Source organism: Anopheles ziemanni, chromosome 2, assembly GCF_943734765.1.
Source record: "Anopheles ziemanni chromosome 2, idAnoZiCoDA_A2_x.2, whole genome shotgun sequence".
Lineage (NCBI taxonomy): Eukaryota > Metazoa > Arthropoda > Insecta > Diptera > Culicidae > Anopheles > Anopheles ziemanni.
Genome location: NC_080705.1, coordinates 88,540,869 through 88,642,651, shown reverse-complemented (window position 1 = coordinate 88,642,651; position 101,783 = coordinate 88,540,869). Strand labels below are relative to the sequence as shown.

The 101,783-nt window shown below is 44.8% G+C and overlaps 11 protein-coding genes across 13 annotated transcripts; 5 read left to right on the top strand and 6 right to left on the bottom strand.

Annotated features, from left to right (window-relative positions):
• The first annotated feature begins 343 nt into the window (after positions 1 to 343).
• LOC131281881 (CYFIP-related Rac1 interactor B) lies at positions 344 to 29,062 on the top strand. Its single transcript, XM_058311242.1, has 4 exons — positions 344 to 605; positions 28,107 to 28,370; positions 28,444 to 28,706; positions 28,777 to 29,062. The coding sequence occupies exons 1-4, from the start codon at positions 423 to 425 to the stop codon at positions 29,039 to 29,041; spliced, it is 975 nt and encodes a 324-aa protein (XP_058167225.1). The 5' UTR covers positions 344 to 422; the 3' UTR covers positions 29,042 to 29,062.
• Positions 29,063 to 32,681: 3,619 nt separating this feature from the next.
• Positions 32,682 to 34,875, bottom strand: LOC131283128 (U3 small nucleolar RNA-associated protein 4 homolog). Its single transcript, XM_058312706.1, has 2 exons — positions 34,736 to 34,875; positions 32,682 to 34,671 (listed from the first exon to the last, which is right to left on the bottom strand). Exons 1-2 carry the CDS (start codon positions 34,855 to 34,857, stop codon positions 32,682 to 32,684), a joined length of 2,112 nt encoding a protein of 703 aa, XP_058168689.1. The 5' UTR covers positions 34,858 to 34,875.
• Positions 34,876 to 38,561: 3,686 nt separating this feature from the next.
• Positions 38,562 to 52,109, bottom strand: LOC131282626 (uncharacterized). The gene is made up of 5 exons (XM_058312141.1): positions 51,053 to 52,109; positions 43,232 to 43,709; positions 43,052 to 43,144; positions 40,109 to 40,555; positions 38,562 to 40,034 (listed from the first exon to the last, which is right to left on the bottom strand). The coding sequence occupies exons 2-5, from the start codon at positions 43,353 to 43,355 to the stop codon at positions 39,736 to 39,738; spliced, it is 963 nt and encodes a 320-aa protein (XP_058168124.1). The 5' UTR covers positions 43,356 to 43,709; positions 51,053 to 52,109; the 3' UTR covers positions 38,562 to 39,735.
• Positions 52,110 to 52,488: 379 nt separating this feature from the next.
• Positions 52,489 to 53,275, top strand: LOC131283067 (programmed cell death protein 5). Of its 2 annotated transcripts, XM_058312631.1 has the most exons (3): positions 52,489 to 52,628; positions 52,707 to 52,714; positions 52,794 to 53,275. In XM_058312631.1, the coding sequence occupies exons 1-3, from the start codon at positions 52,568 to 52,570 to the stop codon at positions 53,127 to 53,129; spliced, it is 405 nt and encodes a 134-aa protein (XP_058168614.1). In that variant the 5' UTR covers positions 52,489 to 52,567; the 3' UTR covers positions 53,130 to 53,275. The 2 variants fall into 2 exon arrangements, with proteins under 2 accessions (XP_058168614.1, XP_058168613.1); XM_058312630.1 differs by lacking the exon at positions 52,707 to 52,714 and having other exon boundaries at positions 52,489 to 52,621.
• LOC131283066 (protein disulfide-isomerase TMX3) lies at positions 53,273 to 55,263 on the bottom strand. The gene is made up of 3 exons (XM_058312629.1): positions 55,074 to 55,263; positions 54,729 to 54,981; positions 53,273 to 54,653 (listed from the first exon to the last, which is right to left on the bottom strand). The coding sequence occupies exons 1-3, from the start codon at positions 55,108 to 55,110 to the stop codon at positions 53,657 to 53,659; spliced, it is 1,287 nt and encodes a 428-aa protein (XP_058168612.1). The 5' UTR covers positions 55,111 to 55,263; the 3' UTR covers positions 53,273 to 53,656.
• Positions 55,264 to 55,582: 319 nt separating this feature from the next.
• LOC131282798 (nuclear envelope phosphatase-regulatory subunit 1 homolog) lies at positions 55,583 to 56,504 on the top strand. The gene is made up of 4 exons (XM_058312340.1): positions 55,583 to 55,791; positions 55,861 to 55,932; positions 55,996 to 56,130; positions 56,200 to 56,504. The coding sequence occupies exons 1-4, from the start codon at positions 55,761 to 55,763 to the stop codon at positions 56,364 to 56,366; spliced, it is 405 nt and encodes a 134-aa protein (XP_058168323.1). The 5' UTR covers positions 55,583 to 55,760; the 3' UTR covers positions 56,367 to 56,504.
• Positions 56,505 to 56,514: 10 nt separating this feature from the next.
• On the bottom strand, positions 56,515 to 57,754 carry LOC131282797 (THO complex subunit 6). The gene is made up of 3 exons (XM_058312339.1): positions 57,593 to 57,754; positions 57,126 to 57,527; positions 56,515 to 57,060 (listed from the first exon to the last, which is right to left on the bottom strand). The coding sequence occupies exons 1-3, from the start codon at positions 57,700 to 57,702 to the stop codon at positions 56,574 to 56,576; spliced, it is 999 nt and encodes a 332-aa protein (XP_058168322.1). The 5' UTR covers positions 57,703 to 57,754; the 3' UTR covers positions 56,515 to 56,573.
• A 96-nt stretch (positions 57,755 to 57,850) lies between these two features.
• LOC131282799 (transcription elongation factor SPT4) lies at positions 57,851 to 58,589 on the top strand. Its single transcript, XM_058312341.1, has 4 exons — positions 57,851 to 58,021; positions 58,103 to 58,209; positions 58,280 to 58,335; positions 58,399 to 58,589. The coding sequence occupies exons 1-4, from the start codon at positions 57,953 to 57,955 to the stop codon at positions 58,515 to 58,517; spliced, it is 351 nt and encodes a 116-aa protein (XP_058168324.1). The 5' UTR covers positions 57,851 to 57,952; the 3' UTR covers positions 58,518 to 58,589.
• A 142-nt stretch (positions 58,590 to 58,731) lies between these two features.
• On the bottom strand, positions 58,732 to 60,175 carry LOC131294089 (large ribosomal subunit protein eL28). The gene is made up of 4 exons (XM_058322139.1): positions 60,148 to 60,175; positions 59,738 to 59,838; positions 59,285 to 59,410; positions 58,732 to 59,083 (listed from the first exon to the last, which is right to left on the bottom strand). The coding sequence occupies exons 2-4, from the start codon at positions 59,825 to 59,827 to the stop codon at positions 58,829 to 58,831; spliced, it is 471 nt and encodes a 156-aa protein (XP_058178122.1). The 5' UTR covers positions 59,828 to 59,838; positions 60,148 to 60,175; the 3' UTR covers positions 58,732 to 58,828.
• Positions 60,176 to 62,338: 2,163 nt separating this feature from the next.
• LOC131294996 (actin-binding LIM protein 3) lies at positions 62,339 to 92,710 on the top strand. 2 transcript variants are annotated; one of them, XM_058323055.1, is made up of 11 exons: positions 62,339 to 62,395; positions 84,200 to 84,510; positions 85,211 to 85,620; positions 85,696 to 86,062; positions 86,756 to 86,821; positions 87,123 to 87,661; positions 87,756 to 88,069; positions 88,717 to 88,805; positions 90,987 to 91,053; positions 91,126 to 91,361; positions 91,433 to 92,710. In XM_058323055.1, the coding sequence occupies exons 1-11, from the start codon at positions 62,392 to 62,394 to the stop codon at positions 91,544 to 91,546; spliced, it is 2,517 nt and encodes an 838-aa protein (XP_058179038.1). In that variant the 5' UTR covers positions 62,339 to 62,391; the 3' UTR covers positions 91,547 to 92,710. The 2 variants fall into 2 exon arrangements, with proteins under 2 accessions (XP_058179038.1, XP_058179039.1); XM_058323056.1 differs by lacking the exons at positions 88,717 to 88,805; positions 91,433 to 92,710 and having other exon boundaries at positions 91,126 to 91,266.
• A 6,828-nt stretch (positions 92,711 to 99,538) lies between these two features.
• LOC131281566 (proteasome subunit alpha type-7-1) lies at positions 99,539 to 100,522 on the bottom strand. Its single transcript, XM_058310911.1, has one exon. The coding sequence runs from the start codon at positions 100,412 to 100,414 to the stop codon at positions 99,665 to 99,667; it is 750 nt and encodes a 249-aa protein (XP_058166894.1). The 5' UTR covers positions 100,415 to 100,522; the 3' UTR covers positions 99,539 to 99,664.
• Positions 100,523 to 101,783: the final 1,261 nt, after the last annotated feature.

Here is a 101,783-nt window from a genome sequence, read left to right as displayed (position 1 = left end):
GGAAGTGGTTCTGTGGAAAATCAATGAAAAAATCTGCAATTCAGTACGTAGAATAACAAAGGTGCACTGCACCCTGGTTGGTGTTTTTGGTGTTGGTGCTCCGGTTGCCGCAGGAATTCTTCAATCGGAAGTGTTAAATTCCCGAAGAAAATATAGTTTAGATCCAGTGTAACGAAAGAAGAAAGGCAAAACGGTGTAAATTTTCACATAAACGACGTCGGAGTGTTAGTGTGTGAGATTTTAGTTTTTACATGTGTCCTTGCCAGCAGCATCCAAAGCATTAGAGTAGCCTTGGAGTCCCTCAAAACCCGAGAAACATTCTCGCGCAATTTGGAAGTAAAAAAAAGAGCATCATACCAGCATCGTTTAGTTGCGTCGCACATACACGCACAAACACACACCCGAAACCCGCACAGTGAGTCATGGGGAAGCTACTGAGCCTGCTGGCGCGGGATGAATCAACCTGCTGCACGCCAAAAACGTACGATGTGTTCCTGGACTTTGAGAATGCGGCCCCAACCGACCTGGAGCGGGAGGTGTACGAGGAGGTGGACCACGTCCTGCGGCAGTCCGAGATCGTGCTGGACGAAATCCAGTGCTACAAGGTGGGTCGCTTTTTCTTCTTTCACCCTCAAGGGTATGTGGGACGCGAAAACAGAGCAACGTTTTTCGGAGCACGTCTGCAACAAGGATGTGAAAAGGCGGCTCCGTCCATCCCGTACCGCAAGTTGTTTCGGATTGTGCAAGGTGTGAAAAGTCAATCGAAACAGAGAGACAAAGCGCTACGAGAGCAAGAGCGGGATCGACACAAAGGATTGCAAAAGGAAGGAAACTCACCCAGGCTCAACTGTGAGTTTGACCGCCAAACAGGATAGTCGAGACGAGGGTCTCTTCTGCTCGCCTGCAGCTGACACTGAGAGAAAAGGCTCCCTTTTTCATCCAATGCTCTTATCTCACGCGTTTTATGCTCTTATCAGCGCAACCAACACACAAGGGACAAAACAATAAAAACCACAACCAGCCCTTAAACAGCCGTAGCCCTTGTGTGCGTACGATTGGAGGGTTGTTTTTTTTTCTCTACTCCAATTATTCGTGGTGCTGATAAGCTTAATCAACACACAACCCCAGTAGCTGCTAAACTGGTGGTTGTGCGCGATTTTGCTGCATCAGAATGCACAAGGGACAAAATGGTGGGAAATGTGTGTTAGTCAAGGGAGGCTGTGTTTTGATGCTCGTTTGACAGGAGCAAAGGATGTTGTCAGTCGCTAGTTTGACAGATGAACAATGCGCGGGGAGGAATGTTGTTCAAGGACGATAAGAGCAATCGATGCCATTCACTCCGCATCCTGCGCTGTGTCCTTGGAAATTGAAATACAGTTGTTGTCTCATTGCTTTCTCATCTCTCACTTGATCTTTGGCCCTTGTTTCTTTTCTAGATAGCATCTTTTTTTTATCTTTTCACTCATTTGTTTGCATTATTTATGTTATGATTTCCTTACCCATCCGAAGTATAAGTGCCAAGCCCCTTGGATTGGCTAGTGCGATGTTTTCTTTTATCCATCTCTGTGCAGAATGTCGTCCTCCAAACGCTTGATCACCATATTTCCTTTCCTTTTTGTTGTATAATCTTCGCCGGGTTGTGTTTTTGGATCGAATTAATGTTTATAGCAAAAATGAACGATCGCTACGCGCCTTCACCTTCTCCCCCTTTCTTACTGGTGTAGAAATGTGGGATTGTGGGTTAACTAGATTCAAGAAACTTCCACGCTGATTCGTTGCGCCCATGCGTTCCCCATCGTCATCAACACACCGTCCACGCTATCGGGCGTCTTTTTATCAAACATGTTTCCTTTTTGGCACGCGAAGTTTCGGTGAAAGTATTGCATGTGGACGAATCCATCGGACTTGAAATGTGAAGTAAGGAAAAATAACTTTTTACACACTCTTCCCTTCAATCACACATCGAATTGCTTGTGATGAATAGGCTGAGTTTGTTGGTTGATTATTGATTAGTGTTTTCCTCCAACGAAACGGGAGCGGCTCAACCCTGCGGGTAAATGGTGGAGATGGCACAGATTGGGAGCACAAGGGGTCAAGTTTAATGGAGTTGTTTGTCGGACGCCCGTGTCTATGATGAGCTATCAAATTATCACACACCCAATCGTAGCTTTTCGGTGGAAAACTTTCTTCTGTTTTGATATGTTTTTTCACCTTTTTCGCACCGAAATTGATCCCCGATTGTTCCTTCGGGCGTAATGGAAGCTTTCGTCCATAGAATGGAAAGAAAAACTGTACATAATTTGATACCCACCCTGCAAAGTTCAGTCCATTGCGGTTTCATACACATAAAGAGGTCTGCGTTTGGTGGCCTGCTAACCGTAATAAGATAGATATGTGTAATGTTGCTTTATTAATAGCACTTATCAGACTTGTGTTGGAATTCCCATCAGAACGTTCGTGAAACGTCAATGGTTTTGGAGCATACAAAAAGAAATAAACAGTCGCACTTGATGCACATTTGATCAGTTTTAATAATTTTCAATTAGAATTTCAAACATGGTCATGAAAATTATTTTCTACTATTAGTAATACGCATGAAACCGCTTAATTTAAGCTTTAGCAAAGCCATGACAAAATGCAAGAAACCCATAAATTTCCCCCTAGCATGGTTACCCCCGTAATACCATCGAAAAGCGCATCCAATTTCCATGTTGTTTTATTTTTCTTAATCCTACCTTTTATTTTGCCATTGCATCACGTTACGGGTTATGCTGTCGGGCTTTTCCACCTTAACGGGCAGATGGGCAGGTTGATGTAATTAAGTAAACATTAGCCAAACAACAACGGCACAATGAAGGTGGTTTCACTTTTCCGTAACATCAGAGTCAAATCCACCGAAAAACAAAAAAAAAACATTTTCTACCATACAGACAAGCAAAGGAAACGTCTACGAAAACGACGACGCAGTTTGGAGATGGACGCCACATCCGTTTTCTTGGCCCCTCGCCCCGCGGAGACTTTCCACGGATTAATGTTGTGGTTCAAGAGAAGGAGAGGGGAGGAGATCGTTGCCGAGATGTTGGCCTTAGGTACATGAGTCTCGGTGCGCGTTGCCTCTTCTGAGATTATTTGTTCCGCCCCAAAACAAAGTTGCCGTTTTTTTCGACTAACATAATCCACCGAGATGTAACCGGCGTCTGTCGCCACACATCTGTCTGCTTTACTTTTTAGTTGATTTTTCCATCATCGTACGGTTTTCTTCGCTGGGCGAGGCCTTTGCCCTCACCGCACGTCCATTAATCGTACGTAGGACGGTGTGTAGATCGTCAGTTTCGACAACTTTGACAAATCCCCCACTTCGATCAGACACATTCGTTTGGCGGTTTTCCGAAAGGTTCCACCATGTTTTCCCCTTTCCTGGAGGGCCATTTTCGTTTGTTAATAGGCAAAGAAAAATTGTTTACATTTGCTCCTCGTTACTTACCTCGAGCAGGAAAATTGCTTTCTCGAGTGTTGCTCTGCTCACGGGTTTGGAATTATTCGTAATGGGAAAATAATTACGCCCGTTGTAAGGAAGTTTTGCTTTTACGCATTATCTTCTGCAAAGTTTCTCAAAGAATTTTGGGTCGAGCTCGAGAATCCCAAATGTGTAGGTAATAATATTTTTTTAAACATGAGGTTAGCGCTAACAAAACAAACATTCTCCACTTTTTTTCCCACTGGCCAAGTGCGCGCTTCAGCGCAAACGGAGAAAAACTCTCACTTTCCCTGAGCCGATACATGGAAAACACATCTCCCGGAACCATCATCGTCTTTCAACGACCTCCCAACTCGCGCGCGCGTGGTCTATAATTTCACAATATTTTCGGAAGAAAAGATCCCACTTGGTGCGAAGATGCTCGCGTTGGAAATTAACCCTACCATCCACATCACTCCCAATTTTCCCCCCTCTTTACGTGGCTGTAGAGGTTTTAGTACATATGAAGAAGAAATCGGCTCATCTCATAAGCAGAGCACTTCTTTTTCGCTCCAAGTGAGGCAATATGAAACCATTTCTCGACCGCTTTCTTCTTCCTCGTCGGGGTTTGGTTCCGTTTTTGTGGCTCATAGTGGTTTTGCATAATCCATTAAACAGATCTTTGTTAAAATATTGTATTAATTAATGATTTCAGAATTGTAAGCATATCAAAGCAATGCAAAGTGGAATAATTTTATCAAGTCACAAAAGTTACTTAGCTTATATGACGTGTTGTATGAATACTGTCCAGTAAACTTTAGTAAGTAGTAGTAAAGTAAAAAAGGTCTTGAATGCAAAAATGTATATTAGTACTCCTATGAAAGAATGCAGCGCAACTAAGAATATAAAAAGCATAAATTTGTCCGTTCGCTAATGTTGGCCAATCTTCTATCATACAACTTTTTTTTTCTTATAAAATTTTTTTCGGTAGAATTTTTATTTGATTGCGCTTTTTTATTGCTTAAAAATACCGTGCGTGCTTTATACCATTTAATAGACATGAAATTATCACGACTCCACGGAACCGTCCCATTCCTCCGCGTTAAAGCCCACTGTGCGGCGGCGGCGGTACACTTTACGCGAACATTTATTTACCCTCGACAGCATGCGTACCCTCCGCCCCCAAGGCGTTCCGCGGAAAAAGGCCCTCAAAATGAACCGGTGGAAATTGGGGTGGGTAGGAGAAGGAAATATCTATTCTAAAACCAGCGCCGACGGATCGTCTCTCAGCGCATCCGCGCACCAGCCACGCGAGCGAAAAAAAAAGGAAAGCCCATTAAAAGTGACCCCGTTTTTCCGCGCTCTTTCCAACCACCGGTGGCCACCGTGTGGAAGTCGCAATGGTTCTATTTTCGAACGCCCGGAATGAGGAAGCTCCAACCCCGGCGGGCATGAACGATGGATATCGATGGTAGCGGATCGATTATTGTCGATGCTGTTTCACTTACCTTTAGCTTTGGATTTGGTTTGCCAATTGGAAGTGAGGGAATGTGACTGTTGCTGCTAAACTCAAAAGTATTATGTAAAAAATATTTTTAATTCATTCAAAGTAATTCACAGACCGGAAAACGGAATATCCGCTTCCGATCGATTGAATAAATTCGGCATCCCCATTTCTAGCCATGCGTCGAGCCACCTTCTGTACGCCTCAGTTTCAGATAGTTGCTGAGGAAAAAAAATGAAAAACAGCGTCACTGATTATTTATTAGCTCGTCATCGATGAGCGCGATGGGAGCCACGGAAAGTGTCTTTTTCCTGTGTATGTTCCCTCCGAACGATCAATTTTGTACGCGACAATAGTAATCTTTAATCGTGAGCATGCGACACGGGGGCGCAAAAACCAAACCCTCCCAACGGTGGAGAGAAGCAAGGGCAAACCGACAAGAGGCTCCCGAACAGATAAGATAACCTCGGAAACTAGACAAACCGTTCGCCCCTTCGTTCTGTTGTGCGCTTTTTGAGATTTAATATTCCCATTCCGCCCGAATGGGGAAGCAAAAGTTGGCGAAAGTCGGACCGGGAATGCATACAATTTGCCTCGGTGTGATGATCGCACCCCCAAGAGGAAGCTCTAATTTATGGTGGGCGGATAGTCGGGGCGCTGTTTCATGTGTGTGGGTGGGGATTAGGTGTTGGAGATATGAGGTTTTATTTTCTGCAAACGTTAGTAGTGGAGCCGCAACTAGTTAAACGATGGAAAAATAAAAATATGATGTACGTGTCCTATTTGCAAACGAGTTTCAAGTCGGTCAAATAAAAACGGATAAAATATTTTTCATTGATTTGTTTAAAAAAAACACGGGGAAAACGAAACAAAACAACCTAAACTCGTTTCAAAGTATAACTATACTGAAATCATTTTTGTAGCTTTGGCTTGATGAGTCTAAGCGTTAGAACAAGTAATATAATAATAATTCATAGCTTGGCGCATTTTTCTTTTTAATAATGCCATAAAAATTTAAAACTATCCAGGAATGTGATATATTATATATTTCAATAATACATAATCGAACATGAGCTGTTTTACAAGACCTTCGTCTAATTTATTTACGAAGGTCCGTCCCGTTACAATAACCCATACATTCATTGTTAAGTCTAACTTCAACGTTCAAAGTTGGTAATATTACCAGCACACGCTATCAGAGTACCGGACTCAAACAGGGAAGCTTAGTTCCTAGAATTCCAAATAACATCAATTCCCTATCAATCGCAAACGGAAGCGAACCGATTAAACGAATATTTGGCGACTCGCTTAACCGTTTGCACTATCAACACCAACAACAAACGTTATCTCGGCAAACGTTTGCGGAATCAAACCGAACGGGTGGGGAAAAAAAGCTTATGCTCTTCTACTTAGCAAACCAAGCCGACCACCGGCGTTGTCCTATCGCACGCCTACCGCCACTAGTTTTTCCTTCCCCGCGTTACAATAATCACGCGCAAACGCCGCGAAATAGTGTGCCCTCAACGTTTGGTTTAGTGTTTGGAGTATGAACAAACAAAAAAAAACTGGGGAGTAAAAAGAGAATTGCGGCTATTTTCGCCCTGCAACCGTTGCGTCATCGTCGACGAGCAAATAATAAACGGGCGATAGATAACGACGACGCCTCTGGTGTGGAGCCTCGGGGTGGCGATAAAACCTTAAGGGATAGTAGACGGCCAACACCCAACCGAATTGCGTTGACTTATTGCTGGCTTTCAGCTAACCCTACTAACTCGTGAGAATAAGGGTTTGATGTTAATTTATATCATAAAAACACTTTTTCATTATTGCTAAATGGTTTAGAACAAACATTTTCGAAAGATACTATACAACTCCAACCTAATGCTGTGAACATTATATCGAAACAGCAAATAATTTTTTGAAATAAAAATATGTTTGTAATCAATTATTTCATGAAAAAAAAAACCCAAAAAGAAGATGTAAATTGAAGTAAACGATAAAATAAAGATAAGTACATATAAAGTACAAACATAATTGTCTAAAATTAACGTGTGGATTAGTGTTGTGTCTTATGAATCTTTTGACTCGAGATTCATTCATACGAATCGTTCAGCTAAGATACATTCACATGGATTCATGAATCTTATGGGATTTGAATCTTCAAACGCTAATGAAACCGAAACCTTAATGAATCTTCATGCATCTTTCATGGATCATTCATAAATCTCTATGATTCTTTCATTGGCGTGGATCATGCGACCAAAAACAAAGAGGTCTCTTTACCCTTTTTTTTTGCTCATCACTTTTCATCAATTGATTAATATTAGGGATTCATGAATCTCTCATTCAACGATTGATGAATCTCTAAAACACAAAGAATCATTCTGGTTCATGAATCTGAATTTCATTTACACAACTTAAGTCGATGCATCGAATGTAAACAAATAACAAAATGCCACACCTTATTTATTTATTTTTTTCGGTTGTGCACCTATTGTTAATATAAATGTTTACTTTTCAACTACGAAAGAAACATGCAGACAAAGAGTGAAATTATGCTGTCGCCAAAATGACAAACATGGAGCGCTTAAAAAAGGAGCAATTTAATGGGACGTCGATTTGGTGCTGGCTTTCGGAAGGATTGGGAACGTTAATCCATCGCATATCGAGACACAATCGGCCGAAGGATGGCGCCTCCGAAGGCCACGAAAGTCAATGTGACGGCCATTCTTACGCTTACTTTCCCTATGGCCATCCACGCATTTGCCGTTTAATTCCTTTGGCGTCTGGTGGAATGCTCCGTTGGCGGGCAGCAGTTGTCTGGCGGTTTTCCCTTTTTTTGTGTATGCGTGCGTTGTCATTGTCCAATCGTGTTCAGAACCACGCGCCCCACGACCCCAATAATCGCGTGTTTTGCGTTTTTTGGGCGCGTCGTACCCGAGGCAATTGTACTTTTCATTTTCGACTTTGCTTCCGTTACGGTGAAATAATTCAATTTCCCTCCAAACTGGTTACAAAACTGTCCCTCTCCCGCTAAAGCCAAACGCCGGAATCGAGGGAAGCAGAACGCCGCGATGACATCTCCAGTGGGAGGAAGCAAAACATTGGATGGGTGGACGGATGGCGCAAATGGTGCAAATGTGGGGACCGAAATCGAAATCATCCAACCGCCACTTCCGGCGACCATTTCCACCAACCGTCCGCCCATGCCGCTCGTTTGCTCGTTGCTCGTTTAAATTTATTCGCTTTGTTCGCACACACACGCACCGTGGTGGGACCATGGCGAGAGTGGTGGGACGGTGAAAGAGAGGTGCCTTTTACGCATCTCAACGTGGTCCCTTTTCCATATCCGGATCCACCATCAAACTCGCCCGGCGGGGCGGAAGAGAACGAGGTCCGCTTTGAAGTCGCCAAGAATGTCGTCTACAGCGAGGGAAGGGAAGGGGTGAGGAGTGCACTATCAAATTGAATTAAAAAAAGCACCCAGGCCCAGGGCATTACCGCCATCCCAAGTCCAAGCTGTCGGACCGAAACGCGGCCGGCCGTAGGTGTCCGTCGGATGAGTCACGCCACCGTTCGCGTCTCGCGACGCTGGTGACGATGAGTAGATGAGCCCGATGTGTTGATGATGGGCCACCCCGCTCTTCCGTACCTTGAAGGTGTGCGCGAAAAGTAATACCCCGTTTCGCACACCCCATCTAACAATGGACGACCACAAATGCAACGTGGAAAGGTACGGACGATGCTTTATTAAAATAATGTACCGAATGGTAACACTCCATAACTCACACTAAAGACTTGAGTGAGTGAGTGAGTGAGCTGTCCACTGACTAATAAAGTTAATGAGTCCAGGAAATGGGATGGAAAATTCAATTAAAATTAGAACCAGTTTTGCTGTAAAACAAAGGCATGAAGTAATTACTCTTGTACTTGTTCTACGGAATTCCTGTTTTCCTTTAAGTAACTTTGTGTTCTTTTAGATTCCAATTCATTCACATTGCAACTAAAGCCACGCATCCAGAGAAGAGTTATCAAACGCCAGTTAAAAAGTTATTTCTTATACGAAACACTTACTGTGACTGTATACTTTAGTTTGTATTGTTGATGATTCATTAGGCATATAGAAATAAACTGAAATGGTATTAAAAAAATCAAAATATTTAAAGTTTTTTAGTATCAGTAGTAAGCTACATCTATATACATTTTTGTTTACAATCTATGTATACTCACATTGCCTGAAAAAGAGTTGTATATACCATTTTACAACCATTCAATGACTCAATGATTTTAAATTGAAATAAAAGCGTATTGTTCTAAATGATTTTGAAAAAAGGATTCTTTCTTATGCTATACGTACTTTTTTATTCTACTCGTTGCCTTAATTCATTACAATCACATTTTACTTGTAATGAAATACTAAAATTGGTGTTTGTTGTAAAGCACAAAATGTAATAATTATTTGCTCTACCAGGAATCAAGTAGTTATTCAAATTCATGAGCAAAACTTCCGATTTGTAAATAATATTTTCCCGTTTGTTTGACAGTTTATCGAATTCTTTAAGAAAATCTCTCTCTTCCTACTTATGAACCACTTGCCGTACTTTCGTTTACCGCAAGCTCATAAATTGGGCACGAGAATGAGTTTGCTCGTTTGCTTTGTCTTCTGTGCAAGCTCCTCCAGAAGACATTACATTAACACTCCTCCGGCCTTACCGCGAGTGTCCTCGAGCTGTAGCATTTTGCGTTTGACAGTTCATGCGTTCATCTCCACGGATCTTGGGCCCGCTCGAGGTGTTATTTATTCATCAAGCGTACGCAAAGAATGGACGTCTTCTGCTCGACTTAGAATGCACCACTTGTTCGGACAATCGCCTGCGCCGGCTTTCTTCGGTCGCCAGAAGAAAATTCTCTCCAGGTTTTCATTGTTCTCCCTCCCCCCGGTTGGAAAGAAAATGCGCCGCACGGGTTAATGTTGGTAATTTCATTGCTCATGTCGGTTCAGAATTCTGTCCCAGTCTCTTCGTCAAGTGAGAGGAGCCTGTGATTACCACAAACCCAACACCACTCAGACAATGTTGACGGGTGTGTGTGTGTGTGTGTTTGTAAGCAAGGACGATACGGTGCAAAATTATGCCGCTGTCGACATGTCCTTGCGACACGTGTCCATTTTCTGCTCAACAACGCACTCGACAGCAAGGCAAACGCGAAGGATCACGTACTTTTACCATCATTTTTACACCCATAGCCTTTTTTATTGTTTTCTGTAGTTCTCTACGTGCTTTTGAACTTTTGCAATCGGTAAGGCGTTGAAGATTATCCAACCACGTGAACAACACGACGATGAACCCCGATTAACCCCCCTGATTATCGTTGAATGTCCTTCCATAAGAGAGAACTTTCACAAAGTTTTATTTAAATTTGTCATCAAAATTGTTTCATGTTTTTAACAACAAATCCAAATCCAACATCTTTTCTTCACTTTTCAGTGTTTTTGGGGCGATCTGTCACGTTTATCCTAACATTGTTTGAGTCTTAGGCCCCCGAAGCCCACTCTCCCCCCTTTTCACTCAACACCCCTTTACGCTTCCTTCCGGCTTATGGTTGCCATTATTGTAACGCCATTCTCATCGGGCGGCCATTGCACTTCCGGATTACGCGCGTACATGCAACACGTTCGCTTCCTTGTGCACGTCTACCCTTTCGAGTGTGTGTATCGATTGCACACGAGGCACCCCCCCCCCCCCCCACCCCCCTGTGTTTGGATTAACTACTGGCCGCATTGTCGTTGTTGTGCTTGTTGTTGTCGCAGGCGCGAGCACAAACGTGATGAAATAAATTCATTTGTGTGCCGGATCGTAAACGGAACGGGAGAGAAATGCACGCTGCCCGGGCGTTGTGTGTGCATTTTGGCTGCATACGATGTGCACATTTTCACGGCGTTTCCCTTCATCAACGTACGTGGCCATAAAGCAACGGAACAGCGTGCAGTTAAGTGCACGCGGGTTTGCCAATAGCTTGTACCCCCGGAGGCCGCTTTATGAGCTCCAAAGCGAGTGAAATATTTCGCCAAACGGCTGCTGCCGACAATGACGAGACGAAAATATGTGTGTACATTTCACAGATTGTAATTGGAAAACGTTGCCCGTGTCACCTCCAACCTCAGGCATTCCGTGCCTTCCTTAGCAGATGGAGTTAATTTTCTCTCCAAACAAATAACTCTTCCACCAGACAGCCTTCTGTTGTATTTACAGGCGAACGCTATTCTTGGTGAAACACAGACCGAAAATGGTTCCCACTCCCGCCAGCTGCTGGCAGCAAGGATCCACGAGAAATGGTTTCTCCGTGTAACTGACCTACTTTAAATCGATCGAAACAGTCCCGTTTTTCATCTCAGGTTTTCTATAGATCCTGTTTTACTACTACTTTTCGGAGGGAGTCGGAAAAGCAACGAGTGTACCGAATGTAACCGTTGTTCACAGTGTGCCAGCACCGGGTTATCGACCACTTTTCGTCCCAATTTTTCCCCATCTTCAGCGAAACAAAGCACCATTTAAACACGACGGTGGTGGACGAACACACTCCCGAGCTGGGAAAAGCAATTTTCTTTCCCGCACTTGCCAACACCGCCTATCTGCTGCACACCTGAAAATGGTCGGTTATTTGGGATTCGAGCGATGTAAAACTTTTGCACCGGATTTTCTTTGTTATTCTGGCGTAATGTTTCTGTTAAAAAGAAACGAAAGAATTGGAATTTGGAAGTTTGGAAATGGAAATATTGTTTTAACAAAATTACAAACAACTTCTACGATACACAAATTTTCCTTTGTAGCTAAAAAATCGCATGAATTTCTTTAAACCTCTTGAACATTCCTCCATAACCATCACCACGGTAAAAAGTGTTAAGTATCCATTGCGCATTTGGAATATTTTTGTGCTAAGCTTGAACCTTTATCTACACAAGACAGACATTTGCCCTCGTCCAGCCTTTGTAGATTGAACTTCTCTTAGCATCCAGTTGTGAAATCTAACCGATAAATACTTCGTTGAGCGCTCATTAACATCACTCGGGGAGGGTTTAAAATTTCTTTTGAATACACGCGCAATTACTCACACCGAACGAACGAACGAAATAGTAATAAATGTTTAAAAACTAAATTTTCTTCCGTTATGGAAGTTTATTGATTAGGTTATTGTTGTATGATGTTATTGTAATGTGATTCAAATTTTATATTTTCAACTTCTTCCTTGTGTTGGTACAACATGTTGGTATTGAAAACTAACATGTACATGTTTTGGTTTATTGATTGTTCCGGTTCTGTTTTATTATACCTCCCATTTTGCATTCGGTAGCTTTAAAGGCGGCCTTAAGAACCGCAAAATTCGAGTGTAATAAACTTCGATCAACTTATTTGCGCCTTCCTAAACCCATCCGGATATTTAAAAGAGGTAGCGGCTAAAAATGTTACGACTTAAAATAAACCCTGTACCGCCGTATTGGTCGAAACGACACGTCATATTTGTGCACTCAAAAAACGAATAAAAATAATAAAATAAAATAAACCACCCCTAGCGTGACTCAGTCCGCCACCGGGGGCCGGCCGGAGTTCCTTTCACCGCAACGAGAAAAATATCCACGAGAGGTGGACAGTTGGACGTTTTTGTTGCCGTTTTGTGTTTTGCGCGGATGAGAATCTTAAAACAGAGCCCCAACAAGCGAGCAAGGGTTCTGTGGAATGCGGAAAGATGTGGGTTTATGTCCGTCGAAATTGCACGCTTTTTTCATGCACGAAGAAAAATATATCCTCAATAAAAATGGTACTATGTGGGGGGGCGTGTGTAGTACGTTTGGCATAAAATCGTTAAGCAAATACCATACTTTAAATAGCGCACAAACCGTGTTTTGAAGCGATTTGTCTGAACATAATCATGGAACTAATCACTGAAATTTCGCAACCACCATAAATAACACTAGTCTGACGTTTCCGAACATTCCAGACTGAACTAACGGGTAGGTCACGAGGCATACACAACATACAACTAAACCTTCATGGGTTCAGTAACGGGCTTGTGTACATGCGATAAGATCTACCCTGTTTGATTTAAGAGACCTGGCTACAACAGCACCCATTTTCCCCCAGAACCCGGAGTCCTCTTGAAATATTCCCACCTGATGACGGTATATGGCGGTGTTTAAGAGTGCCTGGGGTGTTGACACAAGCGCCACCACTTATGACCCTTTGCCAATTGGGATATTGCTTAGGTTGAAAAGTTCAATAGCTCGTTGGCGCGCTTTTCGGAAGCCATAGGAACAAGGCTGGCATCATAAGCCAGGTAGCCATAAACGGTACGGCACTGCGGTTTAAGCTGCCTACATGTTTAATGACCCTTTAAAGCGGTCGGTAGTCAGCTGTTTGTGAACTGCAGCGATTTGTTACACACCAGGCCGTGCAGAGGCCGTTTGCTGTTCTTGTCTTGGAACCAAATAGCCCCGCATTATGTAAGCGGAACTGCAGCAGAAAGCGGCATCGTCAGGCATCGAAATACATCATCGTGCCTTAGTGTGTCAGAGGTTAACGGGCGTTTAGTTCAACTTCACTTCAGCGAAGGGTGCCTAGAACCGACGGCCTTTTCTGCATGGAACGCTCTGTAAGCCAAGGGCAAAATCTAAACCAAACCCAAGCCAATGCGTGACACGAGCCATTTATGCACCGCTCGGAATGCACTCCATTCTGGTATCTAATTTTCCGTTACCTCGACGCTGGTATGTCACGAGGTGGATTGGCGAAATCAACACCGGGGACCAGCGGTTCGGGTGCGAGAAGAGCGGAGTTGGCGCGAAAAGTGCAGTTTGTGTGATGTGCAGCACGTAAACAAAAAGGAAAATAAAACGCATGAGGAGCTGCTCGGTGGGAGGTTGGGTTGGGTGAGTTTTTATCTCCGATGCTGCCATTATTTCATCACCACTTCTGCGCACATGGATGCCCAAACGGTGTGGTTCACTATGTCACCAGTGACATTTCAACTAGCCTGTGGCAAGAAGCTTCACTTTCGGTCGAGATCTGATTGTCGGTTGTTTAATTGAAGCACAATCCGCGTGCCATGGTATGGGGGGGCAGCGGAAGGGAACAATTGGTCAATCAGGGAATGTGGCCGAGTCTACCGACACCACAAACCAACCTGTTTTGGTTGCTCCAAGTGTCAGCGTTGGAGAAACGCAATTTGAATTGCGTTTTATTCCATGCGAACTAACCATTTCAGTGTATTGTTTGCCACAAGCACCACCAAAACATCCTGTTTGATCTTATTACTTTGAGGAGTTCGAGGTTTTTTTTGTAGATAGTTTAATATTTTTTCGTTTGTTTTCATTTAAATGATATTGATAAATAGTTTATGTTGGAAACTGTTCCAACACTGTGCAAAGGCAAAGGAAAATAAGTATTTCATTAGGAACCGCTTTGGTGCGGAACCAACAAATTAGTCTTTTACTCAACGCTGATGTTTGTACAATGGTTCATCGCGCCCAAACGAGCCCTATTTAAAACCTTCCACGGGCGAAACCGTTGCCAAGGGTCATCGATCCTCTCGATCGGCCGATCCGTCAGCTGATCGATGATGTTCCCTTTTGAGCTTATCACTTTCACCGGGCACTGTTTTTAGCCGAATTGACAGCTGGCGTTAGAAGCAAAAGTGTTTCTAACAGTTGGTAAACAATGATTATTGTCAAACGAGTTAGACATTTTTATTTAATCCAATATCGAAAAGACATTTATTCATTGGATGAATCAAATATCTGATGCAACATGTCATCCCTATTCTGCCCTCAAGAAATCCATCGTTACAGGTCATCCACCTCAAAAACAGACCGATTCCTACGGGTGATGTCAATCAGCTTAAGTAAATGTTCGACCTTCTGATGATGTTGCTGCAGCAATAAAATACTTTCTTCGGGCCAGAGTTTCCGTCGACGCACCACCAAATAGGGGCACGATAAAACCATGTCAGGGTGATTGGAAAATCTCTAGGCCGACGTCACCATTTTAGCCATTTAACTTTTGACATCGTGCCGGCCAAACCCGGTCTGAGCCTTCCAGCGGCTATGGATTGTCGTGCAGCACATTTTTCTCCCCAGCCACAAGGTCAACTTCAAAACTTCGGTTGGGGCTTAAAACATTCTGGGCGAAAGTTGGATGGTTGAACGAACATTTATTTATTCGTGCTGTGGGGTGCTCCATGTCCGTTCCTTTGGTGAAGGAAATCCGGAGAACCTCAAACCCCCCTGATTCCAAGCTGTGTAGCACTCACATACACTTGAGGTTTTGTAAAACACCGGGAAAAACTACTGCCAGACGAAAGGACGACGTTTTGCTTTTTATTCATGTCACTTTCGCAATTCGTTTTCCCCGGGGTGTACCACATGGATCCGTTAAAATAAGGCCCCACCTACAGAGAGAGAGAGATGGTACCGAGGATTGCGTGCAACCGAGCAACCCTTTTTTTCATACCAAACGACCGCATGTTCTAGGGCCATTGGGATTTTAAAGCCCCCCTTCATTTGTCCGCATCCTTGTTGTGGAATAAAGGTAGCGCAATGTTGGTGCAAAACGGAAGCCATTGTTTCGCGTTTGAAGACGGCACGGCCGGTCAGGTTTTTCCGGCGGAAGTAACCGCCGATCCGGTAACAACAGAGAGCGTGGAATTGCAACATAAAATACCCCGTTTCGTCCGAAAAGGAGACCTGATTTGAATATTTTTAAAAATAGCCCCCAATGTGGGTTAGAAAATGGAACACATAATGAGTGAGGATTTATTGAGGAAAGGCACAACATGTAGCCATTTCCCATTAGATGCATATGGACTATAATTACATCGATTGTGCAATTGTTCCATATTTGCTCAAGTGCTATGTTTCTTTTTTTTCAACCGAGTGGAAAAACAAAGAACTACTCAAAATGGCAAGAATGTTGAGTTGGGCGAGGTTGCTGGTGTACTTTGGAATTTTTCTCCCGGTGGGTGGCAGCGCACATGTGGGTCAGTAGTTGCACGAAACTGAAGCGGGCCCCTGACGGTGAACTGGCTCAAGTTTGTCGCATAGCTTCGTGCCATGGGGGGAACGACGACACGCCTTACATCCGACGTCGAGTGGAAGTGGAAAGAACCGTTCGGGTGGAAAATGAAGTTCAGATGCGAAAACGCTGCAGGGTGTTTTGGTACACCGAATCGATTAAACGTGCTACAAATCAGGCAAAGCCAGTCGTTTAAGTTTTTTGGAAGCATCCACCGAATCAAAAGCGGAAACAACAGAGAAAAATTAGACTTTGCAGATGACGGCAGGAAACTGGAAAGAGCAAACAACAGCTGGAGCTCTAAGATACAGAACGGAAGTTTGGGAAGAAAATAAATTAAAAAGAACATCAATAAGCAGTACGGCCAACGAAAATCCGGTAAGCCCAACGGGAGGGCGGGCTAGCTATTTAAAATCATCTGCTCACTAGTGATGTGTAAATTCGACAAAAAACCGAAACCGCTCCCGAATGACTCCACCAATATTGAAAGCGGCTCCGTAAAGTAGGTGCAATACTCCGAGCTCGGAACCGTCCGGAGCCGCTAGTCGGCAGCCGGAGCCGTCCGGAACCGTCCGGAACCGTCCAGAGTCATCCGGAGCCGGCTCTGGCTACCGATTACTCCGACGGCTCCGGACGACTCCGGACGGTTCCGAACGGTTCCGGACGGCTCCGGATGGTTCCGGATGACTCCGGACGGCTGCGACGGCTCCGGCTGCCGACTAGCGGCTCCGGACGGCTCCGGACGGCTCCAGACGGTTCCAGATGGTTCCGAACGGCTCCGGACGGTTCCGGACGACTCCGGACGGCTGCGGACGACTCCGGACGGCTCCGGACGGCTGCGACGGCTCCGGCTGCGACGGCTCCGGCTGCCGACTAGCGGCTCCGGACGGCTCCAGACGAAATCGTGGGTTTTGCTAAGCCGGAATCAGAGCCGGTTTAAAGATGCTCGGAAGCGGTTCTGGGTGGTGGGTGCGGTTCCAAGAACCCACCACTATTGCTCACGCGTCCGGTCGAAGTACGTGTTTCAATTCCGACTGGCATATTGGCCAGTTTGGTGGAAAACGCAAATAAAAAAACGATGCCCTAGGTCGAGGACGCGCGAGAACGTGAAAATGGGAACAAACTGCGGTAGAAAACTGCTCACGAAAACTCCCTCGTTACGTTCTCCGGGTGTCAATTTGCTGCCCTCCTTGCTTTCGTGACCGCGCAGACAAAGGTTCGACGAGAACCACCCATCGTCCTTCGGAATACCGCTGCACACAACACAATGGAACGATGCATTCCGTCGCCACGAAGGTATCTTTCGGCATCCTTGTTGAACGCTTATCCCCAGATGGAGCGACTTTAAACCGGGGGGAAACTTCCTTCCATAAGGATCTTTCCAAGTGTCTGCTTTAACGCGGAGGTCTCTACTCCAAAGGACAAAGTAGAGTATCGTTTTGGGAAGGATTTAAATTCTTAATGAATTGAAAGCACATCTTTGCCTTTGCCCCAGCTTCGCTATGATTTTTATTTTCTTTCTTTTGAATTTCCCCCCTGGGGTCGTGGGAGAATATTTGTCAGTAGAGATGCCAGCCATCTTTGTTCGCAATACCAGTGAAAAAGTAAGGCAAGAGGTCGACCTAAGCTTCCCCGGCGAACGAGCATCACAAAATGCCAGAATTTTCATCCCGAACCCTTTAGGATAACCCTTGAGGATGAAACATAGCAAGGGAAGGGAAAAAAGTTATTTTCACCTTTTTTCCGCAATCCTGGCGAGATGAGGGGTTGGTTGGGACAGGTTGAGACATAAACCCACTCCAGTTTTACTCGTTTTCCACACGTGGCAAGGATTCTCGTTAGCTTAAGCATCCTTCCTGGTGGTTTTCGTTCGTCCATGAACGGCGTAAAGATTCTCGTTCGATGGAGATCAAATATTGATACAATGTTAACCACAGCGGAGCTCCATTCCGGGCGTTCCGGGACGAGCCAGCAAGAGACACATGCCAGCAGAATACTAGCACATCATCGTTCTCTCTTTACCAGTGGATTTCGTACCCGGCTTAGGATACCATACGATAGCATCCTGTACAGTTGCCCTCGATACGGGATGATAGTTCCTCCACGGGAACATAATGTTTCTCTTGAGCTAAGGAAAAAAGCATCTCCTCCTACCACCTTCTTGGTGGGTGAATTTATGTGAAAAAGTATGCGAGAAACTCTCGTTGGCCCATAATTTCCTTCTGCGCGTTTGCTTTTTTTCATCCTTTAAACATTTGAAAGCATTGGTTACAGCAATGTCAACAACTCAGTCCTTTACTATTTTCTTTTCCAACCTCGCCACAACAAACTGAAATGGCAAAAAGTGCCTTGAGGAGGCAAGTTGTCCGTTCATAAACTAAACTGTGGTTGGAAGTGGACGCCGGGCCGCTTCGCTTATCTATGATGTATACTATTAAACTTTTATCTAGCTGCACTCGTTGTCGTCGTCGATCTTACGGCATTCGTTTTTCTTAAAGCTTGCATCACTGACCTAGTTCTATGCCATCGAAAAACCGTTCGCTGATGTGTGTTTTTTCTTCTCGCTTTTCTCTCTTTTTAGGTAAGTCAACGAAGCGCACCCCTCAACGCTAATAGAACGCGGAGAAATGGCACAGAGCAGCATATAAACGATGTCGTAAACGGTGGAGTAAAGACTATAGAGTGCGCCAAGACAACGGAATGTCTTGAGGATGGGATATGCTTCGCTTTTGTGTCGAGAAGGAAGCTGTGGCTGCAAGTGATGAACGCAATTCTTTTCGCGCTCAGTTAAGAGGAATGAAGTATGTCTGTCTGTCGGTTGGAGCGCTAACTTCGTGCAGTTATTGTTAGCGACACGCGCTTCGAGGGAGCGCACGCCACGAGACACAACCCGGCAAGGTCATTTTCATAAACAGCATTGCAGCACCCCTCGTCCCACTTCATAAACCAAACCCCTAAGGGTGTCAAAGTGCAGCTGGTGGGGTAGAATGCGTTGAAGAAGAAAAAAGGAGCCCTCCCAGTGGGTGTTAAACATGACGCTGATAACACAATCTGCGACCAATCTGGGACCAATTTGCGCATCATCCCGGTCGGTCGGTTGTCGAAATTTTCGCCAATGATTATGTGTGCGAAACGGGAAAACGGAGAGATTTCGAAGAAGCACGTCTGCGAGCAACCGAAACCCCGACAATCTGCGCCCACAATTTGCTCTGCAAATCGGTGCCTGTCCCGTGGGACGAAATCATGGGTGTCACTAGACTCGCAAGACGTTGTCCTGAGCCCACGTCGTCACGCGATAACAGCCATTCTTCTTTGCTCTCTAAAGCACGAGAAATTGAAATCTCGAGGCGCAGATGGACTGCATCTCGCTCATCTCGTGCCGCCGCCCACACGTACGATGTCGACAGAGCAGAAAGTGCATAAATGTTGGCTGGTGCTCCCGTGCAATCTGATACGCAAGCGTAGGCCGGTGTCCGCAAGAGCTCTGCTGCGGGGAAGCTGTGGGTGACACTATTGTGTATCTCTTCGTTTTATTATCGGCTACAACGTGAAATGGAACACGTGTCGGGGAAGTCGAATAGACTCTCAGCAGCCGTAACCCAATACCGACGGCGCAATGTGGTTGATATTCGTTGCAAAATGTTATCTGGAGCCAAGTTTCTTAACACTGCATGCTGCCGCTTTGGGGAACCATAACGCCAACAGTTCAGCTGGTTGATTAAAAATGACACCTTTTATGTCATTTTATCCAGTTACTTGAGATGTTTTTTCTCGTTTAAGTAAAACTTGATAATTTTGTGAGAATAGATTTCCTTATTTGCGAAAACCAAATGCAACGATAAATGAAAACGAAATCAGATAATTTCTCTCGCAATAGGATATCTCCTATCCGATTCGAATCAATTCCGCATAGCACGATCGATTGCATCTCGTTCGTGGGGGGAGAAGGGGAGTGAAATAATTCATCCGGTAGCGAAACACATACTATTTTATTGACCGAAAGATCACCCGCCAGCACCAGCCATCCTTTGACAGCCTTATAACATCTCATCAACAATCGGCCCAAATCTCCTCCCGAAGTGTTCCCGGGTTTGATTTCACGACCAACCAATCAATCAATCAATCCTATCGATTACGATTACGTCGCCTGCAGTCAGGCCAGTCAGTCAGCCGTTCAGTTAACCCCACGAATCGCTGTTGTGTCCTCGTTCGCCACTTCACGCGTGATCCCCCCTTCCTGTTCCCGGGGAGGAAAATCCGAAGCATTTCCCGCTGCACTTCTTCTGCGAGCCCCCTTGCGGTGTTGATTTATTTCCACGCTCGAGTGCTGGCATACTCATCACACACGGGTAGAAGTGGATCACTATCGTACTCCACCCCCTAAGCCACTGATTCCTGCTCCTTTCCCTGTTCGGCGGAGATATGGACCGTGATGCTTGCTGCGAGCATGTTGATTAAATAATTAATTATGTATCTTTCCCGGCAGCTGCTACTATCCGGTTCGGTTCGGTTCGTTTAGTTGGCGGTCGGTTCTTGGTGTTGTTTCTGGCTGCATTAATGTGCACCGGCTGTGGGTGCATTCTTGCCTGTTCTCTGATCTTCTATTTTTTTTCTATAATTTTATTCACTCCACTGCACCTCACTGCTTTCTATGCCATCGTCCCCATTAGTGCATATCAACACAACAACTGCCGGTGTTCGGTCTCTCTCTCTCCCTCCCTCTCTTTCGCGATTTCTGTCCCTTTTTTCCTTCATTCATAATCGCATCTGGTCGCGTGAATGTGCATCAAACCTCCTTTGCACAATAGAGAACGGGTGGAGCACTGTGTATCGTTCTTCCTCCACCGGGGTGCGTTTCAGATGGTACGCGTTCGGTTTTTCCTGGCGCCAACCTCCCTCCCTTCTGTTTGCGGATGAGTGCGTGCAACTTTCGTGCTCATTTTCTATGCCGCTCCTGGTGCACAAAACGAAAAAGAAAAAAAAACTGCACCACTCTGCAGTTGTCGTAACAGTCGAAGTCAAGCAGAACTAGTTACTTCACTTCATTATTATGTTTTTATTCTGCCTTACTATTTCTCTACCTACTGCTCCCTGCTTCCTTGATTGGCAGCAACTGCCTGCCCGCCTACCATACCCCGTCTCGTCCCGTGTCTTTCTAGACGGGTATACCGGCAGCCCATCCATGATTTATTAATAACACGCCTATTTGCGTTCGGGGCACTGATTTATAATCGCTCGATGAAGCGGCGGCACACTCACTCGTGCGTTCTTCGTTTGATGGGAATGCTTAAGGCACTTGAAAAGTTGGCCCACTTGGATGGATGGTGGCTGGCTGTCAACAGCATCGAACATCGCGTTTGGAAGGAATGTTGACGGGTTTTTAACTTTTTCCTGGCAACACGACCACCTTACGGCATAATTATTTTCATAATCGGCCATTCGGTGTCACCTTTGGCAGCGCAGAGTTATTTGATTGGCAATTATGGGTTTTATTGCGGGCACTGGGAAGGAGAATGAAATATGTCGGTGTGGACATGTTACCGAAACGTTCTTTTCGTTTTAGATTGTATGCTATCGTGCTTCCGTTAGGACACAGTATCATCGAAGCAGAGGAAAGATATACACGCGATGATGGACCAACTTTAGTACGGAAACCCGTAAATGCCGACAACGACAACGCCCCCAGAAGAAGCACCAAAAGTGAGACAGTTTAGGGCATTCTTAATCGGGTATTACATGCCAAATCGCGATGGAGAACGATACGCCGTTACATTGACGACCCTACACCACAACCACCGGTGCTTTCGAGCCCGTGTCTTGCATGGCCAAATCGTTACGCCCCCATGGTAATTAGGCCTCCGGCTCGCACAACGCTCCCCGGCCAATTCGGTGTTTTTACGGGCTCAATCATCGAACGGTATCGGTACAAACAATTTACCTAATCTGATTGCATGCAAAGGCAATGATGCGCCTCCCGTAAACGAGAGGGAGGAAAACGAATAAGAGCCGGTAGCATAAACAGCGCCAAAATAGGGGGGGAAATGGCGATGAGTTACGATCGTGGAATAGAAGTATGCACCGGCGGAGAAATAGTTGCTAGCTGCCAATGGTGGCTCCACTCCAGTGGCCAGTCGACGATCGTTTCCGGTCTCCGAACGTTGCACCAACGAAAAAAAAAAACTACCGTTGCGCCAAAGAACGCCCATCCACGGGTATGGGGAAAAGAAAAAGGAACGGTTCCCTCATGGTAATTCCGGCACAGAACAGAGTTCCCTTCCACGATGGCTCCACCGATAAAGATTGCGGCCGGAATCGGTCGGTGCTTGTTGGAATCGGTTCGATAGTCCCGTCTTCTTGCTTTATTTTCCCCCTTTTCTTTCCGCCCAGAGAGGCCTGTAACTTTTTCCGTTCTAGTGTAGTAAATTTACGCGAAACATGCAATCGGAAGCCGCCGGGAGTCTCAGCCGGAAAATGTTGCCCCCTGGGAGTTTGCTGTTCGTGTGTGTGTTGCCGTTCGGGAAGGAATGGATACCCAACCGGTGCGCCGGTTCGCTCGGTAGCTGTTTCCGGCTGGCCAACTTTATCAACCGTTCGGCAACATTTCACATTGCACGATTGAAAGATAGCAAACGTCGATAGTAAAAACCAGGGACATGAGAATTAAGAGTGTAGTGTTCTCTATGTTTCATTTTAGTTTTCTCCTTTTAAAGGATCACATGATAAAAGCGAGTTTCGAGGTTGAGGAGTTGATTCTGCCCGAAGAGAGACACCCGGATTGCAAAAATAAGGACGACTTCCCGTCGGTTGTTTTGCCCGCAAGGTTCGCTTTAACAGTTAAAACCAGACCTGCGGTGTTACTTTTATGTTTTAAGTACAAAAAAATACAACGTTACAGCGGCAAAGGGTTTGCCACCTCGGGCCATAGTATCCACACACTCTACCAGAGTGTTGTTTTATCACCCAATGCTCGTAACTTTCTCACGTTCTCCTTTCTGGACGTTTCAGTTCCGTCCTGCGGCAACACATAAACCAACCTCTGGGTTGCTGTGTGAGTGTAAAACAAAACACCATTGCGTTGGAGCACGAACTTGAGGTTCTAAATTTGTTGAGAAAAAAATATTACTTCATTCCCATCTGTCGCGTATATTCCTTTCACCTTTCATAATTCCATATTCTGGTGGGACACCCATAATCCTTCCTACATCCTTTTATCTGTCCAAGTGTGGGTATATCCGGATGCCATCGACCCCAGCTCTCGTCAAGCGTCCTCCATTCGTCTGGTGAAAAACAAGAGTCGGTAGAGTTGTCTGTTACCATTCCGGATGAATGGCGGCGAAGGATTTCTGCCCCTTTTTTCCTCTCTCTCTCTCTACCTTCCATTGCAATCATCGGCACAATTACAATTGCAATGCCGTCGGTCTGATGGGAGAATCGCCCATTGACAGGACACGGTCACGTAATGACGATGTGCTTCGTTATTCGCGCCCTCGTTGGCGCTGTTCGGGGCGCATTTACTGAAAGCCGGTAGCTTGTGTCGGCTGTCGATTGCAAATGATGACAAAAGTCCGTTCGAGATTAATCCGTCACCGTGTTCTGTTGGGGAGGATTGTAAATTGCAACTAGAGAAGAGGTTTTTGCACACAACGTTCAGAAAGAATGAGTTTCACTTCTTCTTTAAAGCATATAAATCATTTTAAAATATTTTTCTTAAACATAAACCAATTTGCCAAGTGCAATAATCTAATCGTAGATTGGATTATATTGAAAAACATGTATCGGCATTTAAAACCCCATTTGCTTGATTCTAAAAATCATCTCTTAAGTATTAAAAACCGTACCATCCACGTACTTAAAATTAAACAACACAATCACTGAACGATGAGTGAAAAAGGTTTTTGGTTCAGAAAAGCAACAAACAGTTGATTTTCCATTAAAAACCATTGTCGTTTGCAAATCACGTGACAAACCGTCGTCCTCGGCTTGCATGGATTGCAAAACGTGCCAAAGTGCAACCAACCTCACACTTCTTAGTGCCTTCCAATCCATTCCTTTTCCCAAATACCTAAAACTCCGCACGGGAAAAACGAAACGTCCAAGCCATGCAGGCATTACCCACCCCGGACGCGAACGTGGGCCCCAAAGCGTGCCCAGAAGATTGCGGCTTATTTAGCGCTTGATTTAGCGCCAACTCGACCCGAGCCGGTGTCGAGAAATGTTCGGTGTTGTCAAAGTGGTCGGCAAAAAGATGGCCAACGAAGAAGCGACCGTTCAGTGAGACATGTTGATTGACTGGCGGACGTCTGCAGCTCGAGTCAAGGGAAATGATCTTCCTATCTAGGCTTCGGTAAGAGGGATGATGTCAAATACGTTTGCAGATTTCGGTTCGTGGTGGTTTGGTTGTTTGCGGAGAGGGACGAGTTGTGCCCAAAAAGTGTCAAGTGGCATGGATCTAAGTCATTATTTTGTTAACTTGTCAAAGCGTTACGAGATATAAAATATAGAGAAAGCAAAGGATAATATTATTTAATTTGGGTTTAGGTAAATGGGGTTTAAGTGCGGAGGACTTATTTTAAAATGATGATCATTTAATGTGGGCTCAATGGGCTTAAGCTAATCACTATAGGCGTAATTGGAGCTAACTAAATCGATCCAGAATTCCGCTTAAACCTGATCATTCATTACCAAAATGAATCGATCAACCTGCTACGGAAAACAAAGTCATAAAGCAACCGAAAATACGGCGGAAGCTGTAAAATGGTTGCCATTATTCGCACCACCGGGCTTCCTCCGTTCGCCGAATGTAATTTGAATGAAGAAAAGAATTCCATCACGATTTCCTGCCCACAAGATCTTCCTTACCCTCAGGCGAACGCGCAATCTGCTAACACGATCAACAATCGATCGATCGATCGCCCGATTCGAAAGACGATTTATTACATCTTATCATCTCCCCCCTCCCCCCATACGGAGCGAGATCATCTCTTCCGGCATTTAATCTCGAAAGGCGGAACACGGTTCCTCGATGATTCATCCACCGGGGGGTGGCGGTGTGGACCATGTTTAACGACGAACGGCGCACGCCACGGTGAAGTTATTTCTCTTCCGAACGATGTTTGCATTTGTCGATGATTTGTTCGTGTAGTGGGCAGCACACCGATGGTGAAGGCGGGGGGATAATTTATGCGCCAACTTTATGGCTTTTTATGGTCAGAGAAGGGCGCAACATAACAAGCGGAGCGGAAAACAGTTAGAAGACGACGGACGGTGGTGGTGATGTTGATGGATTGGTTGAAGGTTAGCTACGATTTGCTCGATATGTGAAATATGAATCTATTTAAAATGGACTGCTTGCTTGTATTTTTTCATAATTTATTTATATTATTTCACGTTTGTGTAAAATAACTTCCAACATTATGAAACAAGTTATTTTTTTCTGTTCTTTTTTGTCCAATGGAAAGTAATATCTAATTCCTAGTGCCAAATTCAAGCTCACCGGAAACGGCTCCACAATTACTGTGGGGTGCCGTTGCTATTTTTGTATTTTTCTTCTAATAACGCTGTCGAAACGCACCTTCTACATACATATGTGCGTATGAGTTCCGCACGCACATCAACCCAATCGTTATCGGTTCGTACGGAAAAGGCAATCCCGCCACAGCCCCACAACAACTGCTCCGGATGTGGGCAGCACTTTGATGGTCCCAACGGAACGGGGGAACTATAAGGGGACGGGAGCTTGGAGTAAGCATAAGTCTAGCCCGCCAGTAGTCGGCACGTGGCTCCGATGACGAATTCCGCTCCGGTCAGGCGTGAGGGTAGACTGAAGGGTTTTTATCGCACCGTTTCGAATAATCGGAAGAAGCATAAAAATAAACGCAAACTTGCACATACACAACACACACATGTACGACAAGATCATGCTGCGAAACCGCAAAGCATCGATCGTGTAGAGTTGGTCAAATGGTGCGACAGTGAAGTGATGATAAGCCACTGGCTGGAGGGTGGAGAAGGGTTACCAAGGGAGAGAGTAAAGTCAAGGTTAGTGGAGCCACGTGGAGTGATAGGGGAAGTTCATTCGCCAGCATCATTAGCATTAATCGTTTAATGATCTCGACCAAGGGCGGAACCATGTTCGATGACAGAAAAAAAAATAGTTATTTCATATCAAAGTAAAAGAAATAGATGTATTAAAAATCTAGACTATCTCGATTGGTTTTATGTTAAAGGTTTTTCATTTCTTAACTAGTAAACACAAAGAATGATCACTTCAAAAACTCAATTTATTAGTGTTGAGCTGCTATGCCATATTTTTGGTGCGTAGAAAACCCAAAACCCCAATATTGAATCAAACCCACAGACTTCTTTTTGAATGTGACTCATAAGTTAAATATTTTATTTTATTATTTTATCGTTAGGTACGAACAATTTAACTAGCATACGTTGGTATAGACGCTTAACGTTTTTTTTTTCTTTGTGTCAGCCACCATAACGATCGTCGGATTTTCCGTTTGTTGTTCCGTCTATCTAATGACACCATTACCATATATAGCAAAAAGCGTTCTGTAAAGACCCGCGACCAAACGGGTTGCTCACCGTTGGGTTTTGGTTTTTCTTTTTTGGTGGCGATCAATAACCGAGAAATCGGTGACGCGACGATGCGTCGGTGGCCCGCGAATAATGCGGATCAAATTTAACCTCCAGGAAAGGGAGATGATGATGTGTTTTATTCCACCTTAGGTGGTGAATAATCTTATAGATCAGGAGAGTTTTTACAACAGTTTTATACACAGAAATCGGGAGCAACTTTTTTGCTAATGTGTCACGAACAGAAAATAATAAATAAATATAATTTTCAACGATAAATCTAACAAAAGTTGTAATGTTTTTCCTTCCTTTCCGTTACATGTAGAATGTAGAAAATCAAATAATTTCAAGCAAAACATCCAGTATCAATGCTTGATGGCCTTGGAGTTACAGCGTTTTACATTTCAGCTTGCAAACCCGGCAGAGTACGTAAAATCGCAAACAATGCTAGCCTACTGTAAACTAATTGATGCTGAATCGTCAAACCTCCAAATTGCAAACATAAACGGGTCAAGTAGACAATTCGTTACTTTCTAGGATCCACCAAAATAGCTAGCGGTTGAATGTTTGTAGTAGAGACGATCAGTTGAAAGGTACAGGATAAGGTAGCCTATGATCGCCTTTTTGCATCAGAAAACGAGCGCGAATCACAACAATCCTCGCAAAAGTATGCTTTCGACCGGAAAGCGATTTTCCCCTACTTTTACCTGCACCCCTCAACTGGTCTACTACAAACGTCTATGCGCCAACTATGATTGCGGTGGATCCTAGAAAGCGACGAATTGTCTACTTGACCAATTTTTCTTGCCATTTAGAGGTTTGACGATTCAACATCAAATGCTTTACAGTAGGCTTGCATTGTTTGAAAACGCTGTATTACCCAAAAAATAAACCTTCCTATTGCCCGATCGGATTAAACGGCTCCGAGCGCAAATTTACTCCCAAGCAAAACTTATTCTAATGTCATCCGCTCGTTATTTATGTTCCTTGCCGCCGCAGGTCCAATGCAAGAAAATGGGAACAAACGCATCCCATAACTCCGTTTACCGGTGTCTTCAAGAAGAAGATGATCGCCTTAGGGAAGACGATTAATGAATAATAAACGCGCACCACCAGCGAAGGACGAGCAGTCAGTGGGCCATTATGACCCAAAAACAAAAACCTGCCGGGACGACCGGTTCGCGTTCGCCTTGGAATGTGCAGATGATTTCATTTGAATTCTAATTGCCCGCGGGAACGCTTCCTGCGCTTTTCGCGTTTTTCCTTCTAGGGCAGGTTGTTCTTTCTCGCGCGGGTTCGTTTCTGTTGCGTGCGTAGAAACTTTGCACCTTGCGTTAATGGGATGGGTGATAAAATATAGCCGCTTGAAAAAGGGAACATTCAGAGCAGATTGTTGGCTCAATTTGGTGTGGTGTCTGCTCGATTCTACCGTCAATGATGTCAAACGATTTTACGATATTTATTCAAAAATTCATTTTGCTATGTTTATTCTTCCCAGGGTGCCGGTAAGGAAATACGGGAAGCGATCGCCGACCCATCGCCCGAATGCCAGGAGAAGGCCTGGAACATTGTAATACCGCTGGTGGAGAAGCTGAAGCGCTGCTACGAACACTCGCTCGAGCTGGAACGTATCGTACCGAAGCTGCTCGGCCAGCTGGTCGGCGGAAGGTTGAACCCAACGCAGCACCTGGAAACGCAACAGGCCCTCGTGAAGCAGCTGGCCGAAATACTGGAATTCGTGCTGAAATTCGATGAGTACAAGGTAACACCGTAGCTTTGGAAGGCCATCTACAGTTTGTTATAGCATGGTATTTATCTTTTTTTTACCTTTTTAGATGAAAACCCCCGCGATACAGAACGACTTCAGCTACTACAGACGCATCGCCAGCCGGCAGCGACTCGACGCGGCGCACGAGATGATCATCAGCACCGAGCTGGCGAACCGGATGTCACTGTTCTACGCCCACGCCACCCCCATGCTCAAGGTGCTGAGCGAAGCGACGTCCAAGTTCGTGCAGGACAACTCCGACAACGTCGACAACACGACCGAAACGCTCGGCACGATGGCAAAGGTGTGCCTGCGGATGCTCGAAAACCCGTAAGTACCGAAGCCCACCCCTTGGTCCCCTTCGAAACTAATGCCCGACCTTGCGTTTTTTTCCGGTTAGAAAACTGCTGGCACAGATCGAACGCGAAGAGACGCACCTCCTGCTGCTGCGGGTAATGGTCGGGTTGGTGATACTGTACGATCACGTGCATCCGGTCGGTGCCTTCGCTCGTGGGGCGCACGTGGACGTGAAGGGATGCGTGCGGCTCCTGCAAGCGCAACCGGCCGTCAAAGCGGAACCACTCCTCAACGCGCTCCGGTACACCACGAAGCACCTGAACGAGGATAATACGCCGAAAAACATTCGCAACCTGCTCGCTGCCTAAGATCCAGCAGACACACACACACACAACTTGTAACGACTACTGCTAATAACTACTACTATTACTACTATTTTACGATTATAATACATAAACAAAGACCGCGAACTCTACGAAGCTGCTGCAGCTTTTCTAAAACCAGCGAAAGCAAAAGGGAACTATCAAACACTTTGTCCTCCTTTTGATAAGGCCGGTCCAGAAAGTGGGGACTCAAAAAACGCAAAACGAATTAAAGCGGGAAAACATTCTGTGACCAAAAACTATATGTGCGTGTACCCTCTCTCTCCCAGCCATCTCTTCATCACACAAAAACAATTTTGGACTTTTGCTGGCAAGTGGCTTTTTATCTTGGGCGGACGAGAGGGGATGCGTAAAGGGAAAGAATTTACCTACTTCCTACCATAAGTATTTTATATACACACGCGTATACACGGAACACAATCCTCACACGGACTAGTTTCATGATCAATCTTGAATCAAATCTTCTTCCGTCAAAACTACACAATAACTCGCCTACTTTGCTCATTTAAGCCATTTGTTCTTCGTGTTTGTTTCTTTAACATTTGATCAAACGATCTTTCTCATTCTTGTCATACGCTGAGACGTTTATTTTCTTTTATATAGTAATATTTTTGTTTACAGAGAGTTAACCCGAAAATGAACCAGAGAAGGAAAACACTGGGCCAACGGAGGTAAAAGAATAAAATCGCATAAAACGCAGTAATGGGAAACTTCGTACCGGAAGCTTGACGAACGGATAGCAAAATGGAAGGGCAAAAAGCGACGCTACGCTGAAAAGGCGATGGGAAGCGCAAAGAGAGAAACAAAGATTTTGTTTTAGTAATTTAAATCAAACACAAACGCATAACAATATCTACTAGGCATTTAAGTGTACCAGGAAAGAGGGGCGCGTCAAGGTGGCGCCTTTAATGAAGTGTAAATGTATAGTATATAGTAAGTGTATGGGGGGTGGTCCCTGGTTGACCACCGGTACAGGCGGAACGAGACGAGCTGAATGATGGCGAACGTTGAAAGGCGAAAGTGAAGATAGTAAAAATATAACGTGTGATAAGACGGAGGTTAGACGGATGCTGAAGTTCGGTTCAGCAGATCGGGCTGTTGACACAATGAAACAACCACCAAGCAGGTGGCGAAGGAAGGTGTAAGAAAATGAACTATATGAGGAATAGAGCGTGAAAGGAAGAGTGTGCATCGATGGAGTGTTGTTTGCGTGGTAGAAAATCGATTATATCGATGGTGAGATGGATTTAAATGAAATGCGGATTAAATTGTACACCGGTATGTGTGAATTGCAAAGTTAGTAACATAAATTAAATCCATAAAACACGTACGTTCGGCTGAAATGAAACCTAAAAACGGGAAAAAAGGAACGAAGCATACACATTTTATTCCGGACCCTGATTTGTGGTTTACGGTTTTGAGACACAAACATCGAACATGATTTCCCTTCCGCACCTCAAGTTCGGATAGATTTCGTCAGCGTAAACGTAAGATGTTGTGTTAAGGAATTATTTAACGAGACGTAAAGAAAAAATGAGATCAAAACATATTCACAAAACACCCCCGAAATCTAATCAGTAGAACCGAACGGTAAGAATTTTTACTCACCGCATGGTGAACAACAGAAACCAAAACAAAACGAACCCGACTGCAATATCAGCAGCACCAGGCAATTTAGGATAGAAAACAAGACAAAACAAACAACAAACTGGCGAATACAACAACGCAACTAAAACCCCACGAGTTAAAAAACACAAAAAAACTTTACCGAAACTGCTGCTACCACGGAATCAGATGTGTTCTTCTGTTTTACGACGGAGTAAAACGTAAAAGCGCAAGAGGAAAATTCAGAAACAAGCCAACACAGTGGCAAATATGGAACAATTCCAGAAACAAATGGATCTAAAAGCCACAATTTGTTAAACACCCGCGAAAAAATTAACTAAAACTGGAAGCGATCACGAAACAAACGAGGTTTAAACATCACACTAATCACTCGATCGAAAGGAAAGAAAACCACCAGTGAAAAATTAAATGTAAGCACAAACACTGCTGCTTGCAAGATATGGAAAGTGTTAATGTAGTTCTTTTCGTTATATCACAAGAGAGACGAAACAAAAATGAATTAAATGTGTAAAAAATGACTCTGGAAGGTGTTTACCTTTTTTTTTGTATCATTTCGGCAATTCGATCAAGTTGTTTTCATTCTCTAGCTAATACTATTACATCTAGCATATTTCTGTTTCAATTTTGAACGATAAGAATCGACGATTAGAAAATATGACGTCTATCATACAAGAAACACTGAACCGGTTAAGTACAAGATAGCTAAATTTAGTCGAACTCGTATAGAAAACCGCACCGTTGTAACGTTTTAACTGTTGCGTCCCGATTGCGGAGGGAATAATCCTGCTTTAAACTGAAACACGACTTCTTAAGGATCGTAGTTGAATTTTGTTAGCTAAAATACCCGGAACTAGGTGAAAACCAAAAAAGTTGTCACGTGCTGTTACTGGGAGAAACCTTTTTGAACGTAAGCAGAACTCCTTTACTTTCGATTCCTTTAGACGTTTCAATTTTCCTTCCTTTGAGAGTTTGTGTTTTATTTTTTTTTTCACTTGGATCCGTTCGAGGACTAAGCAAGGTTAGTAAAATATACATGAATTATCCGTTAACCGAATGAAATTTGTTCCTCGTCTTCGATGTACGAAAAGGAGAAATCACTGTTCACAGTTCGTGATCATAACGTCGTCTTAATTATGGCAGAGTTATGAAACAGGTTGAGGATTATTGTTATCCGTAGTGGAATGAAATCATCGGGAGGAAAGGAAGGTGACGAAATGGATATGAGATGATAGAAAGGATAATGGGCAAGTCTAACCCGAAAGGCGATGAAAATATTAGTAAAAGTCCCAGAGAAAGGATGAAGCATAAGGTACTGCATCAAAGAACCGTGAATAAACGTTGTGAAGGTGATAAAACAGAATAAAATTCAAATTACTGCAAATGCTCACACAAAACAGGAGACGAGACTCGAAAGAGGACAGGCACAAGGCAAGGGGATGGTGAATACTAGGATCATAAAACTTTGTAAACCCTCTCCTGCTTACCGGTAGAGTGAGTGAAAATGGACTTATACTTTGAGAAGAAACAGAAAAAAACATCTAAGGTCGGATAAAGACGTAAGTGAAATACTTCTGCGCGAAAGCAGCTTACACACTTACACGGAAGAAGGACAAAAGGAATAACAAATCCAACAATGGAACAATAATAATTTCCAGCGGAAACCAATTTAGTTAGACGAGATAACTAGATGTCGGACTAGGATCTGCTAGCGTCCCGATAGAACAGATAGGAATGAAAGTGCTGTGTTTGTACGTGTGTGCGAGCGAGTGCTGTTTTGAGGTGAATATATGCTACAGAAATAAACCAAAAATTCCAACAATCTACAAAAGAACGTTTCTATGCTTTTCTTTCACTACGTGTAAATGCCGGAAATATAACAAAAGATATACATAAATGTACTTTCGTAACTACTTTTGGTTTGTCAAGGCCGTTCTCTAAACCGCTGCCAACTAGATTGTCGCATGTACAGAAGAGTACACCGTTTATTAAACGTCATTCATTACATTTTTGCATACGCCTTCTTCCGGAATGCGGCCGGCAGATGTTCGACCAACGACAGTGCGTTCGCCTCGATGGCTACCAGTTCGTCCTCCTCAAGCCACGAGATGCTCACCAATCGTGCTCCTTTGCGGACGGCCTTCAGCGTGTACTTCGATTGATTTCCCTCGTTGGCGGATTCTGCGCCTCTTTGTTCGCCCGACTTTAATCGTTTCGAATGATCCGCCTGCTGTGCTTCTTCTTCGCGTTCAACCGTGGCCATTTCACCAAACCGTACCGAAAGGATGTACGATTCGTTCTGCAGTATCAGTGAGGAATCGTAGCGGGGATCAAACACGATCCCGCCGATGGGATGACCGGGTGAACCCCAGTCCGGGCCGTCCAGCTGAACGTAGGTGGAAAATAAGAACTGAAACTCGTCAAAGTCGTACACGAACAGCTTGTGGTCGGCAAAGGCGACCGCGAGCCGCGTTCGGCCGGGCTGGATTGCGAGTGCCGTTGGGGGAAGTCGATACCGGGGCAACGAGATCGATCGTTTCCACTTGCCGGTTTTATTCTGGTTAGCGGTCTTGCTTCGTTCGAACACTACGATTGCGCTGGCCACGTCGGCACAGACCAGATAGTGGCCGCACTGCGATACGGCGGAAAGATGGATCACCTCCGACAGCCAGCGGGAACCCTCGATCGATTGCTTGTGATCGAAGAACTCATCGCCGGTGGTGCAAGCGAAATAGTTTATCGTACCGTTGCGTGCGTACAGGAAGAAACCGTTCGAATCGTGCGTAAAGTCCACCCGGTACGACACGCCGAACTGTTCCGGGAGGTTGCGTACACGCTGCAAACGCGACTTGGCCGGTTCGGTCGGGTTGTGGTCGTAGCGCAGTAGGCGGATGGTGGTCTCATTGGAGTACACTATCCAGCGGCCGTTCGGGGAAATCGTGGCGCACAGAATGTGTTCGTCGTTTTTGCTACGAATCTGCAGAATCTTGTTGCCGCCGTTGCTTTGCAGACCTGCACTATTGGCTGATGGAGCGAGTGTCCATACCTCCAGATAGTTGATGTACTTGAGCAACACCGTGCGGCTCTTGGTTGCCACCACAGCTGCGGGTGATTGTAATAGGGGAAGATATTTGTCCACCCGCAAATGACTTGAAAATGTCGTAATGACGAGAGTTCCATCGAGGCCACCGGAAATGATACTCTTATTACCAAACGACGCTAACGTTTTGATGTCATGCGTGTGTACTCGACGATATGCGGACCGGATGAAGCGCGTTGGAGCACCAGCTTCTCGGGAGAGTCGGCTGTAGATACGAATGATCGGCTCCACACCTGCTACATAAACCTTGTTCTCTTCGACATCCACCTCCAAGCAGAGCAGATCGGCCTTGGACACGACCATAGTCTCTAGCACCGTACCAAGGTGTCCATCGAACAGCATCATTCGCCCTCGGGAATCGACGGATACGATGGTAAAGTCTTTCAGCACGCTCACCGCCCACACGGTCGTCTCTTGCTTCCGATCCTGCCGACCAGTGGTCATTTTGTGTACGGCGTGACCATTCCGCACGTCCCAGACGCGCACGGCATCAGCCGATCCCGTCACCAGGAAGTCTCCGGTCCAATCAAACCGACAGCAAACGATCCGACCCTCCTGTTTGTCGAGGATCCGCTCGTACGTCAGCTCATCGTTGTCGAGCCGGTACACGTTGATGTACCCGCCCTCGGTGCCGACTGCCAACAGCCGCCAGTCGCGGCTCACGTCCACGCACCACGCTGCGTTGCCCGTCACGAGCAGGGTCTGCTTCACGCGCGGATGATCCCCCGGCGACAGATCCCATTCGATCAGTGATCCGGCCAAGCTAACCGAAAACAAGCGTCCGGTACCGGCCCACGCTAGACCCTCGACACTCACACCATCGCCACCCGTAATCGTTTTCTCCAGGAACGGTGCGTGTGATAAATTCCAAATTTCTATCGTACCATCATCTCTGCAAGAAAATATAGATCGATTAGAACCGACGAACGCTCACGACACCGAATCCCTACACCTACCGTGCGATGGCTAGTTTAGTTTGTGAACTGTTAATGGCCGAACAGACAATTGCCCGGGGCAGCAAATTGTAAAACTGCACATTGTGAAGCCGGCACTGGCCAGTGGGTTGCTTGGAAATCATCTTTTACTACTGCCGGTTTGTAACATTCGGACATCAACAATAACACACGTGCTTTTAAAAAGTGACAGTTCCAAACCGTCCAATCGGTAATGGAACCGGTCAAATTACCGTTAACAACACGCTAGCCCCTTCGGGAACGGTTTACGGACAATTTGAACTCTAAATGAGTTGTTTTAACGTTGATACATGTGTTAAATATGGTTCTGATAAGCATATCACGTCGAAAAGAAAATAATACTAACTTTATTGAAACATATAACGTAATTTTTAATCCTAAATTTAATACCGAAGCATCGTATTGTCAACACCAGCTGAACATGCGATGTACTAAAAACCACCGTATTCTATACGAACAAAAAGAGACAGTAGAAAAAACGTGTGCCACACTGGGTTCTCGGTATTCACCGTTTAGATTCAGACGTGTACAGACGTGCTAGTCCACAATTTTTTCCTTCAGTGATCACCGATAATTTTATTGTACCTCTAAATATCACAACATGTTAGCAAGGTGCCGCAACTGGATTACCAAGCAACGCCAAAAATCTCGTTGGAGTCGCTGCACGGATTGCGAGAAGAATTCGACCGAATTTGTATGCGTTGATTTGAACCAAATACCTACCGAAGAAAGTGTTCGGCGGCAAAGGTGCGGACATCGTGCACGGTTCGTGTTCAATCTTGTTTGCTCAAACCCATTGTTTCTCGTTTCATGCCTACAGCTTACCGCGCCGTTTGCTGGGTCGATTTCTCTCCGAAAACAACGTGAATGCAGAAGCAGAACAATTAAAAGCATTTCTGAAAGGTAAATGCGAAACGCTAAGAAGATATCCTGATTGTTTCACTATCTTTTTGATTATATTCCCAGCAAAAGGACTTTACAACAAACACCAATCACTGCAACAACGTCGTCGATTAAAGGAACTGCTGGAATTTGAAAGATGTGCCCTGCTGACGGATATAGATCGTGTTAACGGGCCACTTGAGTTACAATCTCTCCAATGCCCCCGGAACGATACGTTCAAACAATCAACACCAAAACCAGCGCGAAGCAGCCACGTGCCAAGTGGTTCAACCTGGCCGATGCGGAGTGCAATATCGTTGTCGGCACTACCAGTGAACAAAGTCCTGTGGGACACACCGCCGGTGATTAAAGTGCATACTTCCCACGGTTATATTGAAACAGCGGTGTAATTTAATGTATTAAACAAATTCAAAACCAGTGCTGTTTCACGCATGGCATGATTGAAATACATATAATTTATTTGTTAAAAAAGCTGCTATGGTGTATTAACAAGTTGATATTAGATAGTATAGTCGTTATGCAAAGTTCCGCCATGAAGCTCCACCGTTCCCGTATTGGTATTGTAGTAGATGCCCGTTTCTTGCAATTTCATTGAACTACGCATCATACTTCCAACGTCGTTCAATCGAAATATGAGCTGCTCTGTCACCTCTTCTGCTACAATTATGCGCGGTAAAGAACCTCCCGGTGAATCAACAATACTTCCTATCTTGATCATACAGTTTTTAGGAAGGTTCGTCCTTTCTTGTATAGTACCAAAAGATTTGCCATCTTCAATACGCGATGCGTTATTTTCGGCCTTGGGTTCTACAACGAAGCAAATCATGAAGCTCACTTCTACCTCAACCAACAATAGCGTACGATGCATGCAATATTATTACCTTCGTCTGGAAGCTGAAAACTTGCGTCCAGGTCTATGACATCCTGCCGGTTGAAGTAGGTCATTTCAATCGCTTCCGCACGCTGCCGGCATTTGTTACGTGCTCCCTTCGGTTCTGTAGTGATATACGGGGTAGAATTGAACACTTCTAGTGAACCGCCTGCTAGCTGAGGAATTAAAATAATCATACCTGCAATAGGTGCGGGATCATAATGCTTCCCTGTGTTACCCGCAGAGCACTCATTACTGCCACCACACTGCGATCTCGAAGGAATAGGGATTTCGCTACATTCATTATAGGACAATAGTTAGTTACATCCCTTCAGCTATAGCTTTTATACGCCAGATTTAACCTACCTAGACTTTGGTCGACTCCTCGGGAAGTCTGCATTCTCATATTCGACATTCTGCAACTCGGGGTCGTCGTCAGCATCCCGTTTCTTGATGCAAGAAAATCCGAAACCACTTACCACTTTACGCAACATTTTTCCTTCGGATAGAAACGAACAGAGAATTGAGTATGATTTAACTTGATTACTTTCTATGCTGTGGTTGCTTTGTTCTCCGCCTTTAGTACAAAGTACTAAACCTGAAAAAACATGCTTCCTAGAAAAATCACGCAACGCAGTTGTATCAAAATGGTGACAGACTGCACTTGTTTTAAAAAGAAGTCGGCAGAAAAACCGACCCAACCGGCGGGAAAAGATTCTGAGCCGGTGAATTTTATACCGTCTGATGCTCCTGCTAATAATCGTGACACTGATGAGATTGAAACATTCGAGGTAAGCGAGAAATAACGAATATGTTGCAACCATAGCTACCATCTAGTGTTCTGTTTTCGTGGGGTTTTGGGGGTGTGTTCAACAGGATTTTGTTAAAAACCATAGCCGCAACTGTGAAATAGAGCGACAAAAGGCATCGAGCAAAGCACACAAACATGGCCCAGTACGACGTTTCTTTCGACAGCTTACATCATGCAAATCTCGACCAAAGTCGCAGGGGCCGATTTTTTGGATAGAGCCAGCGCCAGGATGTCCGGAACGGCGAGTGGTTGATTTATAAAAGCCGTGTGTTCCTAATCGTGGTTAACGATGCAGTTTCAGTACAGCTGAATCATTCGTAACCTTTGTAGGCGTTCGATAACGGAGAATTCTTGTACTGAAATAAAAAAAAACCGAAACCGAATTTCACCAACTTTCTTTCTTTTCGATCGTCTCCACCGGTCATTTGCTTGCCTTCGTTTTAGATTTTTTCGTAGGCTCCATTCCATGGGAACCTTTGCTTTATTAACCACAACATTATTCGACTCACTTTCTACTGCAACATTAAAATAATACAGATCCAGGCAATACGGAACGAAATACATCTTCTTGTGATTGATGAACAGACGATTACAGAATTCATTTTTAATGAATCGCTACATAACGACGATACAGACGGATTATTGATTGTTGCTGCTTTGTCCTCGGTACGAATGTAGTGCATTAGGTCAATTTGTAAGATTAAACAATAACTAACGTTAGAAAAACTTAACCAAATTCTAACATCCCTTTTCTCCCTCAAGTAGGACAGAAAAGAAGAAAGTTTCTATTTTTATATGCTATACTTTGTGCATTGGTCGACTTTCCGTTTTTCCGTTTTTTTTTTGTTGAGACTTTCGTTCGCTACGCTTGAGAGGATGCCTCTCCTAGGTCGGCTTATACGGAGCCAATTGATTTACACACGAATAAAAGTACGTTTCGTACCGGGTTTCCGACACACTTTTCTCTAAGGTACGGGCGGCATTGTATCGGCCAATGTTACATTAGCACAGTAATATTGCTTCCTTCTTATGACGATAAACAAAAAAAAACATAAACCTATGCGTATCGCTACTATAAAACTACGACACAGTTGTGTTACAATGGACGGTATTAGTTTAAAAATAAAACTGATTGGAATGCTACATGCCCCTTTTCCCGGCGATGATATGTGTGATACTGATAACATAACCGTTGCATTGCTTGGCTAAACTATTCGCTTTGCCCACGGACGCTTTTACCATCGTTCTTCGGTGATCTTGGGACGGAATGTTCACACCGGAATATGCACGTGGTTGGCGCGATCGGTTTCCATCCGCTACGTAACACACGCTACACGCTGGATGTCGCTGGAAGACCATGATCATATTTTTCAAATCAATTCAACGGCGCTCACCACACAGGAGACCATCGCGCATCGGCACATTTTAAATAACAAATAAAAATTACACTTGCTTCGTCGTGTAACATTGCCTTTTGTCCTGCAATGGGCAACGACCGCGTGGACTAAGATTGATGCTGGCTCTCGGCAATGTGCTGTGCTTTTCTATTGTTGTACTGTTTCACATAAAACTCTCGAAAGGTGGCAATAGCAAATGGACAACGTGAATATAAAACAACAAACGTATGATCAACTACTTATTAACATTCGATTCTAAATTGACCCTACAGGAGAGATGGTGATGATCGTACGCTATCGTTAAACTACACCGAACATGAATAATGAGATAAACGTGAGCGTAATTGATTAAACTCTTGCACACAGTGGGTAACGTGAAGAATTGTGCTAGCAAAATACCTGCTACCCCATCCGACAGAGAGTTTCTCGACCGTGTGGAATGCGATTTCGGTTTGTAAGGCAACGTTTCTTGATTGGTCCATGATACACGGGTAATGAAAAAAAAATGCACAAAACGATCACTTGCAATGTGTCTGGGCTTCGGAAGCTAGCCAGAGCATTGACTCCTTTCCTAACGGGCCTGTAACCGATTGGACATACCGATTGACTATCGTTTATGGTCGTGCTGGTTTGTCGCTTTCCAATTTATATTACCACTAATATGGGGCATTTTTCTGCGAGTTTCAATTCGCGGTGAATACTATATTTACAGATCAGTACGTTTTTACTTTTTTCGAGTTTCCATTCGATTCCTTCGTTTCCGTGGTCTCCTCCATCGTTCCGTGAGATTACTAATTGCATGTCATGTTACTTTAACTATCTTCAATCGTGTTAAGAGGGGCGTTAAATAATTTTACTAATCCTGTCGGTAGATTTTTCATTTAGAAAATGTATGGACGGAATATGAATGCACAGGAGAGCTCTCCTGTCCCGTGATTGTCCTTTGCTTTCTCCCATCGTCGGAAAAAAGCAGCGGCCGTGCGGAAACGGTCACACACTCCTACACGTCCGTGCTGTGCGTTTGGATGCGCACCTTTTTGACGCTGCCGTTTCGTTGCATCCGGGGCGACTGGTTGCCACCAGAGTAGCCCGGATTGCGAATGCCCAGCCCGTCGGTGGTTGTCGTGGAACCGGGCGGACGCGGCTTTTTCAGACTCGACCGAAGCGGTGTCCGCGTGACGGAACCGGAACCGACAGTTGAACCGTTCGATACGGTCGTGACGGTGGTGTTGACCGACTGCATGCTCCCGTTCATGCCGGACGAGTACGGTCGGCCAGAGGAATCCGTCACTGCGATTCCTGAAAACAACAAAAAATCGTCCATTAGAATCAATCTCCAGTTCCTTCTAAATAGACCCACGTTTGCTTCTTACCATTCGGGTTGTTGGACGTCGTCTCCCGGAAGCCGGGATTGTTGTAGGTACCGGCGGGTCGGCCTCTTCGTCCGTTGCTAGTGGCATTCGAGAGCATCGTCGGATCGCCGTCGGGTCGCTTTGTCAAGATGCGATCGTACGAGGCCAGAGCGAGCAGTGCAAGCGAGAGTCCGGTCACGACCAGCTGCAGATAGAACGAAATGCCCCGTGTGATCTCGAACCCCCGCGAGTTGTCATCCGTTTGGAGTGAAAACAGGACGGCGGCCGCCAACGATAGGCCCGCGGCCACCACTGTCGCTACGAGCTTCGACAACACCAGCGCCTTGTAGCTCATGCAGACGCGATCTCGTGACGCAATCATGGCGATCTGGACGATGCTTAGTATGCAGAAGATCCCGAACAGCACGCAGCCACCGACGGCCAAGAGACCACTGACGAATACGACAGCTTTAGTGGGGAATAAAAAGAAGAAAATTTTTTTAAATACATAATACTGAATATGCTGGGGCTTAATGTTATGCTCTTTTCGTATCGACCGGCAAAATTAAAACTTCTCGTTTTCTCCCTCACATGTGTCCGTTCTACCGCAATGAATGATAAAGTCCCGATCCCGTCTCGTTAGAGAAGCGGATCGACGACGATCAGCAGCGGTTCTCGCCCAACGATTTGTAAACAAGTATTATTCATTTATGGCTTAACAAATGCACACATACACTAACGAGTATAAATGCACCGTTGGGGAGCAAAGTGCTAACCGCGCGCCTTTCGTTTGATAACGCGACCGAAGATTATATGTGCTACGGCACCAACCCGACTCGAGAGGATCAGTTGATAGTTCCCTTTGGTCTCGAGTAGACGCAGAAAATGATTCGTTCCGGTAGTGTTGTGTTACTCTTGCTGTTTTTTGCTCTACAACTGTCCCATCCGGGCGCGAACGGGTTGTTTGTTAATCCTTACGAAAAGGTTTGGCCACGAAATGATGGACCTGGGAATCGATTCAGGCAACCGGCAACGCATGAACGCAACGACAACGGTGTACCGCTGCTGTTAACCCCGTACATCGAGGCAGGCAACATTACCGAAGGGCAACGGTTGGCCCGGGTTGATCATAGTCGTATCCGTGGATTTGAGTCGTACGCCGGGTTCCTCACCGTGGACAAGCACTACAACTCAAATTTATACTTCTGGTACTTCCCGGCGAAAGTGAACCGCACCGAGGCCCCACTCGTCCTCTGGCTACAGGGTGGCCCAGGAGCGTCGTCATTGTTTGGGCTGTTCGAAGAAAACGGACCGTTCCAGATCACACGAGATCTGGTGGCCACGGAGCGGAATCACTCGTGGTACGAAAATCACAACCTGCTGTATATCGATAACCCGGTCGGGACTGGATTTAGTTTCACGGACCACGAGGCCGGGTACGCCCGCAATCAGGTGCAGATCGGTGAGGAATTGTACTCGGCCGTGGTGCAGTTTCTGCAACTCTTCCCGGACTTGTGGAATCTGCCCTTCTACGTGACGGGTGAGTCGTACGCGGGAAAGTACGTCCCCGCACTCGGTATCACCATCCACCGGAAGAACAAGGACCCGAAGACACCCCGCGAGCAGCAGGTCAACCTCGCCGGGATGGCCATCGGGAACGGGTTCAGTGACCCGATCAATCAGCTGAACTACGGCGACTATCTCTACCAGCTCGGGCTTATCGACGTTAACGCACAGGAGCGCTTTGAGCAGGCCGAGCGAACGGTGGCCGATTGCATTGCCAAGGGCAACTATCAGTGCGCATTTGAGGTGATGGACGACCTGGTGGATGGTGATGCCACCGGTGGGAGCTCGCTGTTCCGCAACCTAACCGGCTTCGAGACGTACTACAACTATCTGCGCACGTCGGAGGACCCGAGGGACGCGTTTTACCTCGTTAGCTTTCTCGAGCTGAATGGTACCCGGCGCGCCATCCACGTTGGCGACCAGCCTTTTCACGACCTCGACAGCGACAACAAGGTGGGAAGGTATCTGCAGGACGATATATACCAAAGCGTTGCACCGTGGATAGAAGAGCTACTGCTGCACTACCGGATCATGTTCTACAATGGCCAGCTGGACATCATCTGCGCATACCCAATGATGGTCAACTACTTGCAGCAGCTGCAGTACGATGGGGCCAGCTACTACCGCACGGTGCCTCGGGGAACGCTGGAGTTTGATGGGGAGCTGGCCGGGTACTTCAAGCTTGCATACGGACTAGTGGAGGTGCTGGTGCGCGACGCCGGCCACATGGTGCCACGCGACCAGCCCAAGTGGGCTCACCGTCTGATAACGGCCTTTACCCATCCGGGAACGGTGCCGGGATTCGTTTGAATAAAACCTAATTTCTTGTGAACATTTTTGATGATAAATAGCCTTCTTCTTGTGACAACTTGTTTACAAGAACATATTTTTTACTGTAATAAAAAGAATTTATTTTCTTTAAAAAAAAACCTACATAGTTATATTTCAAAGGATTCGTGGTGTCGGATAAAACCTACTATAACTAACGAAACAGAAAATTGTGCAGCTTCTAATACAAAATGTTCTTAGAAACATTGACAAAGAATAAAGAAGTAGGGTTTTCCAATAAGTGGCAAGAATTACAATTATTCTGACTAATTGGCCGGCAGCAACCGCTCATATTTCAGACACATACAACTGTTAAACCAACGTTTACTGTCGAGACAGCCAAGGGTGGGATATCATAGTTCCAAGTTCCTTCTATACGCCCTCGAGGAGGATGGACTTGGTCCAAATCTGACGATTTGATTATTTTTTACTTATTTACAACCGAGAACCTTTCACAGTGATATTCTTTCAGTGAACTCGATACGAAATCAACTTCATGTGAACGGTTCGTCGAAGGGAGAAAGCGCAAAACATGTCACAACAAATTCATTCACAATGGCGCTTGCTTACCTGATGGTCTAAATCGGCCGACCCCGTCACCGCACCGTTCCCGGTAGTTGAGCTGCTGACACTTTTGCCATGGACCAAAGTACCCGCGATCGTCTACAAGAAAATGACAGACAGAGTATGGATGTGTGAATAGAGATGGTCTATAAAGGACCCATTCTACGGCGTCTGGCCGCTACTAACCCATACCGCGACCTTCGTAGTACGCCCACTGTGGAACTCCGACGGCCGTCGCACTGATGACCAGACAGAGGAAGCCAACCGAGGTTACCAGCACGGCGTACACGGTCGGTTTAATGGCGGGCATGGTGGTTGTGGTGATGGTGCGGCCGGTGTCCGTGCGGATGCTGTTGCTGGGGCTGGGGCTGGGGTTGGTGGTGTTGTGGGGCCGCTTCTTGCTCACGCCAGTCACCCTGTCGCATTTCGTGCGCGCTGCGAGCTCCGGCTGCCGCTGGTGGTTCTATTTTGTCCTCGCTAGGATGCGCCACGCTGCTTCCACCACGTCCCGACAGTGAAAGCGAACCCTGTCGCGTGCGGATGTTACTGGACGTCGTCGTGTGAATGATCTCTATTCCGTTCAAAGGAAGCTTCGCTAATTACTATGTGGCCCCGGTGCTCGTCGGCGTCAAGATTAGTGGTTGTGATTGACCGGTTTTTAAATCTGGAGTAGAGAGAAGCAGAAGAAAAACGAAAACATAAATAAACGAAAGGAGCAAATCAATTAACGCTGCCTTTCTTCGGTGGACAAAGTGCCCACTGGCTTTCAACCACGCGCACATAGACGATGGCGATCGCGACGACGTCCAGCGAATTGCTGATGAGGTAAACAATTATTGGCGCGCGTGCCAGCTCTCGGCTAGCTGTTGCGCTATCACCGGGGAAGTCGGAATCCGGCGGGCGAAACAATCCAATAAGTTGGCTCGCCGTTTTGCGGCATGTACGACACCATTCGGCTAATAGAGTATGCCTTGCAGCGAGTCTCACAGATACACTTTCGGAAAATAATTAAAATTCCTATGCCAAAGATGCTTCCCGGGGAACGTGTCGGGCTGGAAGGGCTTGGAGGGGTCGATGCAAGTGCCCATCTAACGCGACGACGATCGCAATTAGGTTCGTTGTTTTCAATGGCAGCTATTTGTTGATCGCCGGCACGGTCGCTCCACAATACGGCATCGATTAATTCCGCAACGATGCACCACACTGGTTTTGGTGGTGGACATTTTTACCATTGAATTATTTTGTCAACAGTGTGTTTTTCAATTAACAGACTTTTTTTAATTATTCTCCATACACTGGATGTTCTTTTTCCTTTTTTACCATAACGTCCGTCGTTAGTAATATTTCGAATATGTAATAATGGGTTTTAAACTTTTTTCGGCCCTTTACGTGGTTGGTCAGTTGTCCCTCAAGACATGTGTGCTTTATGAATTTAAAACTTCTATACATTTTAAAGCACGTTTACATAACATGCGACTGGCTTTTTTTCCAAAGGCATCCACAGTACAGCACAGGTGATATTGTATTTATGTTTTCCCTGTTTGTGCTATTAAAACAAGTGAATCCATTAAATTTTAAATAGTTTGTTTTTCTTTCTTATCGCAATGCATCATACGGAAGCACGGCGAGGCAGTGTGTTACCGCCTCTAACTTATTTCCGCGCCTTTAATGTCAATCGATCACTCGCGGTTTTCCCATCAGTTGCGGTCAACATTTACACACCACGGCGAACAAAGCAACCCGCTGTGCTGAGAAAACAGCAACAAGTTGGTACATCCTATGGTACCCGGTTGGTAAAGCGATGGTAGGTTGATGAACAATATTTCCCGCGGATGGCTAGTAATAGAAATGGAAGATAGACTCCTAAACCGTCGCAGAACGGAGCAGATGGGACGACAACAGATAAACGGGCAGGTTGTTAGTGGAGTGGACAGTTGTTTATGCTGCTCATTTTCATGCACCCATCACCTCAACTCAACGAGCAACGATGACCACACCAGCGTAGATTGCCGGCTGCATGATGGGTGCCGAGACTATTGCGACGCTAAGCATAGTCTATGATGTGCTGCCCTTTTCTACTAGTTGGCTCGTTTTTGACGAAACAAAAAAAACCGAAACCCTCTTCCATGACACCCACACATCACATTACCCGTGAGCGAGTGTCACACGATTTGTTCACAAGGTGGTTCTTCAATAACGCAATTAATACACCACCCGCCCAGCCGCCAAATAGATGGCATTCACCGTAGGGTTAGGGCTAGGGCGTTACGGGTGTTGCCCCTGACCGGGCAGAGAACGGGATGAAAACGTCTTATGGTGGGCTACCTGATCCATACTTGACTTCTGAGCGGAGTCGGCCCGCTGGTAACGCAATGAAGAATGTTAAGTGAAGACAACACACACGCCTCAGAGAATGTCATGGTAACGTTTCGAAACAATGAATTACATCATCGTTGTAACGGCAGAAGTTGCGGTGTTCTATTCGTTTTTTGAACACGAATGAATGATGGAGAAACGAATGACAGGTTCTAAAACATTTCTGAATACATGAAAGGTAAAACATGGAAAAATAAAAGAAGATAGTTAAAAGAAAATAAATTTCCATTAAATTCTCCAATAAATACTAATTACCATGGCGAAACTTATGGAGCGACAAATAGACGATGATACATATTGTCTAGGCGTGATTCCATGAGAACTTGTTTGTTTGGGGAACCCAGCGTATGTACATTTCCTCACGGCAAGCCACATAAAATTAAAACAAATTGCGTAATCTGCTGGTCACGCATTTTTCGGAGCTTCAAAACAAACGGAATTAATTAACATGTCATGTCACAAATCTCACAACAGTACGATGACAATTGGCACAATTTAGCTCAGTTACATTTTTTTCAATCTCGCTTTGCAACTGTTTGACAGAATTTGTTCGTTTTAAAATATTCCACTGTTTTCGTTTAAGCAATACAAAGTAGCTAAACCCTTATGTAAGCGAGTTTTATGTGCTCCTCTTCGCTCCTCACATGGCGTGAGGAGGGGGGTTGCATTTCCACCGCAACAAATCCACTTTTCCGAGGCGAATCGCGATAAGAGCAGCCAGCAAAATGGCATGCAAAATAAAAGGGTTCCCATAGGTTGCCCCCTGTACACTCCTCAATGCAAGACCCTTCCTTCCAAATGCATCCCAACGGGGTAACAGTAGGCGTGATGACGTGCTGGTGCAGTTTCCCGAGACGCAATAGTGCAGTAGAAACGGTTTGTCCGGTGGCCACCATCGTTAGCAGCGGAAGAAAGGCGGCGGATGGATGGGGAGGAAAGTGTTCGCTCATTAGAATATTGTGTGCCGCAAAGTAATTTAGAAGAAAACTGCGGGTTACATACTTCCACCTACCAGAAAACCGACTGTGTCGAGTCTACTTGGTGTCCAAGCGTGACTAATTGGCTGCCATCAAGTAAAATGAACAATGTTCAGTATGACTGTTTGTTCTTGGTTACGGCTTAATGCAGTTGTTTATGGGAGTGTTCTAGATGAAATATTTTTAGAACCTCCAAAAGTTATAAATTTACATATTGAACACTCGATTCTCCATCGATTTTCATTAGTGAATGTAATATCTGTTATCCACTTCAAGAAATGCAAATAGAAGAGAAAAAATCAAAAACAATATTGTTTGTCTGAGGAGTGCGAAAGGTTCAAATGTCAACATCAATTGATATGAAGAAAACGCTACATGTAGCCTTACCAATTTGACCCTCCTGGGATTCTGTTCTATATTTCGAAATGGTCGACCCAATAAAATCAAACGACGACCAGCAATATCGGCCCCATTGTGCCATTTAATCCAACTCTAGTGCTACTGAAAGATTGTCACGATTTTTCAAACGCATCCGCGCCGAGGTAGAGGTAGAGAGCATTTATTTATCAGATTTATTTCCTCCAGTCCACCCAGTCCAGTTACTCAACCATGAATTGCATCAAGAGTGGCCCTCGGGAGAGCGACACACCGCGGAGGAAACCGGTCGTCCCTTCGCTAGGGTCGAATTTATTTAAACTCTTTCTGGTCGGTCGACTCGAAACACACAGCCAGCGTGTTTGGTTGAATGAACATTCAACGTTCAGGTTGGCAAAGCAAAACAAAAATACCCTGGAGTTATAAACGCCATAGAACGTTCGGGCCGGAAGACATAGAAGATGGTATCAAACGAATCTCTGTCCCCGACCCACCCGGTAGCGATCGGATCGGAACCATGCTAAACGGATTGGAAAAAGCTGATCTAATTTTCTCGCCCGATCCGGAAGGTCTCGCCTTTTTCCCCCTTTCCATGCCGCATCGGTTGGGTGGGTTTTTGGCTGGAGCATTTAATCCGCAAAAAATTTCGGCAGCTAATGGAGCTGAAAAACTACCGCAACCGTTGCGTCAACCAACCAATCGATTGGCCCCCCTGATGGACGATGAAATGGTCTTGAGAAGGTACCGTTCCTTCAAGTTTGAGCGTGAACGAAAGGCCAAACAAATGGTGGCCCCCCTCCCTTTTTGGCCGAAAAGACGACCACTAAACAAACAATTTTCCTCGATCGCGAGACAGACACATTCCACCCAGATGGTGGAGGGAAGGGACTCACTCGCGCAATTGTTGCAGTTACTCGTAATTGTTTCGTAACTGCTCTCTTTGGCGCGCGCGGTTCCGTTACTCCGGTTTTAGGTCACTCGGAAGCAGGATGCTGGAATGGAAATTCGATATTGGATAGAACATTAGCATCAAATTTAAAACCGGTGCATTTTGCTTGATGTATTTTACACTAACAGAGAGAGAATTTATCATTAATATTCATTGCTTTGAATGATACTTAATTTACTAGATGAGCCTTTTAGAGCCATTCCATCCATTGCTTCCACGATTATGCCTTCGATTCGAAAATGACTGAATAGGACTTCAGTAAATTATGATGAAAGTAGTGATGAGAGCAATAAAATTTACTGTGCAACTTGTTTTGCAAGATTATCATGATAAATAATGATCACAAATCGTTCAAAGATCGCCAGAAAAAATAACTTTTAACTAAAACTAGGGTTGCTGATGACTGACTAGTATTTCTTGTTAGCAATTTTGAAATCAACTAACGCACGGATACGAATATACAAAAAATGGCGGATACTACCAACCGTTGGCTGGAAATTGCATCCATTCTAATGACATAAAAATTGATTCAATAAACTCCTAAACCATCTGTTGCCTTGGAAGCGTATCAACAAAAATTGGCAATTAAAAACGTTGCGCCCATCTTCCGTGTGGCCACCACAAGGACCTATGGATTTTCACTTCCGTTGCATTATTATCTGAAGGACGTCTCTGATCGTAGGCTTCGCGTGCCAAAACTGGGTGGAAGGTTTCACTTGGGTTCAATCTTCCTCCGTTCGAGTGTTTTATAATACACTCCCCGGCCTTAAGTATGCCAGCATTGGCACGTAGCGTCAATGTCTAAAACACACCGGTCGAAACGATCGCACGGGATTGGCTTCTCCGTGGGTAATACAATCGTGTCCGTATCTCCAATGGCATGCACGATGCTTTCGACGCACGCACCTCACCCTCATTTGCAACGGGGTGGGTAATAGAACACCCGAGAAGGTCATCAGTATTCATCGCCGCGATGATGAGGTTGATGATGAGTGGCCGAGTGGCGTCTTCCACGGATCTTATACCGCGCCAAGTGGCAAATATGAAACAGATGAACGAGCAACAGTGTCGACGACTGATGATCGATGCACGGTTTGGCTTCCATGATGACCTGGATGACGCGCCGCTGTGTCCGCCCTGTGTGCGGACCCCCAGGCCAGTAGGTGGGTATCGGAAAAGGGCCCGCCCTTCCGTTACGCTTCCATCCGGTTTTGGTCGTCCCACAACCGGACCAACGGTGACGTGCAATCGCGAAACTTTTTGTGCCTCATCTAATAATACGAGATTTTGTCGGTCAACGTGCGCCGGGGCTTCGAAATGTATTCCAGAGCGAGTTCGAAGTGGGGTAGCGCTGGGAAATTGAAGGTGCGACGAATGTGTCAGAATGCAATTGTATCACATAATCGCGGTCGAAATCTGGTTTTGCATCCAATCCGAAAGTAGGTCTCGTCGTGGAGCTTTACACTGAACTGGACGATATACAATAAGAATGAATCTTTCATTGCTTAGTAAATGTTTTTTTTATAAACTTAAAATTAGTTTAAAATCACACATGACGATGTGTGATCACCTCCTTTGAGAAGGAGAAGACCTCCTTTGAGTTAAATGTTTGTACATTTTGGAACAACGAAGCAAAAATGCATCTTGTTTGGTTCCGGTCGTCCTTCACGCTCCTATTCATCGCACTTGTTAGAGGCTACATCTTATTCACCTGCATGTAAAGTGTGAATAAATAAACGCACAAGGGCTACATCTTGATGGATAGCCGCTACTACCGTCGTCTAGGCCGCTTCTTCCATTCACCTTTTCAACAGAAACAATCGCAAGAGACGTGGCATTTGCGGCAGAGTATATTGCGTGCGTTCGTGACCACTACGGAGCCCATGATGCATCGTGAATCATCACGAGCCGTAGAATGTGAGTCAAACAAAAAAGGTGGCGGGTGAATTAATTTACAACAAAAAAGTTTCATTCCTCAATCTGAAGGGGATTAACAATCCTATCAGAAATGTGCGATACTTGCCACGGGCTGGAAAGGAAACGCCGAGAGCAGCAAGAAAGAAGGTGAGGATGATTCAAACATTTCTGATCCATTGCTTCCCCAGCAAGAAAGTACAATGGATTTTTACTCAGAGTTCACATAATTATTATCAGACAGCGAAGTAAACTGAGGATGCCATGGTTGAAGTACAACCATGCACTCCGTTGCATGCGAAATGCAGGTGAAACGATGAAACTGCATTCGGAAATGTAATGGGATGAGGAAGGTTTAAATTGGCTGGGATTTTTTTTCGTTGCCGCCGAAAGAAATCAAAAGTTTTGCCGGTGGCGTGCTTGCCGATTGCACGGGTTTTTGTATTAAAAAACAAACGCAACAACCTTTGCAATGTGGTGCTTTCTTTTACGAGAGCCATTTATTTTTCTTTTTGTAAGAAAACAAGAGGTGTAAAAATAACATTTCATTAATTTTACATCTGGGAAAAATATGCTTCATTCTATGGTTGCGGGCCAGCAAAGGGGTGTGTTTCGTGTACCAACCCGGTCAGGGTTGGCTCTCGCAAGTAAAAAAACGTGAATTCAGCTGGGGAAATGTAACCTTGGCCATGCAAGTAGGTACCACGCCTGGCGGATAAGTCAGTCGCACACCCGTTTACGTGACAGAGCGTTTTGTCTGTTTTATGTTATTTTATGACAACTTTTTTGTTGCAACCAAGGAACAATTACTATGCACAACGTGTCACATTATTCGCTTGTTTTTACGAGCAAGCTAGTTCATCTGTCAGCACAGAGAAAATCACAAGATATTTCCTTACATTGCCTCAGGATACCGGTTTATGAAAAGTGACTTAGGGACCGGGAGCGGGGCTGATTCACGGCCACCGGCCACCGACAGCATTCTGTACATTCTTTCTCCCCTCGTCCCTCGACCGAGGGCTGAAGGCGATTTGCATAATGAGCGATTTCTCCAACGCGTCTGCGACGTGGGGAAGCCCACGCGACCGACGATGTTAGAAGACTTTGCTGGTTTGTTCGATCGTCGCTGAAAAACACGTCACACCAGTTGGGCACGCATTAGTTTTCCCGGTCGCGGGAAAAGAAAGCCACGAAAACAAACCTGCTAGGGTTGCCCTTCCCTTTCCTTAACCGCGTTTGATTGTGTTGTTGTAAACGGCATTCTGGTTGCTAGACACTTTGAAAACGTGCTGCGTGCGGATTATGATTGAACAACAAACTCGTACCCTGGTGGTGGCCACATTCCTAGTTTTTTTCATCTCGCTTTTAGCCACCACTTCCCTCCGCTTTTGAAATTCTCAGCGTTTATTTCCGTACCTTTTCTCCCCGCACGTATTGTATCTTTTCCGCCGTACTTCCGATTGCGTTTTTGCTCCCTTTGTGGGGTTGAGATTGGATGCGCGCAGCAGGTTGGCGCGTTTCTTTTGCACAGGTGATGGCTCTTTTCCGGCGGCCACTGTATCTCTCCGCTGAGCTGGGCTGGCGGATGGTTGCTGCGTTTTCACGAAACCGAATTTCACTTAACAAAACACGCTCGCATGGCGGTTGCTGTGTTTGCACAACTTGCTAACGCTTGTTGGATCTTCCCACCTCTCTGAAGAAGAAGACCTCCGCATGCCGTAGTTTTGGGTTGTGTTTAATTTTCCGCTTCACACTTTCTTTCTCCCAATGACCACTCCACTACGGCCGGTTTCTAGGGTATTCCCTTTTATATTCATTCAACTTCCGACAGAACTGCTTTTATTCCGCTGAACAAAATTTATGAACGAACTGCCACACACCGCAAACCGCGCCTTCCATCGGCAACAACTGCAACGTGACGCACCTGAAGGGCTCCCCTTTTTTTTGCTTTCTGTTTGCGGTACCCACGGGAACACGAAAAACAGGACTGAATCAACCAGCGCACCGTCCCACCGCACACCCAGGACCACCTCCTGCCCCAAACAACAAACACTAGATACACGCAAGCTCACTAAAAAATAACAGAAAAACACGCGCAATCCAGCACAACCACAGGCGCACGCGACGCACTTTCGGTATTCCGTGTGTGCATACGTATTACTCCACGGCTACATCCAGGTGTGGTGCGGCACACGGGAGTTCTAGGAACGCGAATAAGCCAGAGCGAGAGGGGGAAGGCACTCCAAATTCGAGGTGTGGGTCGCCCCAGAACTACTGGAACGCGTTTTCTTCGGCGGAATATTTGGGGGGCTTTGTCACGGGCACTATTCACAGCAACGAAAACTTTAACAATATGCTTATAGCTTGGAAACAACCCCTAGCGTGCATTGGGGAGTAAAAAAACCGCAACGTAACGCAAACCGCACGGACGGCACAACCACATCCGATGACAGCAACACGGCGCACTACCGCTAGCCCCAAAGTACCGTACTGAACTGAACTCCACAGGAATGTGTGTACAACTGCACGCCAAACAATTTCTCTTTCATGCGTTCGAGAGGTTCAAGCAGTCTTGAAAATTCAAATCGTCGATTGACAAACACAAAATAAAAGTGCTTATTAAGAGTATGTTTGCTTAAACGTAAAGCAAAACTTATTTGAATCAAAAGAAAAAATGTTATTCAAAACTAAAATCTAGTTTTTGCAGTTAAATCGTTAAATTTTTTAAAATTTACCACACCTGCAGCCTTTAAGTACAAGATTTAAACATAACCACAAACCAGTTGGGCAGTTTGACATAGCTGTCAATCCCGATCATCCTGCTGCGAATGAAAAGAACATCCAATAATAAGGATTGTGTTTCCGTGATTCCGGTGAATGATTGTTATTTTTATTTAAAAATTTGTAGTTTGTAAAACACCTGTTCCAACGATGGATGATCCAGAGCTTGATGCTATCCGCCAGCAGCGAATGCAACAAATGCAGGCAAGTCGTAGATGATGCCGCACGATCAATGTGTGCACCTTCCCACTCGAGAAAACAATCTGCGACTAATTTTGACTAAAAATAGTCAACGGTGCCTTCCACATTACCCTGGAGCATTTAGCCACAGCCAGCACTGTTCAAATAATGTACTTTTTTACTTTTTCAATCGCAGGGCTCCAACCCGGAACAACAAAAAAAAGCTCAGGAACAGCGGCAGGCTCAAGAGGACATGAAAAATTCCGTACTGTCACAGCTACTGGATCAGGACGCACGGGCTCGATTAAATACGCTTAAGCTGAGCAAACCGGATAAAGCGCAAATGGTGGAAGGCATGATCATTCGGATGGCACAGATGGGGCAGATCGGCGGGAAGCTCGACGATGCGAACTTGGTAAAGCTACTCGAAAGCCTCAACCAGCAGATGCCGCGTAGCACCTCCGCCGTTAAGTTCGACCGTCGACGGGCAGCACTGGATTCGGATGAAGATGATGATGACTACGGTATTTAGGCTATTGCTTGCTCCTGTCCTCGAATCACTTTAAACGCTTCAGCTGCGAAAGATTTCTGTGAAGCGAAGCCCCTTGCGAATCGTGGAATATCATCATGCGCTTTAATAAACAAAAAACCAATACTCAACACGCGACGTTTGGGTAAAAATTAGTAGTTTCTCTTCTGATTCATTCATTACTAAAAAAGAGAACATTCTAATCAGACATCGGACAATACAGTTACACACACGAACACGTACGAATTACATGCCGGCAGCACGGGCTGCTGCCAGAATTTAAAATTCATCTAAAACGATACTATTTTCATTATCCATAATTAAGTGGGTGACGCATTATTCATGCGTTCCATCGAGATGCCGGAATGACAGAAAACTTCCTCGAGGAGAGTATATGACTAGAGAGGAATAGGAAATTTCCGTAGGATATTGCGCTGCGTAAGCCGCATCTTAATGGTTTCGATTTGTGGCGGAATGTCAATTTCCATAGGGCATCGCCGATTCATCGTTCATTCGCCCCACAAAACAGTTTACTCCTTTTTCTCGTGTCGTTGATCAGCACCGTCATCCTCCTCTTCCGCGTCTAATATATCAGCACAGCAGATGGAGTACATGATGAGCGACAGAAATCCCAGTGGAAGACCGAACAGTACCGTCGTGAGCACCGGATTACCGGCCCACATTTCATACAGCGATGTTTTGGCCTCAAACCATGCCCGGTAAATGCGGACGGGAAGCGAGTTACCTCCAAACGCCGGAGCCGTCTGGTTGTGAATGCTATCGAGGAAGATTTCGATCGCTTCCGGGGTTAACTGCAACGGTTCGTCCTCAGGAATATGATGCTCATTGGTGGACGCATTGAGCACGATTAAATGCGGCGTCGGTAGGCTGTCCATTGCAATCGAACGGGCTAGCTCAGGTGTTCCAACCCAGCCGAATTGAAACCGTCCGTGATATTTGTGTTTGTTTTTGTGAACGAATATTTCCACCATGTCCCGGAATTCCTGCTCGTGGGCCGCTATTTCGCTCAGCTTGTTTTCCTCCACGACCGCGAGCACGAGATACTTCTTAGTCTGCACCAAATGGTGAATGTTGCTGCGCGTTACCTTCGGGAAGGTAGCAAACCGTTCCTCGTTCACCCAGCGAAAGAGTGTCTCGTTCAGGTGCGTAGGCTCGATACGTTCAAAGTTGTCCGAGTAAGGGAAATAGTAGTGAGTTCGCTCCTTGTACACCAGCGCCGACGGAATGGTGTCCACGTCAAAGTGGCGTTTAGCGATTTCGACCGACGTGGCGTAAAAATAACCATGCGCCTGGTACGCTTCTGCCGCACTGTAGAAAACGTCCCAAAGCAGTCCCGATTGTTTGCCAACGTAGGTGAAGAAGATAGGATTATTGGTCTTCAGTATGTCTATGCTGTCCGCTCGGGTGACCAGCTGTACCGGGGGCCCAGACATTCGGTTGACGAAATGCATAAGCTCTTCTTTGGATCGATCGCCGTTATATACATAGTCGTACGGTCCCTTGACACTGCGGACAAACAAGAAAAGAAAAGATGAACTGCCGTCCCTTGGGTGTGGCTGGCACGCGAATGCCAGAACTTACAACATAATCGTTGGATATGCGTTCACTTTGAAATGCTGCGCCACTGCTGTGAACCTGGTACAGTCTACCCGTCCGACCCGGATGTTGGTATTGTATAGTGCCTGCGCTACGAGGGCCCACACCGGCTCGAGTTTTTTACAATGGGCACACCAGGGCGCATAAAACATCACGAACCACTGACCCTCGTTTCGAACATCTAGAAAACGGTCGCTGAGTTCTAACACCCGGGAACTATTTACCAGCGAAACAAAGACTGCAACACGGAAATCGTCATGGATTGGAAACATAATTTAATTAAACATATTTACTAATCAGACTGGATCATTCTTTTGGCTGTATACTCACAAATCAGTGAAATAAACAACTTCCATACAGCAGACATCTCTTCTTCTCAATCGTACAGTATCAATTTTTAAATGGTAAGACACTTTTTCGCTTCAGCAGCCGCACATATCGCAATAGAAAAACACGAAACTCAAACAATTGGCTAATTTCGTCCCCAAATCCTCAACGATAAACTAAACAGGGCGCTGGACAATTTTCGCAAGGTATTTTTTGCTTCTATACGTTTGACAGATCTGCTAAGGCAATCAAAATAAGTCAGTGACGTACGAATGAATCAACAACTTTGTTAAATGAATTAATCTGTTATTGTTGATGTAATCACTGTGATTAATAAAATAATTTTTAAACAATCTATTTAACCAATGCACCAGATAATTTAACAATTTAATAGTCAATTAATTTAAAAGCTTTGATTTTAAAATCAAGCCCCTTCCGTTTTTCGTTTGACAGTTATCGCGACATCGACCGTCGCTTGTTTGGTTGTCAAAGTGTATTTTTGATAGATTTGTTGTTTTTTCTCAATCTTTCGCCTCCCAAAGCGAACTGTTGGAAAACAAAATATAGCACAGAAGATGCTCCATTTGTGATTGAAAAGTGTACAGCTGTAAAGATTAATATTTTTTACGATAGTGAATACCGTAAGGTATCGAAAGTAAACATACAATTGCTCGTCGTAGACGCAACAAAATGTCTCCCTCGGAAACGTCGGCTTGTGAGGGTAAGCTATTTTTCCCCGAAGACCACACAATGGTGTGTAACTATTTTATTTTTCCCTAACACCCTATAGATTTAAAAGCGTTCGAGAGGCGACTAACGGAAGTTATTGCTTGCCTGCAGCCACCGACGCTTCGGTGGAGACGTAAGTAGAATCGTAGGCATACATTTTCGGGATATAAGAAAACTTGTTTTTTTATTTTTCTAGTGCTGTTGGGTGTAACTGCCCTAGTAACATTCGTCGGTGCATTCTACTGGCTCACCGATCCTCGCACTTCGATCGTGCCGCTGATAGAATCCCTTTTAAATCATTCAATTTTTACAATATCTACAATCGTCTTATGTAAGTACAGGGACGTTAAAGATGCTTCGTCGAGTTAGAGAGTCACTACATTTTTATCATTCTTTACAGTGGTCCTCTTTGTATTCGGAATACACAAACTGGTGATTGCCCCGCAAATCATCACCTCACGGACGCGTAACGTGCTAGCTGAGTTTAACATGTCCTGCGACGAAACCGGCAAACTTATAGTGCGCCCAAGACCAAACAACAACGCACGATACATGGATATGAGCTAAGCAGATCCCTTTCCTAAACCTTGCCTCTAATGTGACGTGTAAATAGAAGATATGAATGCCCAAATGCACGCTTCTTTCAGTTCCAGCTTTTATTTAGTGAACCAAGTGATTGGTTTGATTTCTACCAATGCGTATTTTTTTAATTTTTTGAATGTGAAGAGAGATTGAAATAGACACCTTAACCATCCCATTAGTATTGGTTCGCAACTATTTTTTGTACGTTTGTAACACAATATCACGGTACGTGAAGCTAGTACACACATCTATTTGTGCCGAAGCGCCCGCGATTGCTAGCATCCGGTAGGGTTCCGTCTGCATGGCCACGCTGTAAGCGGACGGGCCCGAAATTGGTATCTCTGCCGTTATGTTACCATTGAAGTTATACTGATAAAACTTGTTGTAATCACCACCGGCGTAAATTAGATCGTCTGCAAAACCAGACACGTGCAACCGTTCAGGAAAATCAAAATCGATCGTACATTCTAACGAGCGCAAATGCCACAGCGAGAAGCGTGGACCTCCGCCGCAAACAAGCCAATCATCTGTTAACGCAGCTGTTCCTTGCCAACGGCCGAATTCTGGACGCTGCAAAAGCGGTAACGTGTGCGGTTCAATCTTGGCGAATGATCTCTTTTGCCTGCTGTCCCATAGCATCACAAACCCGTCCTCTGAAGCAGTGGCAAGTTTGGATCCACTAAAAATCATAGTAAGAAAAGTACGATAAAAATGATTCAAAATTGAACAGTTTTCCACACTTACCAGCCAGCAACGCAATGTATGTAGTCGGTGTGCCCATGAAACTCCCGACAGACCTTTCCATCCTCCAGCGAGATACAGTACATAATGTTATCACCACATCCGGCGTAAAGCATCTCCAACGTTTCGTTTAGCCATAAGTAGTTCACCTCGCTCATGTCTGCGTTCTCTGGGGGGGCCGGCAGTTTTACGGTCCAAGCTTTTTTACCAAGGGAAGCCGATTTGCTGGACCATTGAAACCCGCAAATCTCTCCATTCAATCCCACTATAAGAAAATCTTTGTGGAACGCTAAACTATAGATTGGGCATCGCTCCGTAACTGGAAACACCTGTATAGGAAGTGTGGGAAGTTTTTCCATTTCACCCGGGTCCGGCGATGCATTGCTAGCCGTTATGCGCTCGATGCTGGAAGGAAATTGAAGATGATTAGTTGTGGCCACAGACAGTTAACCGATTCGGGGTGGTATTACCTGTAAACGAATACTTCTCCAAAGTTGCTTCCGCAAAATAGAAAACGTCCATCCTTTGAAAGAGTTTGAGAATGGATGGTAGTGTAATAACAGCGTTGAATGTTGATCATCTCGAGTCCGGCTAATTGTTGTTTGTGTTTCGTAAACAGAAAGCTAAATTGAGCTAACAATCGAGACTTGCAGAACCTAGGAGGTAAAACAAATAACGTGCCTGACTAGCATAATGCGGTGAGCTGTCATTTGTGACTGACAGTTGTACAGCATCAATATCGTCAACAAAAAAGCCGGACTACCCAGTGTTGGACGCTACGAAAACAATTTTGTTGGCACGATCTGTTAGTTCACACAAAGAGTCCAAATATGGCCTTCGATTCCATTCCTAAGGATTTGCGAGCACTACGGGCATGTTTAGTTTGTTCTTTAGTAAAGGTAAAGGTCGAAACAAACCCTTGTTCAGAAAGTTCTGCTACGCAACCTTTTCATCTCGACTTACGATACTCTGATTTTCAGTCCTTCGATCAGTTCGAAACAGATGGATGTGATAATTGTGAGGATTTCCTACGCATGAAAAACAATCGCGAACAAGTGTACGATTGCACCAGTAACAACTTCGATGGGTAAGTTAAACGTATAAATGGTTGAATGCCAATTGGCATGGTAAAATTTTGTGTTTTTATCTTTCTGCAGCATGGTGGCAGTAATGACTCCGGAAGATAGCTGGGTTTGCAAATGGCAACGAATAAGTAAGCATAAGAAATCACATCGTTTGCGTTAAATATGCTTACTGAACATCTTATCAAATGCAGGTCGTTTTACGAGGGGAATCTACGCCATCTCTGTATCCGGGAGACTACCCAACGGTATTATCAGAGAAATGAAGAATCGTGGAATACCATATAGAACGAGAGACACCAGCCAAAGGTAGAAGGGTTGAGAAAACATGTCTATCAAAAGTAATCATAGCTTAAGAACTTTTCAATCATCTAAATTTAAAATAAAGAGACAATTTGTAATGGACATTTATTTTTGGCAATCAGTTCTTCCGTGCTGTATACTGTGACAAAATGATACTTGTCATCCCTCTACAAGCTTATGTTGTGATATAAATGAATCATTCATATAAGACCATCTAATTATACAGTGTGAATGTGGCTTTTATTAATATTTCTTTTCAAGAACCACAAAGCTCACGGAGCAAGGTGCGTTCTCCAGCGAATTTCCATCCCATCCGTCAGCTTACTCTGCCTTTTTCGGGGCAGCGGTAGCAGCAGGGGTAGCGGCAGCGGGAGCTGCAGGGGCAGTTCCTGCCTTACCCTTCCTGGGCTTGTAAGTTCGCTGGGAGCGAATGATAGCACTAGTACGACGGAGCGCTGCCTGCTTCAGATCCCGACGATATCGCATACCGTCGATCATGCGGGCCACCTTCTTCAGAGCATGGCGGGGATCATGAGCCTTAATCGTTGCCTTCACGACACTCTTCGCTGGGGTACGCTAAATGAAGAATAACAGAAATAATGTATTATATTCAATCAATGCAAACTATCTGGTAGGATTTCACACGATCGAATAGATATATTTAATCAGTTTTGGGTAGTGGACATTGTCGTCAGAAGTTCAGAGCCATATTTCCTCACAAAAACAATCGATCGACCGTAACATGTGTAAATGGGATTGCACTAATGATATACTTACATTATGCTTCGCCCTGTTGTAAGTTAGGGTGACACTCTTCTTATCCGCCGGTGCAACAGCGAGGGTCTTCTTGTGGACCAATCCACTGTAGCGGTACGAGCTCAAGTTGGTCAGGTTGTTGGGCTCCTACAAAGAAGGTCGGGTCTGGTGAGAATGAGAATCTATATTAACATCTTATCAACTTCGTGTATGATGTTCTGAGTTAACCCATCTCCTCATCGGAAAATACAAACGCCACATGGTGGGCCCGCTGCAACCGCGTGGGTTGTAGAGTAATCCTCTCCGTTCAATCAGTAGTAGCAAATAGATGACAACAAATGCTTTTTCAGCTTTCAGAGATCTTGGTGATCAATCATCATTCGAACGAAAGGATTATCAGACGGGCGCGACCATGTCATCGACGGAGACGTTCACTGACTCGAAATCTACAACCAGTTCCTTTTTTCCACTCACCTTACTGAACGGTTTCCGGATGTTCTTCTGCTTCAGCAGGAACGAGTTGTGATCACGAATGATCAACCAGTTGAGGTGCGACGATACCATGATGACGGCTTCTGCAAGTAAAAAAGGCACAAGATTGATTCGATCAATATCTACAAAGCAAACGAATACCGGGGGCGTTGGTAACATTTCGGGTAGAGTTAAGATGGCGCTACTAAACGCTGGACAAGCACTTCCACGTGTTTGGCACAAGCATTTTTAGTTAGCTAAATGCTTACTTCACAAGAGATTTTCTAGGAAAATCACTGTTGCAAATTGTTTCATCTTCCATTGCTAACCATTTGCAAGCACCACAAAGCTGGTTGGCGCATATTTTCTATCATTTTACTAGTTTTCAGTACGAGCTACACCGATCAACTCACCTCTTGCTTTGGCTGACAAAATTGGAAAGACCTTTGGAGCGAGTTGACTTCTGCGAACATGGCAGAATCGGGACTCGGAAGATTCGAAGATTCGATCCCTAGAGGGATTCTAAAGATTCGAATCCCATTTGACGGATTCTAAAGATTCGAATCCCATCTGACAGATTCTAAAGATTTGAATCCCATTTGACGGATTCTAACGATTTGATTCGATTAGAATTCGAATCAGATTTGATTGGTTTGGGACTCGATTTGATTCGATTCTGACTTGTTCCTAAACTGTTTGAATCGACTCTCAATGGTTTGAGTCGAATTAGTCACATAACTAGTCGATCTAGAGACAATGTAATTGATTTAAGTTTACTCAACGTTTCGATGAACGCTGGGTAGAATGTCCAATGGATGATAGGACGGATTGGGATTCGGATTTGGAAATCCGGATCTCAGAATGGATTTGAATCGAAAGATTCGAATCCCTGTAGGGATTCAGTTTTCCCATCACTAGACTGAACGAGCTAGACGCCTGTCGGAGCAGCCGCTGTTTGACGTTCCGACGGAAGTGAAATATCTAGCATGCATACTAGTTTTCGACTACCATTCATTTTTCAAGAAAGATAACACCAAATGTTAACGTCCTGCCCCTCAATTCAAAATACAAAATACAAAATTTCTCAAATGATATTATTAGGTAAGTAACACCTTTTTTCTAACGGTAGTAGATGAATTTCCAATAACACCAACCGTTGATGGTAGATTGATGGTACTCAAGGAGTGGAGTAAGTAACTAACGCGTGTAAACTAATATCATACAAACGACTTGCCAAGGCAAATTTACATACCAGGTAAATTTATCTTAAAAGAATCGTCATGATAGTTTTCTCATTCCTCGTAAAAAACTTAATACATTTCAAGACATTTTTATCTTTCGACTCACCTTCGTATCTTTTATAAATAGGTTCAAATTTAGTCTGAGTCGAAGGAAGTCAGAATTGAATCAAATCAGATCGGATTCAAATGGCAAACGAATCAATTCTGATCGAATCCGCCAAACAGGATCCAGTCTTTTAGAATCGAGTCTTTCGAATCCAAGGTGTATAAATATAGAAGGTGATTTTATGTCGCTTTGGCAGGGGTGCCATATTTGAGAAGTGTTATGTCAAAAGCCCAATCCTTCTCCGATACCCCCCCTCAAAACCCACATGAATTCCGCAGAAGTGTTAAGCAAGCCGTAGACGTTATATATTAATCTGTACAGATGTTTGACGTCTACAGCTTTTCCTTAGCTCTTTCCAACATCCCTCGAGATATTCGAGACATCTGGAGGGATGTTTGACAGACGATGGGTAGACGTCAAAGATCTGCACCGATTAATATGTGACGTCTACGGGCTGCTTTATGTCAAGTCATGAAATGTCATTTTACACTGGACGACTTCACCTGCTAATTTATACACCTTGTACTTGACCCAACAATAACCAGTAACAAACGAGGCGTACGTGTGAACGGTTGTGCGTTAGGTGGTGTGAAGTCTTGAAAGTTGGAAGTTTTCCCAGTCATCTTCCGGCAGACCAGTCCAGTGTGTGCAGGAATATTGCAAACCGTGTTTCTTGTCGCTTTGACCTGTCGGCATCTTGCCCTTCCGTGCTTTATTCGGCAATTTAGCCTCCGCCGCGAGTGTGTCTATGTGTCGATTGGATTTGGCGTGTGTAATGCGCCGACCGCTGGCGTGCGCAAGGTGAAAAGGTTCTTCGGAGGCAGATTTTCGCGTGCAAGTGAAAAGCAAAGGAAAAGCGGACGGGAAGATATTGCAGGAAAATATCAAACCTGTACAAGCAATATAACCCTGGTGTTGTGAGACAAATCCCTAAGCCCGAAGCCGCAGTGGAAGCAGCATACAATAACCGTACAGAAGAGGGTAACAGCGTCCCTCACTCGTTGTATGTGCTTCATCTGGTGAAAAAAATAATCCAACGCAATTGCGAAGCAAAAGAACGACGGCTTTGAAAGGCGAAGAATCGTGCCTTTCTGGCGTCGAAACGAAATAGCAAACCAGAACCGTTTTTCCGGTGAGCACTAGAATAAAAAAAATCCTAGTGTGTCGGAGCCGGCTTGTGCGTAAGAAAAATCAGAAGAAAACATCCAAAAATCAACGGCACTAGGCAATTCCTCTTGGCCGCACGATTCACGGACGACCAGAAAGAAGATACCGCTGGCAGGAAGGGTTGGAAAAAATCATCAACGAAAATGGGTAAGTGCCGAGTGCAGAATGGAAGATGTGGAACAAGCAAATGGTCATCAGTTTTTGCCGTGCCGGGAAAAGGTTACGAAACCCGGTGGGTAGTAGTAGGATACCGTTTGCCAATTGATTGCCGTATGTGTGCCTGTGGTGTGTGCACAAGCCCGAACGGTGATTGGTGTCAAAATTGTAACAATGAAACAACGGAAAATATGCTCTAACGCAAGGGAAACACTTTCATTTTGTGATGAGAAAAAGTGAGTGTATTCAAAGCGTAGGGGGAAAAAAAGGAAAATGCACCACATTCGAGCGGTGGCTCTCGGTTTGTCTGCGTGAGGGTGAAGAAAATCGAAGCCAAAACCACACACACCCGCGTAGGAAAAGCGCGTGAAAATGCTTTCCTCAATCACCCGAGTCTGCAGCGTTCGGCAAAGGGATGGCATTTTCACTGGCCATGTATTGGTGCACCGCTGTGTTTGGTGCAGAAAATCTCCAAAGTCTCTAGCTAGGGTCGTCGGCGCGGTGGCGGAAAAGCCGGTTGGGTCGGGGGTACCACATACGAGTCCCTTGCTCTCCTGGCCAGTCATCCGTCATACCCTTTCGTTATCGAAAGGTCAAACCTTTGCATGAAACCAAAAGTCAAACGCTCGGATCAGCTGCGTAGCTGAAGGACGTGGAAAACTGCACAAGGGGATGAATTGCGATTGGAATGTCCTCAGCACCGACGACAGAGTGCGCACACCTATAGCGAAAAGAAAATGGCTTCCTTTTTCCCTGTTTCATCACACACCCCACCGGGAGGGTCTTTCGCCTTGCTATTCCTGTGTGTTGGTGATGGCAGGAAAACTCGTTCCGTGCGGCACATATATTTCCTGCCACACTTTTCCTGCAAGCAACTGTCTTGAGCGGTGCACCGCGCGAAGGATTTTCCACCGCCGCATTTCACAGTGGAAAAACCCGCCAGAACGAATAGCGGCAGCAACGCAACCGCCTTCTGCAGAGTCTATAAAATCATGTGTGTGTTATTTTGGGGCGTTGTCCTCCGGGCGTCCCCGTCCGGTAACGGGGATTCTAATTATAAATAGTGCGTGCTGCGATGGTGCGACGGTTCTTCTCGGGAGTGTATTTTCTCGGCTGTACCTTCTTCCTTTTTCTTTCCGATCGATGCTGAATCTGAGGGAATGTTCTCTTCACCCCGGTGTCGGAGTGGAATCTGGAATATATGTGTACACCTCACAGACCGCTCGCATCTCGTTCCGGGCCCCAGCATATGCATCCGCCACCCGGTCTGGTACGGGCGATGCGGGAAAACGGGAAAATATTTCCACTTTCATTCGGGCGCTTGCCTGGACCGTGCGGAGTTGATTGCTTTTCCACGGCGCGGAGCTGTTATGTACATCTTCGGGGCCGGGTGTAACAGCAAGTCCAAAGTTTAATGCACACTTGCTCAACTCTCCATTGCTTACCGTACTGTACTCATTCTTAATCCCGTTTTTCACCGCAATAAATCGTCAGCTCGCTTGCTAGATTGATTCTACCTCGGTCAATTAAATCACTGCGGGATGTAAGGGTAAGTGGCGGACGATGCGGAGCGAACCATCAACAGCGTTTGGTTCTTTTTTAAAGGTTCTTTTATCGATTTTCCCTGCGCCCTTTCCGAGGGTCTGGCGCGCGCACGCACACTTCCACAGGAGCTGGAAATGTGCGGAAATGTCTGTCTCCTCTACGCCCTCCGGAGTGGCTGGTTCCCGGATGTCTCGGCAAACGCCGCGGTCATGGGAATGAAGGAAAGAAAAAGACAGGGAACGCAATTGGAAGAGCGAGCAGGGCAGTGTACGAGGGCCAATAACACCATTGTGGCCGTTTCTGATCCGTGTAACTTGGTGTAAGAACTTGGTTGGGAAGCAAGTCGACGGCTGAGTTTAAACAATAACGGTAATTGGTGGTATTTGATGGCTCTGCTTCGATGCTAATATGTCTATGACGTTACTCATTTCTGATCATCAGTTTTAGGTACTCTCTGGCCAGTCGAAAGGAAGTTAACCTTACCGTGTTCAGAAACTTATCTTATCGTGCACCCCAGCCGTGATTAGTAGACGTCAAAAGGCGACCCGAAAAACCGCCCTGTTTGCCGAAAGAGTGAAGCTACTTTGGTGTTGCGGCACACACAAATTGCATGTTCTACACGAATCCCCAAGGGATGGGACGTTACTGTTGCTCCCCTGACGGCCACTCGACGAGATGACGAGACAAACGAACAGGATGAAACCGATTATCCCATCTAGTAACCGCTAACGTGCTCCGGGTTTCGGAAAGGCAGGCGGCAGACCGTATGCTATATGTACTCCCTTTCCACTGTCAACCACAGGCTCACGAAATTGACGTCACCTCACGATGGCGTGATTGCAAATTTCGATTTCGGGACGATTCGAGAAAAACTGTCGAAACTGTCTCGGCTATGGCATTTCTGCTTTTATTTCTTTCTGTGAAATTACTTTCCACCACTTTGCTTGTTCACTGCAGTGTGTATGCATACCACTTTCCTATGTTAAGTCTACGAACACCCTGGCTCATCACCGAGATTGAGTGGCAAGCGGGGGGAGGGGGGATCTATCTGCGGCTGGCGGCATGTTTGCAAACGGCGAGCGTCACCTACGGCATCTCGTCGTGAGTCGGTCCGATCAGAAAATAGACGATGATGTGAGATCCTTCACCAACCGGTCGCATGTCTGTGTGCGCGGCGGAATGTTGCTAACCAACCACACAACGATCGTGACCCGCGTCTAGTTGCCATTTTCTCGCCGATGGCCGATCCACTGGACGCACGATAGGCAGGTGCCAATGCAGGGAAGCAGGCAGAAGCCACGAGGAAAACCCGAAGACGAGTGCATGATGCAATTTTCCCAGGGGAAAATTTTCCCAATGCCTTTCGCACACACAGCATGCGTGTTGCTGCACAGCCGTCGGCCAGCCAGTTTACTACGAATGGTCAGCGTAGAGGAGAACAGGAAATCGCTTCTCAGCTTTTCCTTATCCAGTTTTCTTTCCATTCCATCAATCGCGCTCAGCTAGCCTAGAAAATCGACCACAAAGGGCCGGGCCACGGTATCAGATTTTACCGCTGGTCTGTGCATATGTGAGTGCGTGTCTGGCTCGAGCAAGATTTCACTAGCCTTAGCTCCAAGCCACGGCAATAACAATCGGTGCCGTAACTGGAGCAAAGGCACGTTTCGCAGGGAGATAGGGAAAGGTTCGCCGGAAGTGGCTCTCAAGATGGCTAGGGATAAAGTTCATTAGCCCTTTCACTGGTGATTGGCTTTACTTAACCCTTTAAGGTACTTGTTCAAAATCACACATCACACAAGATTTTTTGTAAGGTTTTCAATATATGTCCTTAATAGGATATTTGGAGAAACCTAAATCAAGATTTACTTCAAAATGCTGGTTTAAATTTTTACCTTCTAATGAATGTTTTAATATGTCAAAGCTTATTATCGAAAAAAAAGTTTATCATATTTGTACAATTTTTATCTTAAAAACTCGACAAAATGTATTCTTACCATTTTGTGACCACAATCGTAATCGTATTACTTTAAGGGTTTTGGACGTTAGACTTATGAACGATGAAGATAGACCCTGTAAACGACGTTGATAGTCGTAATGGGTTATTGATAAATCGAAACGAGGGCAAACGAAACTAATTTCATCGTGTAAACTAACTGCATCAAGTGAGGCGAGGTAAAAAGGGCCTTATTTTTTCTAACTCTTTCCATTTTTTTTTGTGGAAAACAAAGAAGGTTTCAGCAAAGATTTACCAGTAAAGGTAATATAGGTCAATGAAAAGAACTTTGATAGACGGGGAAAGGCAATCATTTAACATGGGGCTGCAGGGTTAGTTGGTGAATAAGTAAGCGGGGTTATTCAGTTGCATTTTGGCCGTGGTATTATAGGCCCTCTTTATAACGGTACTGTTGACCCAATAAGAGGACCTCAATTTGATACCATTAAATGTTTTTGTTAATGATGGAAATATGATCCAAGCTGTTTGGCGTAGGTTGCGCAATTAGCGAGTTTTAATTTCCTTTTTTTTTGTATGTTCAATAGTCTATGGAAAAAAAAGGTTAACCTCACTGTTTAAGCAGCCCAACGCTCAGGTTGGGCTAAAATTGAAGCACTTGCATACGAATGCCTGTTTACAGCGCAGTGAATGGTGACTCACATAAAAAATAAACAAACATGAATGTAGACATTTCGTCCATTTCGACAACAAATAGAGCATGAAATACACACACACACACACACACACACACATGCACAAAACCCGCTCCGTTTCGACTGGGTCAACACGTGGAAATGCGCCACGCTACCAGCTTGGTGGAAAACAAAACCCATTTCGGCCCCGCGGTGGCGATGTGTGCGATCATTAAATGTGGATCGCCAACACGATGAAGTTGATTGATGGAGTTTTGTCACTTGTGCTCGCGGGTTTTGTTGCGAGGGGGTGCTTTTTTTTAGGACACAAATGGGCCCCGCTCTTTCTCCTCACTTTTCCTTCTTTTGTCGTGAATCATTTTTGGTGTTCGGTTGGTTTTTCGGTGGTTGATTTTTCTTTGTTGCTTCCCAATTTTCCTGCAATTAATGCACCGTAAACGGTACTACAAGTTTAGCAGGTCGGTTGTCGGAGCGTCTGAGTTTGGTCGAACGAAATGTTTCATGCTTGGATTACTGTGCCATGATGCATCTCGAATTAAACGGACATTTGACGGAACGCGAGGAAATTTGTGGTAAAAGGTTCTGACTGTATTTGCGCATAGATTATGTTGATTAACATAACTCTTCAAACTTTTTGATTTAGTTAAGTTTGCTCCAAATTTGATTTCAAAACATCAAACTTATTTACGACTCGCCTAACCCGAACTAGACAACAAATATACCGTAAAATTAGCTTCCTTTCGTTCACTGCAATGAAAATCTACTCTCTAGCGACTGGTCGATGGCAACGGTAGTAATATAGAAAAATTTGTACTGATGTTAAAACCCATCCACCACCTCGAAGCGGCCCGCCGTTAATGCATATGCACAAACCGAATGCCCACTTTGGTTTTGGTAGGCCAAAGAAATGGGGAGGCAAAAATTAAACCCTAAAAACCCGCTTCCCGCTTTCCTTTTGACCCACTGTGGACGGGGTGGGTAAGTCAATCTTCGGCCCGTCATTTTTGGGCCTTTGCTCGCTTGAGAATTGATGGTTTTCCTTCGCACAATGCCTCGCACTCGCAGCGAGTTTTCCTCCCTTTTTTTTCCTGGGCGAGTTTCGGAACTTTCTTCGCGGTCAATCGTGGGGTTGTTACAATTCTCTCTTTCCCTTTCCCAATATCTATTGCCGGCCCGACCGGATCTCCCTTTAATTGACGCTCGTTAACGGTGGCTTGAAATGGCTGGAATGGCCGGAGATTGAGCCTGGGGGATACTTATGTCGGTTGGTCTCCACTAACCATTTTTTTTTCCTCCATTCGAGATGGCCCGAGTGGCGATGGAGATCAAGCTACAAAAAGGGCCGAATTTAGAAGAAGTAACTCAGGGTTCGCATGGCGGGAAAGCGGCACTCGATTGACTACGGAGTGCGGTGGGAAATAGTCTTACCAATCAACGCCGAAATGTGTGGCGCACCCGATGCACCATTAATTTCATTCTTCCGTACTTCCTGATTGATGCCCTTAACACCCTCTGGTCATGGCTATGGTGAAGTGAACCTAACCCCACCAAGAATGGAACTGTAGATGAACTCCTCCATTTTCGTTTGACAACCGAAGAAATCAATTTTTGTTATTCGATGGTGAAGCGGAAACAACACAACCTCCGTTCGGTAAACCCTTCTACCGTTCGGTTTGCTGCCTTTCTCCGTCACCTTTTCCCCTAGTGTAACGCCCGGGAAAACCCAAGGTAAACCCCATTGGCAGCAGGTTGTTTATAGAGCTATAGTTTCCGAAGGTGATATGCGCTGGGAAACTATTGTGCTGCGGGGCGCTAGGAAGTGAAAGCGGGAAAGCCTAAGGGCCTGTTAAGGAAATATATTGCAAATCGGTGTGCCAAAAGCTCGCTGATAATGATGGTGCTGACTTGCACCTGCACATTCTCGGCTGGCAACGTCAGGTTTTGGGCGGGGCAGTTAGGAATGTTTACAACGGTGGAGGGTGTTTTCTTAGGTTGTTGATTTGTTTGTTGTTATGTTGCTGTTGTTTTTCTTCGCAATGGTAGTTTCACTTTCTATTGCACAATGAACGACACAAATGGAGCAAATTTATTCCACGTTTAATGTTGCAGATTTACTGAAAAAATGAATCTATTTCAACATAGTCTTACAATTTGTTATTATTCCCGAATGCGCCAACAATACATAGTAATGAATGTGTTGCAAACATGAATTTATTTGACATACACTGTATATGCCTTTCTGTACCAATTCCCTCGCGTGAGGTAGTAAAATGTTTAAAATCCGGGACAAGGTTCTCCGTGGTGATTGTTTTTCGTCAGGTGCAATACCGCTTGCAAATGGTTTGAGAAATGGAGAGTAGTTAACAAATAATTTGCAGGTTCAATCTTTGGTCGGATCGAGCAAGAAATAATTAGTATGAAAAGAGAGGGAAGCATAGTTTGAATCGATGTTTCTTCGGCAGTAGCAATTTTGAGTTCAAAACCGAAGACTAGTAATGCAGTACAGCTTAGCGCTTTCTTTGAAAATTAATCAATAACTGTAAAAATTCTTAATTCGCATACATTTCTTCCTGTGTTTGATGTTATTTATAATCCCGAATAAGATTTAGCCCGTGGGTCATAGTTTGCCTGACTTCTGATCCGACTTGATCAATGTTTTCATTTGTTTTGGCTTACTTTGACACCAGCCGTTGATAAACCAGAGTCAAGCCCCGCGTTATGCATATGTCCCTGGCAGATAGGTGTCAGCAACGATTGCCATTTAATCTTGGTAACGCTGTTCAAAGGAGTCGATAGAAGTGAATGGAATAGAGCTGGCATCCACTCCATGAAGCCGAATCGAGTGAACGCTCGTTAGGCCAAGGTGATAAGAGTAGCCAGCAGAGACAGGGTTTTGGACCATCAGCGTCGCGCTAGATAGTGGCTCAAGGTGGCAGAAAGTGGGAGGTTCAGGTAGGTCCAGGCGGGAGATCATTGATCAGGTTGGCTTTTGTGAGCGCGCCGCGAACCGGTTAGGGTTGCGCGTGTGCAGCTTCGACTGCCTATTATTATGCGACCATCCACGTTCGTCATCTTTAAGCAAACACACCGGGTACAACGCTGGAGTTGGAGGTCACCATCAGCGAGCCGGTTTGTTTGGGCAGAAGAAGAACTTCACTAAATGGTGGAATGGCAAATGATGAAATTGTGCTGCTGGGTGTTGCCTGCAAGACCGGTTAAAGCGTGTTGGCTTTTTCGAGAGGAGGACCTTCAAGTGCCTCTTCACTTGTGCCGCTTGTACAATCGCGCTTGCTTTGCTGTGCTCTATTTTGTTCTTAAACACTCCAACTCTAAATTTCAAGACAAACGCGTACGGCTGCTCCGCGCTATGACAGGCCTAAAATAAGGTCAAATATAAACACGTGGAAAAAAACTCACTCTTGTTGAGTCGTTGACAAATATACTGAACCGTGCAGGTTTCACGACAGCAGCTCGGCAACGGAGACGGAGACCATCGGTGATATCGACTCGCCGAAAGGAGGACAAATTTCAGCGGTACATGCGTTCAGTTTTTGCCTCCGAAACCGTGGCCTGTGAATTGCGTATGCAAATGAAATGAGCGGAGCGTGTACGCGAACACACACACTGTGTTTCTAACGCGACAAACGGTAAACAAACGACGAGATGACTCGTTGCTCGAGGTTGGCACAAAGGGCGTATATTGGTGATCACAGCATGATCATCGGATCGTTTTATCGTACCTCGAGTGTTAGAGAGGTTCACTGGTGACGGATCGATGAATTCCGTGGCCCCCGTTTTTTGGCGATACCCACGCCAACAAACGCGAACTGTTGACAGACGCAATGCTTGTTTTGTCGTTGTATTTTTTCAGCTCGGTATCACTTTCGGTTGCAGATAGCTTATCGTTTTTCGAGGAAAAGCCGTCAGAAAGGGAGTAAGAAGGGAATTAGTGGCTAAGACACGACCGAAACTGGGTGGGTGCTGATCGGCGGAAGTGAACCGGGCGGATGCCGTTTGGACCTGTATGTTGGTGTTGCCACCGTTGCGCCTTGTTACTGCTCCCACGAAGATCGCCGCTTTGCCGAACGTTCTCGCATGTCTGCCGGGATGGCACACATTTACCCCGCGTGCCGTGTTGGCCGTTCCATTGAGGTAATCGGTCGTGGCGCGCGGGAAGAAGCGATGCACAGGGGCCACGAGAAGAGGGTAGCAGTAACTAAGTGTATGTGTTTGCGTGTTTGTGGCCGCTCTGGCGTTTCGCGCATGTGTTGCCATTTTTTTTTCACCACCGCAATGATGTCATCGACGAGTAATATTTGATTTGGTTACATCACTTTCGGAAACGGAACGGACAAGACGGGGCACCCGGTCGACGGCGACGACGACGACGACAAACAAAACAATCGGGATGCAGGGAGTAACGGTGGTCCGGTCCGGGGAACGGTTTTCATAGCGAGTGATAGAGTGGTTCTCTGTCCCATGGTTAGGAGTGGAAGATGGAAAGATTAATATTCTTTTGTTTTTATTTTTTGCATTCGTATAATCTACCACGGGCCGAAGGTTGTCCTTGGAAGGTGGCCGTCATCCGCGAGTTCGAAGATAGTATTGTGGTTCTTGTCGTTAGCGATAAAGTGTGCTATTTTATTCGACAAACGACATTCTGCGATGCAGCACCACCGATCACGCAGTGCATCGCCCCGGGGTCTTGTGCAGTTTGACTTTTGTCTTGTTTTCTTTCGGTTCGTTAAGTTTATCAACATTAATTCAATTTCGGAGGGACGAGGGACGCGGTAAATAATCGGTTTCATTTTACCATGCACCATCCGGGAAATCGAGGGTAACGCAACAACACGACCACAATGTTCAAAACAGTTTGACCACGATGACGCCATCGCAAACGTTAATTTGACGCAGAGATGAGATGGAATACAAAAAAAAACTGGAAGAGTGGCCAAAACGCGATCGTAGCGGGGTTTTTTTTTTGCGAGCCTGGGGGGAGGATGCGATGTGGTTGGTCGCCTTTTGACCTTCCTTCCGTCGCCGGTCCGAGTGAGGGAGGCGCGGGGGGATGGTGCACTCGAGATGATGCGTGGCGCTGATAGAACTCGTTCGATCGTTCCGCCGTGGATTGATATGGTTCCGTATATATATTTTTTTCTCTCTCGCTCCTTTCAACAATAAACACGACAACAATAATACCACCATTCTAGTGCTCTCGTGCCCGATGCCGGGAAATGAACCGGAACCGGCGCACCAGACAATCGAACTCGGCAATACCCCACAGCCCCATGCTGTGGATGCAGGAGGGGGTGGGTGACTGCGAGCGTGTAGAAACCCATATTATGGTTGCATCGTAAATTAGATGAAGGCAACAGCCCCGTTCTATGGAGCTTTTTATTTTCCCTCGTCCTTCGCGTTGCCGCTCTTCATTCGGTTGGAAAATAGAATGATGTTAAGTAAGACATAAATAAAAAGTAAAAGCATTCGTGGGGGTGGTAGTTGTGACTGTGACCCCTTACTGGTGGACCCCTTTTCTGCAAGGGGTGTGGGTTGAATTAACGAATAACCTAACGAACAAGCAAAACGACCGATAGGATGATGAATATCTTTCCGGAGAATCTTGTGTTCTCTGAACTTGAGTTTGAAGAATGACCCTCGTCGGACGCATTTTTCACCATATTTCGAGTGTGTGTAAATATTTGAACCACCTCGGGGGTTGCCCACTTCGGCCGCCATTGCGCGCGTGGGGAGTAAAGCCAACTGACGGCGGACACACATTCTTGGAAGCCGCTAAACTGTGGTAAAACAAAACGCTTCTCGCTCGGGTACCGTTTCTTCGGCATCATCCATATGGGGAACGATCTCTTCGTGAAAACGTATCCGAACCGTAAGGTGCGTGGCACATATGTTTTATGTTTTCTAGAATCGTGAAGCGGCGTCGACAGCGCAGGGAACGTACTAGCGACACGCGGGTTTTTGGAATGTTGTTTGCGTATGGTTTCGATTGCTTCACACGCGGCCTCGCAGAACTTCGCCTCCAATGCGTGCGTCATTCATTCCACTCGCCCGGGTTAAGTAAGACTGATTGATTGGGGCGTAGCCGATAGGGCGTCTAGTTTGTTGTTGGTTTGCGTTTATGTGGCACCTTCGGATGTCTAAAACAGAGGCATCTTCGGGACAAACGATTCTTTAACGAGAACGTTTTTGCTATGGGGTGTTGGTTGAAATTCTGATTCGTCTAGCAGAGAAGGTAATTTAGATAGGCTTGTAGGAATGTTTTAAAGAACAAGATGAAATAAAATTTTCCTCTAAATAAATTGCAAACTTAAAGTACTTCTAAAGCAGCTAGAAATATATAGTTTTTTTTTCATCGTAGCCGTACTAATAATAACTCTTCTGAATACTTTGGCTGGGTAGATTTTTTTTGCATCATACTTAGTACACTTGCGAGGAGCCATTAACTATTCCGAATGCATGCTGAAATGTTAATCAGACTAACAGGTTGTAATTTCGTTCACGACATCCGCATGAGCGGCATTTCCTCTTTGTAAACCCCGCTTACAGCGGGTTGGAAATACTTGGTGCATGGAGAACGTGACACAATTTACCCTCCGACTTCGATGCCAACAGCTCGTTGATCTACTAAACAAACGTGCCGACGACCGATCGATCCATCCAATCCGATCGACGCCAGTGTTTCCCTTTTCAGCTATGGCTGCAATGTGTGCAAATTAATTTTCCACATACAGACGTGCAGTGTATTGACCGTTAAGACGTGTTTAATTAAGCAGTTATTTTCCTGGGCAGTTCTATTTGCACTTAAATAAATTATCGACCTAGATCGACTGTTTTATTACTATCCAGGAGCTGGACCTCATCAACGCACCATAAACCTTACGCAAGAAAGTCAAATAAAATGCATATCGACAGGAAACGCCGAAGCAGTCGAGTATTTTAATAAACGTGATTTATTCAGAGAACGAATTAATTCGTTGTTCAAATGCTTCTTGATGCCGCTTTCAAAGTTCCCCATGGGAACACGAGTCAGCTTCCCCCCGCCTGGTGTGAAGATTCAAAAATAGATTTTTACGTAATTTGGTGTTGCCGGAAAACGTTCATTTATATTTGCCCCCCACTTACGGCGACGGATCCGATCCGATGGTATGTGACCGTTTCTTTTCGCTTCTGGTTCCGATTTTGTATCCATCTGATCTCCCCTTCAAACCTCCAAAATGGGGCGAATATGCTGTGAAGTTATGATGGCAACACAGTTAGCCGTAGGGAAAAATATAAATAAGCGCAACAAATTCCGTTTACGATCGCCAATTTAGCACGAAGTGAGCGAAGAACGTTGATATGTTTGAAGAACATGTCGGGACCGTAGGAAAACTAGAGTAAGAAAATGATACATAAAGTTGATGAATGAAGCAAAGCGAGATATAACTACCCGACGGAAGTGGGTTGATCGAACTGGTTATGACCGAGTCCGAAAGAGGAAGGTTGTAAAGCATACGTCTACCTCGAGCTCCCGGGACGCAATCTCCAACATGGCAATGTCGGCGAAATGAAATTGAATCCGGAAAAACTGGCGAATGCGTGCTATTAAGGTTAGCTAAAGTGACGTGGCGTCCGAGGCGCATCGTGGATGACGTCGGTGACGCAATCGCATCTGCAGCTCTTACCCCACCACCTCCACATGGCAAGCAATGTTGAACAGACGAATTGTCTTTTTCCTTTCGGCCATGTTGTGCCGGTGCCGTTTCTGGCGTTCCGAAATCGAATACCGGTTGTCGAGGACAGCTTTATGGTGTATTTTTGTTTTCGACTTCTTCGATGGCGCCAGAGCGTGCTCCCGTAGTCGTTGTCGCCATCGCCTTCGTCCTCGTCGTCCTCCCCATGCATTTAGGTCGTATTTTTTAGTAGGCAAAAAACAAAAAATCGTTCTACTGAAGACCTGCAATCGAGTTTTTATGTCGGGACGACCATGGGTATTTTACGGTGTACGTTATCAGCAGAAATATGTGGTGCTTCACTGCGATCTGCTGGCTGTATTTGGTGGTTTTAAAGTCACATCGATGAACTGTGTTGTTTTCGGTGGGGAGTACGTTGAAGAAATAATAAATAAATAGTCAAATGCACAGGCGGTGTTTTGTTAAGCTAAACATGAAATCAATTCTTCCCTTGCGCCTTCTCATCCACCGTTCTATCTACTCATCTCCACAGTGAGAAGAGATGTTTCTGTCGGTAGTTCAAAGAAGACCCGCACAGGCACACACCATGCCAGAGATTCCCGATCGCGATGCCCTTCGGTGCACGTGGACGATGATTCTTCACAGTTAACCGACTACTTTCAGAGGCGGAGCAGCTATTTTATGTCACGTGTTAATTGCTCCGTCACTGCAGGAACAGCATTCCACATGGCGGCTCAGGCTGCGGCAATGCACTGGCCATAGTGTGGCATCGCTACAATGTGCAACAATATTTGGTCAGGTGATGCGCTATCTTTCTTGTGTATCTTTTTTGTTCATACTTCGCACACGGTAGGATGCAATTGTTATTTCGCGTCAGTGATTTTAGATAAGTGGTCCGAACAGACGATTCATGACGATGAAATATACAGAAGTTGGTTTTCTTATCTTCTCTCTATCTCATTTTATGAAGCTTTTTGTTTAAATAACAGATACGAAAATAGTTATTTTGTTTGGTGGTTCAGTTTAAATAGTGATGCTCCTAATTCTGCTATTAAATTAACGCCATTCGGATTTTATAAATATGAATTTTAATTTATCTGAATTTTTCATTTTAGTTAGACTTCCCTCTTTTGCTCGTAAGCATGCTTTCGAAGAGAATGTGCGAAGAGTTCCCTTCTCTCGACCAAAATAAATTACATAAAAGCTCAACCTACTACACACCCTCACTAAAGCAGGATTTTACGATTTTCCACTACCGATTCGGGGTTTGCCTTCTCGAGTACGATTTTTAATGTCTCTTTTTACGTGCTTTTAATTTTTACTTCAAATTTGCATGCCGCGCCATGAAGCCTCCGATGAAGTTGCATGGCTATAGCGTGGCTGCACGGACTGGTCCCGTATGTTTGCGGGTTTGCGTAACCTCGGGCCGACCACACCGCGAAGAGAGTACATAAATTTAAGGGTAATCAAATCCCGTTTATCAGCGCCCGTCGCGATTCGTCCTTATTTGGTCAAACAGCAAGCTTAAGCCTCGGACACGGCTATTCCGCTCTGTTTGTCATTTAGCGTCAGGTAAAATTGGTCGTTGTCTGCGGTGCCATAAAATGTCGCTCGGTCAAGGGGTGGGGGGGGGACACAGGGGTCAATGGCTGGTGGTAGGTACAGGGTTGGATTTTCTTAGCGTTATTTTTTCCGTAGACTACGTAGAGCTGCTCAGCGATTTGTGAAATGTAATAGAATTTTTCATCAAATCCGAAATCATGTCTAGCGAACATCGTTCACTCAACGGTTCGTCGTTCCGTCGATGGTGGCGCTTATCATCATCCTGGAAGGGGGGGGGGGGGGGGAGGGGGGGGGGCAGTGGTCTCGGTCTAGTTTCCGTTTTTTCCGATAGTAAATGCTAAAAAAGAATGAAAGCGACTAGCGACGGTCGTGAGTTAAGAGATCCCATCGGGCCAAAGTCACCGTGTTGGCGAGGTGGAAAGATTATACAAGTGTAGCCAGTGGCCGATAAGCACGAAAATTTCTTCACGACATACGCCCTGGCACCGCAAACCTCTTTCCCTCTCCCTCCGATTGCTCCGTCGTCCAGTCACACCGGGTGCTTATCGGTTTATCCATCTGTACGGGCGATACCTCGAGCTGGCCGATCCCGCCTAGGGAGGTACGGCCATGTACCTCCTTCTTGGCGTCCTGCTGAACGTTCATCCTGCCTCCTTCCCTTTTCCACCGTGTGAAGCGTGATTTTACGATGGAGTAAAAGCACAGGGACTTTTTTATCGTTCTGTTACCCGCAAATGCCATCACGAATAATGTAATCGCTTTCAAACCAAACTTCGAATCGTACTGCTTCAAACTAAAGGTTTTTTGCTGAAAGTATATTCAGAAAATGCTAAATTGTATGAAAAATATGCAAACGGTAATTTTCAAAAATATACTTGACAATTAATGAAAGTAGTTAAAAGGATTAAGATTAAATTTTCATTTTATAGTCCACTCAATAAACAGTATTCAACATGAATAATACTACAATAACTTCATCTAAAATTGATCATCATCTAAATTTGATAACATTCTCAAATTGACTTTATGTTTTGATAAGTAAAGAGGAGAAACTCAACTGCGCACTTTGGAAGGCTAATGTTACGGGGACTCCATGTTCCGACCATAAATAAATTGTTTGTATTGTTTTGTATTAACCCCCGTTTAGAGGAGGGATCAGCATATTCCGTGTGGAGTTTCGAAAAGGAAAGAGAGAATCCAATTGCTGTGGTTCCCAGTAAGTTGACTGCGCCAACCACATTGTGGTCCGCGCCGCCATCAGGTCTATCTTCAGAAAGCCGTTGATCGTTCCTTCCGGCGCGGCCCAGAGTGCTTGGTTTTGGTACCCCTTTGCTTGATTATATGATAATGAAATTCGTAAACTCCTCCCTCCTCCCCCCGCCATATTGGACGTGCCAGGATGAACCTCGAGAACTGGGGGTCTGTGACGATGTAGAACTAACTAATTCGTGTTTGCTCTTTCGGTACATATATTCTCAAGTGTGTTCCTTGTGTTTTATGTCTTCACCCGTCCCCTTCCCCATTCCCTCGGGCCCATCGGGAAGGGGCGTTATGTGGCCTATGGACGTGTGGTGGATTTCTTTAATTTTCTCTGCCCCCGCTTTTCGTGGGTTTTCCATTACTTTGTTGGACCACGGTCACGGTCTGGCGGGTGTGCTTCGTTCCTTACGTACTGACGTGGCCTCTCGCGGCTTGTGCAGTTCGTCGCACCGTTGCACCAAACCCCGGTGTGCCATTTTGGCATCTGCCATTTGACTAACAGATGGGGGAAGCTTAAAGTAAAGAAGTAAGAAGACAAGTCCAAACTCAGCAGGGTTGGTTTCGAGACGAGAAAGAGGTTATGGGTGGTATGATTTACATTTTGCAGAGGCGGCCACGGCCATAGCAGCAACACGAGGGAGTCCCCCCCGGTACCCGAACGAACTCGCTCGTGATCGATTAGATCACGCTTTGAGGCTGTTTGCGGTTTCACCCTTGTTTTTGAGTCTTGGCCATCATCGTTCTCTCGCTGGTAGGGAGCTGGCTGAGGAGACGAGTGAGTGGGGCAGACCAAAGTGCTGCCAGAGATATCAGAGATTCTGGTACCCACGACTGCCGTGGAGTGAGATATGGCATCCATCCGTCCATCGGCACGGCCGGCTTCAGTCACGGCGGCGGGGTTAAGTGTTTGGAAGACCTCTCCTAAAGGTCAAATAAATAAACGAACCGGCGGAGTGTGGGCACCTTCTGGTGTGTTTTTGTTTTTGTGTTGCCCGATGATGTTACGCTGCGTGCATGCCACATTCCCCGTGGACGACGCCCCAATCGGGAACTCGGGAGAAAGTGTTTCCGACGCCTGGGACTTTGATGGAATTGGAGTAAGGTGGCTACTGACTTACGAAAACTTACGCTCACTTGCAGGTCTTCCCAGATGATGAAAGTTTACACCACCAACCGACTACGGGTACAGTCCATTATCGGAGTCCCACTTCCAATATGTAGTTCCCCTTCCGAGAGGCGTTGTTGCACATGACGGAACATCTGGTCGATGGGGGTAATTTTATGAAACGTTATCTGACTATCCTCCATGCGACCTTCGCTGGAAAACTCTTTCTGCTGTGCCTTGCTCAACAGATGGGTAGACTTTAAAGAGCACAAAAAAATAAAAAATAACGTCCCGGATAGGAGTCTCGGTACAGATCACGATTTCCACCCTACAACACCCCCTATGCCGGTGGGAGATTCTTCTCATTTTAGCTTACTTTTGCAGATGCCATTACAAGAATCGTTTCACCGGGTGGTCCTGCCCGTTCATCCGTTCACCCCTCTCCTGGATGCGTGGAATATTGGCAAATTGCGATTCGATCTCGATCGACGTGAAGCCTACGGAGAAGCGGAATAAGTTGGTAATTCTGTTACCATTTTCTTCAATCTCCTTTGCTCCCTAGGGCTGGACTCTAGACTAGATTTCTAGGAACGACCACCTCGTGATCCTCGGTTGTAGATGTTCTCTTCACCAGCCGATTCCACTTCAGCGGATGGCGTCACCCACTACAGTCACACTGCTTTCATAGGGAACGTAGATAGATCGCCACTTTACACTCACCTTTCGTTAACCTTCCGTTAGATTGTGATGTGCCATTTTTTTTTCATTCATCTTTCTACAACTTCTCGTCGAATCTCCTCTGCTAGCAACGATCCGGCGGTAACTATTTTAATTCTAGTCACACGGTACGGGTTCCCGTTTGTTGTCTGATGTGATGAGGTTACACTCGATCGTTGTGGTTTTGTTTGGTTGCAGTGATAAAACTTTAAAGTGTGCCTCTAGTGTTTGTAGTATAATTTGCTATTAATTGGAAAATTTATGTCATATCCCCGATGATTCGTTATGATTATAATTTACGTTCATTAAAACTATATTATTCCAGTGTGACTCATATCGTCCGCTAATGGCATAATTCTTAGGAGTTTAGGAAAGCCATTAATCCATCTTTTGTTCCCTTAAATATAGTGATGTAAAAAATTTAAAACTATTTTCATTTAAAGATGCCACTGTTGTTGTGTCAAATGGATAAATTACGTTCGCTATTGAGGCCATGGGTACTAATGGTCACGACTTAATGATTTGATTAGGTGATCCCCCTCACCTACGACAACCCACAGGAGGATATATAAATCTACCACTGGACTCCTTTTTAGATTTAGTGGCAGAACTTCTGCTTGTACGTTCACTTGGTACTGGTTGTTTCTTAGTTTTGTGAACCTAACCCCACATACACCGTTTCTCAGAGGATGTCCTTCCGATTGACTCCAGCTTTGCAGTCTTTGGCGGCACTGGTTGTTCTGTACGTCGGGTGCGTTCGCGGACAGTCGTTCGGTGATGACATGATGGAACCAGGAATGATGGCATACAGCAGTTACGGTAATCAGAATCCCGAGTTGCCGGGTGCACCAGTTGGCTACAATATGCCGATGGAAGAAGATGAAGAGGATGGTCCCATCGGCGTAGTGCCCACCGCATATTCGCCCGTTTCTCCACCATTTGCCGTCCCCATTGGCATCAACCAAACCGGAACTTCCAACGCAACGGACCAGCGCATGCCCGAGCTGCGACACAAGGACATGAAGGCACATAAGACCAGCATTGTAGCAGCGATGCCTTCGTCGCACAGTGAACATACAGGTTCGGGTGCTGGTAGCATGACGGGTCCTGCCAGTCCACCAGGAGCCCCCACGGATATTGGTCCAGCTGCCTACGGACTCAGGTCGGAACATCCGGGCAATCCCAGCCACCAGCCCCAACCTTCCAATCAACACTCGGGACATTCTAGGATGACAATGTCCTTCCCTACCACTCCGATTCCAATTATACAGCACATGCCAACCTACAAGGGCACAATTACGCACATTTGAATGCATACAATGTTACACTCGAAACTATTCAAGTTGACTACACTGAATTTGCATTGGGATGCAACATTATATTTACGGATAATAAAAATAATACACCAGAAAACTAAACCTCCGGCGCACTGATTTATGTGACGAGTGAGAATCGTTTAACTTCTCTTTCTATCCAGCTACATTCTTATGTGTAATGTCAAGTACAGATACAGGAAATCAGTTGCCATGCCTGGAGCTTAAATGTTTACCATCGAAACCACAAAAATGAAATCACACCGGGGGAGTAGTGTAGGAATATTGCATTACCATTTAGAGCGTGGTGTTTATGTGTTGATCGAGTCACATCGGCATGTTCTTGTGATCTTTCTAGGGGGTGCCGCGGGTGTCTTGCTCTGGCGCCACCTTTCGCCACGCAGTTGTCTGATTGTGGTTGCGGAGTAGCCGAGGGCAAATGTTAAAACTGTTTAAGGCGTTTGCGGTTTGGCTGTGGGTGTCGTCTGACGTGCCTCCAGGACGATAGGCATTTTCATTTAACTACATCTAGCAGATTTTTCGTAATTAGCTGTAAAGTTGACGATGAAAATTCGTATTTACGGAATTAACCCTAAGGGAAAATATAGGAAATTCTAAAAAGGATTAAAACTGCCTGCAAAAAAAGTAGTCTTCTATTCGCTCGAGTTCTTTCTGGCACTCGGTCGTACGTTCTCCTCTTCGCTTTCGTGCAAAGTCTAGTCCGATAGGAGGACAATCGTATCGCTTCATTGTTCATTGATGTATCGACCGGAAAGCATAAACCCATCGAAAGTCCGCGACGTTTGCCAAACAGTCCAATGTACGGAAACGACACTCTCGACGACTAAAGGCGCCTCTCGCAGCCGCGCCGTTAGAGGTGACTGAGGTTTTGGCAAGAGGTGTTTCTAAGCGATCGATTGGCAAAAGGTTGGGTGTGCGAATTCCGAAGGTTAAGGGTATCATGTATCTAAGCTCTGGTCAAAGTGCACAATTAATTCGATTTTCGGAGACATCGAAACAAGTACAAGTCTTTAAAAATAGTTTTATGGATTAGTTCTGAATAAAACAAGTCACTACATCGTTTTACCTTTCCGAATCCATTCAGCTACGGCATTCGATTTGTATGGTCTTACGATCTAAAATGCCCGAAAACGGAAAACCTTTTCACACATTTACAAATATCCCAATGGGTAAGTTCATTTTTGTTCCTCCCGCTCCATTAGCTTAACCCGAGATTCTGTGTTTCACTCCGCTTGGCCGATCGATGTGTCGCAATCACCAGGGTCTCATATACACCATTTCAGTCCGATGCCAGCTGTCATGTTTGGAGTTCCTGTCTTTGGGACTGTTTTTTCTCCATTTTTGTTATGCTTCACGTCCGGTTTCCGCCGTCCATCTTGTCGAGGTTACGAACGGTGGCCAAAAATAGATTAAAACCAAACCCAACTGTTACGGGGGAGGGGAGCGGGAGCGATGTTGGTGGAAATTTGCTGCCTGATGGAGACTTGACATAAATTGGTACAAGTTGTGTAGCTCGTTGCCGCTGGCAGTTGAGTTGGGTTTGAAAATTGTCCCCTCAGCTAGAATGTTTGTTGCGATTCAGCACAAACAAATTGGTCAAATGCAGTCATTTTATTGGTCAAATGCAGTTCTTCTGTAGAACAATCCAAACATGTGACTTTGTCTAGTATTAATTCATAAATGATGATTGTTATCTATGATTCTCTTTGTAAGTAAAATAATTAACCTAATGACCGAAACAACATCGAAATATAGGTATTTCCAATTTTTTACACCATTGCTAAAGTAAGGTACATGCTATCACCAAAGTATGGCACCTCCCACAGCATACAGCAGCTATTAGCACCAACTTACCTTGAAGGACAATTAACACTATTGAACTCCTTCGCAAACCCGTGGCCCCTAGGTGGACGATGGTGGACGGCGCTTGCCGCTAGGTTTCTTCCAATCCATTTCCAACCCATTGCCACGGGTTGTGTGTCTTCAGTCTCCTCCATAGAAGGCAATGTTTTTCTTGTAACTGTTACATGTAGCACGCTCCACGTTTTCGCCAGGTCTCGTTGCCGCTGGCTAGCTTTACCCGAATGACACATGAACTTGAGGCGATAACGACTAACGAGTAGACGTCGAATGGTGCAAAACACTCTACTTCTTCTCGGCAAACGGGCGCAAAGTGGTGCTGGTGGAGGCCCGCGATAGGAGGATGCTTGTTTTCTTATCAACCTGGGACCTGGGTGTTCGTCGAGTGGTCAGCACCACATAGTGGTACACTCTTTCTACACAGCCTGCTTCTTCCACCTTCAGCTTTCCTACAGGTGTATTGAAGGCACTTGTCAAGTTGGTGCCGTAGTGCGCTCGGGGAGGAGCACTTGCCACTTGGCCGCGGTGGCCTTTGCTGATATACCCAATTTGATGGATGAGATATTTCGAGCGGTAATGTTATCAGTGTGCTTCGAGTCGCCCGATAGCAGCTGATTTTAACATGGAGGTGATATGGAGCAACCAACCCAAACGAAGCCAACCTGTGACAAATATGTGTGTTCTTCAAAAGTTAGAGACCTCTTCAGATACCACATACTTGCAGATATCTCTACTTAGTTTCAAAGGTTAGCGAGTCATGATTGTCATTGCGTTTTTCTTCCTCTTTGTAACATGCTAAACGTTGCTAGACGTCAGCCATGTTGGGTTTTCCGTTTTTGTGCGGTTGACTAGGCGCCCTAACAAGCAGCTCGTAAATGGTCCCTTCCCGTAACCTGCTCTTTTTAAACGAAGTGCCAGTTTAGGTGCAAACAAGAACACGATAGAGTTAGTTGTCGGAAAAATGACATCAGCAAACCTCTGTTCGCTAACGAGCTGTCCACCATTCGCCATCGCTGGCGCGAATCATCTTCGAGCGTAATCGATTATGATGATTACTATCGTCGGTTGCAGTGGCCAGAACCGGCACGATTATGCGGTTCATATGTGGTGGATTATCGAAAAACATGGGGCGGGGGGATAGCCAAAAATTAGTCACCCACCACAAACGTGTCACGTTAAGCGTGATAGTAGACATCTCCTAGGCGCTGGTTAGAATGGGGCGCGATAACAATTTCTCCATGTCGTAACCGTTTGGTAGGAATGCTCGGAGCGGTCGAGTTAATTGTCGAGTTATTTATTGACGGTTAATGGCTTACTAATTAGCAAACGGAATGTATGGAAGTTCACGAGCGAGACAATCAGAGACTGGAACAAACCAAGTCAAGATTATGGTTAATCTGAATATTCTCATCATTTATTCCTATCCATTTTTTGTACTGAATTATATGATTGGGTAATTGAGTTTCACAACAGAAAAATGCTATAGCTCTGCAAATTAAACGAAATATTGAATTTGAAAAGATGTAATTGATCCGATAGCGTACATTGATCGGTCAATTTCATTTTTACTGTCGCAGTTCAGATACGTGGCCATGTTCGCTAAACTTATACTGTACACCTTACCAGCGTTGCTGATAAGAAACTCTACTCGTTGAGTTGTGCATGACGGAACGTTTCGTTTGATGATATGGGTTTTTATTTTTTTTATTTTGTATACATTCTATTTCGAAGTCGATCGTTTCCGTTCGGCTTCAATTGCATAAACTTTGTGGTAGTATTTACAAAAGCGTGAGTTTCTTATTCCTTTTGCCGATTAGACGAACCAATTGAAAGCACGGTGAAGAAACTATCCGTTATCAGACAAACCAGACAACGATGCACGATAAGGAAATCTATTTCCCTTTTTTTCGTACATTTCAATTTGCTGTTGAAGGTTGATAAGAATTCGATTCATGGAATTACAGGTATAGTTATTACAAAAAGTCTGTAAATTGAAAAACAAAATCCTATAACTAAAAATCAAATTATTTTTAAGACCAGTACTAATTGTTTCCAACGTTTCCCCTTTCCGCAGGAAAAAGTAAAATCCAGTGCAGCAAGTGTCAGAAGAAGTGCTCGGGCGAGGTACTGCGCGTCTCGGATCGCTACTTCCACAAGACCTGCTTCCAGTGCACCAAGTGCCACAAGTCGCTCGCCACCGGCGGTTTCTTCTCGAAGGATGGCTCGTACTACTGCACATTCGACTACCAGAAGCTGTACGGCACGAAGTGTGCCGCGTGCGGTCAGTACGTTGAGGGGGAAGTCGTGTCGACGATGGGGAACACATACCATCAGAAGTGTTTCACCTGCAGCAAGTGCAAGCAGCCGTTCAAATCGGGCAGCAAGGTAAGCGGAAGCTGCTGCCTAGTGCCTAGTGTCCGTCCATCATCTCACGGGATGAGGATCTTAGGCTCAACTAAAGGCTAAGGGGGAACGAATAGACAGGCATCCATAAAGTTCCGAAAATATTCAATATTAGATTTTTACTAGCCTTCAAAGAAGACTAATTTTAGAAAGCCTAACGGTCCTAGAGATTAGGTCGCAAGTTGACTTTTTGCAACGACGTGTGGTTGGGAATTAAATAGGCTATTGGTTAATTCATTACAGTGGCTCGATCGCTTGAATATGTAAATCGGTCAATTCTTGGCGAAAAGCAGCGAATTTGCATCCTTACGGGACAGTTTCATTTTGGTCAAACCGGTTCTGGAACCGGATTGCATATTGCAAAATAGAACATAACAGAAGTTGGGATAAATTCAATCAATATTGTGGAATCTTGAACGGAATAGTGTTAGCGTGGTTTTCATATGAGTAGAATACGTCAAAATTGAATATTTAAGAACTATAATTAAATGGATGTCCGGCATTCGCCATCCCGTGCCGTATAGAATCTCGGTCTCACACTTTGCTTCTTTTTCGGAAAGTTAGAAACTTAAAAAAAAATACCTTTCGTTTGCGTGTGTGTGATACTTAACGTGTCGTTATTTTGTTAATGTGTTCGTACCACATTTTATCCTCCATTTGGGATAAAACGATTTTCCGAAAGGTAACCAACACCGGAAAGGAAGTGCTGTGCGAAGGCTGCGTGAAATCTCCACCGGGCAGTGGTGTCGGTGGAGGTGGAGGAGGTGTGGGTTCCCCGGTTGGTGGAGTAGGCGCCGGTAATGCCGGAGCGGCTACCCGAGGGGGAGGTGCCGGGTCGGCTACGGTGTCGCCCAAGAGTCGCGCGATCGAACAAAAGCAGGAACAGCGCACGATCAAGGAGATCACGTCGAGCCCGACGAAGGCCGCCACCCTCCAGCATCACCAGGAGACGGTCAAGAAGCAGCAACAGTTGCTGCAGAACGGTGTCAACCGTCAGCCGGATCCGAACGAGTGTGCCGGCTGCCAGCAACAGCTGAAGGAGGGCCAAGCATTGATCGCACTCGATCGTCAGTGGCACATTTGGTGCTTCAAGTAAGTTTGCTTAGACCGAATCGACCCGTTATCGTTGATGCACTAATCGATTACTTACCTTCCTTTTCCTCGTAGATGCAACGCGTGTGGAACGACGCTGAACGGGGAATATATGGGCAAGGACGGTGTGCCGTACTGCGAGAAAGACTTCCAGAAGTCGTTCGGCGTCAAGTGTGCGCACTGCAATCGCTACATCAGCGGCAAAGTGCTGCAGGCCGGCGACAACCATCACTTCCATCCGACATGCGCCAGGTGCACCAAGTGCGGTGATCCTTTCGGCGACGGCGAGGAGATGTACCTGCAGGGTGGCGCTATATGGCATCCGCGATGCGGCCCGGGCCCATCGTCGGAAGCCGGCATCTTGAATGGTGTCGATACTAATGGCTTCAACACGGAGACGGAGTTTGATCGCACCAGCACCAGTGCTATGAGTGAAATACAGGTACATGTGAGAGCAGATCATCATTGCAATAGTCAGCTGGCTGCGGCTGCTATCAAAATCGTCCGCACAGATATCGAACCTAATGCCTGCGGAAGTCTGCCAGCAGCGTAGCTTGTAGCTTGTTTAACCGTTTTTTTGCGCAATACATAGAAGCTCTCTCCGAAACGTGCCCCTTCGTTACTGTTGAGCTCTAGCTGTTCTGTATTTTTCTATCATTCTGTGTTCAGCTTATTATACAGCACTTTTCATTTGCACACGTTTATGGATTGAGCCTTAGCCCAAGTTAAATAATAGCAGCTTTCACTTAATGCTTATTATCAAACGCCTTCTGATCCTAAATCCAGCACTCGTGCACTATAATCACCATGGCAACGTATTTCGTGTTTCAAAGTCTAGAAGGTATTTGACATTAAGTGAATGTTGAAATCGTTTTACTCGGCTCCAGGAGATTCGTTTCAAAATTTAAATATTAAACCAATATTGATCAAATATTAAAAAGCAGACGTGATCGCCAGCTAGCAGCTCGCTATGTAGTGATTATGTTTTCTTAATGTGTGTTTTATGTTTAATTTTTTTCATGTGTTTTTTTTATTATCTCTTGCACCTTTTCTGCTTTTCCTGTATTTTCCTCTTCTTTCTTTTGTGTCTTCTTTCTTTCTTTCCTGTTTCTTCTTTTTGTTTTATTCTTTTCAGTTTACGTATCGTTCGCAAACTCCGAGTGTTAATGGCTCAGTTTATAGTCCCTACACGCATAGAAAGGTTAGTTGTAGGTTGCCGACCGATGTGCAACCATCGTGGACCATCAGGTCCTCCCATTATTTACTGATTAAGTCGTTAAGTATTAGGTCAATTTAGTTTTTCCTTCCTCTCCGTATCTAACGCCTGAAGTAAAATGTAGCATTAACCCAGCTAATGGCAGCCGGCAGCTGACCGGCGCTAATGCTCCGCTATGCAATGCTGCTACGCAGCGCTTGTAATTGTTGCAGCGGCAGTAAAAAGTTGTAAACGATGCACAAACAAAAAAAATCCCTACTAATTGCCAACCTCTTTTTCCTTCCAGTACCATCGTACTACGAGCCCGGGCTTAATCTTGAGGGAATATAAAAATCAGGGCTACGAGGATATCGCCCGTATCTACACCTACAGCTACCTTACGGAGGAGCCAGGATATCTGCGCCGCCCGATCGAACCGTACGATCGAGCCCCGGTGTCACCGCACTTCCACCGCCCGGTGCAGTACGCATCGATGGGGCACGGCGGGGCGAGCAGTGTCGGTACGCGGTCGGCTTCCGGTTCGCGCTCACACTCACGCAGCCGGAGCGCAATGAAGGTGCTGGTCGACAGTATCCGGTCGGAAACGCCGCGCCCAAAGAGCCCGGGTATGAACAACGAGGAACCGATTGAGCTGAGCCACTATCCGGCCGCGAAGAAGCCACCGCCGGGCGAGAAACCAAAGATCGAACGGGATGACTTCCCGGCCCCGCCTTACCCGTACACGGACCCGGAGCGCCGCCGCCGCTACTCCGATTCGTACAAGGGTGTACCTGAGTCCGATGACGAGGTGGATCATGCTAACAATAAGGAGAATGTTACAGATAAGTAAGTGGACACACCGTCGTGACATAAGTTGTGTGAAAACGCCCCTCAAACGAAGCTTTTTGGTAACATTCGTTTCACCTTCTCCCATTTACAGACGCCACATGAAGGAGGAAGAAGAGCTTCGCAAACTGAAGTCATCCGGCATGGGCACGGTTATTCTGAAGGACCTGCAGGAAAAAAAGCGATACGAGCATTGGAAGCAGGAGAACCTGGACCCGCGTAACGCTTCGCGTACACCGTCGGCTTCGAAAGAGCCGGTGCACCGGATGCGCTACGAGTCACCGGTCGGGGCGTCGCCTTCACGCAACCTTGATCACCAGAAGCCGTTCTACGAGGACGAGTTTGACCGCTCGACCAGCTACCGTGGCTCAGTCGGTCGCGCCATCGGCAACGCTACGAGCTACAATGGTAAGGACTGGGTGGAAAAAGGCATATTCGAACGTGAATGGAGTTTTCAGTAATATGTGTGTGCGTGTCACCGATAACAATATCCTAAGCTACTTACGGATTGAAAACAGAGATATGAATTACTTGGAAAAAGTATGATGTAAAAGGTGGTCCGTGAGTAGCTTGGAATGCAGCTGATTTTGAACATATGATGATAATTACATAATAATATTATGCAGCACAGTCGTGGAGGGGGTTGTTGGAATATATAGGAAGTGTGATGTTGTCCCTTATCTTTTCTTCTCTTGTGCTGTATCAATATGTTCCACTATCTTTATTTTTCGCAAAAAAGAGTTTGAGTTATCTTGTTCCTTTGCGAATGTGCGTTTGTTTTTTAAAAATATGTTTGTGTGTGAGTGTGTGTGTTTATTATCTTTCTTTTATCTATAATGACTTTTGATTTTGTGTTGCGTTCCTTATAGTTTTGATTTAAACAAAAAATATGTTTTTTTTTCTTTCTTATCCTCTCTCACTTCTCACCCTCTTTCGAACCACCCGCGTTTCATCTTCCCCGGACACACACCCGTCTTTTTCTCGCCTCTACTCTCACTCCCCGCCCCTGGTCTGGCCCAAAAACAAAAAAACAACACACCCTACACGTTCATTAGCCATCCATTCGTACAGGTCACCTCCGAAGCCGGGATATGGATTCAAAACGTCCACACTGCCACCGTCGCTAAGAAACGGTTACAGCTCCGTAAGTGTCTCCTCTCCGAATGACGATGGATGATAGGTTTTTTTGGTGGTTCGGCGAGATTTTTTTTCTTTCAACCAATCTAATGGACTACGAAAGCACGAAACACACTAACCACTAATTGCTCCGGTCATCTTTCAACGTTTACGGATCCACTTTCTATCTCTGTTGTTTGAATTGTTTTCTTCTGTATTCTTTACGTATCGCTCCTAATTTAACTTTACGGGTGTTGGTATCTTGTTTGTCCTTGCTTATCGTGTGTTGGGTGATTTGTTTCCATCTCTTGTTTGTGTTGTGTTGTTTTGTGTTTCTTCTACCCATTTTCTGTTGTCTGGAGTTTTGGTTCCTTCATCTTAAAATACTTTCCAACAGCATTGCCGGTTTGCCCTGCCAATTACAAGTGTTCCTGTGTGTTGTGATCCAAGTTGGCTAGCAATGATGAGATGCATTACGAACGCAATGGTCCCATTTGTCCGTTTCCTGTCACTAACCACAACGTGTGCTGATCTGTTTCTCTCTCTTTTCAATATCTTTCTCTTCTTTCTTTATCTCTTACATCGCAAAACGAAATAATGATCAACCATCATCACCATCCATCGCTTGCATTTCGCGACTCTGGTTTCGTTACGCGGACGAACGATGAACGAACCATGTGCAATGTCTATTAATCCTTCGGTGCTCCGGTGACGGTGCTGCATCTCCCCTGTGGCGAACCCGACGCTCGACGATGGGCATCCTCAATCATATCTGTTGCTAAACGCTGTTTCTTCCATCTGTACAACCGTCTAACTTCCATCTGAACTATTCTACTGCTTCTACTAACAACAACTTACTACTAACTGCTTATCCTGTGACTACAACTCTACAACTACAACATCAACAACAACAACAACCACTATTACTCCTTTATACTGAAACAACACCAATACTACACCACAACATCGCATCTTCACGTGAACGAAACACATGAAACGAAAACTGTCTACTAAAATCATAAAAACCTACACTACACCTGCATCAACCTAACCTTTTACCATACATCTTAACAGTGGTGAGTTCCTTACGACAAGTACCTAAACCGGGTTACGGCTTGGCCCCACGTTCGCATACCTTCAGTTCCGCTACGTCCGGTTCTCCTCACGGTGTTCCTGTAAGCTGGCTTTTACTGTAGCTACATTTACATGTGATGTTTCATTTTCTATTCTTTGTTCCGTTTGTTTGCTGCACAACGTTTCACTATTATGTTTTATTCATACTCTTATCTCTTACCTATCTGGTTCTTGATTTTTCTTTGAAATTGGTCTGAAGTGGTTAATTTTGAAAATTATTTTTTACCGCAAATTTGTTGAAATTTTTTAACATACATTTCTACTTTCCTGCATCTTATAAATAAACTAAAACAGACTGTCCATTGGTATATTGTTTTTTGTTTTCACAATGGTTTACATCAAATGTCTAAACAAGTTTACATTTTAACTATTTCTTACCGTTCAAAGGCATTTGTTCTTTGTTGGAGATTTATGTTTTGGCTCTCTCATTTTCTACCACTATCGAGTGCATGCCGATACCTGCCATCCCCAGGGGCCTACCGTGGGCTCCAAATAGATTCCAATTTTTGTTGTTGCATCAAACGAGATACCTAGTATCAAACGAGTTAAACAAAAAAAAATCTGCTTTTCTGGGGCCAAGTTTTTGTCTTTAACCGTGCATCTTTTCCGTCTCCGCGTACTAATTTAGGAATTAGCTGGGTGAAAGGAACCCATTTTGCTTCGTGGAGGCGGATAGTTTGAACACGCTCGCTAACCAACTGTGTTTTGGCTTTTTTTCTTCTTTCTGTTTTCTTTTTTCTCTTATTTTTTCTTTTTTTTCTCTCTTTGTAAAATGTTTACCATCACTACTGTTTTTCAACACTACGCTCTGGATTTGTTAGACGATTGAAGACATTAGACGCACTAACACGTACCGTGGCTTTTATCAGTAAATACTAGTGTATGTTGAAAGCCGCTCTACTTTTATTATCTATCTGTCTTATGCATGTGTGTTTTATATGCTAAAAGCATGTACAGTTTTGTTCTGGTTTCCGTACGGTAACGGTTTGGAGTTTAGTGTTTTATTTTTTTATAATTATAATTTCCCTTCAAAACCTTTTGCTGACGCTCGTTTTGAACATCACCATCTTTTCAGGATTTTTCGTTCAGCGGACTCGGAGATAAGACCCACAGTACGGAGTTCAGCTGCGGCAAAAGCGACAGTAAGCATAGATTAAAAAAAATCCTGTTGGGACGAATCTTTGACAAACGTTTCGCATTGTGCTTGATTTTAGTTTCCGGCGATTCCATAACCGAAGGCGATCGCCGTGCGTTGGGCGCGGAGATCCCAGCCTCCAGCACGTATTCCGGTGCTCTTTCCTACCATTATCCACAGCAGCCGACACGTCGCAGCTTGCCCAACATGGCCCATTCGATGCTGGTGCACGAACCGGCCAAAATCTATCCCTACCATCTACTGCTAATCACCAACTACCGGCTTCCGTCGGACGTCGATCGATGTAACCTGGAGGTACAGAACCGATGGACGGGAGGGGGCAGATGATGAATAAACTAAATGTATGCTTTCTTCTCCAACCGCAGCGTCATCTATCGGATGTAGAGTTTGAAGCCATCCTCCAGTTTAGTCGGTCAGAGTTCTACCGCTTGCCCCAGTGGAAACGCAACGACATCAAGCGACGTGCTCGTCTGTTTTAAGGGAAGGAATCGGAACACGAACAAAATTTAGAAACGGCAAACGAATGACGGCAGGCCAGTTTTCAGCGTTACATCATCGAACCACCCTTGTTGCCGAGGGATCGGTAGATATACCAAATTCGTGCTATGTTCCAGCAATTTAGAATGTGTTTGTGTTATTGTTTTTCCTTTGTTTAACGAATTAACAAGTGCCGCTCGAACGCATACAGGGGCACATTTATATATTATAACTATTATTATTATTATTATTATTATTATTATTATTTGAAGTGGCTCCTAGTGCGCTGGAAGCGTCGTTCGCCGTAGTCGTAAAATTGTCTTCTAATGTTTGCAATACATCCAATGGACGAACGTTGTTCGCTTGCAGGATGGACGACCGCCGATGAGGTTTATTTATCAAACTGTGAAACAGACGGTCAGGGGTAAAATCAAGCTTAGACGCAATGGTGAGTTCCAATTCTCTCGCTTCAGACATCGATAGCCTGTGGTTGAGGTAATTTGAAATATCTTTTTAAGAAGCGTTGCGTATGTCAAGAAATGTTTGAACTTATAGATAGCTTTTTTAGCATTAATCTGGCCTTGTTCGCCGAATACGAAATTTTAGGCATGTCTTTCTTAGGTGCAGCGTCAATGTAATTTTTGCAGATAGACAAACACATTAAACAAATGAATTCTAATTCAAAGAATGCATTTACATTTCGACTTGGTACTGCAGAACTGCGTGTTGAAGAACTTCTGTACGATCGTACCTGTAGGTGTGGGTGTTTCTGCTGCGGACCGGTCGTCGTGGCCCATACTATCGCTACGTTCGAAACCATTCACTGATCCGATTAACCAACAAGGATACTCGATTACCGGATGCAATAGCAAGCAAGTGACGGAAACATTAAATTCAGCTAGCCTTAACACATCTAACTGTAGATTTTAAATAGGCATGGAATGTGGGTACAAACGGAGTAACATCCTCCACTGGAGGGAAATGCGTTAGGTATGGAAACAAGACAAAACAAGGCGTAAACATATGGTGGGGTTTGATTTATTTATGATTTTTATTTATACGATTGACGGTTAACGCGAGATAACATTCAGCCTGTGTCGCTTCGTGGAACAATAAAAGAACAAACAAAATCTAAAGAAAATAAGAAAAGATACAGATGTGAAAAAGGCAGCTTTTGAAAAGTACCCCAAAGGAATCGTATAATTTTTCGCAGTGTGAGAGAAAGAGTTGATTAAAAAAGTTTAAAATTATAACAGAACTCATACGAAATGTTAAAGGCATCGCCACCACCAGCCACAGCAAAACGGAACTGCACTGCCCGCGTTTTGCTTCGATGCTTTACGATAAATATCCTATTGATGCTTTAGCCGATGGAGAATGCATGTCGTGGAAGCAAGGATGGGGAGATGGAATATTAAAAACGAAATATAAAAACGCGAAAAAATGTAGAAGGAACGGGTTTGGGGTCCTTCATGCAATCCTAGTATAAGAAGCCTTTGAAAATCAAACTACTGAATGTACTGAGAACACTGCTGTAGGGTTCATAAGCAGGGCAAGTTGTGTGTGTGCTCCTGAAAGAAATCAAATCTATATATGGAAAGACGATAGAAATCAATTTTTTACACTCCCTCAACTTTACACACGTTTCATTTTCAAGAGATAGGGGCGAATTGGTTCAATAAAAAAACTGATAATTACATCACGCAAACCAGAGCATAAAATAGAAACAATGAAATAGCATGTGCTTGAAGCAGATACCAAGAAGTAAAACATCACAACACTATGCACCAAAGTGGAGAACATAAACAAGTGAAATCAAACTCCTTAGCGATATAACCGCCTGATGTCAGCAATAAATGAAAGTCTGTACAAGTCAAGTAAAACGAAGATGTTTAACATGAGCATGCGATGAACATGAAAACGAAAGAAAATGAAGCAAACGACAAGCAGGTGAGCAAAGAATGCACTGGGAAAGGTAAAACAATTCAGTACACAACAGATAAAATTTAACTATTTTTGTAAAACAAGGCCGAAATTTAAAAAAAGAACAGGATTCATAGGCAATTAGTTACCCATGACCGGACAAAAGAAAAGGATTATATAAATGTTTCGAAAATAGATAAAAATACATCAGAGCATTGTAACGCGTTAACCAAATTGGAAAAGATACTCATATGATATTTCAAAAAGGCATCACCACACTTGCTACGAACAAGGAACAGGCTAAAAAAAATTTATAAAGATCAAGAGGAAAAAAAGGAACGGCTTCTTAACTCAACTCAGCGTGTCGGTGTAAATGTACAAGCAAGTGCTAGTAGAGACACATAAAGTAAAAAACATGTGTTCCTCACTCAATATCTAAATCGCTACAAACAAATCCTCTATAGCGTGTTGTACTGTTAATGGAAAATTTAAACTCCAAAACAAACAAACGAAAACCGACGGTGCAATAACGCAGTACCTAAACCGACACACAACAAGGGAGCAACGCCACGAAAGCAGCTACTAAAGCATAAACACACAAACAAGTGCATAAAATAAGTGGACAAACAGAATAGAGCTATTTATTGGTAACGTACACCTTTCTGGAGTTGATTTTTATGAGTAAATAGCTAGAACTTGAAAGAAATTATGCAATGGGTAGTTTTATGGATTGTTTCACTTTAACATACGGTGGTAAAAATTGCGTTTTTTTGTTTCAAAACACGTGATGAAGTAGCCATGGTTACAACAGGAGCTATAAATAGCGATACTAAAACCAAACTGCATCCTTTTTCTTGTAGGGTTTACGGATGTGTCTATTTTGACCTTTTCGATGTCTGGTGGCGTTTTAATAATCTGGTGTTAATTGGCCAAAGCTGACCTAGCTGGCTGACATAGAAGACATCAGGCAAGGCTGCAGTCCTTCATGTTATTCAAGCATAAATGGGTAAGTTACAGAAATGTTAATTTTGGAAGAATTTTTACTGTTTCAATGGTCTCCCACAAACACTCAAAATAAATGACTCACATTTGATAAGGTTCTCGTCTCTATTGATCAATTACTCCCGCCAGTATGCTATGATAAGTTTTTCTGCTACTAATTTATTATTTTTTTAAGTTTGGTACCCGTGCAACAAACTGGGCTGGAGAAAATAATCCAAAGGTAGCTTAGGAAACAATGTTAAAGCTAAGTCAGCTTATCATGTAATCATGAGCTGAATCAGCGTACCATATGTAACATAACATTTTAAAAGGTTGAAGCATGCTCAGGGCACGTTGCGTGCTGTGGCCATGACGGCACGAGGTTGACATTTAATAAACGGCAGTTAATAACGGAAGGAGGTGTTAACTAGTGTTTTCGGTTGTGTTGTCAACCTTTGGGTCTTTGAATATTGTTTTATTAAATGAGTCGCTGCCATCGGAGGGCCAGTTGCATTCGTTCGTTCGAAGTGATCGGTACGATGTTCTATTGTAAAGTTTTCGTAAAAAAAACGAACGGCTCATCACAGGCATAGTGGTTTTGTACAACTACATGAAAATTGAAATCCGCGAGCAAAAGCTAAGCAATAACGCAAGCAAGGAAGAGCTACCCGTTAAGCTTGAGGAAATATCTACATTTTACCATTTTTATAGAGGTAACTAAGCATAAGATTTAAAAGGACACCGTAGAAGGTGTTTGTACATTTCGATCTTGTTACTTCTTTCAGTTTGACAAAATGAGGTTCCTTAGTCTTATCACCTTGTTTGGTTCACTATCGGTAGTATTGGCTGGTCCTGTAACACAAGTGCTTAATGCTGAGCACGAAACAAATATCCAAAAGCGACACTTGGACTCGCTTCCCACCGCCTTGGTGATACTGAATCGGCACAAACGTGAAATTATTTTTCGACCACTGTTCGTGTACCGGCAGCAGCAGATCCACCATCACCCAAGACTGAGTGTATACAATGCGGATAAGGAAGACCTCAACTACTACGCCAGACAGGCCCCTTCGAGTTTATTTCCGTTTTAGAATGGACAGTGCACGGGCCATTTTTTACTCAAAAGAAGTTACCGCGTAACGATGCTTGAAGAAGTATCAAATGTTTCAATCTGTTATGTTTTGTATAGTTAAGCTTATAGGAAAGTGAAGATATACCAGGTGTTAAGTTTTATAAAAAAATATATATGTAAATCATTAGACCGATAATCGTTATTTTAGTATTTTTCTGGGCTTTGCGTTATAGAAGTTAAAGATAAGGGAAGAAAACACACGCAGTGACTAGTTGGAGGTGAAAGAAATAAATAAAATCAATCAAATCAAACATATTAATATTTGATATTCGGCATCAAACTTAATTCGAAAAGTGGAATTTTAACGTGAACTGAGATGATTTCAATTAAACAAACACGTACCGAAGCTTTTTATTTGTTGTTCACATACAGAGTTAATACGTTAGTACTAAATCGTAAAACCAACACAAGGGGCTTGGGGTTGTGAATCAATCGTTCTATTCTTAACGCGACCCCCAACACGCCATATGGCACAGAAAATCAACGTTCTGTAGTAGCAGAAATATGCTAAGTTGTATGAAAATGTCCATCCAGATAAATGCGTGATGTCTTAATTACCGAACAGCGCAGCAGGGCTTCAAGCAACCGGATAGGCTTGTCCCGGGAAACCCGATATTGTGCAATATATGACTGGAGGTAGGAAGCAGCTTTTCAGGGGAATTCTTAGCATAACGATTCATGCGCAACATTTTTCATCAATACTACAAGTTATATTTAGTCCTTGGAATGCGTCAGTCTCTGTTGAACGTATGTCAATGATACACAATTTTACACACACACGCATAGTGATGCTGTTCTTATGGTTTCATATTCGACTCGCATTTAAGCTGCAGAAAGAAACATCGTGAGTCGAAAATTGAACGTTTACTTGAAACTTACATTAAGAGCTTGAATTCCTACATTCAAATTTATTTTATGTACTAACACAGAAAGTATTTTTTGGAAATTGAATCTATTACTCACTATTAAGCAAACAACATACACCATATTCGTATTATTAACAAAAACGAGAACATATATGAAACATTATGCTCGCTACTAACAGTTTGATTACAATTAAACCTTGGGGTAATTTGAACATGTTGAACATTTTTCAATTGATTGATCGACGAACAATTATATTGCTTAATTTGAATGCTCAACATTATTTAATACCTGTGTTTTTTTTACATTTTTTTCCGATGTCTAAAAATAGGAAGTCCAATCATTCATCATGGATCCTAGCGGCTGATTCAGCGTGGCATTTGTCTCCGGGGAGGATGGAAATTACGTTCACGAATCGAAAAATTTGTGGATTTTTTTTCTTCTGATAGGTGCTAAATGGTTAGTATGCTCAAGATACCCGATTGGAGGTATAAATGTGGCCATTGTTTATCCGGTTAGGTATCAGTTCGAAACACGCAGCAGCATAGAACGGTCGTGATAGAGCACACAGAGCGGTACAAGAACTTGTGATAATCCAGAAGAACTCTGCAAGGTGGAAAATACATCCAGAACTTACTCGTCGTGGAAATTAAGTGAAAGCAAAAGTTACTAAAAGCAGTTAAAAATGAAATTCAATATGCAGGTAAATGATCCTTGCCGAATCTGAGGAAGTGAACATACATCGGGTGAAAGTAATAAGTGACTAATAACATTTTTGCCTACCTACCATTTCAGGTGATTTCCGCGGTGATCCTCTTTGCGATCGTAATTTGTGGTACGATTACGTCAGTCCGAGCGGCTCCTGCGAAAGATATTACGCCAGCAAGCCACGAGCAGCTTCCGATGGATGCAGACAGTGCAATTGACATACCCAATAACAACCCAGCGGTTCGAAGCAAGCGTGCTATCATCTTCCGGCCAGTGTTCGTCTATCGACAGCAGCAGATCAAGAAGCAACTGGTAAACGATAGCGTAAAGCTGTCGAAATCCAACCCAGACAAGATAGACTTCAACTACTACGCAGGACAGGAACCGTCTCGGCGGTTTTAATTCGAAACCCCGGAAGGAAGGACACAATCGACCGCCAAATGTGCGAGTCGACCGGGTGGCGCGATGTATCAAATGTGATAATGACTTGCAAATTAAGTAATCTTCTTACGGAAATTATTTATATTGAACACGATGGACTTATTCCACCGAGTAGATTTAAATGCTTCTTTTAGTTAAGGTATGCTAATAAAACAAATTGTTGTGTTTTTCTACAATTTCCTATGTCTTTAAATTTCATCAATTTGTAATCAATCGAGAATAAGACGCTAGAATGCGCGAGAATATCACACCTCTAGGTTTGTTCACCTTCAGCCAGATGTGTTTCGGTCGGTTTGAGAAAGAACCCAGAACACACTGGAGAACTTAAGAATATCGAACTAACCCTTTACGATCGGATTCGAGTCCAACCGTTCGATGCTAAAAATACGTACAGCGATTTCATGGGCAGCCGTGAATTAGTGTATGAGGGCAGACGCACGCACGCAAGTTCAAACTTGAATGAGGCCACACCGTAAAGTGTGAAATTTGGAACCGAAGGAAAGGATCGCACATTCGCTTTCTCTGAATGTGTTCCGTGCCTGGGAAGTTAGGCCACTTTCCTAGTAGTTTCTATGTTTGTTTCATTTGGTATAGAAGATCATCACCCAAGTGGGTCAATTCTTACGGGCACGTGCTAACATCAGAGACATTTCACCGCAGGTATCGTGATGCATCTGAAAGTAGGCTTTTCGAAAAATTAACTTCCGTTGACTCACGTTTTAAACCGCATTTGTAATTCTAGCGTTATCGTTACCCATGGCTGCTGGTACAGTGTCAGCATTTAGCACAGCCGGGCAGGCTCCGCATTTGTCTACGGGGCCACGTTTCCTTCCTGCTCCGGGAGATGCTAATTGATTCGGTCAACATCATGACGCAGAGTCGTTGGTGCGCACTCACTCGCCACGAACCAGCTACAAGAACGCAATTTATGCTAGCCTGTTGCATCGGCTTGCGCTGTCGTGAGGCAGTTTGTGTGCTAAAAGCTTTGAACTAATAGACGTGACCGCTCTGATTCAGGGACAGTACAGAAAATGCCTTCTTCAAGGGTGGATCGGTGGTCGGTGGGAACGTTATTGTTCACCGTGTTCGTGGCAAGTTTACAGTGGTCGGTAGTGCTAGCTGCTGCATTCTACTATCCATCAGATGGATATCAAACTAATCAGTACTACTACAATGCCCCATCGGCGGGTGATTCTTGGGCGCAGTGCGTGAATCGTTCTTTTTTTCTGAAATATTATGTGCAGATAGCAACAAACTTTCATCCGATTCTTTTTTTTATAGACCTTCACAGAACGGTTATTACTACTCACATCCATCGAATTCAATTGCTCCCAGTGCGCCACAAAACGGGAATTTAGGTGGAAGATTTGATTACTACGGTGTACCAGGTTACGAAGATTATCGAACGCGTCAAGACAACCGGTACGCCTGGAACGATCCTTACGCCCGAAGACAGTGGAACAGTTACTACCAGCGTAACTACTACTATCCTTCCGGAAGTGCTGATAGCTGGAATGACCGAAGGGACAGTTCGCCGTATTATAGTCGAAGGTAGGACTGTTCGAGTGATATTTGTAAGGGGTTAAATGCTTACACTTTGAAACATATTTTTTAAACAGACGACAAGATTCAGGTCAACCAGTGGACATGACGACGCAAGCAACGACGCCTGTTCCTCTCCGTCCCAGTGTACCGCGGAAGAAAAAGCTATTTGTGCCTAATGTCTGGGGGTAACCAACACGAAATCAAATGGGGAACGTATCGGGTGGATGGAGTGAGAAGGGTGGGTTTTATAGTGCTTAGCTGTAATAAAAGTTAAGATTAATGTTTTTAAGTGGTGTGATGTCTTCTAATGAGCCTCTAATCGTTTAATGTTGCGGAAAAACATAGGCATGATTTCCGAAAATTACCTTACTTTATTGTATTCAAAAGAAAGAACTGACAATTGATTTTATCAATTAGAATAAGATGTATTTTAAACCCTCCACTTCAGACTTGATGCTCCCGAACCTTCCGTTTAGGCGTAACTAAGCACAACAATGCAGAGCTTCGAGGTGATACATTTGATAAATCATTTCTTTGCCTTTTTCTTCTCTGCCTCTTCCTCCTTGTCCTGTTCGATCTTTTTAACGTACTCCTCGATGGTTTGTGCATCCAGCATTCGCATCGGTTCATCGCGCTTCATGACCGCCACCTCGAGGTTCTTCTGTCCCGACTGTACGACCTCCAGCAGCGCTCTGATGGCCAGGGTGATGGTTCCTTTTTCCGTACTTACTGCTTCCGGCGAGTAGTGTTCCTCGAGAAACTCGCGTACCGTCTTCGCCGACCGGCCGGTAGCGTTTGCCTTCCACTCGCAGTAGACGCCGGATGGTTCCGTTTTGTACAGGTGCGGTACCCCATCGTAATCGAAGCCACCGATGAGGCACGAAATGCCGAACGGACGACGGCCGTTGCTTTGGGTGTGTTTTTGTTTCAGCTCCGCGATGTACCGGGTGATGTACTCCAGCGTTACGGGATCCTCCTCGGACAGCTTGTGCGACTGGCACTGGACTTGGGCGCGATTGATCAGCACTCTGGCGTCGGCCGTAAGCCCGGCGAAAGCCATCACTACGTGGTGATCGAGCAGGCAGATTTTACGCACCGTACGCTCTTCCTGCAGCTTCGCTACCGACTTCTTTTCCACGCCAAGCACAACAACATCCTTCCCGCGGACGCCAATGGCGGTGGACCCTTTGCGAACCGCTTCCTGAGCATACTCGACCTGCAACAGATGGCCGTCCGGTGAGAACACAGTAATAGCACGATCGTAGCGGGACGACATCTTTCAGCACAAATATTCTTTCTAAATGAATGTTTTTCCAAGCACGCCACTAGCAGTGCAGAACAACTTGCGATGAGAGTGCGGATTTTGATTGCTTGTAATGCCACAGTTGATACAACGTTTGACAGCCGCATCAGCTGTCAGTGGGGATGATCGAATCAAAACAAAACGAAATGTCAATCGTGCAGCGCTATAGTGATGGAAATTGAAGCTCCGGGAAGGGATTGGCTCTTTGAACTCTGATGAGCAAAATTGTTAATTCGCATTCGAAAAATTGACATGAAATCCTATTTAATTCCCAATCTCTGCCAGTTCAAACAACCTATTTCTTATGAACAATGAATTCCCATACAAATAGCACGAGGAGCTGTTCAGTATAGAACTGGGATCTAATTGAAAAGTTCTACGCTGGGATCGGATCAGTCCAGTCCAGTCGGGTCCGGCTCGGACAGCACATCCCTAGCTCGCAGGCAACAAACGCTGTACAAGAAAAGAAAAGTCGTCTGCTGCTGGTTGTTCATGGCGCTCCAATAGTCTTCGTCATTCATGTTTTAATTTTGGATGATTTTAGCTGCATTCGTTCGGAAATACAGTGCATCAACTCGCGGGTGGCGAAAAACACTTCAAGAAGATCGTCGTGGTTTCCCGCAGAAAGCGAAACGTGCTGTGTTGTGTTCGGTGTCGCCTGAAACGTAGCCCATATTGTACTTGTTCTTTGATTTGCTGGTTCTACCACCCCGTTGTTAAAGCACTGCACAATGCATTTAAGTGAAACGCTCAACACCGTTTGACGAAAAATGGTGAAGTGATTAACATAAAACTCTGTGTTAAGAGTGGAAATGGAAAGGAAGGCGAGCGCTTTACATGAGCAGAAATCTGCACATCGATCTTCGATTACTCGATCGTCTAGCAGAGGAGCGAGTGTAGCATAAACATTTTCCAGAACAAAGATTTCACCGTGTTATGATTCCGCTGGTATTTGTTTCGGAAACGTGATAAGATATCTCGATTGTTGTTATTCTCCAGCTAGTGCAAATCTGAAGGCCTCGCAGCCTCATCCGATGTTTTAATGTGCAAAAAAGTAAACCTATGCTCCATTCTAATGGTGTCTGATTTGAGAAAAAAGTAAAAATATTAAATAAGCTGTGTTGCCTGTGCCTTGATGTGCATGTGTGTATGTCTACGACCGTGCCCGCACTTGAAGCTCCGACTGGATCATGCAAGATTGATAAAAGAGTTCTCGGTAAACGACGCGCACGAGTCGCGGGGTTGTTTGTTTGTATATAAATTTATACAATCGTATGAATCAACCGCAGCACTAGCAGCAGCAGCAGCAGCATTCATTCCGGCAGCATTTGCAACTCGTTGT

Excerpts from the sequence above, each read along its gene's own strand:
- LOC131281881 (XM_058311242.1), top strand. The coding sequence starts at position 423 with ATGGGGAAGCTACTGAGCCTGCTGGCGCGGGATGAATCAACCTGCTGC. Across the intron at positions 28,371-28,443 it reads TGAAATTCGATGAGTACAAG|ATGAAAACCCCCGCGATACA; the intron begins GTAACACCGTAG and ends TTACCTTTTTAG. Across the intron at positions 28,707-28,776 it reads CTGCGGATGCTCGAAAACCC|AAAACTGCTGGCACAGATCG; the intron begins GTAAGTACCGAA and ends TTTTCCGGTTAG.
- LOC131283128 (XM_058312706.1), bottom strand. The coding sequence starts at position 34,857 with ATGATTTCCAAGCAACCCACTGGCCAGTGCCGGCTTCACAATGTGCAG. Across the intron at positions 34,672-34,735 it reads ACTAAACTAGCCATCGCACG|AGATGATGGTACGATAGAAA; the intron begins GTAGGTGTAGGG and ends ATTTTCTTGCAG.
- LOC131282626 (XM_058312141.1), bottom strand. The coding sequence starts at position 43,355 with ATGCCCGCCATTAAACCGACCGTGTACGCCGTGCTGGTAACCTCGGTT. Across the intron at positions 43,145-43,231 it reads CTACGAAGGTCGCGGTATGG|ACGATCGCGGGTACTTTGGT; the intron begins GTTAGTAGCGGC and ends ATTTTCTTGTAG. Across the intron at positions 40,556-43,051 it reads CGGCCGATTTAGACCATCAG|CTGTCGTATTCGTCAGTGGT; the intron begins GTAAGCAAGCGC and ends TCCCCACTAAAG.
- LOC131283067 (XM_058312631.1), top strand. The coding sequence starts at position 52,568 with ATGGATGATCCAGAGCTTGATGCTATCCGCCAGCAGCGAATGCAACAA.
- LOC131283066 (XM_058312629.1), bottom strand. The coding sequence starts at position 55,110 with ATGTCTGCTGTATGGAAGTTGTTTATTTCACTGATTT. Across the intron at positions 54,982-55,073 it reads GTTGTTTATTTCACTGATTT|TCTTTGTTTCGCTGGTAAAT; the intron begins GTGAGTATACAG and ends TCCGTGTTGCAG. Across the intron at positions 54,654-54,728 it reads GCATATCCAACGATTATGTT|TGTCAAGGGACCGTACGACT; the intron begins GTAAGTTCTGGC and ends GTTTGTCCGCAG.
- LOC131282798 (XM_058312340.1), top strand. The coding sequence starts at position 55,761 with ATGTCTCCCTCGGAAACGTCGGCTTGTGAGG. Across the intron at positions 55,792-55,860 it reads GGAAACGTCGGCTTGTGAGG|ATTTAAAAGCGTTCGAGAGG; the intron begins GTAAGCTATTTT and ends AACACCCTATAG. Across the intron at positions 56,131-56,199 it reads AATATCTACAATCGTCTTAT|TGGTCCTCTTTGTATTCGGA; the intron begins GTAAGTACAGGG and ends CATTCTTTACAG.
- LOC131282797 (XM_058312339.1), bottom strand. The coding sequence starts at position 57,702 with ATGATCAACATTCAACGCTGTTATTACACTACCATCCATTCTCAAACT. Across the intron at positions 57,528-57,592 it reads GGAGAAGTATTCGTTTACAG|CATCGAGCGCATAACGGCTA; the intron begins GTAATACCACCC and ends ATTTCCTTCCAG. Across the intron at positions 57,061-57,125 it reads ATACATTGCGTTGCTGGCTG|TGGATCCAAACTTGCCACTG; the intron begins GTAAGTGTGGAA and ends TATGATTTTTAG.
- LOC131282799 (XM_058312341.1), top strand. The coding sequence starts at position 57,953 with ATGGCCTTCGATTCCATTCCTAAGGATTTGCGAGCACTACGGGCATGT. Across the intron at positions 58,022-58,102 it reads TAGTTTGTTCTTTAGTAAAG|TCCTTCGATCAGTTCGAAAC; the intron begins GTAAAGGTCGAA and ends TCTGATTTTCAG. Across the intron at positions 58,336-58,398 it reads TTGCAAATGGCAACGAATAA|GTCGTTTTACGAGGGGAATC; the intron begins GTAAGCATAAGA and ends TATCAAATGCAG.
- LOC131294089 (XM_058322139.1), bottom strand. The coding sequence starts at position 59,827 with ATGGTATCGTCGCACCTCAACTGGTTGATCATTCGTGATCACAACTCG. Across the intron at positions 59,411-59,737 it reads TCCGGAAACCGTTCAGTAAG|GAGCCCAACAACCTGACCAA; the intron begins GTGAGTGGAAAA and ends CCTTCTTTGTAG. Across the intron at positions 59,084-59,284 it reads ACAACAGGGCGAAGCATAAT|CGTACCCCAGCGAAGAGTGT; the intron begins GTAAGTATATCA and ends TTCTTCATTTAG.
- LOC131294996 (XM_058323055.1), top strand. Across the intron at positions 86,063-86,755 it reads GTGCTATGAGTGAAATACAG|TTTACGTATCGTTCGCAAAC; the intron begins GTACATGTGAGA and ends TATTCTTTTCAG. Across the intron at positions 88,070-88,716 it reads CAACGCTACGAGCTACAATG|CCATCCATTCGTACAGGTCA; the intron begins GTAAGGACTGGG and ends CACGTTCATTAG.
- LOC131281566 (XM_058310911.1), bottom strand. The coding sequence starts at position 100,414 with ATGTCGTCCCGCTACGATCGTGCTATTACTGTGTTCTCACCGGACGGC.